Raw genomic sequence first — 123302 nt, forward strand, 5'->3', positions numbered from 1 at the left:
AAGCGACTTTGAAAAACTTACAACTCTCTTCGAAGAAACAGACCTTAATAATTTCATACTAGTTGGCTTTTTGAATGTAAGAACAGGCACAGGAAGTGTAGATTTTCAGCTTTCGAATGGAAATCTGGTTTCAGCAAAACAGCGAAATATCAATATATCACAAGTCAACTAGGATCAGTTAAGACAACAACACTGCTACAGTATTGAGTATGGAACGGCACTCATATCAGTGACTACTTCCCTATTACTCAAGGTGTGAAACAAGGTTGTGTTCTTAGCGCTCTGCTATTTATCTTGTTCTTAAACGACCTTGATTCTGATTTGCCGTGTGGAGTTACTATGGATGGAGTGTCGGTAAAAGCTCTACCTTACGCAGACGACATAGTGCTACTCTCAGATAATCCTGCTTCCTTACAGATAATGATAAACAGCTTTGCAAATTATTGTTCCAAATGGCAACTGCATGTGAACCTAACAAAATCAGAAATATTTATTTTTCGAAATGGTGGACGTCGAGCAGCTGAAGACAAATGGAAGTACAACGACACCGAGATCAAAATATCTAACAATTTCATTTTCAAGTACCGAGGAGTAAATCTCACATACAATATGTCGTGGACGGATCATCTTACGAAAAGGCTAGTAATGTCTAAGAATTCAATTAATGCTACTTGGTAAAACTTTATCATAAATAAGAACATACAACACTCAGATAAATTCAAAATATACGAAGCTACTTCAAAGTCTATAATGAATTACTGTGCTCAAGTTTGGGGATATTCGGCGAATGACGAAGTTGAAAAGTTGCAAAGGTTTTTCATTAAAATATGCTTCTCCCTTCCTAATAACACGCCAAACTATGTTCTCAATATTGAAACTGGTCTAAGAAAAGCTTATATTACTACATTAAAACTCCACTTTAAATACATCCAAAAGGTAAGCACGCTCCCTGAAAACAGGCTGCCAAGAAGACTTATGGATATCATCGTGAGAAAAAAGATCTACTAGGCTGACAATTGGTCAGAACTCTTTAACGATCTGAACATTCAGTTTGACTGGAACACTAAGTCTGAATGGAAGGCACTGCACGCAGAAACTTGCGAAAAACTTGTAGAAAGGCATTGGTCGGAACACACTAATAGAGCTCTACAATCACGATTCCATGATGAATATTGCAACTTGAACCATGCTGAGGTACCAAACTATTTCAATGATAGTAACTCGCGTGAAATGATAAGTATGGTATTAAAGTCCAGGTGTGGATTGCTCAACCTCAATGAACGAGCATTTAAAAATAATACGGATGGAATTTGTACGATCTGCAACCTTGACGCTACTGAAAATACGTATCATTTTGTAGGAGTGTGTCCTTGTTTCTGAACTTACAGAAAAAGATTCCTTGGAAGCGAAATACTTAACCGTGATCAGTTCCTAGAAATCCTGAATTTAAAAAACTATTTAGAACTTTACAATTATTTAAAAAACGCTCTAAGGTATTGAAAGCTAATAATTAATGAATATTTTTAAAAAATACACCAATCCAACACCAATCAGCACGAGGATCATAAGGGTTTTATATAGCGATACTTTGGTCGTTCGAAAGAAGGCTTTACTTCTCAATTGCTTTCTTAACCCAAAGAAACAGCGGTAAGCAAGAGTCATTTTTCATTTGATCTTAGCGCTGCGGTATTGTTTTATGTGTTCATAGCGGAGTCTTGGTAGACAAAGTCCTTACTACATGTCGATGGTGACGTTTTAACTGAGACTTCGTCGGTGTTGTAGGCAATTTCTTTATGACACCATGTACATTGTTTTGCCCTCATAAACCACTAAACCCAATTTTCGCAGCTTATGCCTCAATAACCGCAAAAGCCTCATTGACATCACGCTACGATCTTTCAACTATGTCAATGTCCTCAGCATAGCCAGTAATTGGGCCAACTTTTGAAAGATAGTGCCTCTAGAAAAATGATGTTAAGGAAATCACATAATAGCGCATCACCTTGTCTAAAGACTTTCACAATTCTGATTATGGGTGATTATAATGTCCTAGGTCCTTAGATTTGACGTCAGTTGGTTTTCTTCATCGACTTTCCAAATGTCCAATGCGCTAGTTCACTGAAAAATTCGTCCTTAAATTCATTAATTTATATCAAATCTTCAAAATTCCATTGATTGAATATTATTACAGTACGATTTGTTTACAGCAAAAGTTAAAAGTTATTTATTGTACGTAACTGATTTTGTGATAAAACACATTAAATAAAATATATTTCTCAGGGCAAGAGAGGCCGATCTCACTTTTCACATAAGTATACATATAAGCAAACAAATCTTCCCTCGAAAATCATTATCCTTTAACTTTTGGCCACCTTCATTCTTAATCTTTTGATTGCAATCTGAACTTCGAATACAATTATATTTCCAGTGTGTTGTTTGCTTCTGATCAAGCGTTCATGAGAAAATCAAATATTGGAATGTTTTCGTATTATTAAGGAAGAAGCACTCTGCCTCTGCTTATAAAGATCGAAGTGATATGAATTTTCAATCTCCGCCCACTAATAAGATACAAATCTGTGTTAACCACAGCCAGCCCAGCGGCTATACAAAAACAACAAGACCCGCATTAAATTCGATGTGAGATGGCGTCTTCTTGGATTGTTTATTATGCTACAGAAAGATGGTGTTAAAGGTAACACTCTTCTCAAGAAATCCTCTTCATAATCCACACCATGTATGAAATGTATATATAGATTTACGTAGAACTTCATTCTTTGGCTAAGGGATTTAATACATTTATTTGTTTGTCGATTTTTAACCTTCTGTCTTATCCCACAAAACCAGATTCGATCTTATGAACAAAAGTAGGTATATTGGCCAATAAATGGAATGCTGTATAAATCCAATGGAAATATCAATCGATTAACAATATTCTATGATTTCTTTTTGCCAAGTTGCTTTTTCAATATAATTCGTAATTCCTGAAAAGCCGATTTTAGTTTCTGCTTTTATTAGAAAATAATCTTCTTAAAGGTTCCAAGGGATGAAATATGTAATTGATTCCATACATTATACACCACATGGCCACATAATCGTCCACACATACATCACTCCTTTTACTTACGTCAAGTTGATTGTTTCCAATCAATTTACTCGAATGCTCCTAGTCTACGTACTATTTTGTTACTTCCAGCAGAAGAATTAATGGACATCTAGAAGTGTGGTCATCTGGTAAAGTTGGCAATGATTTGTGCCAGCCAGCGGGAAGCTTTTGCAACTTGAAGAGGGTTGATGTTATATTGTATATACTATGTATGAAGGTTGTTGAGTGACAAGGGTTAATGGGTGAAGAATTGATTGCTAAAATTAGCTTAATGTTCATGTTAAATTGTTGGCTAACTTAAGTGGGATTGATACTGATTTGTTATTATTTTCGGTTTTTCGTTAGCAAAATGTGGAAAGTTATCTGTCAACACTTTTGAGACATTAAATCAATAATTTTAGGAATATTTTTGTAGCTTCTTAACTTTCTCAAATTTTATGGAATTTTTAGAAGAAGTTAGAGTCGCGATAGCAAAACCACCGTCTTACGTTAACACTTTTTTTTTACATTGACTACTCTGTAGCGTGAACTGTGTGTGAAAGCCTTATAACGTGAACAACTTTTAAATGCGTTTGTCAGGAAAAACATAGCTTCTTACTTACTTACTTAAGGTGGCGCTACAGTCCTGTGTGAACTAGGGCCTCACCCAACAAACTTCTCCATCTAGCTCGGTCCCTAGCTAGATGTCTCCAGTTTCGCGCTCCAAGTTAAGTGAGGTCACCTTCCACTTGTGCGCGCCACTTATCCGTGGTCTTCCTCTACTGCGCTGTCCTGTGGGTGCGGATTCGAAGATTTTCCGGGCCGGAGCATTGGTTTCCATGCGCTCTACGTGACCCAGCCATCTTAGTCGTTGGACTTTTACTCTTCTTGCTAAGTCTACGTCGCTGTACAGCCCGTACAGTTCGTCGTTGCATCTTCTCCTCCACTCTCCTTCGATGCATACGGGACCGTAGATCACACGAAGAACTTTTCTCTCGAAGCGACCCAAGGTGCTTTCATCCGCTTTTGTCATGGTCCATGCTTCTGCACCGTATAGCAGGACGGGGATGATAAGGGTCTTATATAGCAACACTTTGGTCCCTCGAGAGAGGACATTACTACTCAATTGCTTTCTTAGTCCAAAGAAACAGCGGTTAGCAAGAGTTATTGTGCGTTTGATCTCAGCGCTGGTGTTGTTTTCTGCGTTTACAGCGGAGCCTAGGTAGACGAAGTCTTTGACTACCTCAAAGGTACGTCTGTCGATTGTGACGTTTTGACCAAAACGTCGGTGTTGTATGTCCTTTCTAGACGACAGCATGTACTTTGTTTTGCCCTCATTAACCGTTAAACCCATTTTTGCCGCCTCTGCCTCAATACTCACAAAAGCCCCATTGACATCACGCTGAGTTCTTCCGATTATGTCAATGTCATCAGCATATGCCAGTAATTGGACAGACTTTTGAAAGATAGTGCCTCTAGTGTTGACGTGTGAGCTCTGCACTATTCTTTCAAGCACGATGTTAAAAAAATCGCATGACAGCGCATCACCTTGTCTAAAACCTTTTTTGACATCAAAAGGTTCTGTTAAGTTGTTTCCAACCTTTATGGAGCAGCGTAAATTCTCCATGGTCATCCTGCACAAACGGACGAGTTTGGCAGGGATGCCAAAACTAGACATGGCTCTATACAGCTCGTCCCTGTAGATGCTGTTATATGCGGCCTTGAAATCGATGAAAAGATGGTGGGTGTCGATTTGGTGCTCTTGAGTTTTTTCCAGGATCTGCCGTAATGTGAATATTTGATCAACTGTGGACTTTCCTGGTCTAAAACCACACTGATAAGGACCTATCAGGTTGTTGACGATGGGCTTTAGACGTTTACATATTATGGCAGAGAAGATTTTATAGGTGATGTTAAGTAGACTTATTCCTCTATAGTTAGTGCAGTTTAGAGGGTCTCCTTTTTTCAGGATCGGGCAAACAATACTGAGGTTCCATTCATCGGGCATGTTTTCTTCCGACCATATCTTACAGATAAGTTGGTGCATGCTCCTAACCAGCTTATCTCCAACTGCTTTAAAGAGCTCGGCATTCAAGCCATCTGCTCCAGCGGCTTTATTAGACTTCAACTTAGATATGGCAATCTTTACTTCGTCTAAGTCGGGAGGACGGGATTGTTGGCTTTCGTCGTCTATATCGAATGGGTCATCCTGCCTGACAGCGGGATTCAGTTCTTCGTCGCCGTTATATAGTCTGCAGAAGTGGTCCTTCCATATCCTCAGCATTGACTGCGGTTCCACTATGATGTTTCCACTTTCGTTTTCCTCATTCCTGCTTTTATACCTCTCAACATCTTCGACCGCACGCTTCTCATGCCCTCTCTTTTTCCTTCTGAAAAGTCGGCGTTCCTCTCGCCTCTTCTGCTCATAGAGCTCATGAGCAGCTCTCGTCCTTTTATGCAGCGCCGCTTTGCGTGCCTGTTGTTTGGCTGCATTTGCCTGCCGACATTTCTCATCAAACCAGGGGTTCCTTGTTGGTGGCTGTTTGAAACCCAGCACATCAGAGGCGGCTTCACTGATTGCATCTTGGCAATGTTGCCACTGGTTTTCGATACATTGTGTTGGCGGCAGAGAACTTCGAGAGAGGTTACTTGTCACTCGGTCGGAAAAGGATTTGGCGATCTCTGGCGATTGTAGCCGTTCGACGTTGTATCTTCTCCCAGCACCTCCCTGTTTTGCCTTGGGTCTGGAAATCCGAAGTGCTACCCTGGCTACAACGAGGTAGTGGTCCGAGTCGATGTTAGCTCCTCGGAAAGTTCGTACATCCATAATGCTGGAAGCGTGTCTGGCGTCAATCGCAATATGGTCAATCTGGTTGACGGTAGATTGATCTGGAGAAGTCCAAGTTCCTTTGTGGATGTTGAGGTGTGGAAAACGCGTACTGGCTACCATGACGTTTCGCCCCTCAGCAAAATCTATGAGCCTGGATCCATTGTCGGAAGTGTTGTCGTACAGGCTGTTCTTCCCGATTATTCCACCAAAGATGTCTTCCCTTCCTAGCTTGGCATTAAAATCGCTCAGGACTATTTTAATGAGGCGTTCATTGATGCACCTATAGCTCAAGACTTCTTGCCTAAGTCTGGCTCCAATGACGAAGCCGCATCCAAATAAGCGCTGTTGGTTTTCGTGGTAGCAGTCACCATAGTAAATATCGCAGTTTTTCATCCTCTTTTTGCCCGGCCCATCCCATCGTATTTCCTGGATGGCGGTGATATTCTTCGGCCGCACGTGGTCTGTTAAGGGACCTAACATTCCACGTGCATATCCGAAGTTCGTTGTCCTTTATTCGTTTGCGTTGGTTGTCAACAGTAAATCCGTCCGTATCCGAGGCTTGTTGGTGCTTCGCAACTTTGAAAGCTTTTACGTGGCCAGGAAGTCACCCCGACGGCACAACCCCCAACCTGGAGGGCCAGATCCTAAGTATAACTCCAAGGATGGGGAGCCGGATAAAACCGCTCCTTACAGACCTGGGCTCTGAATAAGTCGAAGAAGCCCTATAAGGTGTTCACTAAGTAGTTCAACCTTACTGGAACTGTAGACGCCACCGTTGATTCCATCTCGGGAATTCCTCCGCTGCCGTCTGGATAAGGAGAGGTGCCTTAGTGGAAACACCTCTCCCCACCTCTCTCGTTTGCTGCCCCCAACAACTTTCCACGGGGGTTGGAACCCAATCTACAGTCGAGGTACTAGGCACCCGATGTTCACCACGTGGAGGTGAGAGTAGGAGTTGATAGACAGAGGTTGGTTTTAAGAAAAAACCTGTGGACGCTTGTGTCCTCTTGAATGCACATGTCTACCATTTGAACATCATCAAAACATAGCTTCCTTTGATCATTTTTCTGCTTTTCCAATCGTTTTACTTAATGGGGAATCCCGTTAAGGATTTATTTATTTATTTAGCTTAATACAAGCTATCATTACTTAACTTAACTTAACACTAGCTTAACATTTTTTTTTTTTTCAACATTAATTCATGTGGGCCCTAAGGCCCTCATAAAAGCTCTTTAATGTACAAGAACTAACAATTTTGATTTTATTTAACTTAAAATTACAGGGGACGGGGAATTCGGACTCAAAAAGGGAAAAAGTAAAGGGTATCTTTCAGATGGGATTTGGAAATGTTGAAATCGAAAACTACCATAGCAGCGTTGCAGTGACGAAGAATTCTGGACATTGGTTCAAAGTGCCCGTAATTAGTGCGGTAATGAGGGATATAGAACAGAGAAACAGATCGCAGATTTCGAGGGTTAGTGTTAAGATGAATATCACTCAGGAGTGCCGGGGAATCTATATTGTCCATTAACAATTGGTGAGCAAATAATTTATCAGCGTTTTTGCGCCTAATATAATATAACGGCTGCAAACCTATCAGTTTTAGTCGATCGGCATAAGGAGGCAAGTTGGATGTATCATCCCAGGGGAGGCCATGTAAGCTAAATCGAACGAAACGTCTTTGAACATTTTCAATTCTTAGTGAATGGTTTTCATAAAAGGGAGACCATACTTGGCATGCATATTCAAGATGAGGACGGACTAGGGAAATGTAAAGCGCTTTAGTTACATAGGGGTTGGAAAATTCTTTTGACCATCTCTTAATAAAACCGAGAGATCTATTAGCTTTATTAATAATTTGGTCAAAATGGGAATGGAAATTCAGGTGTTTGTCACACATAATACCAAGATCTCTAATAGAATCGACTACGTTGACGGCGTCATTAAGGAACTAGTATACTCTATGAGATGGGATTTGTTTGCGCGAAAAGGTCATTTGTTTACATTTACCTACATTTAACTCTAGGAAATTATGCATGCACCAAACAAAAAAGATATTAAGATCATTTTGTAAAAGTAAGGAATCAGATGAAGTATAGATAATCTTAAAAATTTTCTTATCATCCGCAAACATTAGGGTATCTGAGTTTTTTAATTTAAGACAGACATCGTTAACAGATAAGACGAAGAGGGCCAAGGTGACTACCTTGTGGGACTCCAGAAGTTGCATGTATAGGATTGGAGACTGAGTTACGGAAAAGGACTCTATAAGTTCTATTCGCAAGATAGGAGCTTATCCAGTTTATAAATATAGATGGAAAGCCTAGAGCTCTTAGTTTGAGATAAATTATGTTATGGGATATTTTATCAAAGGCTTTGCTGTAATCAGTGTATACGACATCAACTTCTTTGCCATTCTCAAGGGCTGACAAAACTTTGGATATAAATTCATTTATCGTAGTGGATCTACCTTTAAGAAAACCATGTTGATCAGGGGCGAATAAAGGCTTGCAATAGAAATAAACGGAATCATAAACTAAGCTTTCAAAAGGTTTTGGAATGCATGAAAGTTTAGCAATAGGTCTATAATTGTTAATTTCAGTTTTATTGCCTTGTTAATGAATGGGAAATATAAATGAATCTTTCCATATAGCAGGAAACACACCTTGGGAAAGAGAGAGTTCAAAGAGTGCAGTTAGAGGCTTTGACAGAGAATGCATACATTTTTTTAGAACAACTGATGGGACGCCATCAGGACCAGGACTAAAGTTTTCTTTGAGGATTACGATTTTGGCAAGTACCATTTCTTCAGTTATTGTAAACGATGAAAGGGAGGTTTGGGTGCAACCATCTAAATAACTAAAGTAGTGTGGATCAGGATCATGCAGATGTTCAGTATACGATTTGCTAAAGTAATTAGCAAATAGATTTCATATGGTTGTTGGATCAGAGGAGATTATGTTAGAGAAACTCATTGAAGGTGGAAACCCATCAGATTTTCGTTTGACATTTATAAACTTGAAAAATTTCCTTGCATCAGAAAGAAGGTTATTTTCCATTTGGTAAAGGTATTGGTTATAAAGGGATTCCCTTAATTCAGAGAAAGAATTATAGGCGAAAAGATAGTTGTTGTGATCAGTATCAGATTTGGACTGTAAAAAGATCTTCCAAAGCTTGTTACGGGTATTTCTTATGCTACGGAGCTCTCTGTTGTACCAAGGGGGAGCAGAGGTCAAATCTTTTCTATGAGAGAATGGGGAAGGAGAGATTAAGGGGTGGATGATAGCGATCCAAGGTTGAGAGAAGATGAGGGCTCGGGGAGACAACACAGTTATCGCAATCAGATGAGAATATGAGATCGAGGTGTCTCCCCATAAAGTTTCCTACTCCATTTAGTTGAAAAAGACCACAATCAGACAGACGATCCATGAACAGCGATTCAGATTCAGAAGAGATGTTAGTTGGAAAGAAGGATGTCTGATCATCTGAGGTGGACCAATTGAGATGGGGAAGATTAAAGTCACCTAGAACGATGATTAAATCAATGGCATTAACAGCGGCTTGGTATGCTTTAATTTGTTGGGCTGGTCGAATACAACAACAAAGGACAAAAAGACAAAACTTAGGGAGTGTAACCTTAGCTGATACACCTTCAAATTCGATTGAAGTGGGAATACGGAGTAATGAACTTTCAAAATTACTAGCGATAGCTAAAAGCACACCACGACCGTGTGTATTACTCGCACATTCCACGACATCCATTCGATAGATGGAATAGTCGTTAGTGAAGAGTTCAGTACTAAGGATATCAGGTGTGAGGTTGGTTTCGGTAAGGGCAAAGATGTCATAAGGAAGGTTTTGGGAGTTATTGAAAACGGCAGAAGTTTTAGACCTTAACCCTCTTACATTTTGATAGTAAAGGCTAAGACATTCAGGTTTAGTGGCCTTTAGGTTAGGAGCGATAGTATTTCTTCATATCTGCACGGGATTTTTGGATATGAGATAATCGTTTTGAAGAGATAAAAGACGCAAAAGAGGTTAGGTCTTCTCTCACTTTTTGAGGAGAAGTTTCAAGGCCATCATGAAATTTCAAGAAAATTTCCATAAGTGCATCACGTTTGGTAGGGAGGCCTTCTTGGGAGATTAAAACCTTAATGTTTGTATTTGTTTAACCTTCAAAGCAAACAGAATCTGGTTTGTCGTGCAGGAAAGCTAGGTAAAGACGAACATTATTATAGATTTTGTGGTCTCTAAGACGGGACATAACATACCGATCATTAGTATTGGCCTCAGATAAATGTTTAGTTAATTTAACATTTGGAAGGATCATTGGGTTAAGGAATCCTTGAGGTTCTTGGGAAAGTGATGAAGAAGAAGTAGGGTTAATGGTGTGAGAATGGATGAAATTTGTATAAGCGGGTATTTTAGCAGGAGCATCAACCAACGGAGAGAAAAAACCAAGAACCGGATGAGAAGTTTTAAAAGAAACTCGTTTGGATGGAGGCTTTACAGATGTAGGAGAAGTTTTCCGTTTAAGGGACGAAAGTTGGTTGGAGAGAGAAAAGTTTGGAAAGATTTGTGTTTTAAGGGTCCAGTTAGTTTCAATATTTTTTTTTGGATAAGGTTTGGTATTAGGTTGGGGATTAGGTTTAGGACTAGGTTTGGGATTAGGTTTGGGATTAGGTTTGGTATTAGGTTTGGGAATAGGTTTGGAATTAGGTTTGGATTTGTTAGACTTAATTAGATTATTATTGCTACTCATACTGGATAGCAGCATTTGACCAATTCGTAAGTATCCTTTTTGGTGAAGAAACATCCAGTTATATTTGGAGGGAATCAGGAACTTGAATCTTCTTCCAGACAATTGAAGACATTCGCAGATATTGACACAGAATTCTCGTTTAAAAAAGGAGCGAATCCATGTAGCATCAGCATATCCGGGACAATTATTAAGCACGAACCATGTATTATTAGCAGATTCAAGCCTGCTTAGTGTCAAATTCCAGTCCGATAACTTCCAGGAATGGCCACATTTGTTGATTATTTCGTCCTCCGCAATAGTATTCACTGAGGTGGTTTCTTGCAGAGAGTCAGCAGCCAGGTTTGCCGCATGAATTTCATCACCAATGGATACGTTCGCGATATCATACGACGGTATGCCAGGTTTTTTAATGATGTCGTAGAGAAGCGATTCAATTTTTTGAGATTTAACATTAACGTTTCAAGCTCGCGGTACACACTCGTATATTTCTGTTCTTGATTGCTTATATCGTAAGAAAAAGATATGAGGTCCGTTGAAACCCGAGAAAGCATACAATTAATGTTTTCAAATTCGTTAACGAGTCTAACGTTTGTAACTTCACTCATTTGATTGGAGGAGGGGGAGAGCCGTGATGACGAACTTTGCAAAGAGCAATCAATATCAGATTTCAGTAGGTTTAACTGGTCAGACAAGTTTTTTTTCAGATCGTTTGCCGACCAAGTTAGCACCTTTAACTTATTGTCAATGTCTACACGAAGAGAATTCAACCCACCTATGACGTCACAATATTGTTTTTCCAGAGTATCGTGGAAAGGCACTGCGTAGACGATTGTTGACATTGGATGTTTGAGTCCTCAACACTATTACAAACATGATCAAATTTCTTGGAGAGATTAAAAATTTGATCTTGGCAAACCGAATGTTCATTAGAAAGGGATTCTTTTAAACATTGAATTGCAATCATAATATCCGACACAGATATTTTATTGCATTCATCGCAATAAAACGCAAAATTGCGTAGATAGTCTTTTAGGTATACACTCGGCTTTCTGGCCAAGCCAGCACAAGAGGGGTGTAAGTATTTCTCACAAAGGCCACTGCACTTTAATAGTTCCGCGTTTGAGTCAACGATGACACACATTTTATTGGCGCACGACATAATTAATCAAGAAAGAAATAATATGGTTTTTTGTTAAAGTTGTTGTTTAGTTGTTTTTAAATTTTTCTATACTTGTTAGTACACAAGAAGAAAAAAAATGCTGGTGTAATGGGAAACTGCGATGGGCAGTAAAGTAGGTCGGGTAAGAATTATCACACGCGCTGCGAGTATATTGATAGTTTTTTTTTTGATTTGTAATTGATTATTTTTGTTGTCGGTGGCAAAGGGCAGCAGCAAGAAGCCTTCCTGACAGACATACGTATCATCTCAAGAAAAAAAAATGCTCCTGGCGGAAAAACGGAAAAACAGCTCGTCACTTTTTCTGCTTGTACAAACGCAACAGGAGAACATAAAATTAAGCTTTAGTGATTGGAAAGGCAAACAAAAAATAGGAATTTTAAATCTCTTGTTGACTACAGTTGCTCCAAATCGTCATGGATGACAGCTGCTATTTATAAAAATTGGTTTCATCATTCTTTCGTACCACTGACAGGTAGGAAACATATTGCAATTTTGCATTCATTTCTAATGTTTTCATTTGCAGGTCAGAACATTTTTTAAACACCAAGGGTTGCCCACCATCTCCATCTCATTCATCCGAAAACGAATTAACATTTAACATCTTAAGACGGGTAAATAACTGCGATGTTTATACCGCCGAATGTCACGCCGCTCATACAGCCGATGAACCAAAATGCTTTAAGACTAACAAAACTTTTCTACAGAAATAGTCTTCTGGCATCAATTGTGGCCGAAAAAAATGATGTTATTGAAGCATTAACAAAAATTGACGTTAAGAGACGCTATTTTCTATTTAAATTTTGGTTCGCAACGTCTTGAAAAGAAACAATTGCAAAATGATGGACGAATATTTTAAGCTCAATAAGAAATAAAGGTTTTGATCAGTGACGAATGTAAAAGCGATTACAGTATTCTGGAAACAGCACATACCAGAATAGAGCGTAAATAAGCAATCGACTTTTTCAATAAGGCTTTGGAATGGGCTGACCTTCGTCAACATGAACAACTTCGATAACGTAAACACGGTCGGTTTATAATAGTTCACGTTACCGCGAGTCTACTGTATAATGTTATGTGAAAAATCGCAGCGTGCGAGTCTTTTAAGGGAATTTGTAAACATTTTTTCTTATATCTGGGGCCGTATCTGCGTATTTGAACACGTTTGAGGATTATACTCCTAAGCCCAATTCTTCCGTAGTCCCACAGAAAAATATCGCCGAATTTACTGTAACGATAAATTGTTCAATATTTTTGACTTAGCGTGCATTACGACGATGCATTTCTTCACAATCTCACTATTTAAAATATCGCTCATCTGATTAGGTCCAAAAGGAAAATTGGACTTAAACATTCAAAAACCGATACGTGTATTTATTACAAGACAAACAGCACAAATAAAACTTTCGTCACTATTTACGTAGACGACATACTGATTTTTACAAATAACAAAGATGAAAAAAGAATTATCAAAGAAAATTTGGCTAAGTCATTCGAGATGAAAGATTTTGGAGAAGCTAAATTCGTGCTTGGTATGCAAATAACTCGCGATCGAGAAAAGGGAAAGTTATGGATAGACCAACGGACATACTTAAAGAATAATCTCAAGCGATTCAACATGGAGGATTGTAATCCGGTATCCACACCCTTAGATATTAACCAAAAGCTTATAAAAAACACATCAACAAAGCAAACACGAAACTGATTACATGAAAACTGTTCCATATCAAGAAGCTATTGGAAGCATTTTATATGCAGCACAAGTAAGTGCCCAGATATATCCTTTGCAGTAGGGGCTTTATCAAGATTTAATAATAATCCTTTAAAAACTCATTGGATAGTGGTTAAACGACTTTTACGTTATATAAAAGGAACAATAAATTACAAGCTAGAATACACAGGAGACATTGAAGGATGTTTAGAAGGATTTTCGGCTGCTGACTGGGCTAGTGACTCAGATGACAGAAAATCAACTACAGGTTATTTCTTTAAATACCAAGGAGGACCTATTTTGTGGAATGCAAAGAAACAACCTACTGTCGCTCTCTCCACCACAGAGGCTGAGTATATGGCCTTAGCCTCAATATCTCAAGAAGCACTTTGGCTTCAATATTTATTGCGAGAAGTAATTAATTGGAATCAAGAACTTATATTGCAATGCAATAACAAGAGTGCAATAAACATATCTATAAATAACGTTTATCACGCACGTTCAAAGCGCATCGATATAAGGCATCATTTCATTCGAGATCTTATAGAAGATAATAAATTAAAAGTTGAATATTTGAATACTGAAGAGATGCCTGCTGATGTTCTAACCAAAGGACTCTCTACTACAAAACATAAGAACTGTTGTACTCTCATTGGTATAAAAGTATAAAAGGTTGAAAGTTGAGATTTGAAACTTTGTTTTTAAATACTTAGTTTATTTTATCCTTATCAAATTGTACTAATTTTTATATGCTTGATGTATTGAAAATAAATATTATTACTGTTCAGAATCTTAAAACATAAGAAAGTATCATAAGAATATAATGTTCTTTATTTAAAAATAAATTTATCAACTCATTACTTAAAAAAGTGATTTGGCTGCAATTATTCTGTGTTTATAAGCATTTATGTTCAAAAAATTAAAAATATATAACAAAATAAATTGGATTAATGTCTCTAATTTTGTAGTCAGATCTGTCTCTTGAGGAGACAACACTTATGTTGCGAGAAATTATCTCCCAAAACTTAGACGTTTCTGCTCATCTATCTCATGAGACATTTGGTCCTGAACAATTTGGTCTTAAAGGTCTTTCCTGAGAACATTGTCGCTCATCTGTCTCATGAGAAATTGGGTCCTGTGACTGAGAATATTGTCTTTTAGATCTATCATGAGAAAGTCGGTCCAGAGGCTGAGAATATTGTCTTTCAACTTCATCATGAGGAATTTGGTCTCGAGACTGGCAGTATTGTCTTTCATATCTCTCATGAGATAATCCGTCCGGAGGAGGAGAGTCCTGTCCCACGTTTCTACCATTTATTCTTTTATACTGCGAGTACCGGTGGTAGTGTCCATCATCTCTTTCATAAGGCTTTCTGCGATGCGAAAATTGCCTCTCATCTCTTTCATTTCTATCATAATAACGTTTTTGCGTTGACCTTCTTTCATTTACATCAATTCTATTTTCTGGCAAGAATCTATCTAATGGCATTGTACTATTGGAATGCGATTGCGAAACACGCCAATTATCTAAGCGTCCTTGATCCTCATTTCTATCAAATGAACTTCTATGCTCAAAATGATGTATCTCATTATTTCTTTCATTAGAACATCTACGTTGTGAAAATGGATTATTGTGATATTTGCTTGCTACGAATGATATTTCGGATTGTGCTGGATTATTTGAATTGGATTGAGGAGCTCGCCAATTTTCCAAAGTCCGGTTATTTGAGGGCATTTCTGATTTATTATTGTCATAACGACGTGAATTCGAATTTTGTGATGAATCATTATAGAAACGGTGGGATTCGTTATAAGTTGATCCTGTAGTTTGTCCCGTTGCAGTTGTATTAACATCCAAGAGATGATTTCGATAATTAAGACGTTCTATAGCGTGACCACGAGCTTCTTCGACAGCTAAAATTAAAAAGAAAATCATTATATAATAAAATTTGTTAAAGCATTTTTCTAAATCCATCAATAGTGTTTTTTGAAAATTTCAAGTTTGAACATCAGCTCTTTTGTTTCATCACAAAAGGAATGATTTTTCGCATGCAATTTTTCTGCGCCGAAAATCTTATTACACTTGATGCCTATAAATTTGCGTTAATAAAAGTGAATTCCATGAGAATCACCAAAGATTAAGTTAAAAGATAAAAATCTAAACACCAAATAAACTAAATTTACTATCAATCTCATGACGGAATTAGTTTGTTTATTATTAATTTAATGCTTTTACTTGATCCTCAATAATGCAATAAATACAAGGACAATTGAATATAATAATAACATCGAAACAACAACTACTACACACACAAATAAAAATAGTATAACTTACACTTTATTGCTTCTATTGGACTTATTTTCAGCTCAGATATCATAAAGTTTGAAATCAGATAGCCAGTTCTATTTACACCGTGTGTACAATGGACACCAATCAGTTTAACTGTAAAGAAAATACAAAATACAATGAATCCACGAAACTAAATGATTTTCAGTCAAAAATGTGAAGCTTTTTTATTTTAAATTTGTTTAAATAAAAACGAATGAAAAGATTTTATTTGTGATACAATTTATCAGCTACGATCAATCTATATGAAAATTAAAAAAAAAAAAACAGAAACTTTCTTTTGATCGGGTGCACATTTCTCTTCCCAAAAAGATAGCCATCTTTAAAAATACCGCCATCTCAGTGCTAAACACGACTTTATCTCTGCCATGACGAGGACGCGACAACATCATCACGATTTGTTAAGAGCAATGCAAAGAAGGTACACAGTAGTTAGAAAAATTATAACAACACTCATCTTCCCACATACCGCTACCATACGCTATAGTAGCGGGTGCGGGGCTTCCAACACCCCCACCCCCACCCCACATCACCTCTCTCTTATACAACTTATGTTATAAAGGACATGCAAAAAGATTCAGTGCTTCATCTATTCAGTGTTTGTTTTTCATAGAAATTTGTATCTTGGACAAGAATCTTAGCGCCTGGTGCCGGTGCTGATGCTGTTGCTGGTGTTGGTGCTATTGCTGCTGCTGGTACTGCTGCTTGTGGTTCTGCTCGACTTGGTTATGGCTCTTATGAGTTGGCGTTGAATTCGTGTGGCGCATAATTTGTTAACCTGCGACTAGATTTTTATCTAAGTTATGTTGCCCCTTTTCCGACTTGATTCTATTCACATTCACAAGCTACTCGTAGATGAGGAGCTTTGAATCTGAGTGAGTAAGACGAAGACGAAATAAAATATTTTAGCGTACTAATTGAACTGATGTTCCTTGTACTTTAGTGGCAATGCCACTGAAGATGGAGATACAGATGGAAACTGAACGATCTTTGTGCACGCAAAAGTGGAATCGTTTCAGAATGGTTGGCGTTTGCGTGATGGAACAAAAGGATTATCGTTGTTAACTCGGTCGTTGTACATCTGATTGTGAGTGAATGGAAATTGAGTGTAGACAACAGTGGGAGACTTGCAAAACAAAATAAACTATTTTCTTTGGAAAAGAAGAAGATGAAAGGTAACCGATGCAGAAAAGGATACCAACGATACACAGATGATGCATTGATCTGATGGATAATAAAATAGTGTGGGAAGGTCCTAACTTTTGTTCGTTTAGAAAATATAGTTCATATAAACTATGGATGGAAATGTATAGAACTTATTCCACAGATTACTTTAGAATTATTTAGGTAAATAAAGTTAACATTAAACAATAATGAAATTACATTTTTATAAATAAGTACAATAAATAATTTTTGAACTTTATTCTTAAAAATGAAAGATCAAGGTGTCCATTTATTTCATTGAACTCTCTAACTGACCTTGAAATTGGTTCATCCATTCCATAGTTTGTTCTATGTACATATGTCTAGGTTGAAAAAAGGAGGTGTCTTTCCCTCAACGGTACCCGACCTCGACGAAATGAAGATAGCTATATCTAAACTTAAGTCAAACAAAGCTGCTGGAGCTGACGGCATCGCTGCCGAACTATTCAAAGTAGCAGGTGATGACTTGGTAGGGAGCATGCACCAACTCATTTGCAAAATATGGTCGGAAGAAAGCATGCCCGATGACTGGAATCTCAGCATACTTTGCCCGATACATAAGAAAGGAGATCCTCTAAATTGCACCAACTACAGAGGCATCAGTCTCCTTTACATCCTCTCTGCCGTATTATGTGAACGTCTGAAGCCGTTCGTCAACAACCTGATAGGTATATATCAGTGTGGCTTCAGACCAGGAAACTCCACTATCGACCAAATTTTCACACTACGGCAGATCTTGGAAAAAACCCAGCAGCTTCAAATCGATACCCACCATCTCTTTATCGATTTTAAAGCCGCGTATGACAGCATTCATAGGGAAGAGCTCTACATAGCAATGTCTAGTTTTGGCATCCCTGTCCAACTTATCCGTCATCTATCTATCAAGGTCGAAAAAGATCTCATTTGATGTCAAAAAAAGTTTTAAACAAGGCGATGCACTGTCATGCGACTTCTTCAACATCGTTCTGGAAATAATTGTGCAAAACTTAACCGTCAAAACTATAGGCACAACCCTCCAAAGGTCCATCCAATTACTCGGATACGCAGATGATATTGACATAATTGGAAGATCAAAGCGTAATGTCAGTGGAGCGTTTTTGAGCATTGCGACGGAAGCGAAGAAGATGTTTGGTGGTCAATGAGAGCATCACCAAGTTTGTGTTGTCATCAAAAAAGGACATTGAACAACGACGTCTTGGACTAAACGTCACCATGGACAGCTATAACTTCGAAGTAGTTAAGGACTTTGTCTACCTAGGCACCGCTATAAACACAGACAACGAGACCAGCGCTGAAATCAAACGAAGAATAACTCTTGCAAATCGCTGCTTTTTTGGACTTAGAACGCAATTGAGAAGTAAAGTCCCCTCACGAGCATATAAAATCACCATCTATAAGACACTCATCATCCCGGTTCTCATTTATGGCGCTGAGGCCTAGACCCTGTCAAAGAAAAATGAGAGCGTCTTAGAATGCTTCGAGAGAGAAATTCTTTGGGTGGTTTTTGGTCCCGTATGCATCGATGGAGAATGAAACATCAACCAACTTGGCGTGCGAAACTGGAGACAGCTAGCTAGGGACCAAGCTGGCTGGAGACGCTTGTTGGTTGAGGCCCAGGTCCGCCCGGACTGTAGTGCCACCTTAAGTAAGTAAGTAATTAAGTAAAGTAAAGTAATATACAGCGCAACAAGGGTGTAGGAGTCGGAAAAATCAGTTGAATTTCCGATCCGAGCTGTAAGGACAGAAGAGGTAAATTTCCGTTGCTATAAAGCCAACCGTAATGAGGAAATCCGGAAAAAGTTCAAACAATCCAGGAAGGCCTGCAACGCCCATATTCGACGGACCACATTTTTACATGACCAAAAATTAAGGCAAAAAATACTGCAAAGTCCCAAAAGCAGTAAAAATGTTTGGTCATTTGTAAAAAAAAACATGAGGAATTCTTCCTCTTCAGCGGTTCTTACGCTCGTTGTCAATGACACTTCTTTTGTTAGCTCTTAAAAGAATGTTAATCACTTTGCTAGGTAGTTCGCCGCCAATTTTACGCTGCCAGTGAGTGTATGACTCCGCCTGTACTTGAGCGAGTTAGTGATTCTATGGGACCAATCTTTTTTCGTACTCGTACTGTGGCAAGAGTCCTTAGAGATCTAAACACACATAAATCCGCTGGTCCGGATGGTATCCCCGCTATTGTTCCGAAGAGGTGTTCTTCAACGCTGGCAAAACCACTGCGTAAGCTTTTTCATCTGTCCTACTCCTTAGGTCTCGTTCCGAGCGGATAGAAAACGGCATTTATCCAGCCTATTCCCATAAAAGGCGAATCTTCCTCACCCTCTAACTACCGACCGACTGCACTTACGTCCCTTCTTTCTAAGGTCATGGAAACGCTGATTAATTATCAGCTCAAGAAATATCTTGAAGATCGAAAGCTTCTTAATGACCGGCAATACGGCTTTGTAGCAATAGGTCCACTTGTGATCTCATGGTTCATCTAACCGAACAGCGGAGCAAATCTTTACATCGTTTTGGAGAAAGTAAGATTATTGCATTTGATATTTCATAATCATTTGATAGAGTTTGGCATCAGGCTCTCTTATCGAAAATCCATGCTTTCGGTTTTTATGAATCCCTGCTTCATTGGATTAGTAATTACCTTTCGAATCGTTCAATACAAGTAGTATTGGATGGACTCAAGTCTGAAAACCATAAAATAAATGCTGGTGTGCCCCAGGGCTCTGTTCTATCTCCAGCACTCTTTCTCAATTTTATTAATGATCTCATGTCTACAATATCTAATCCAATACATTGTTTCGCTGACTATAGTACTCTTAGCTTTTCATAATCGTTTTCAGACTCACATCCCTCACTTTCGAATGTGAAACTGCAACGACAAAATATGATAAGCTCTTTAAATTCCAACCTAAACAGCATTGTTCAATGGGGATTAAAAAACCGCGTGGAATTTAATACTTCGAAAACGCAATGCTGTCTTGTATCGTTAAAGCGAGATATACCCCCATTGCCATTATCCATGGATTGCACTTGCATGAGACTGAAAACCTCGATATTCTCGGTATGTGTGTCACCAACCACCTCTTGTGGATTGATCACATACGGGATGCAGCCAAAAATGACGCGAAGTGTGAAGTGATTTTCTTAGGCGATGCACGAAATATTTCACCCCTTCTGATCTGGCTATTATCTACAAGACTTACATACGTCCAAAGCTTGAGTATAACTCCCATCTCTGGGGTGGTGCTCCTGCAACTTACTTAAGCCTCTTGGATAGTATTGAACGTAGAGCATTTAAATTGATAGATGATAATATCATCATAACTTCATTTACTTCGCTTGAACATCGTCGTAAGGTCTCTTGTCTGACCTTTTTTTACCGTTATTTTAATGACTTATGCTCTAGTGAAATAGCCAGTTGCACTCCTCCCCTTAAACAGTTCAACCGTAATACTCGCGCGTCTAGGAATGCTCATCAGTATACCCTCGAGTCCAACTTCGGCCGTACTGTCAAATACAGAGATTCGTTCTTTAGCCGTACTACCCGAATGTGGAAAGCCTTACCACACTCTGTCTTTCCTTGTCATTGCAATATTCAGGAATTCAAAACCATGGCTTTCTTGTTTTTAAGCGAACTCTAATGAACGAACACTTCATGACCTCAATTGAAGTGCTCAAGGATCAAGCCTTATTGGATCCTCTTTTTATCCAAGGTACAATATGTTGAAATTGAACCCATAAGATTTCTGCACAAGCAGATTTAACGTCCAGAATCTTAAAACCTTGAATGTGTACATTCTATCATGTTTAACAATAATCAAAGTCAGTTGATTTGGCATCATAAACAACACAACAATTAATTGCAACAACAAAAACGGCACTGTCAGCATTAAAATAAAATCAACCGCCTCGCGTCTCCTCTTCACGCACCACACACCACGCACCACCATCCTGATGGCCATCTGCATTTCAAAAATAGTCGTGGGATCTTTTTCTTTTTTGTTGGCCTTTCCGTTCCTTAAAACTTCTCTTCAATGTTGGTGAGCTCCTTGCGATGATGTACAAATTACAATTACAGATCAATAAATTTCCATTGGTATTACGATTACGACTAGTTCGAGAACATAATGCGGGCTTTCGTGTAGCTTATAAATAGAAAAATATAAATGTAAGTAACTTCTTCGCCTCGCCTTAAGTTAAGTTCTTTAGCATGGCAAGCCTGTTGTATGTAGGTAGGTATAGCTTTATGCATGTAGAAACTTCTGCCGCCAAAGTGGAAGGTTTCTCTAGACCTGATTTTAATATTCCACTTCAATAGGGTATTATTGGTTTGTTCGGTAAGGAATTCGCAATTTATTATGTCTCTGCTGACTTTTCCTTCCTTGTTAAACAAAAAGTTTTGAAGAGACTTTGCTAAGTTGTTTGTCACATATCTGAAAAGGTAACAGGCAGTTTTCGGGGCTTGCGTGTTTTCTATTTGTGCAATCGTACAAGCTTAACAAATAATTTGCTTGCTTACAGATTAAGCCGCTCATTCATTTTTCTAGGCGTTAAAAATACACAAGGGCTACAAAATAATTGTAGTGAAAAAGGGTATTTAAAAATGTGTTGTCCTTGGATGAGTGGATGCCTTTTGTTTTGTGTTCTTGCTATTCCGCTGGCAAGGCTTTGAAGTTCACTTTATTTGTTATTTTTGTTTTTACTTCTCGTTCTGTAAGGCTGTTAATTTCTTTTTGCGGCCCAAAAACTATTGAGCCAATAAATTTTGATTGCACGCGCGCGCGCGCTCACCACTTTCGGAACAGGCAACACAGCCTTACACCAAAAACGACAACAACAACAGCAACAAAAACAAGATGAGTGGTAAATCTGGTGATGTGGTGGCGACGAATGATGGCAGCATCAGCAGCAGCAGCAGAAACATCGGTGGCTGTGTCGGCTGGCGGCGTCGCGACTGCATTTAGCTAGCGGCACAACAGCAGCCCAGACATCGCCTCCTTCACTGCACTATCCTGAACTAGTGGTTTTGGGCCTATGTTTAGACATCCATACCTCTGCCGATTCTGTGTGGTGCCATATGAGATGCCAAGTTAAAGATACTCGATTCTGTGCGGTCTAAAAACTAGAAGGATTGTCCGCAACATGACGGATTTCTCGGTTTGCCCTGGCAGTTGTTTAATTTATTGCTTGTATTTTTGCATCGACTTGACTTGTTATTGTACTGGTTATTGGTGGGTTAAGGTAACGTTTGTTGTTATATGTTTTCAAGAGTAGTCGTCTTTTATATGTTAATATACTAGGTATGTGGTTTATGAACAGCAGCGCTCCATCTTCCAATACCGCAATAACCTGAACACACTTAAAAGAGGTTAAGCTGGTGGATTAAGTGTGTGTTTTTAATACTGTAGGTAGGAGGTGGGACATAAAAAGAATCCCCAACTCTTCTCATCTCATCTATTTTGAACAGAAAAGCCAGAAACTGATATAAAATATTTCAATATAGACCACAAACAAAGAGATGAATATTCATAGTTAAGTACTTACCATTATTGGCATTTTGTTGTAGGAAGTTGTTTACCAGCGTATTGAACCTAAAATTTTACATGGAAAAACGTTCGTTTAGTTTGTATTTTTTTTTTAAAAAAAAGGTAATGTAAGGTTTAATTTAATGGGAAAATTAGCTATGAAAAGAAATTTTACATTTGGGTTTCTTGGCCATTGCAACAGGTATTGGGATTGGAATTTAAATTCTGGTCGATAATGGTCACGTTATTTTAAAATATTATAGTTATTGTTGTTATACTTAAGATGTTTGGGTTTCAGAAAATAAAACATTTTTAAACTAAACGGGAGGTTAGGTTAGGTTCGGTTATAGTAGCTGTCCAAGATTGAAACGGACACACTTAGGCCAGTTTAATGGCCCATTGTGATACCACATGAATCTTGAGGCTTCCTCCTAAGCTCAATGGAACCAGCTTGAGTCCCTTACGAAACGTGAGAGGCTGATTATACCGATGTGATTTAGATCGTTTAGATCGTTAAAGAAGAATTATCCCAGGTAATTCTTGCGTTTTCGAGCTAGAGCAGGGCATGTGCAGAAAAGATGAAGAACCGTTTCTTCCTCTTCCTCGTCCATATAGCTTCTGCAAAAGTCATTTGAGAATACGCCTAGTCTCGTGGCGTGCTTTCCTATTAGACAGTGTCCGGTTGTGACACCTATTATCGAGCTTATATGCGATCTGCTTAGAAAGAGCAAGCACCTTGAATGTTTTAAATCCAGTGTTGGCCAAATGTTTTTTGTGACTTGACACGTGGTGATGTTGTTCCACCTGGTGCCTGCCCTCCTCACAGCGTCTTGCATTAGCAGCAGTTTACAAGTAGCGATTGGTATGCCAGTACTTGCCAAACGTGGTAGCATGGGCTGTACTCTACCGTTCCTGCCGAGTTCATCTGCCTTACAGTTACCTGGAATGTCTCTATGGCCCGGCACCCAGCATAGGTGAATATTAAACTGCTGCGCCATCTCCATTAGAGATGATCGACAGTTATGGGCTGTTATAGAGTTTGTAGAGACAGAGTTCAGAGATTTAATAGCGGCCTGGCTATCAGAGAAAATACGGATATCAGATGTTGATATTACGTTTTCTTTGAGCCAAGACAAGACTTCTTTTATCGCCTGCAATGATTGGGAAGGCGGAATGAGAGACTTAATTTCAGTCCTATCCTCCAAAAAGATCTGGTAGGTATAGAAATCTGGAAATTTCTGTCGAATTGCAGTTGGGGGATGGTGTAGTCTGGGTGCTTTGGAATTGATTCTAAATACCTAAGAATTACGGAGTGGCAAATGTTGTTGTTAGTCCACTGCGACGAAGCTTTGAGGCGAATAGCAGAGCTTACAGCTATTTGTTTGCTAAATATGTCAAGAGGTGTAGGGTAGAGCAAGGTGTCCAGTGCCGCAGACGGGGTCGTGCGAAGCGATCCGCTTATACACAGGCAGGCTGAACGTTGGACTTTATTTAGCTTATTCCTGTTTATACCTTTCTCTAAAGCAGTCCACCATACTGCCACCCCGTACGTTAAAATCAGTCTGATTACAGATGTGTATAGCCAATGCGTGATTCTGGGCTGTAAGCCCCATTTATTACCAATAGCTCTTTTGCAAGAAAAGAGAGCTACAGTAGCTTTTTTGACTCTTTCCTGTACGTTGCGTTTCCAATTTAGTTTTTTGTCTAAGACAAGACTCAGATATTTAGCCTCGTCTGAGAATTTTAATTGGATTCCTTTAATGGCAGACAGATTATGATAAACTACGGGATTCCTTAAACTATTTTGGATCATCGATTTATTGCTTGTTGGCGATTTCAACGGAAGGATAGGAATGTCTCAAAATAGCTTTGGTTTAGGAATGGTAACACCAATGTTGCACTATGAAGACCGCTGTGGTTCATCCTCTCCCGAAAAAGGGAAAGGACAACTCCAACCCGTCAAATCTTCGGTCGATAAGTCTTCTTCCGAGCATCAGCAAAGTTTTCGAAAAGATCATTAATAGGGCTCTGACTAAGTGGGCTGCGGACAACAAAATAATTCCGGATAAACAGTTCGGGTTCAAGGCGGGTCATGACACAATTCATGATGCGTCTAAACTCGTTTCTGATATTCAATGGAATAAATCAAAACAACAATGCACAGGTGCTGTTCTGGTTGATTTGAAAAAGGCCTTTGACACCGTATGGTTAGAGGGTCTTTACCTAAAACTGAGCAGGCTTGGCATAAGCAAGCCATTGTAGTATATACTTTATGATATGCTTAACGGTAGAAAGTTTGTTGTCAAAAGTGGCAATGTAACTTCTACCACAACATTCTCAATTAAAAAGGGTCTTCAACAGGGAGCGGTGAATTCGCCGATTCTCTTCAGCATTTACACCAGCGATCTGATAGGTAGTCTTACAAAGGCAATTGCGTACGCCGACGATCTAATTGCGTACAGAACGGCCCGAAAAGTTGAAGTTATGAGAATTCTCTTGCAGCGTGATTTCGACAAGATTCAGCGATATTTCGACGACTGGAAACTGAAAATAAATGTCCAGAAGTCGGAGACAATTCTATTCCGGACTCCGTTGGCGGGGGTCACGAGGGATAGGTGCAAGAATTGACTCAAGATGGTCATCGTTGATCTTCACGGGCAGCCATTAGCGAGCAAAAGTGTAGTGAAGTACCTCGGTATCTGGTTAGATAAGTGTTTATATTTCTACAGACATATAAATGCTACTAAACTCATCATTGCATGGTTACTAAAGACTTCGATACCAATATCTGTAGGACTGGCATTTTGATAGGTCAAGGATAGATTGTGATTTTCAAATGGTAGACATGTGAATTCAAGAGGACATAATCGTGCACAGGTTTTTCTCAAAAGCCACCTCTATCTATCAACTCCTAATCTCACCTCCCTGCGGTGAACATCATGTGCCTAGTACCTTAACTGGAGATTGAGTTCCATCTCCAGTGGAAACTTGTTCGGGGCATTAAACGAGAAAGGGGGTGAGGTGTTTCCACTAAGGCACCTCTCCTTATCCAGACGGCATGCAGCGGACGAAATATCGAAATGTTCCAGTCAGGTTGAACTACTTAGTGAACACCTTATAGGGCTCCTACGACTTATTCGGAGCCCAGGCCTATAAGGATTGGATTATCTGGCTTTCCTTAATTGGAGTTATACTAAGGATCTGGCCCTCCAGGTTGGGGGTTGTGCCGTCGGGGTGACTTTCTGGCCACGTAAGAAATACCTTTAGTTGCGAAGCACCAACAAGCCTTGGATACTGACGGATTCACTGTTGACAACCCAAGCAAACGAAATAAGGACAACGAACTTCAGATCTGTACGTGGAATGTAAGGTCCCTTAACAGACCACGTGAAGCCGAACAATTAGCGGAAGCCCTAAAAAGCTTCAAGGCAGATATTACCGCCATCCCAGAAGTGAGATGGGATGGACCGGGCAAATGCAAACTAAAAGGCTGCGATATGTACTACGGCGACTGCTACCGAGAACAAAGACAGCGTCTATTTGGGGGTGGATTTGTTGTTGGAACTATGCTCAGGTAAAAAGTCTTGAGTTTCAACAGTGTGAGCGAGCGCATCACGACAATCAGCATCAAGGCTAAATTCGCCAACATAAGCCTCATATGCCCGCATGCCCCAACAGGGGAGAAAGATGAGGACACCAAAGACATATTCTTCGAGCTCTTGGACAAGATTTATGAGCAGTGCCCTGGCTATGGCATTAAAATTGTCTTAGGAAATTTTAATGCCAAGCTAGGAAGAGAAGACGTCTTTGGTAGCACAATCGGGAGATACACCTCCCAAGGGTACTAGCCACGAACCGAAGCCTGTAAAAGACGATCAAGGGAACATCGTAGTAGAACCGTAGTGATGCTGAGAATATGGAAAGATCACTTCTCCAAATTATATAAGGGCGATGACGAACCGAATTCCGCTGTAAGGGAGATAGAGCCAATCAACCAAGCGACTCAGATCAACAATACCGCCTACCCGACCTCGACCAAGTGAAGATAGCTATATCTTAACTGAAGGCAAACAAAGCTGCTGGAGCTGATGGCATCGCTATGGAACTATTTAAAGCAAAGCCAACTTCAGAGGCATCAGTCTCCTTAACATTGCATATAAGATCCTCTCAGCCGTATTATGTGAACTTCTGAAGCCAACAACCTGATAGGTCCTTATCAGTGTGGCTTCAGACTATTAAAGACCTATATCGACCAAATATTCACACTACGGCAGGTTTTGGAAAAAACCCAGAAGTTGTGCAGAATGACGATGGAGAATTCAATCTGCTCTATCAATGTCGGAAAGGATCTTACCGATGCATTTGATGTCAAAAAAGGTTTTAGACAAGGCGATGCACTGTCATGCGACTTCTTCAACATCGTTCTGGAAAGAATTGTGCAAAACTCAACCGTCAACACTAGAGGCACAATCTTCCAAAGGTCCATCCAATTACTCGGATACGCAGATGATATTGACATAATTGGTAGATCGAAGCTTGAGTGGAGCGTTTTTGAGCATTGCGACGGAAACGAAGAAGATGGGTTTGGTGGTCAATGAGAGCAAGACCAAGTTTGTGCTGTCATCAAAAAAGGACATTGAACAACGACGTCTTGGACTAAACGTCACCATGGACAGCTATAACTTCGAAGTAGTTAAGGACTTTGTCTACCTAGGCACCGCTATTAACACAGACAACGATACTAGCGCTGGAATCAAAAGAAGAATAGCTCGTGAAAATCGCTGCTTCTTTGGACTAAGAAGGCAATTGAAAAGTAAAGTTCTCTCTCGAGCATCTAAAATCACCATCTATAAGGCACTCATCATCCCGGTTTTCATTTATGACGCTGAGGCCTGGACCCTGTCAAAGAAAGATGAGAGCGTCTTAGGATGCTTCGAGAGAAAAATTCTTCGGGTGATTTTTGGTCCCATACGCATAGATGGAGAATGGAGGAGAAGATATAACGACGAACTGTACGGGCTGTACAGCGACACTGACCTAGTTAGCAGAATTAAAGTCCAACGTCTTAGATGGCTAGGTCATGTAGAGCGAATGGACATCAACGCTCTAGCCCGGAAGGTCTTCGAATCCAATCCCGAGGGACGGTGCCAACCAACTGGAGACGGCTAGCTAGGTGCTAGGGACCGAGCTGGCTGGAGACGCATTTTGGTTGAGGCCCAGGTCACCCCGGACTGTAGCGCCACCTTAAGTAAGTAAGTAAGGATAGAGTGTGAACTTTAACCAAAATACAAACACTTCCACCTGCACTGACAGCCGATTCGATTCGGCCACAACATCCTCATTACTGTTCAATCAACCTCCGTGGCACTCTTTTTTGGGTTCCAGGTCATAGGGGTATTGATGGAAATGAACTGGCTGATTAGTTGGCCCGGCAAGGATCGATCCTCCATAGCCCACTTGTGGAAAGGGTAAATATTCCTCTTGGTACTATGAAGGTAAAAATTGTCTGATATTTTTTTACAGAATCCAACCGCAAGTGGAACACTCATACGGCCTGTACCTTATTAAGGAAGATATGGCCTACTTATAGCAAAAACCGTTCTATCGAACTTTTATGCAGACCAGGACATGACATATGTAGGGTCAATGCAATTTGTAAAGTTTCTAAAACTTTGATTCACTTTCTCTGAAAATGTCCAGTCTTGCCAATGTTCAACTTGTAAAGGGCATTTCTTAAAGATCTTGATGAAGTATCCGAGACGATACTCAAAGACTTATTTCCTTTCTGAATGCGACGAAATGGCTCTCATAAGTATTTTTATTAATATAAATACTTAATTATATTATCTTTTTATTTTTCAATAAATAGGTCCAACGAGTTTATGGTACAGACGGCGTTTTACAGCGATCTCTACATACCTACTTAACTTATAACTATAACTTAAGAAAGTTCATCGCGCGGTTCTTCCATTTTATGCTTAGTTTAATCGACCCACTGAAGTGGCTTTTCGGGCTTTTGTGACCAAATTTCACACCAAATTTACATTGTTACACATTAAACCACCAACACGCTTGCGTAGAGTGCGAATTGAAGAAAATATCGTAGCTTAAGCGGTTAGTGGTAATGATGAACATCACCGTTCGCAGCAGGTGGCCCTCTGTTACTCAACAAGTTGGGAATTTGGGGAAGCATTTAGGTGTGCCTTTCAAAATACAGAAAATGAAGCCGAACGACCTACTACAACGTAAAATTTTTGGTGAATGGGCTCTTCGAAAGTTGGCCGAAGATCCACTTTTTTACAGAAAAATTGTGTTTGGCGACGAAGCTCATTTTTGGCTGAATGGGTACGTTAATTAGCAGAATTGTCGATTTTGGAGTTAATATCCGCCAGAAGCATTGCAAGAGTTACCAATGCATCCAAAAAAAGTTTCAGTTTGGTGCGATTTTTGGGATGAACCGTACTTCTTCAAAGATGATGCGAATCGTAACGTAACTGTGAATGGTGAGCGCTACAATGAGATGATATCCAACTTTTTTTTGCCCAAAAGCTTGACTTGCATGACATGTGGTTTCAACTAGACGGTGCCATACGCCACACAGCACGCGCAATAATGAACTTATTGAGAAGTGAATTTAATGAACATTTTATTTCACGTTCGGGACCGGTCAATTGCCTGTCTAGATCGTGCGATTTAACGCTTTTGGACTATTTTTTGTGGGGCTATGTTAAAGGTCATATCTATACAGACAAGTCCGCTTCAATTGACGCATTGCAAGACAACATTAAAGCATTTATTCGTGAAATACCGGATGATATGTTGGAAAAAGAGTATGCCAAAATTTGACTAAACGGATGGACCATTTGAGGCGCTTCCAAGGTCAATAATTGCATAATATAATCTTCAAACATTAAATTATATGGACCGTACTATCGATTCAAATAAAAATTTCATGCATTTTTCTGAATTTTATGTGTTCTTTTTTTTGAAAAACTTTCCTATAGCTTTAAAAAAAATCACCCTTAACATCAAGTCAAAATGGAAAGCCAAAAAACTTTCGACTAAATCAAAAAATAAGGCTTTCCTTTGGAAACACAAAAAATACTAGTTAGAGACTCAAACTTTGTACTTCTGAGCACAAAATAATATTCTACTTTACTGTACTTACTTTTCTACAAACTGTCGTTGAGGTAATTGATGACCTGGAATCATAAGTTTTTCATAGCCAATGCCCTTTTGTCGGAAAGTCTAAATGGAAATACATACAAAAAATTTAAAGTAAGGCTCTTGCTGTATAATTAAAAGAATAAACTTACATTTGGATCATAATAACGATTAGTATTTGTCAAATCAATTATCAATCCTAAATCAGGAATTTTATCCAGAAGTGAATAACAGTCTAAACGTATGTCGGATGGTACGAATTTAACGATATGCTAGAAAGAAAGTAAACATAAATTTAATCAATCAACAAAAGTGAGAAATGGAATTTGAATCTTTGTGTTTGTTTTCTTAAATAAAATGGAATCTTGTTTATCTCATTGAAAAGCGAATCGTGAAAATGGAAATGATCAGCCTTTCGCAAAGTAGTCAACTGGAGGGTTTACTTTCAAGACATTTCGTTAAACACATTATGAAGCTATTAATGTTCACAAATAGTCTAAATCAGCAGGCAATTTAAAAATACATCATCTAATATCCTCAAACAATAAAAATTGTGATAATTAAAAAAAAAAAAAATTATAAGTCTATCATCATTCCTTCTTAAGACCTTAGAAAGATTGATTGATATCCATTCAAGGACAAGTATTCATACAAGACTTCTGTTTATGTCCCAACATTCCTACTGTATTGACGAATCGGTGGAAACGGCGGCGTGTCACACCTTAGTACACACCATCGAATACTCCCTCCATATCGTAGAGAGTTAACTATAGTTGATTTCCTTGACATTGAAGGTGTTTCTAACAACGTGCGTTTAACATCTGCACTAACAATTCTGAACGTAGAGGGTTCGCTTGATGAGTTAATTAATTTAGCAGAATAATCAACTCAAAACTGGGCGACTTTGCTGCTTGAAGATTCGTTAGCAGAAGGACACCGTAAGGTAGTGTGTTTTTATTTCTCTCTGGAACCTGATGGTAAATTAAATCCTTACTGGTCTAGATGTGGAGGGTTTCAGAGTGATTGCCTATTCGAATGACGTTGCTTTAGCAGGAAATTATATTAACACCCTAAAACGCCTTAGACAATCTAAATGAAGTCCAAAGTTGAGCTTGACTATGTATAAGCGGATCGCTTTGAACGACCACATCTACGGCACTGGATACTAGCAAACAAATAGCTTCGAGTTCTGCTATTCGCCTCAAAGCTTCTTCGCAGTGGGTTAACAACAACAATGGCCACTCCGTAATTCTTATGTATTAAGAATCCATTCCAAAGCAAACAGTCTGCACCATCTCTAAACTGCAATTCGAAAGAAACTTCCAGAATTTCTATACCTTCGAGGTTTCTCTGGGAAGTAAGGCCTTCTTGGAAGACGAGTCAATAAACTTTTACACAGATAGATCAAAAACAAATGAAGGGGTAAGTGGAGATGGGTACTCTGAACGACTAAAATTAAGTCTCTCATTGCGCCTTCCTAATAATTTTAGCGTGTTTCAGGAGTAACTTTTGGCGATAAAAGAAGTCTTGTCGTGGCTTAAAGAAAACGAGATATCAACATCTGATTTCTATTTCTTTTTTCAGACAGTCAGGCCGCTATCAAATCTCTGGACTCTGTTTCTCTGGATTGCAGACGAGTTAAATATAACTTTTGCTGGGTGCCAGGCCATAGAAACATTCCAGAAAATTGAAAGGCAGATGGACTAGCCAGAAACGGTACAGTACAATCCATTCTACCACGTTTGGTTAATGCTACATGGAAACGCTAACGCAAGACGCTATTAAGAAGGTAATTATCTGGCCTACACTTGATTTAAGCAAATCGCATATAAGCTCGATATTCGGTATCATAACCGGGCACAGTCTAATAGTAAAGTACGACAGTTCCAATGACTTGAAAAAGAGTAGAAAACAATTCTTCACCTCCTCGAAAACGCAGGAATTAACATAATCAGTGTTGGACGTTTCGTAAGGACTCAAACTGGATTCATTGAGCTTAGAAGAAAACCTTAAAACCTTAAGATTCATGTAATATCACAATGAGCCAATAAACTGTTATAAGTGGTCCCTACTCCATCACGGACAACCTTGCCTAAACTAACTAGCGTTTTGTTCAAAACTAAGAGTGATTTGCAAATATAGACCTGGTAACGATATTTCATCTAAAATGAGTGGAATCAAGGATAATAACCAAATTGGGTTTGTATTTTTCTAAAAACTCTTATGATAAGATCGAAAATTCACAAACATTATTCATAAGATTTGCATTGAGGACCTTATGTAGGCTCCTAGCTAGATGTCTTCAGTTTTGCGCTCCAAGTTGGGTGAGATCACTTTCAACTGGATTCGAACACTTTCCGGGCCGGAGCATTGGTTTCCATGCGCACTACATACCCAGGCATCTTAGCCGTTAGACTTTAACCCTTCTGGCTAAGTCTACGTCGCTGTACAGCCCGTACAGCTCGTCGTTCCATCTTCTTCTCCACTCCCCTTCGATGCATACGGGACCGTAGATCACACGAAGAACTTTCCTCTCGAAACGACCCAAGGTGATTTTGTCATAGTCCATGCTTCTGCACCGCATAGCGGGACGGGGATGATAAAGGTCTTATATAGCGACACTTTGGTCCCTCGAGAGATGGCTTTGCCACTCAATTGCTTTCTTAGTCCAAAGAAACAGCGGTTAGCAAGAGTTATTGTGCGTTTGATCTCAGCGCTGGTGTTGTTTTCTGCGTTTACAGCGGAGCCTAAGTAGACGAAGTCCTTGACTACCTCAAAGTTACGTCTGTCGATGCTGACGTTTTCACCAAGACGTCGGTGTTTCCTTTCTTGACGATAGCATGTACTTTGTTTTGCCCTCATTAACCGTTAAACCCATTTTTGCCGCCTCTGCCTCAATACTCACAAAAGTCCCATTGACATCACGCTGAGTTCTTCCGATTATGTCAATGTCATCAGCATATGCCAGTAATTGGATGTACCTTTGGAAGATTGTGCCTCTAGTGTTGACGTGTGAGCTTTGCACTATTCTTTCAAGCAGGATGTTAAAAAATCGCATTACAGGGCATCACCTTGTCTAAAACCTTTTTTGACATCGAAAGGTTCTGTTAAGTTGTTTCCAACCTTTATGAAGCAGCGTGAGTTCTCTCGGACGAGTTTGGCGGGGATGCCAAAACTAGACATGGCTCTATACAGCTCGACCCTGTAGATGCTATCATATGCGTACTTGAAATCGATGAAAAGATGGTGGTGTTCTTGGGTTTTTTCCAGGATCTGCCGTAATGTGAATATTTGATCGACTGTGGACTTTCCTGGTCTAAAACCACACTGATAAGGACATATCAGGTTGTTGACGATGGGCTTTAGACGTTCACACATTACGGCAGAGAAAATTTTATTAGACTCCAGCTTAGATATAGCAATCTTTACTTCGTCTAAATCGGGAGGACGGGATTGTTGGGTTTCGTCGTTAAATAATAACCTGTGAATTTCGTTTCACTTGTTCATAAAAATTTCGAACTTTTCGAACCTTCGACCGCACGCTTCTCATGCCCTCTCTTTTTCCTTCTAAGAATTTGGCGTTCCTCTCGCCTCTTATGCTCATAGAGCTCATGAGCAACTCTCGTCTTTTTATGCAGCGCCGCTTTGCGTGCCTGTTGTTTGGCTGCATTTGCCTGTCGACATTCCTCATCAAACCAGGGGTTCCTTGTTGGTGGCTGTTTGAAACCCAGCACATCAGAGGCGGCTTCTCTGATTGCACCTTGGCAAAGTTGCCACTGGTTTTCGATACATTGTGTTGGCGGCAGAGAACGTCGAGAGAGGTTACTTGTAACTCGGTCGGAAAAGGATTTGGCGATCTCTGGCCATTGTAGCCGTTCGACGTTGTACCTTTTTCCAGCACCTCCCTGTTTTGCTTTGGGTCTGGAAACCCGAAGTGCTACCTCGGCTACAACGAGGTAGTGGTCAGAGTCGATGTTAGCTCCCCGGAAAGTTCGCACATCCATGATGCTGGAATCGTGTCTGGCGTCGATCGCAATATGGTCAATCTGGTTGATGGTGGATTGATCTTGAGAACTCCAAGTTCCTTTGTAAAGGGTGACTTTTTTGAGGTTAGGATTTTCATGCATTAGTATTTGACAGATCACGCGGGATTTCAGACATGGTGTCAAAGAGAAAGATACTCAGTATGCTTTGACATTTCATCATGAATTGACTTACTAACGAGCAACGCTTGCAAATCATTGAATTTTATTACCAAAATCAGTGTTCGGTTCGAAATGTGTTTATCGACAAATTTTGTTCAGCGATGAGGCTCATTTCTCGTTGAATGGCTACGTAAATAAGCAAAATTGCCGCATTTGGAGTGAAGAGCAACCAGAAGCCTTTCAAGAACTGCCCATGCACGCTGGTGGAATCATTGGACCGTATTTTTTCAAAGATGCTGTTGGACGCAACGTTACGGTGAATGGCGATCGCTATCGTTCAATGCTAACAAACTTATTGTTGCCAAAAATGGAAGAACTGAACTTGGTTGGCATGTGGTTTCAACAAGATGGCGCTACATGCCACACAGCTCGCGATTCTATGGCCATTTTGAGGGAAAACTTCGGAGAACAATTCATCTCAAGGAATGGACCGGTAAGTTGGCCACCAAGATCATGCGATTTGACGCCTTTAGACTATTTTTTGTGGGGCTACGTCAAGTCTAAAGTCTACACAAATAAGCCAGCAACTATTCCAGCTTTGGAAGACAACATTTCCGAAGAAATTCGGGCTATTCCGGCCGAAATGCTCGAAAAAGTTACCCAAAATTGGACTTTCCGAATGGACCACCTAAGACGCAGCCGCGGTCAACATTTAAATGAAATTATCTTCAAAAAGTAAATGTCATGAACCAATCTAACGTTTCAAATAAAGAATCGATGAGATTTTGCAAATTTTATGCGTTTTTTTTTTTTTTTTAAAGTTCTCAAGCTCTTAAAAAATCATCGTTTAGATGTTGAGGTAGGGAAAACGCTTAAAAGTTTCCATGATGTTTCGCCGCGCAGCAACATCTATGAGCCTGAATCCGTTGTCGGAAGTATTGTCGTACAGGCTGTTCTTCCCGATTATTCCACCAAAGATGTCTTCCCTTCCTAGCTTGGCATTAAAATCGCTCAGGACTATTTTAATGAGGCGTTCATTGATGCACCTATAGCTCAAGACTTCTTGCCTAAGTCTGGCTCCAATGACGAAGCCGCATCGAAATAATCGCTATTGGTTTTCGTGGTAGGAGTCACCATAGTAAATATCGCAGTTTTTCATCCTTTTTTTGCCCGGCCCATCACATCATATTTCCTGGATGGCGGTGATATCTGCTTTATAGCAGTCTAGGGCCTCCGCTAATTCTTCGGTCGCACGTGTTCTGTTAAGGGACCGAACATTTCACGTGCATATCCGAAGTTCGTTGTCCTTAATTTGTTTGCGTAGGTTGTCAACAGTAAATACGTCCGTATCCGAGGCTTGTTGGTGCTTCGCAACTATGATATTTGTACGTGGCCATCGGGAAGTCAACCCGACGGCACAACTCCCAACCTGGAGGGCCAGATCCTTAGTATAACTCCAAGGATGGGGAGCCGCTAATTTATAGGCCTGGGCTGTACTGGAACTGTAGACGCACCGTTCATTCCATCTCGGGAATTCCTCCGCTGCCGTCTGCATAACGAGGGGTGCCTTAGTGGAAACACCTCTCTCCCCCTCTACTTCTTTAACGCTATTCAATTCTATAATTTGTGACCTTTAACACAAGTGTTTTGAAAATTGTTGATATCAATTAACAATTATAAATATATAAAATAAAAGTTATCAACAGATAAATTAGTTCATGGTTAAATTAATAAATAAGCCTTTAACCTCTTCTGTCCAGAGACGATATTTTGAGACATTCGAAATTCAAAGAAATAAGTTCGAACATAAACAACAAAAACGCATAAAAAAAACTAATAAAAATTATACCTACATAACTACTTGTAAATACATAAATGCAAATAATAAATTTTTAAGTTAATATTGAATGAACAATAAAAGAAAATAATCACTTTTCAAAGCAACCACATTTTTAAGTAATACCAATTTACCAGCATGATACAAAGTGAATCTGTTGCGTGGGCCTGAACTGAACGGTTAAGGAGGAAGCTGCCTCTGCAGCTATAATACTTTACTTGACAACTGTGGAGACAAACCAATGATTGCCATTGCTGTGCCTTAAGGTGTTAATACTCCACTCAATGGTTGTCGCAGACTTTTGTTAAATTTTATAGTTATTGCTGAAGGCGGTAACCAATTTCATAAGATATATGAAATGTTTTGGACTCCTGCTTCGCGTACGTCCACACTTCACCTGCTTTTACTGCAGAAATTTGTTATTATTATTGATATTTGTCCCCTGGTAGGAAAGGTGGCAGTAACAAATAGTGGGTAATATTGTTTGTTTTTATTAATATGGCCAAAACTAGGAGTGTGCAGGAGGGCTATTAAAAGGAGTTTTTTGTGTTGTAATCTCTGTAGAAATATAAGTTTGTTTTTAATATCGAAAATAGGAACATTAAGGATAACCAACATAACAAACTGTTAGGTATTCTTCCCTGGCATTATTATTTACTTTTACATTACATTTCACACTACTCAGCACATTAATGTGCAGAGTAGAGAACACAGCACCTTGAGCAACTAGGCTATGTAAGGTGATAACAACACAAGACATTAATACAAGACAGAAGGACAGAAGAGAAAGAACAACAGAAAGAAAGAACACATGGCAACAGCACGCGGTAGGTTTCGAGACGGTCCCCCATCTTTCTAAAAGGTGATTTTTTAAGAGCTTGAGAACTTTAAAAAAAAAAAGCGTATAAAATTTGCAAAATCTCATCGATTCTTTATTTGAAACGTTAGATTGGTCCATGGCATTTACTTTTTGAAGATAATTTTATTTAAATGTTGACCGCGGCTGCGTCTTAGGTGGTCCATTCGGAAAGTCCAATTTTGAGTAACTTTTTCGAGCATTTCGGCCGGAATAGCCCGAATTTCTTCGGAAATGTTGTCTTCCAAAGCTGGAATAGTTGCTGGCTTATTTGTGTAGACTTTAGACTTGACGTAGCCCCACAAAAAATAGTCTAAAGGCGTCAAATCGCATGATCTTGGTGGCCAACTTACCGGTCCATTCCTTGAGATGAATTGTTCTCCGAAGTTTTCCCTCAAAATGGCCATGGAATCGCGAGCTGTGTGGCATGTAGCGCCATCTTGTTGAAACCACATGTCAACCAAGTTCAGTTCTTCCATTTTTGGCAACAAAAAGTTAGTTAGCATTGAACGACAGCGATCGCCATTCACCGTAACGTTGCGTCCAACAGCATCTTTGAAAAAATACGGTCTAATGATTCCACCAGCGCACAAACCATAGCAAACAGTGCATTTTTCGGGATGCATGGGCAGTTCTTGAACGGCTTCTGGTTGCTCTTTACTCCAAATGCGGCAATTTTGCTTATTTACGTAGCCATTCAACCAGAAATGAGCCTCATCGCTGAACAAAATTTGTCGATAAAAAAGCGGATTTTCTGCCAACTTTTCTAGGGCCCATTCACTGAAAATTCGACGTTGTGGCAGATCGTTCGGCTTCAGTTCTTGCACGAGCTGTATTTTATACGGTTTTACACCAAGATCTTTGCGTAAAATCTTCCATGTGGTCGAATAACACAAACCCAATTGCTGCGAACGGCGACGAATCGACATTTCACGGTCTTCAGCAACACTCTCAGAAACAGACGCAATATTCTCTTCTGTACGCACTGTACGCATTTGTGTGGTTGGTTTAATGTCCAATAAAGTAAACTGAGTGCGAAACTTGGTCAGAATCGCATTAATTGTTTGCTCACTTGGTCGATTATGTAGACCATAAATCGGACGTAAAGCGCGAAACACATTTTGAACCGAACACTGATTTTGGTAATAAAATTCAATGATTTGCAAGCGTTGCTCGTTAGTAAGTCTATTCATGATGAAATGTCAAAGCATACTGAGCATCTTTCTCTTTGACACCATGTCTGAAATCCCGCGTGATCTGTCAAATACTAATGCATGAAAATCCTAACCTCAAAAAAATCACCCTTTACTAACCACGCTCACTGATGCTTGATTTCGGTGATCGATTTTTTAGCCAGAATTTAAATATTCAGTAAGCTTTTTTTAAATAAGAAAGTAACCTCATAATCATGAAAAAAAAGCCTCTTTCGTCCATAGAAACATGAAAAGTACTTTTGACATTCACATTCAACCAGACTATTTAACATGTATTTAAACCCAGTGGCTAAAAATGAGTTGAAAATAGAGCCTTACGGACCTTTCCAAAACGGTCATAGTAAGTTCAATCCAAGTAGTGCCTTTCAAGAAAGAGGTTATCCATTTTGCGGTTTCAAAAGTATAGGCTGGAATTAGACATCTGTAAAACTAACTTGTGAAACCAATTTGGTCCGGAGGTGTGATTGCACCTTACTTCCTCGAAAATAACTATGGAACGACTGCCACCGTGTGCAATTTTGCCAATCTAGCGGCAATGAAAAAAAAAAATGAAAAATAAAAGTCTTGCGAATGCAACAAAATTGGTATCATATGAAAGGTAAAATCTCCAACTTTAACTTGGCAAAAAAAATATAGAAACAACTGTATTAACCGTTTTACGGCATCACAATCATCAGGTTGGTCCAAGCGAATAAAAATTAAAGCTCATTGTTTTTCTTGTGTCAAGTTGATAACAGCGTGGTGAAGCAAATCATTAGTTGTGCTTTTTTAAATTATTTAATTTATTTTTGTAGACGTTATTACACATTTTCTGGGTAAGAAATTTTTTTTGTACACTAAAAAATAAAAAAAATAAAAAATCGCGTAAGAAATAGCCTTTAAAGTGATTTTTTTTTGTGTTCCTTAACTTTGGGAAGCGTTTTAAAATTGTATCCTTCGAGTTATTGTGCTTAAAATGTCCGTTTGTATATTCTGTGCTAGAAATCGTTTACTTTTCTTGCTTTTGTTTGCTGACTCCATACAATTTTTTTTTTTTTCATTGACCTACATATGTAGCAAAATGAAGAACTCGGCAATATTTGATATATGGAGAGCCTCTAGAAAAGAGGATCGCAATCGAAAAATTTGTGTGTACATTATGCAAGAATTCGGTCTGGCGGACACAGACAATGTTCCTAGAGTGCTACAAACGTATGTAAGCTCATTAAGTAGTAAAATACTGCAAAGGTGGGATCGTAGTGGGCGTAATATTGAAAAATTTACAAATGCAAATGAGGTATGGTTGAATAAGGAAGCAAAACTACCAGAAAGATTCGTTGAAACTGTTCCTTCAACCAGCTCAATTGGAAAAAAAGGAAGACCTGAAAAATCATTCGAAGAATGCACTTTAAAAGTAGAAAAGCGTAAGGTCCAATAGAATTGGTTAGCTCAAAAACTCCAAGTGAAAGAGAAAAACTTCTTGCATCGCCTTAGAAAACCCAAACATCTTGCGGCATTTTTGGCGACATCGCGTATGTGATCGTTCCACAAAAGGTGGTTGGTGATACACATACCAAGAATACCCAGATGTTCAGTTTCCTTGATGCAAGTGCCATTTATGGATTATGGCAGGGGGGGTATATTTCGCTTTAACGATACAAGACAGCATTGCGTTTTCGAAGCATTAAATTCCACGCGGTTTCTTATTCCCCATTGTACAATGCTGTTTAGGTCGGAATTTAATGAGCTTATCATATTTTGTCGTTGCAGTTCCACATCCGAAGAAGAGGGGTGTGAATCTGAAAACGAATATGAAAAGCTAAGAATACTATCGTCAGCGAAACAATGTATTGGATTAGATGTTGCAGACAGGAGATCATTAATAAAAATGAGAAAGAGTGTTGGAGATAGAACAGAGCCCTGGGGCACACCAGCATTTATTTTGTGGTTTTCAGACTTGAATCCATCCAATACAACTTGTATTGAACGATTCGAAAGGTAATTACTAATCCAATGAAGGAGGGATTCATGCAAACCGAAAGCACGAATTTTCGATAAGAGAGCCTGATGCCAAACCCTATCAAATGCTTTTGAAATATCTAGTGCAATAATCTTACTTTCTCCAAAGCTATGTAAAGATTTGTTCCACTGTTCGGTGAGATGAACCATGAGATCACCAGTTTACCTATTGCTACGAATGCCATACTGTCGGTCATTAAGAAGCTTCCGTTCTTCAAGATATTCTTGAGCTGATAATTAATCAGCGTTTCCATGACCTTGGAAAGGAGGGACGTAAGTGCAATCGGTCGGTAGTTAGAGAGTGAGGAAGATTCGCCTTTTTTGGGAATAGGCTGGACAAATGCCGTTTTCCATCCGCTCGGAACGAGACCTGAGGAGTAGGACAGATGAAAAAGCTTACGCAGTGGTTTTGCCAGCGATGAAGAACACCTCTTCAGAACAATAGCGGGGATACCATCCGGACCAGCAGGCACTTGCGGCCGAAATCAGTATAAGGTCAGCTGGTAAAAGGGATGCGGCTAACTTATTAAAAGAACTTTTAAATGAAATCGCACTTGCGGCCGAAATCAGTAAAAGGTCAGCTGGTAAAAGGGATGCGGCTAACTAATTAAAAGAACTTTTAAATGGTTCTCCTCAAAGAGCGACGAACATCAAAAAGCTAGATTAATTCAAGAATATAAAAACAAAATAATTACAGCTGAACATTGTGAACACAAAAATGAGCGCATTTCAATATAAAACCATGCGACAGCAACTAAAAGAGCTAAATTCTAATGTTTGTCCACCTTATTACTTAGCTCAAGAAGCAAAAAGAGAGTGTTACCCTGAAGAAGAAGTATTCACTGTCACTGATGTTTTTGCTCAAAGTCAATTAAAAACATTACTGCATTTAACAGTGAAGCGGATCATAAAAGCTAAAAATGATCTTTCTGAGCATTTAAAATCCTTTAATGCGTATATTTTATCTTTGCGACTTATATCAAAGTGGGGCTGTGATGGGAGTTCTGCTGAAAGCAGATATGAAATGAATATGAACGATGCAGAATATAGTGACGAAAATCTCTTTTCGGTAACTTTTGTTCCACTTCGGTTGGTTGAGGATTTCTCTAAAAAAAAATTGTGGCAAAACCCAACGCCAAATTCAACAAGGTATTGCCGATTAATAAAATTTGTTTTTAAAAAAGAAAACACTAATTTAATGAACACTGAGGAGCAGGAAATGAAAGAAATCATTACTAACCTTCAGCCAACAAGCCTACAGAAAAATGGTGTCGTAGTCCATTGTAAACATGACCTTCTTGACAATGGTATATGGCAAAGTTTGCAGTGCTTTGTCCCAGTATAGTTCTTCTCAAAAATGCTATATTTGTGGACCCACACCAAAAGAAATGAACAACAGTGCATTAAGACAATCAGATCACCAAATGTTCAACTTTAGAATTTCACCATTACATACGTGGATTCGGGCTTTTGAGTGTGTTTTGCATATATCTTATAAGTAAGAAATAAGAAAGTGGATTGCAAGAACAGAAATGGAAAAACAATCGGTGGCAAATATAGGAAAAAAATCCTACAAACCCAATTTCGGGAACAAATGGTGGTTTTAATTGATATGCCAAAGCAAATTGCTGGTAACACCAATGATGGCAACACTGCCAGAAAGTTTTTTAAAAATCCTGAACTAACAGCAGAAATAACAGGTCAGAATCTTGATTTAATCAATCACTTCCGTGTTTTGCTTGAAGTGATATCGTGCGAATGTGAAATTGATGCTGAGAAGTTTAGATTATACGCTAACGAAACAAAGGATATCTATCTTCAAAACTGTTCCTGGTAATACATGCCACCTTCTATACATAAAATCCTTATGCACAGCAAGGATATTATTGAGGCTTGCATTTTAACTCTTGGGCAGTTGTCTGAAGAAACCCAGTAATAAAGAATATAGGCGTTTTTGAGAGCATTTTAGGCGAAAATCTTCACGGCAAAACTCAAATCGAGATATAATAAACAGATTTTTACTTTCCTCTGATCCTTACCTATCAAGCCGAAGTATAAAGCTTAGTAAAAAAAGATGTCCACTAGCTCCAGAGTGTATTGCATTGCTAAAAACTGAAGATTCGGAAACATCAAGCTCAGATGGAGAAGATGAATAGTCTTAAGGCATGTTTTTTTATTTTCCAGTATTCAAGAATACATAATGTATTTTGGTGATATATCAAAAGTAAAAAAAATGAAGATAAAACAAATTAATATATAAACACTAAATTTCTTGAAAACTATTGCCTAAGTCCAGGGAAATGTGTAATAAATTCATCATTTCTGGAGAGTATCGTTCTTTCACATCATTTTGGCTTCTCATATGCTCTAGACTTAGACTTTGTTTCCGTTTATTCGTTTAATACTCTTGCGTCTATCATAGTTACAAAAGAACTCGTGATTCACAGTTATAGTTGTTTCTCCATTAAGTTTATATATTGCGGGTTGAATATCTGCTATTTGACTTTTAATATTATTGACTGTGGTATTTATGATGTCACTAGTCTCTTTAACATATTGGAACATAAAGGGCCGACAGAAATGATCTGATGATGGGCGAGGGTTCCTCCAATGTTCACCATACACTACAATTGAAACGAAGTTAGACAACTGAAGCCATGAACATGTGTGCGTCTGTTTTACCATCGATTGTAATTATTTTTTGCTTGTAGGCACTTTGTCCAGATGATCTATCGCAGTCCAATTTACTCTGTAACGTTAGACTTCTTGGAAATGCAATTATTTGATCCTTCGTTTTGCTTTCTATGAGTCGCATTGCTGTATGATCCATTATGTTTTCAAGTTTCACTCTTTTTTCGCAACTGTAATCATATTGTAGGATAGAGACATCTATGTGATGCCTTAAGGAAGTTCTCAGGATTTTATATTTTTCTTTTGAGAGCCCCAAATCCAAAAACAAAGCTAATGCGTTCTCATTGGTGTATTTTATGGGATTTTGTTGGGGAGTGTTAATGCTTTCCTTGACTCTTTTGACACGAAGTGGACTTGATGAAGATATTGCCTGAATTATATCACTTTTTTTTCCAAATTCATTTTTATTTATTCAATCTTTAACCTACCTTAAAGCTAGACAAAAATTCATAAAACTAGCCTAATTATCCATAACTTACAACTAACTTAATGGTCCCATACGGACACTCTAAGTTAAACTATAACACTTAATACTAATGCCTTTCGGCCCTAAGATCTATTTTACTTCAATTTAAATTTTATTTATTTTGTATTTATAAGAAAATTATGAGAAAAAACTAATATCAAGGTCCTTTTTTATTTTTACCTAAAAAACTAATTAAAATAAGGTCCTTAATATAAAACTTAAAACTAACTTAAACTACCTATTCTACCTATAAACTACTTAAAACTAGAACAACCACAGCAGCAAATCTAACTATCTAACATTTTTGTTTTTGATATTTTGTTGTCTTTTTTTTATTTTTTTTTTTTATTCCATGTTTTTTTTTATTTTAATGTTCTTTTTTTTAATTTTTTTTTTCTATTTCTTTTTGTGCCACCATGCCTATTCTACTTAAAACTAAACTCTAAAACTATAAAACAAGTATGTAAGGCGGCCAAGGCTTAAAACCCCATCCCGACTACCCAATATCAAGTGCCGATTGAAGCCACCAAAACTGGTTCTCCTGCTTCACCCTATCAGTTCGGTCCCGTTCGGACACAGCTCTACTGAACCGAAGGAGCTCCGCTCCGCCTTGTGCCATGACGTCCCGACTGTACGGGAGTCGCCTATCCACGGTTCTTCGTCTGACGTGGTAGATTAACGGAACTGCCAATCTATCCTGTATCAGACCGCATTTGTCTAAAAAGAGGAATGCCTCTGGTGGAATGAACCCGCTCAAGCGTGCACTTTCAAAATACTCGTCGTTCGGATAGAACGCCCCGAAAATTAAATTGTTGGTCGAAGACATAGCTCTTGCAATGTTGATTCGAGCCCCGTTGTATAGGACCCCGTTGGAATAGTAATGCACATAAGAAGATTCGGCTGTTCGGTACAGCGTCGTAAACACTGCCGCTCAAACACCCGAAACTTCTCCATCTGGGAAGGGGCAACGTTGAATCACACGGGACAACCATACACGATCATTGGCCGTATGAGGGCCATGTAGCAAATTACCTTCACTCTGGGGTCAAGCCGACTGCTAAAAAACAGCCGTTTCGTCAGAGGGAAGGCTCTTCTGGCCCTGGGAATTATATCACTCTTCCCCTTTTCATGGTCCTTATTGAATCTTATACTCAAAGCTTCAGAGAGATGTTCTGTACATATCTCCTTTGTAGCTTTGATAAGTTTTTATTTCTTAGTAAATTTTGCACACTCATTGAATGGCTTCTTTGGTTTTCCTCTTGATGTATATGGGATGTCACCCGCTTCTTCTGTTTGTCCGGTTTTGATATGCAGAGATAAGCAAAGCCATTCTGCATTCTTTTTGAAGTTATTTCTCTATCTTTTGGCTGCTACCCATTTTCTATCTTGTAATAAAAATGTTTTAATATCTGTTTTATTGCCAAGATATTTCTATCTGGTAGTTGGTATTCACTTTCCACTGCAGATATAAACTCATTGCAAGTGGTCGCATTGACAAAAAGTTCAAAAAAAATCCTCATTCGGATTATCCATTTTAAATTGTTTTGAAAAATAAAAGCAACTGCTAGAATGCTCGTTTAAATTCTAAATGATTACTTTAGTCTAATGTTTCATCTTTTATCTAAGAGTAAATACCTGTACTCAAGACTCTTTAATCCGTATAGTAATTATACTTAAAGACACCCCAATAAAACTACCTGTCTGTCTACCTTTATACTAACATATTCCAAAATTGTTTTATCCTTAAATCTTATCAATAAATTCCTAATCCTTATCAATAAAAGTACCTGATCATAATTTTTTTTAAATACAATCATCTTCTTAAATCCGACACACACAAAGCAAAGAAATCCATAAAAAAAAGAGGATGGGATGGTATGGTAAGATTTGTGCTCGACCGTTCCCTCAAGCTAGCCAGACGCGCTCGAAAAATTTATTAGAATTAATACACACGGACGTATGTGGACCAATAAACAAAGTGTCGATTGGAGGTTCCCGATATTTTGTAACGTTTATCGACGATATGTCCAGACACATGTTCGTATATTTTATGAAGTCTAAAGGTGAGGTTTTTGAAAAATTCAAGTTGTTTAAGGCTATGGTGGAGTGCCAAACCGACATGAAAATTAAAACCTTACGAAGCGACAACGGTACCGAATATATAAATAATAATTTTAATAATTTTTTAGATGAGCATGGAATCCGAAGGCAGCTTGCAGTGGTGCACACCCCACAACAAAATGGCGTCGCCGAGCGCGCAAACCGTACGCTGGTGGAAATGGCCAGGAGCATTCTACTTCATGCAAACCTCGATGAATCGCTATGGGCCGAAGCAGTAGCAACGGCAGCCTACTTGAGAAATAAATCTCCAACAAAAATTTTAGAAAAGACGCCACACGAAATATGGACAGGAAGAAAACCGAATGTACACCATTTTAAAATATTTGGGTGTCCAGCAGTTGCTTTAGACAAGATGCATTATGGTAAATTTCGTCCCAAAGGTAAGGAGTACATCATGGTTGGGTATTCGTTAACCTCTAAAGCGTATCGTTTGTTCGATCCGGTTTCTCGTAAGGTCGTTGAAAGGAGAGATGTTATTTTTGAAAATACCCTTGCCAAACTAAAAAGTAGCGAATTAAAGATTTAATTTGTTTAGATACTGATGTTCTGTCACCTGAAAAAACAATTGAAGCCACAATCGAACCTAAGGCAACCACCACCACCAACGCCGACGTCACCACCAACATCGATTTGAAAGTTACCACCACCAATGCTGAGACACAAACCATTGCCACTGCCGCCGCCGACAACATCAACGAGGATTCAAAAGCCGGCTCAACCAACTCGTCAAATAAGCTGTTTGATAAACCTAAAGCCGAAGTCGATAGCGGAGTTAAAATTGGACCAGGAAGGCTAAAATTAATTCGAAATGGGAAACCTGGGCGTCCACAAAAACAGTATAACACTTTAAATTTAATGAAGGATTTTATTAATATTCCAGAAAGTGTCCAAGAAGCCTTATCATGCACACATTCTAACGAATGGAGGGAAGCGATGGAGAAGGAATATTCAGCTCTGATGTCAAATAAAACATGGACTCAAGTTGATTTGCCAATTGGAAAGAAAGCCATCGGATGTCGATGGGTGTCGAACGCTTTAAGTCGAGGCTCGTGGCGAAAGGCTGTAGCCAGCAGCTCGGAGTAAACTTCGATGAAACCTTTTCGCCGGTCGTTCGGTACGCGACTATTCGAATGGTAATTGCATTGGCAGCTGAGCATCGAATGATCCTGCACCAAATGGATGTGTCCACAGCTTACCTCAATAGTGAACTGGACGAAGAAGTGTTTATGAATCAACCCGAATGCTTTGTAGACTCGAAATTCCCTGAACGTGTGCTCAAGCTCAACAAAGCCATTTACGGGCTGAAGCTGTCTGGTCGGGCTTGGAATACTAAGCTTGACAATGTATTGCGTCAAATTGGATTTACACCATGTGAAAGTGAGCCATGTTTGTACAGGAGAAATAGCGAAGGTAATTTTAATCTGATTGCGGTTTACGTTGACGATTTGATTTTAGCCAGTACAAATTAAGAGGAACTGCATGATATCAAAGTTCGTCTAGCTGCTAACTTCGATTTAGTGGATAAAGGTTCACTTCAACATTTCCTTGGAATGGAGTTTGAACGCGAGGGCGAAACTGGTGCGATTTCTGTTGGTCAGAAGCAATATGTGAACAATCTTTTGAGACAGTACAACATGGAAAACTGTCGCCCCGTTGCAACTCCACTTGACGCTGGCTTTCAAGTCAAATGTGATGACGACAGCTGCAGGAAGGTTGACCCCACCGCATATCAATCACTCATAGGGGCATTAATGTACCTAGCGCTAACAACACGGCCCGATATAATGCATTCAGTATGCAAATTAGCTCAGAGAAATACAAACCCACATGCTGAACATGAAGCTGCGGCCAAACACATTTTGCGGTACTTATCAAAAACAATTAATTTAAGATTACATTATCGTTCACAGGGAAGTCGTATTCATGGTTTTGTCGATGCCGACTGGGGCGGTAATTCTCTGGACCGCAAGTCTTATTCTGGATACACTTTCTTTTTGGCTGGCAGTGTCTTTTCTTGGGAGTCCAAGAAACAGTCTTGCGTGGCGCTCAGCAGCACTGAGGCTGAATATGTCGCCCTTTCGGCTGCAGCTAAGGAAGCTATATATTTGCGAAGGGTGCTTAATGAAACCAGACTCTACAGAGATAACTTACCTGTCGTATTGAACGGTGATAACATCAGCGCACAACATCTAGCCAAGAACCCAGTATACCATGCACGCAGCAAACTTATTGATATAAAATATCATTATGTGCGGGAGGCCATTAAAAACAATGAGATCGAGCTAGGGTATATTTCAACGAACAAAATGGTAGCTGACATCCAAACAAAAAATGTATCAAAAGTTAAACATGTGAAATTTACTGAAGCCATGGGCTTATGTTTTTAATTAATATTTTTGTTGAGAGGAACTATTGTAAAGTAAAACTGTAACGTAAAGCTCTTATACATTCAACATAAATATTCTGTTATATAATCTTTTCTTATCTTTGTATAATATTTTTCTATTCACTTGCTAATAAACTCTTGTTCTGTAAAGACTTCTGCGTTCTGCCTTCTTAATTTAGTTCGTCGATTGGGATCTACTTTTAACTTCACAACAGAAAACAATATTTCTTATAAGAAAAAATTAGTTTGAAGCCAATATTTAAAATTTTTGAAAAGATATTTGAGTCAAAAATCAATTTTTACCATCTTTTGTTAATTTTTTTTTAATGTTTTTATTTTTTTGTACAAAAACTGTCAATTCGATTTTTTTTCAAAATTTTACATTGAAAACAATATATTTTGAAAAATAAAAGTAAATTAAAGCCAATATTTTAAAGTATTGAAAAAATGTTTGAGTCGAAAATCAATTTTTACCAACTTTTATTATTTTTTTTTTAGGTTTTTATTTTTTGTACAAAAACTGTCAATTCGATTTTTCTCAAATTTTTACTGAATGTTAAAAAAAATATTTCTTATAAGATAAAATAAGATTGAAGCCCAATTTTTACCAATTTTGAGTGATGTTTTTTTTTTTATAAAAAAAAAACTGTCAATTCGATTTTTCTCAAAATTTTATCAGATGTCAAAAACATTATTCTTCGTTGCACAAAATTGTTTTGGAGATGAAATCATATTTTAGTCGTAAAATTTTGGAGGTAAACATTTTTTTTTTAGTTTTTTCGATTTATAAAAAAACCGTTAAATGAAATTTTTCCAAAAAATATACTTGTTTGGTACCACATTACAGTTTATTATATTAAATTTAATTCAAGTCTCTAGCATTTTTGATTCCTAGGATATTTAGGGTTAACCAAAATTTTCACCTTTTTTCAAACTGCTATGGTAAAAAAAAACCGCCCACGCAATTTTCTTGAGAGCCCTTTCTGCATCTTTCTGCCTCATTATCTGTATAACAAAATTTATTTGAAGTCAATATCTCTTCTGGTTCTTGAGCTATGGAGGACGAAAAAAACGTCGCGAACGTACGGACGTACGTACACACGCACGCACAGACATCTTTCTAAAAATCTTTTATTTCGACTCTAGGAACCTTGAAACGTCGAGAAATGTCAAATTTTTCAATTTGACAAATCGGACCCATTACAATAACTTCCTATGGGAAGTTAGTTAATAAAACAGACAGATGAAATCATTATAAAGTTTGAACTATACGTAGTCATTCAAAGACCTTTTGGGAAAATTTTAGCATGCCATTTTTTGAGGTAATTTTTAACCACTTCTTCGTACATTTCGGAAACTTTTTAAATATCGTCCAAGTCATCATCTTAAGTCACCGCACACGAAAAAGTTGTACGAGACGCTTAATTGCTTTAAGCATCAGAAAATCAATAAATATGAATCATCAGCCACAATTACACATTTCATGCAGCAGCGATATGGCCTACGACATCAGTGAAATTCTCTTCACAATTGTACGCATTGTTCCGTAAAGCATCTTGCACATGAGCTACGAAGTATACGAACCAGCGTTACCACTTTACTTCAATTGAAGTATATCTACTTCTTTTTTTTCAAATAAATTTAAAATCTACTTCCTACTTCGCACCATCATCAAAATATTGAAATCTGCTTCAATTTTAAGGTCTATGTTTCTGCCTACTTTAACTTTAATAAAAATGGACTGAATCTAGTCCTTTTTTTTCCTTATCACTCTTGTATCTAGTCTCAAAACTTTCTTGTGAATTAAAAATCGCTTGAGTGTTGGAATTTGCGGTGAAGTTCCATTTTATCTAATGTAGTCTAGATTAAGCTTTGAAAAAATCGTGTCCCCCAATTTCGTCGGTTCGTCTGTATGTCTTTTCAGTGTTTTTTTTTAACTAAATATATCAGCAGTCCTAATACAAATTCGTATGGTCAAAAACCGATAATTCAAATTTTCTCAAAAACAAACCGATAGATTTTTTGTAGTTTTTGCTAAAACGTTTGTTCTTAGTTTGGCTCCTTTCAATATAAAAAATATTGAACTGTTATTTTGTTTTTAAGTTTTCTCAAGAACTTAACTATTTTTTTGCAAAAGCTCTTTTACTGTCTCAATAATATTTGATGACCAAAAATGCCATTGTTTTTGTTTATAATTTAAAAAGAAAATATTAATTTTTTTTCGAAATTTGATATCTTGAAAATGGGGCATAATGTTTTACAAAAGTGAAATGCAGGACGTCTAATAATAAGTTCAAAACTTCATATTCGTTATTGTTATTTGTGTTCAGTTGTGCTCTAGCGTTTTTTTGGTTCGATATTTTATTTTGAATATGAAAAGATATTTTCAAGTTTTAAAAAAAAAAGGTAAAAGGTTTGTGATATACTGAAATTGTATTATGTTACAATAACTATTTCTTGTAGAACTCGTACTTTGCAATCAAAACATCCTTAAGGCAGTTCATTTTACCAAAACAGGCCCAATCTTTTCGGTTTCGATGCAAACAACCAAGAATTAATTTAAGAATTGTTACAATAACATATGAAAGCTTAAATAATTCTAGCTTTTTCTTATTTTTTGTTTTTACTGAAATAATTTAATCTAAAAATATGTAGAATAATATGAAAAAGTTCATTTTTGAAATCTACTTCCATTTTTGTCAATCTACTTCGCTTTTTTCCTAAAATCTACTTCCACTTTTTTCTGAGAAGTGGGAACGCTGATACGAACTACGAACTACGAACTGCGAACTGTGGATGTTATCATATTTTGACTTTTCTTTCACATGAGCTTTATTTCTATTCGCAGACAGCGGCAAATTGAATTAACATTTTCTCCATATTTTCCTCAACCATGATCTTTCACACAAAAACAAAACATGGGTGGTATAGTTTTGAGGTTATGTTGCGCGCGAACATTTTATTCTTTGCAGTGTGGATGGTATGTGGAACGCGAATAGAGTTTGACAGTTCGTGTTTTTAGAAAATTGTCTTGTTTTAGATAACAAAATGCAAATTTTATTATCCTTACATTAGTGCCAATTGGTTTCTTATAATTTAAAGTGTTTTTGTTTGAAATCGACTCTTTGAAATGTGTAAAATCACGTTTGTTCGTCCATTCGTTATTCGCTCTCATGTGCAAGACCCTTAAGTCGGTAATCTTATGTATAGGTATTTTTAACTTCCCGTAGGTATTGTAATCGCTCCATTTTAAGGCCCCTAGAAAACAAATAAAGGATTTTTAAATAGATTTCTGTGCGTGTGTGTGTGTACGTACGTTCGTAAGTGCATAAGTTTGCGAAGCTTTTTTCGTCGTTCATAATCCATATCTTAAGAACCAGTAAAGATATTGACTTCAAATACATTTTGTTATTCAGATAATAATGCAGAAATGTAGGACATATGGCAATATTTTCAAACAAAAATCGAATTGACTGTCTTTTTTATTAAACAAATAAACCTTGAAAAACATAACTAAAAGTCGGTAAAAATAGATTTCCGACTTAAATATATTTTCAAAAATGAAAAATATTGGGTTCAATCTAATTTTATCCCATAGAAATATAATAAATATAGTTTTCGACATTTAGTAAAATTTTTATAAAATTTCAACAGTCAATTTTTTGATTAAAATTAAAATCTACAAAAAATAGTACACAATCTTTGTAAAAATTCATATTCGATTTTCGTGAATTAATGAAGGTATTGACTTCCTTAGAAATATCCAATCACTATATTTTTATATAAAAAATAAAAGCTTAAAAAAACGCTCCAAAAATTGGTTAAAATTTTAAAAACTCCTTAACAAGTATTAGGAAAACAAAGAAAGAAATTGACTTCAAAAAATATTTATTTCACACAAAATAAGGTTATAAAGTTTTAAGCAAGAAAAGTAGACAGACAAGATGGGAAGTTATCAGTATCAGCCTCTTTTTTTAAATTTTAAGGCGTTGTTCAATTGTTAAGCGATTTACTGTTGTTAATGGCAAAAATGCATCCAATATTATCACAGCTGAGTTTGACAGCTATCAAATATGAATACAATACAAAAAGACATATATCGAAAACCTACCTCGTATGTCACGCATCGTTTTTTTTTATTATAATTTACAGGCACTAAAGGGGTTATTAGTATCCTTTATATGTTTATATTTAAACACAGTGCGAGCATTAGGAAAATAGGGAAGGATTTAAAAGGAGATACCTGTGCACATTGGTCTTAAAGTTCTGAACATCAAAATGGGAGGAAAAAACAGAGTTGGCTAAAGCATTACACATTCTCGATGTGCGATTTAAGAAAGAATCTCTATACTTGACAGTTCGCCGAAATTCAGCTCAAGGGTAAACTGATGAGCATTCCTAGAAGTGCGAGTATTACGGCTGAATTGTTTAAGGGGTGGAATGCAACTGGCTAATTCGATAGAACATTGTTTGTAAAAATATCTATAAAATAACGAAAGACATGAAACATTGCGACGGTGTTCTAGCGATGTAAATGTATCGACTATAGTTCTGTCGCCTATCGTTTTTAAAGCCCTTTTTTGAATTCTATCCAAGAGATTTAAACTTGTTTTGGGGGCACCTGCCCAGATATGCGAATTATATTCAAGCTTTGGACGGATAAAAGCTTTGTAGATTATAGCCAGATCAGAAGGGGTGACAAATTTCTTGCATCTTCGGAGAAATCCTAAGCACCTGGCAGCATTTTTGGCGATATCGAATATGTGATCATTCCATAAGAGGTGATCTGTGATATTCATACCGAGCACTGAAAGTTGATTAGTTTTTTGGATGCAAGTGCCACTCATAGATAGTGACATCGGGGGTGTGTTACGCTTTAACGACAGAAGACAGCATTGAGTTTTCGAAGCATTAAATTCTACCCGGTTTTGATTCCCTATTGGACAATGCTGTCAAGATCAGAATTTAATGAGCTTATCATACGCTGCCGTTTAAATTCCACATCCGAAGGACAAGGATGTGAATCTAGAAACGAATATGAAAAGCTGAGGGTACTGTCGTCGGCGAAACAGTTTAATGGATTAGAAGTGACATACAAAAGATCGTTTATGAATATAAGGAAGAGAGTCGGAGACAAAACGGAGCCCTGGGGTACACCAGCATTTATTTTATGAATTTCAGACTTGTAACCATCCAATAAAACTTGTATTGAACGGTTAGAAAGGTAATTTCTAATCCAACGAAGAAGAGATTCTTCAATACCAAAAGCACTCATTTTCGATAAGAGAGTTTGGTGCCAAACTCTATCAAATGCCTTTGAAATATCAAGTGCAATAATATTACTTTCTCCAAAACGATGTAAAGATTTGTTCCACTGTTCGGTGAGATGAACCACGAGAGCACCAGTGGACCTATTGCTACGAAAACCATACTGTCGGTCATTAAGAAGCTTCCGTTCTTCGAGATATTTCTTGAGCTGATAATTAATCAGCGTTTCCATGACCTTGGAAAGAAGGGACGTGAGTGCTATTGAACGATAGTTAGAGGGAGTGAAGGATTCGCCTTTTTTAGGGACAGGCTGGACAAATGCTATTTTCCATCCGCTCGGAAAGAGACCTGTAGAGTAGGAAAGATAGAAAAGTTTGCGCAGTGGTTTTTCCAGCTCTCAAGAACAGGAGGACTCATGACACTCTCCGGTAGCGTCGAATTAACAGCAAACTGTGCTGCAAGAACATTGGCTTTATCAATCGAGCTCACATAGGGAGCGTCATTGTGGACAAGCGATGGGACCGAGGATGACGTGGTGTTTCGTACGTTTTTTACAAATGACCAGAAATTTTTACTACCTTTGGGACATTGTAGTATTTTTTGTCTAAATTTCTGGTCATACAAAAATTTGGTTCGTGGAATGTGGCCTTTGCAAGTCTTTCTAGCTTGTTTGAACTTATTTCGGTTTTCCTCAGTGGGGTTGGCTTTATAACAACGGAAACTTACATCTCTGATCCTAATTATCTCTTTACAGCTCGAATCAAACCATGAGTTCTCTTTAGGTTTGAATAATTTTACCCTATTCGGGATATAATCTCTCATTCCACAAAGAATTAAGAGGAAGCATAGTGACCAGTTAAAGTTCCTGAAGAATTCATTGAGACCGTCCGAGTTGGCTTTCTCATATTGCCAAACGGTTCTCATAGAAGTTTTTTCTTTAACTGGCTGATACGATACAATGGTCTGATGTGCCTAGAGGCGGTAATACAACAATTGTGTATTTATTAGGATCAGAAGTAAGAAACAAGTCTAGGGTGTTGGCGGATTGACCTGCAACGTCATGGATTCGCGTTGGCTCATCGACAAGCTGGGTTAATTGATTTAACTCAGCAAAGACCTTAACATACCTTCCTTCCGGTATTGAAACTTTACCTAAGACTCAAAGAGTTCCTAAGTTAAGATTTTCACTATTACTCGGTCGTTGTATCGAATTTTTTACACGAATTTTCTCGTAATACGTTTTAGCAGGTTTTTTTTAGGACGTGTGGTTTTCGATCTGACAATTTGTTGCGCAGGTTGTATTTATGAATTGATTCATGTTCACTTGTTTTGCCATTTCAAAATTAATAGAACTCTATAAAAAAATGTTGCAAATCGAGCAAATTTACTACCAAAGTACTCGTAATGGTTAGGTTCACACCACGCAACGAAAAATCAATTTATTGACTAGCGTTGGTTGCAAGTCTATGGCGTGACCTAAAAGATAGTGCGATTTTAAACTGCTCAAATTTTTGAGTGTAGGGTGTAGGCAAACATGTTTGTCTACGCACATAAGCCCAAGACAATTGACAACTTGAAAGAAAACATTTGCCGCGTTATTGTTGACATACGCCCCCATTGCTGTAAGAAGTGTTAAAGAAATTTGGCCTCTAGGCCGAAATTTATTCCAGCCAGCAGCGGCGGCCATTTTTAATAAAGCTGGCCATAACATTAAATTATATGCGGTTTAATTTTTTTTTGAAAACCATACATCTAAAAAAAACACTCTGAGTGATAAAAAAAAAAAATCCAACAAAATTCAGACTTATTTTTTTCCACATAGTTTAAACTTTCGCGCTTAATAAACGTTTATGGCATTTAAAAAAAAACTAATAGTTATAAACTAATAATAGGTTAATTTTCAAATGTATTTAATTCTTTTTTCTTTAGTTTCCATAAATCAAGACGGTCTTGCTCCAATAATGCCTTCCAACAAGAGCTATCGAATTCAGGTCTAAGCTTTTCTTGTAATTTAATGAAATACACACATTTCTGTTTATAAAAGTTCATTGGCATTTTAGTGGTACCTATTTGCGCATTTCAAAATAACTCACTGTTGAATTCCCCAACTAAACCCAGTACCGATAAAAATGTTGCAAAATCGCATGCCTATCACATTCCAATAAATACTCCTTGTTGGCACTTCTGACGTGACCGCGACTCTTCGTTGATAGCAGTTAAGCCTGTGTTACGGCTTGTCAAATTGGCTACCAGAAGAACATTATACTTATTAATTTATGGTACATTTTTCTGCACATCAAACTTTTACGCAAGATGACATTAAGGAAAAAATGCGTTTTATTCTTCTCTTCTTCTTCCTTCGGCTTGTCCAATTTCATGTATACAAGTTAATTTTAGTTCGTCATGAAATAAGAAAAGAAAAAGAAAACATACGACACCACAAAATCCAGAACCTATGAAAGAAAGACTATAGATAGATACTTTGAACATTGAAGATAGTTCCAATGGTACCGACTCGGCTACAGGCTAGGCTAAACTACCGAAGTGCAGAAGCTAAGCCTCTTCGTCTAATTAAGTTCCTCCAATGCACAATTTGATTGCATGTGCGAAATTTTCAATTCCCACCAATTAATACAAAGTGCTGGGTTTTATTAGCGGGCGCTCGTGTCTGTCCAGTTATTTGCCGAACAGGCATCAGTGCCATGCAGTGCAGCTCATCTAATGTTTCGATCTAGGGAGCGCTTAATAATGTCACATCGTATTACGCGGTGTACCGTTGTTGTAGCGCGTTGTGCTTGTGCGCCCGACCCGACAGACAGCATTTCTTCCTAGTAGGATGATTTGATTATTGGCAGAATACCAATAAAATTTATATAGCTACAATTTTCGCTTTTAATTTGATTTGAATTGATTCGAAATGGTGACAGTTCTGTTGGTTACTGTGCTTCAAGCAATGTCATCTGTTGCGTTTTTGATGAGGTGCCAGGAAGGGATTCTGGTTATTTGGAATTGTTAAAAAAGATGCTGTTGATAGTATTGCTATCATAAAACTAGTTTTTGATTACAAACAGAGTTAATGAAATAACCCAGTTTAAAGAATAAGAAAAACAGTTTTCTCTGTCGGAAATCTTAGTGACCTCGTTAGCAAATAGTTCATTTGCACAAATTATACGAGTATCACACATAAGGGCAATGAATTTGCACATTTAACAACTGTACGACTTATAGAACAATTTTTAGAATATTTAAGTTCTAGGGGTGAAAACAATGGTATTAGTTAATGAGGTAAAAAAATGCATTTCATTTCATTTCTTTTTTTATATTTAAAAAAATTGTATTTTTAAGAGAAATCAATGGCTGCGTTCAATGTCAGACAGATAGGCGGTCCGGATATCTTTTTGTTAGTGTTTTACGTGTAAAATAACAGCTGATCAAAAACAGCTGAAATGTCAAAAAAGGAATGCAAATGTATCCAAGAATTTCTGGGGTATGTAGTTATCTGACAGAACAGCTGATTCAACACGTGGTCGAATTTCAAGAAACTTGAAAATTGATTTCAGCTTTTTGTATTTGTTAGTAAACAAAACGATACAAAATGTAAGTTGAAGTTGTACTTAAGGATGTTTTGCACATAATAGACGATGAAGAAGCAATTTGCCTCCGAATTTAAGAAGGTAATTATGATCTGTTTTTTACTTGCGACATATAGGACCAATATGGCAAGTTTTGCATTCGTGCAAATTTCGAACTTGAGATTTTAATCAAGCAAGATATTACGATGGTAGAGAAGTCGAAAAAAGTGAGTCCCGCGATTCCATCCGGTCTGTTTTGTCTGTCGTCCACGCTTCTACAGCCCAAACCATTGCAAGTGTATATATAAATAACTATTTTTATATATCTATATACTTTACTATGAAAAACACTTGTGATAATAATATGTTTAGTTTTAATATCGAACAATATTGAAGTTCGATATTTTTCAGTTTATTATTATTCGATCTTATTTTCTTGAACAATAAACATCTTGTTTAATTTTGTTGAATTAAATTTTATTCTTAATTATAAAATTGGACTTCCTGGAATACCCCAACAATTATAATTAAAGGAATTCATTCAGGAAATTATAATATAGATACAAAAAAAATCAAGATGGAAGAAGGAAGATCGATTTTCAAGAAGCGGAACAACAACAACTATCAAACATGGAAATTCAGGATGGAGCTGTTGTTAATCAAAGAAGATCTTTGGGAAGTTAATCCTGGTTCTTGCTAGTTGGACCTTGAAAGGTGGAAAAGCTCGTGTCACAATCGGACTCGCAGTGAAAGATTCTCAACTGATGCATATTCGGAAATTGAATACTGTTAAAGAATGCTGGGATGCTCTGAAGAAAGCACATTAAAGAAATTGTGTCGTATGCAGCTTCAGAAGGGACAAACAATAGAAGATCACATTTGTGATATGCTGGACATTGTGGATCGTCTAATTGGCTTAGGCGAGCAATTAGCAGATCATCTTGTGGTCGCATTTCTCCGAGGAAGTTTGCCAGACGACTACAATTCTTTGGTGACTGCTCTTGAAGTCAAAAAAGACGAAGAGTTAACACTCGAAATAGTTAAAGTAAAGCTGATTCAAGAATATAAGAATAAAAGTGACAAACCATCGAAAGGACCATTAGAAGATGCTGCATTGAAGACTCAAAACTTCAAGTTCAAATGTTCTTTATGTTCCTGAGCTAGATGTAAAGTTGCTTTCAGTTCGAAAACTTGTTGAAAGTGGTGGGCAGGTTCTATTTAAAGATGAGATTTGTGAACTATCACATCATGGTAAAATATATGCAACGGCCAGTCTATACGAAAACATTTATAGGCTAAATGAAGATGTTTATGCAAAGAGGGTAACACACATTGAAAATGAATGTCTTAGTACTTTTCATCGCCGATTTCGTCATCGAAATTTAAGGTCGATAAAAGAAGCGATACAAAAGTATTTCATTACTGGTGTTGAACTCATTAGATGTTCTTGTCTTAATCATTGTGATTCCTGTTAGAGAGGTAAAATGATAAGACCAGAGTTTTCAAAGCAATCCACAAACAGATCTGTTAAGGTCTTGGATCTTGTTCACGCAGATCTATGTGGACCAAGCTGTTGAGAAAATAGTGGAGTTTATACAACAAACTAAAACTATTTTGAAAGACCAATGACAATACTGAGAACTGACAGAGGTGGAGAATTCACTAGCACAAAGTAGAAAGATTATCTTAAAAGTAAAGGTATTAAGCAGCAGTTAACAGCACCTTACAGTCCACAGCAGAATGGTGTAGCTGAGCGAAAGAACCGGAGTCTAAAGGAAAACGGTGCATGCTCATACAATCTGGACTGAACAGAAATTTTGGGCAGAAGCTTTAAATACTGCTAAATATTTACAAAATAGATAACCATCGAAAGCTACTCTGAAAACTAGTTATGAAATGTATTTTCAAAGACAACCAGCTATGACTCATATAAGAACATTTGGATGGGTTGCAAACATTATGTCATTAAGAAACTTCGACATAAGTTGGAAGATGTATCTTATATATATGTACTTGTAGGATTCTGTGTTGAATCAAAGGCATATAGACTGCTGGATACAGAAACAGCCAAGATAATCAAGTTTAATGAAGGAATGAATACCGGCTTAAACAAATTACCTGATGTGACAAAATATGAAGATGACTATATTTTTGAAATTAATCTTTTTACCAGCAAGAACCAAGGAAACTACAACTTAACAAATAATACGATTGAAAATGAAGAAATTGTTAAAGATGTAAACAATGTTGGTTTTGAAGAACATTTATCAGAAGATGGAAGCAGTTATTATTCTGAAGAAGATGGCATTGATTCTAAAGACAATGTTTGAAAATTAACAAGAACCAACAAAGATACGGCTATAAAAAAGAGTTTACTCGGATAAACCCACAACTAATAAGGAAGCATTATAAAGTTCTGACAGTGCGCAATGGGTATGTGCCATGGAAGAAGAACTGCAGGCTATGCAAGAAAACAATGGTTGGCAGTTGGTGGAGTTACCGAAAGGTAAAAAGGCTATACGCTGCAAATGGATATTTAAGATCAAAACGTTAGCTAATGAATCAAAAGGGTACAAGGCAAGACTTGTGGCGAAAGGTTTTTTACAGAAATATGGTCAGGACTACGACCAGGTGTTTGCGCCAGTGGTAAAGCAGACGACTCTTCAAACACTTTTAGCGATTGCATCAATGAATGACATGACAGTACAACACATAGATGTTAAAACTGCATTCTTGAATGGTAACCTAGAAAATTAAATTTATTTGAAACAACCCCACGATTTTTACAAAGCCAAAAAGAAAATTTGGTATGTAAATCGAATAGAAGTATATATGGTCTCAAACAATCAGCAAGATGTTGGAATCAAAAGATAAATTTGATCCTAATTAACTTTGGAATCAGATGGAGTAAAGCTGATAGTTGTTTGTATGTTAAAGGCAAAGGTGAGAAAATTATATATATACTGGTTTATGTTTATGAGATCCTGGTTATTTCAAAAGAACAGAATTTAATTTTAGAGACAATAACAGAAATTAGAAAACATTTTGAAATTACTGACATGGGAAATTTGAAGTTGTATCTGGGAATTCAAATTGAAAAGAGAAATGAACAGAATTATATGCACCACTAAAAATGCTTGTTACTTTTAATATGTCAGATGCAAAGACATCCAAAATACCTTTAGATACTGGATATTTCAAAAACTCAACAACGGATGATGTGCTTTTAGACGACAACGAAATATACCGCAAAGCTATTGGCTCATTTTTTTACTTATCAGGAAATAAAGGGTGTCCCAAAATTAACGCAAGATTTGAATTTGCCGCCATTTGTGCAGTGAAGTGTTGGCAACCCTGAAAAAAAAAGCAATTTGACAGCTAACAGTATAGGGTTATTAAAATAACGATAGAACGATAGAACAACGTGTCTTCATTATTAAAGAATATTTCAAAAATAGTGAAAGCTTGGCGGCTGCAGTTTGAAAATTTCATACAAAATATGGTCGGAATAGTGTTTTAACTTCGTCAACTGTGAAGAGATTAATTGAAAAATTCATGGAGACTGAATCCGTTGGAGACGCCAAACACACTGGTCGTCCAAAAACAAGCCGTTCAAATGCGAATGTCGAAGCAGTGCGTGAGAGTGTTGCTGACAATCCAGGAACCTCAATTCGACGTCGTGTACAAGAATTGCAAATTTCAAGAACCTCTCTACAGCGTATACTCACCAAAGATCTGTGTATTCATGCTTACAAAGTTCAATTATCACAACAATTGAAGCCTAATGACCATGGACAGAGAAGAGAGTTCGTTGAATGGATTATTGAACATCAACAAATGGACCCTGATTTTTCGAGCAAAATCATCCTAAGCGATGAAGCACATTTTCATCTTGAAAATTTGGGGTTCGGAGAACCCACATGTCATTGTGGAAAAACAAATGCATCCACAACGCGTGACTGTATGGTGTGGATTTTGGGCTGGAGGCATAATTGGGCCATATTTTTTTGAAAATGATGCTGGTCAAGCAGTGACTGTTACTGGTGCTCGATATCGCGACATGATTACACAGTTCTTTCTGCCAAAATTGGATGATATTGATGTGTCCAATATGTGGTTTCAACAAGACGGTGCCACATGTCATACAGCCCGTGAAACAATTCAATTACTGCATGAGACATTTCCAGGTCGTGTACTCTCTCGTTTCGGTGATCAAACTTGGCCTCCTAGATCGTGTGATTTAACACCATTAGACTTCTTTTTATGGGGTTATTTGAAATCACAAGTCTATGTCAACAAGCCCACAACCACCCGTGCATTAAAGGAGGAGATTCAACGCTGCATCAACGAAATTCAGCCACATTTATGCAGAATGGTCATGGAAAATTTCAACAAAAGAGTACGCATGTGCATGCAAAGCCGTGGAGGCCATTTGTCCGATGTGTTATTCGATACATAACCCTATCCTATGTACTTTACGAGTCAATAAAAATATAACTTTCAAAAGACTAAAAACGGCGTTTTCTATTTAATTCAAATCTTGCGTTAATTTTGGGACACCCTATACAAGGCCAGACACAACAGCAGCTGTTTCAATTTTTAGCAGAAGAGTGTCATGTCCCACTCAGCGTGATTGAAACGAAGTTAAACGCAGCAGCTTTGTGTTGGATGTAATAAAAATACAAAACTTGTTTGATATGCCGATGCAGATTGGGCTGCAGACGTTAGAGGACGAAAAACCACAAGGGGATATTTATTTAAATTTGGAGAAGCTACAATCAGCTATGCAAGTAAAACACAAGGAATGATTGCAATATCATCAACTGAAGCAGAGCTTGTCGCTTTAGCAGAAGCAACGCAAGAACTCATTTGGTTGAAAACATTATTTCAAGGCGTACAAGTTGATTTAGAAGATATTACAATATTCGAAGACAATCAAAGTTGTTTAAAACTACTGGATTCAGAAAAGACAAATCCTCGAACTAAACATATAGATGTGAAGTACTACTTTCTTCGTGACATTAAATGACCTAAAGAAGTGAAATTCATTTACTGTCCAACTGAAGAAATGGTTGCAAACATTCTTACGAAACCATTGCAGAATATTAAACAATCAAGATTCAGACTCCTAGCTGGTCTAACTAAGAACGATGAAGACTTTTGTTTCGTTAGTACGAAACTTTATAAAACGAATTTTAAATCTTAAATATTGAATTTAACTTAAAAGTAAAATACATTTATATCAGTTAAAAAAAAAAAATGAACTATTGTGAACTGAATTGTATGAATTGTAAATTGTATTGCTATAAATTTCAAACTTCCCGCCCATCCGGCCATATTTTATTTAAAATTTAAAATTAAGAAGAAAAAGGAAAAGAAAAAGAAAATGAAATAAAACCATTCCACGACCACACGATAGTTCCGCACAGTCAACACGCGTTTTATTTAATCCGCATTTTTTCGCTTAAGTTTTAAATTCTTTAATTTGCGAAGTTATTTAACAGCTCAAGTAAGAGCTAATTAACAAAAAAGCTTGTTAAATTTTCAACTTTACTTAAGAAGTGTTTATTAGGAAGGGGTTTAGTATATACATATATAATTCAATATTTGTATATGTATACTTTGCTATAAAAACACTTGTGATGTTAATATTTTTAGTTTTAATATCGAACAATATTGAAGTTCGATATTTTTCAGTTTATTATTATTCGATCTCATTTTCTTGAACAATAAACATCTTGTTTAATTTTGTTGAATTAAATTTTATTCTTAATTATAAAATTGGACTTCCTGGAATAGCCGTTCTAATAATGGCACGTTGTATTATTTTCAATAAACAAACAAATTTTTCCTTCTTAATTCAGATTGGAACTTCTTTTTACACCTCATAGGGTCATAAGTCATCCATCCAAAAGCTATTCATGTTTAATTGAAATTTCATTCGCATCGTAGTTCCTTAAATCCTCAGGAGTCTTAATTATTTATGCATACTTATTTTTGTTGTTTAAGTTAACAAGTTGATTGAAGGATATTTATATCTTTTTTCTTTGGCCCACCCAACAATATTTCAATTAAATTATATAATTTAATTTCGTCTTTTTCGAGGGTGGTCCTTTCAAAATGATGAAAGGATCGGAGCGACTTCTCAAAATTCACCTGCGAATTTCCTTTTGTAGGACATCAATCAAAAATGTTTTGTTGATGCTTGAAATTCAGGTGATGCCGAACATCAACCAAAGTCTTGATACTGATGGTTGACGGTTGTAGGTTGTTGGTTGTCGGTTAAATTTAATTTTTAGTCTGTGTGTGTGTTTATATTTTTAACGGAGCAATTAAGTAAATTTATGCAAAATGTTTTATGAATTTTATTTTGGTTTTGCTTTGTTTTAAATAAATTGCAAAGTAATTACGATCACGGTGGCCTCGCGTCGCATCGACCACCAAAGGTGACCAAATACTTGTAGGTTCTTCAAAAAATAATATATGCAATTAATTATAAGAAAATTACTCTATCAAAATGTTGTTTCTTTTTTTTTACTTATATTATGTATTTACATTAATAAAGTGTTGAGTTAAATGACGACTGAATAAGACTGAATATTAATGTTTTGCTTTGAAAAACTTATCTGATTGTCTCTCTCTATAAAATCATAATTTCTTCCTCTGTGGAAATGCTATTTAATTTAACACCTTTGCTTTCAAACCCTATTAAACTCAAAAGTACAAAATAAGTCTCGATCATGTAGGATTGAAATAAATACGGATGGCGCCAACGAACGCCAGCGCCAGCTCTAGTCCAACGATAGCAGGAGCAAGACAGACAATTAAATCACCTGGTCATGTGTGTCATGTTGAAGCTCTTAGTTGAGTCTTGGGTGTAACATTCAATGGTCTGTGGCATGTTTCAGTCTTATTTCTCTAAGATCACCACCATTCCTATATCGGGACAACTTTGCAATTATGTCTTTATATATACAAACACGTAAGGTACGTACCTATGTCCATTAAGATCCACAGGCTGCCAAATTCAATTCTTGTCTTGGGGTGATAATTATTGCGTTGTTTGTTTTTGTTTCGAGCTAAAAAAAGGGGGGATTCCGTTTGGTTTCTTGGAAATCATACGAAACTGCAAACACAGCACCAACTTCTTGGGATCTTAATGACATTTAATGTTGCAGATCCATTAATCGATTCGCGTGCAAAGAACATTCACGAGTGTTTTATATGGGAATTGTTTGAATTTTCGTTTTTGTTCTGGGCATTGGACTTATGGTATTTTATTTTTGAATGGAATGTCGCATCAGTCGTGCAGTGCGCCACCTACACTATTCATGTGTGGTCGATGACAATGGTTTTTGTTCCAAATTGATTGGTTTTTTGGGAGAGACGTAGATGTGGTCTGATGGCCATGTACATATATTAAAGCTGGATTTAGTGATTGTTGAGATGTTAATTATATTTGCGTGATTTTTACACAAATCTATGGAAGTTATACAATCTTGAGTAGCTTTAGCAAATTAAAAAGACAATAGTTTTAGGTGGCGCAACAGCAACAGAACGGCTAAAAGTACTTTGAAGGACTAGGATTGCTCTTGGGGGATTTGTTAACCCCCAACAGGCAGTAGCTCCCAGTGGAAAGGTGTCGGAGGTAGAAAACAAGATAGGGGGTGAGGTGTTTTCACTAGGGCACCTCTTCTTATCCAGACGGCAACGGAGGAATTCCCGAGATGTAATCAACGGTGGTGTCTACAGTTCCAGTTTTGTTGAACTGCTTAGTGCAGACCTTATAGGGCTTTTACAACATATTCATATCTTGCTTTCCGTCCTTGGAGTTATAATAAGGACCTGACCCTCTAGGTTGCGATTTTTTTCCTCTAGGCGTCTTCCTGATCACGTATACAGACGAGTTTACTGATGACGAACCAAGCAAACGAAGTAAGGATATCGAACTCTGGGTCTCTACGTGCAATGTTAGGTCCCTTAATAGACCACGTGCAGCCCCGAATAGTAAGCGAAAGCCGTAAACTACTGCAATGCAGATATAACCGCCATCCAAGAAGTGCATTGGGATGGACCGGGCAAACGCAAATTAAGACTCTGATGTATACTACTGCGGTTGCTATCGAGAACAAAGGCAGCGACTTTTTGAAAGTAGATTTGTTAGAACTAGACTCAGGCAAAAAGTCTTAAGTTTTAACAGTTTAAGAAAGCGCATCACAACAATCCGCATTAAGGATAAATTTGCCAAGATAGCGTATGCGCGTATTCTTCTACAGAGGAGAAATATGAAGACATATTCTTCAATCTCTTGGACAAGAAATATAAGCAAGTAAGCCCTGGCTATGATATTAAAATTGTCTTATTAAATTTTAGCACCAAGCTAGGAAGAGAAGACATCTTTAGTGGCACAATCGGATTCACGCTGATGAGGCAGCATGAGAACGCGCGATCGAAGAGATCCAGGGATGTCACAACACTAATGTGGTTCATAAACTTTACCAAGTATGACAGTTACAAACCGAAACCTGTGAATACGATTAAAGGAACATCGTAGAAAAACCACAGTCTATGCTGAGAATATGAAAAGACCACTTCCAAATTATATAACGGCAATGACGAATCATATTTCGCTGTTAGGGACATAGCATCACTCAAGCTAGGCAACGCAGAACAACAATTCCGCCTACCCGAACTCGACGAAGTGAAAATAGCTTAATCGAAACTGAAGCCCATCAAAGCTGCTGGAGCTGACGACATCAGTCCCGATCTATTCAAAGTAGTAGGCGATTATTGGATAGGGAGCATGCAACTCATCTGTGGAATCTCAGTATAGTTTGCCCAATACACAAGAAAAGAGATCCTCTGAATTGCGACAACTACAGAAGCCAAAATCTAAAATCGTTCGTCAACAACCTGATAGGTCGTTATCAGTGTGGCTTCAGACCACGAAAGTCCACCATTGAGTAAATATTTACATTATGGCAGATCTTAGTGAAAAAAAACATCAGGAACTTTAAATTGATACCCAGCATTTCTTTATCGATTTTAAAGCCGCGTATAATGGCACCTATAGGGAAGAGCTTAACAAAGCAATGTCTAGATTTGGCATCCCTGTCAAACGTATCCGTTTGTGCAGTATGACGATGTCAAAAAATGTTTGAAATAAGGCGATGCACTGTCATGTAACTTCTTCACCATCGTTCTGAAGAGAATTTTGCAAAGTTTAACCGCCAACATTAGAGGCACAATTTTTCAAAGGTCAATCCAATTACACGGATTCGCTGGTGATATTGCGACGGAAGCGGACAAGATTGAACGAAGACGTCTTGGAATCAATGTTACCATGGACAGCTTTAACTCTGAGCTAGTCTACCTAGGCAATGGTATTATTTTGTTGGCTAATGGCGTCTTATCGACTTGTAAGCTTTTCTCTCGTATGCATTTTAATATTTAAATTTTAAAGATAATTAGGTAACATATTATTTTTCGTTTTGAAGATAAAAATTAGTACATTCATTAATGTTCTTTGGTTACTGTTTAGCCATTTTAGAGTATCTAACATAAGTTGTATCGGTGTTAACCTATTACACATGAGAATACAACACATTCCCCTCCTGTTTTGCAATTTTTGCAACCTTTCTGATATTTGTCTAGAATCCAGAAACAGTATTGTTGAACAATATTCAAAATGTGGTTTGATCATTACATTATAAATTTTAATTGCACAACTCATAGATACTTTACCTCTTATTCTTTGGAAAAATCCGATTTTCTTATCCATTTTATTACATACATTGTTAATGTGATTTTCGTAACTTAATTTTTGTATCAATAATTACTCCTAAATACATAATTTCTTCAACCTTTTCAATTGTGACTTCATTAATAATAATATTTTGTATAGATTTTTCGTTAATTATAATAGCTTTTGTTTTTGAAAAGCTTTAATTTATTCATTTTGAAATAAGATTCAATGGTTTTTAATTCAGCATTCAATTGATCGATACACTTTTTCGTCATTCAGCCGGATTAACTGTCCCCTTAACTTTTTCTATTGGCACTACGATTGATTCTTTCCAGAAATTAGCGAAAAAAACCACTAAAGACATTCGTTTATCAGACTCAAAAAACATGGTTCAATTTTCACAAAATCATTTTAGTTGACAAACCATTGAAATGGTATTTTGTCATTTAATTCCAATACTTACTTACTTAAGGTGGCGCTACAGTCCTGTGTGAACTAGGGCCTCACCCAACAAACTTCTCCATTTAGCTCGGTCCCTAGCTAGATGGGTCATCCTGCCTGACAGCGGAATTCAGTTCTTCGTCGCCGTCGCCGTTATACAGTCTGCAGAAGTGGTCCTTCCATATCCTCAGCATTGACTGCGGTTCCACTATGATATTTCCACTTTCGTCTTTGCAGCCTTCGGTTCTAGGTTTATGTACCTGTGAATTTCGTTTCACCTGTTCATAAAACTTTCGAACCTTATTCCTGCTTTTATACCTCTCAACATCTTCGACCGCACGCTTCTCATGCCCTCTCTTTTTCCTTCTGAGAAGTCGGCGCACAGTGCGTTCGATTGTATGGAGATGATGGAAAAAAATCAATTTTCAAAAACTAAGCTGAGTTTGCATACAAAGTTTATTGCAAATGTAATAACAACAAGTTTTACAAAGTTTAGCAAAATTTTCACGCCCCCTGCCACGCCCACTTCTTAATATGATTATTTATATCTAGAAAACGACATGCACGATTTGAATAAAACTGTAGAATTTTGATGATCGAGCTCAAAAATATAAAATGGTGTCGACCATATCCGCCCCCTGCCACGCCTACTTTTGTATAAATGATTTAATTCAGGAACTTGTAATTATAAAACTCGAAAAAAAAAAAATAAAAAAACGATATTTTTTGTGTTTGATAATTTTTTTTAATATTTAAATTTTATTCTTGTGAAGTTAATATGAGCTGTTAATACCTATATTAAAGTGCACAATTAAAAATGGTTTTTCAATTTTCTGTATCCGATGAAGATGATTGATTATCGTCATCGTCATCACAATTAATTATATATTTTTTGATAGTGTCATCGTAAATTTTGGGCTTTCTTTTAATTTTTCTTTGCGATGAAATAAATGGGTCTGACAATAATAATAAGTGATTTAAAACGTCTTTGCAGTTATTTGTTCTTGAAGATTTCCTTGAATGATTAAGCCTGGTTCGGCGAAAAGTCTTATGCGTCCTATCACGTTTTCTGTGGCAACTTTGCCAACGTTTATTTATTTCCGAGCAAATTGTTGATGCGTGTTTTTCTACGATTTCTTGATCTTCAGGCTCTAAATTTGATTGTATATTTAGTTTTAACTCCATAAACTCCAAAACATCACGCACACGGGCTGTTGAGTTGGAAAACCAAACATCAAAAAGCTCCCTATTTGAACACATTCTGTAAAAAATACTTGTAAACAAACACTTGTTGCAAGAGAAAGCGCAGGCTGCTGCAAAAAAATCTTACTTTTTTTAAAAGGTATAATTGTGTACTTTCTTTAAATAAAAACACTTTTTTCCCATCGGACCCCTCCAAAAATATATAGCTTATCGAAGTTAGTACTTAACACGCACAAAGAAGCTTAGATTTGGACTCTCAAAAAAAATATAAATTTACATGCAAAAAAAAAATAATGCAGTTAGAATAATAATATTTTCTCTCCTGAATATGAATCTAGCAAAAAAAATATCATATGTTCTTTTTTTCTTCAACAAATGCTCTTTTGAGCATTAACGAAAAATCTTACTCTCATTTTTTGTTTTTTTTTATTGATCTTCTGAGCATCTCTGACGACAGAAGATTGAACTTTATCATAAATTAACTGTTGATTCATTCACTCAGACTAATTACCTTGAATTTGGCATACTTGCTCCACATTTTTGGCAAATTTTTTTTTTTGATTTTTTTCCACTAGTCGCCGCACTGTGAGGCGTTACTATAATGGGTGATTTTAACATCGATTGGTTTGTAAATGGGACCTCCAGAAAAAGAATTTTCGAAAGTATATCGGACATCTCATTTAAACAACAAGAATAACGCAAAACTTGGCTAATTTAATAGATTATGTAATAACAAATATTGAAACACAAAGGCAAAAGTGAAAAAAGAATTTAAAATCAGTGACCACGAATTTTTAGAAATCCTTATCGAAACAAGTTTTATGAATAAAATATCTTCTCAAAAGTTTATTCGGACATTTATATTTAAAGAAAACGTTTTCCGTAGTGAGCTTATTGATAATGAGATAACAAATATAAGTTGGAATAATTTAAATGATACAGCTAAATCTTTCAGTAAGAAATAAAAACATAATTTGGAAAAAATGATAATTTCAAGATCAAGATGAATGGAAATTTGTATTGGTTTAATCAACATTTGTCTAACGTGAAGCAAATGAAAATCCAACTGCATCAAAGCTGTCTGGATCGATAACACTGGTGACTGGAGTATGTATAAACTCTTTAGAAACAGGTAAGCGACTGAACTTCAAATGGCAAACAAATAATTTCATTGGTAGAAAGGTTCACCAATCGACGGATCAAAAAACCATGTCTAGAACAATAAAAAATCTAGTCCTTAATCAAGAGAATAGTGAAATAGAACAAATAATCTGTGATAGTAAAGTGATTAAAAATAAGTCTGATATAGTTAATAAGCTGAATACATTTTTTGTTAAAAGTGTATTGGAAACGCGTCATGGTAGCCAGTACGCGTTTTCCACACCTCAACATCCACAAAGGAACTTGGACTTCTCCAGATCAATCTACCGTCAGCCAGATTGACCATATTGCGATCGACGCCAGACACGCTTCCAGCATTATGGATGTACGAACTTTCCGAGGAGCTAACATCGACTCGGACCACTACCTCGTTGTAGCCAAGGTAGCATTTCGAATTTCCAGACCAAATGCAAAACAGGGAGGTGCTGGGAGAAGATACAACGTCGAACGGCTACAATCGCCAGAGATCGCCAAATCCTTTTCCGGCCGAGTTACAAGTATCCTCTCTCGAAGTTCTCTGCCGCCAACACAATGTATCGAAAAGCAGTGGCAACTTTACCAAGGTGCAATCAGAGAAGCCGCCTCTGATGTGCTGGGTTTCACACAGCCACCAACAAGGAACCCCTGGTTTGAGGAGGAATGTCGGCAGGCAAATGCAGCCAAATAACAGGCACGCAAAGCCGCGCTGCATAAAAGGACGAGAACTGCTCGTGAGCTCTATGAGCAGAAGAGGCGAGAGGAACGCCGCACAGTGCGGCGACTAGTGGAAAAAAATCAAAAAAAAAAATTTGCCAAAAATGTGGAGCAAGTATGCCAAATTCAAGGTAATTAGTCTGAGTGAATGAATCAACAGTTAATTTATGATAAAGTTCAATCTTCTGTCGTCAGAGATGCTCAGAAGATCAATAAAAAAAAACAAAAAATGAGAGTAAGATTTTTCGTTAATGCTCAAAAGAGCATTTGTTGAAGAAAAAAAGAACATATGATATTTTTTTTGCTAGATTCATATTCAGGAGAGAAAATATTATTATTCTAACTGCATTATTTTTTTTTTGCATGTAAATTTATATTTTTTTTGAGAGTCCAAATCTAAGCTTCTTTGTGCGTGTTAAGTACTAACTTCGATAAGCTATATATTTTTGGAGGGGTCCGATGGGAAAAAAGTGTTTTTATTTAAAGAAAGTACACAATTATACCTTTTAAAAAAAGTAAGATTTTTTTGCAGCAGCCTGCGCTTTCTCTTGCAACAAGTGTTTGTTTACAAGTATTTTTTACAGAATGTGTTCAAATAGGGAGCTTTTTGATGTTTGGTTTTCCAACTCAACAGCCCGTGTGCGTGATGTTTTGGAGTTTATGGAGTTAAAACTAAATATACAATCAAATTTAGAGCCTGAAGATCAAGAAATCGTAGAAAAACACGCATCAACAATTTGCTCGGAAATAAATAAACGTTGGCAAAGTTGCCACAGAAAACGTGATAGGACGCATAAGACTTTTCGCCGAACCAGGCTTAATCATTCAAGGAAATCTTCAAGAACAAATAACTGCAAAGACGTTTTAAATCACTTATTATTATTGTCAGACCCATTTATTTCATCGCAAAGAAAAATTAAAAGAAAGCCCAAAATTTACGATGACACTATCAAAAAATATATAATTAATTGTGATGACGATGACGATAATCAATCATCTTCATCGGATACAGAAAATTGAAAAACCATTTTTAATTGTGCACTTTAATATAGGTATTAACAGCTCATATTAACTTCACAAGAATAAAATTTAAATATTAAAAAAAATTATCAAACACAAAAAATATCGTTTTTTTATTTTTTTTTTTTCGAGTTTTATAATTACAAGTTCCTGAATTAAATCATTTATACAAAAGTAGGCGTGGCAGGGGGCGGATATGGTCGACACCATTTTATATTTTTGAGCTCGATCATCAAAATTCTACAGTTTTATTCAAATCGTGCATGTCGTTTTCTAGATATAAATAATCATATTAAGAAGTGGGCGTGGCAGGGGGCGTGAAAATTTTGCTAAACTTTGTAAAACTTGTTGTTATTACATTTGCAATAAACTTTGTATGCAAACTCAGCTTAGTTTTTGAAAATTGATTTTTTTCCATCATCTCCATACAATCGAACGCACTGTGCGCCTGCAAGTGAAGAACAGAGATCTTCTATTTTATCTGCAAAGAAATCACAAAAACTTCGTTCGGGAGAGTTTTGTTTATTACTAGCCACCAAATCATTTTACCAATTGCGTCTGGTTTAACAAAAAATAGAACACCAGTATGACTAGATACACGAACCTAAAAAATGTATAATTAAGTAGTCTTATTTTAGAGTCTTTGATATCCGTTGTTAAATGAGTTTCAGTGGCGCATATAATATCGAAATCGTTTTTAACCGTTATCACTTCCAGTTGATTTGAATTTGTTCTCATTCCCCCGATAATTAAACAAAAACACTTAACAGATTATGTTAATTGCTAATAAGTTATTTTTTCATTTTCAATTTTTAATTAACGTTGAAGCGTACGACAGCAGTTGTCTCATTTAAATTAAGTTTATCTTTTGCTTTTTGGCAATTAACACACTTTCTATTTTCATTTACACAATCTTTAAACGCATGACCTTCCTCTCCACATTTTGCACATACTTGGCAACTCTCTTTACAGTGAGAAGATGTATGATTGACAATACAGATAAGCATTTGGAAAGACCACTTCTCCAAATTATATAAAGGCGATGAAGAACCGAATTCCTCTGTAAGGGAGATAGAACTACTCAACCTCGGCGATGCAGATCAATAATTCCGCCTACCCGACCTTGACGAAGTGAAGATAGCTATATCTTAACTTAAGTCAAAGAAATTGCGCCAACAACAGAGGCATCAGTATCCCTAACATTGCATATAAGATCCTTTCCTCCGTATTATGTGAACGTCTAAAGCCGTTCGCAGGTTGTTATCAGTGTGGCTTCAGACCAGGAAAGTCCACTATCGACCAAATATTCACACTACGGATCTTGGAAAGAACCCAGGAGCTTCAAATCGATACCCACCATCTCTTTATCGATTTTACAAGGCGATGCACTGTCATGCGACTTCTTCAATATCGTTCTGGAAAGAATTGTGCAAAACTCAACCGTCAAAATTAGAGGCACAATCTTCCAAAGGTCCATCCAATAACTCGGATACGCAGATGATATTGACATAATTGGAAGATCAAAGCTTGATGGCGCGTTTTTTAGCATTGCGACGGAAGCGAAGAGGATGGGTTTAGTGGTCAATGAGAGCAAGACCAAGTATATGCTGTCATCAAAAAAGGACACTGAACAACGACGTCTTGGACAAAACATCACCATGGACAGCTATAACTTCGACGTAGTTAGGCACTTTGTCTACATAAGCACCGCTATTAATCAAGCGAAGAATAACTCTTGTAAATTCTTACAAAAAAAATTGACATGTTACTTGCATCTAACGGTCTTTTGTTTTCATATTAGTGACTTTAAGCTTGAAGTTATACTTTACTTTTCCCGGTGAACACCCATTATTTCAAACTCTCTGGACATAGAGTGTTCATAGCAGTGCTTTTGATTTTATAATTAAAAAGTGTTAAAAATTCAATTTTTTTATTTTTCAGTAAGTAAATATTATATTATATAAAGTATTAAAGTATTTGTATATATAAAATTAATAAATATTAGCTCAAAAATAAACAATCAAGACACTGCACCGAAGTAATTCGAAAACTGCGTTTGGACGGAAAAACCTACAAAAATATTTAAGACATCCTAGGCTGCTCAGCAAAAATGGTCAGTAACGCCTTTTAATGGCAAAATAAACCGAAAACGCGAGGCCGAAAAAAGGATGACTACTGAAAGAACTGACAGAAAAATTGTTCAGTTAGCAAAACAGAACCCTTTCATAGGCTCTAGGAAAATAAGAAATGGACTTCAACTGTCTGTTAGCTCTGTCACAATACGAAGACGTCATTTAAGAGCGAAGTCTACGAAAGGTAACATTCTTGACAAAAAGGCATGTGACAAAAACAATGGAGTTTGTTAAAGCGCATAAAGATTGAGCAAAAGAGATATGGAGGAATTTTCTGTGAAGCGATAAAAGCAAAGTCGTCCTTTTTGGGTCCAAGGGTCGTCGAGAATATGTGAGAAGACCCTAAAATGCAGCATACTATCCACGCTACACTATAAAAACAGTGAAGCATGGTGAAGGAAAAATTATGATATGAGCTTGCTTTTCATATTACGGGGTCGGGCCTATTTATCTCATGGGGGGGTATAAAGGATGCAATAGAGTATATGAACATTCTCGAGGAGGTCATGTTACCCTATGTTGAGGAGGAAATGTCGTTGGTTTGGGTATACCAACAAGACTATGACCCAAAGCATACGTTAAAAAAAGGCAAAACCATGGTTTGCGCAGAAGAAGTTATCCGTTATGGAGTGACCCGCTCAATCCCCCGGGGATTTAAGAACGCCGTTCATAAAGCAATTTGTATCTCAAACTATTTTGATCCACAAATGCATTGTTCTTCAAAAGTATTTACCTTCACGTAAATAAGGAGTACAAGACTTTATGCGCAGCAAAAAGAAGAGATTACAATACTTGTCTGGCGAAGAAACTTGTAAATTGTAAAAACTCAAAAGTTTTCTGGGATAATATTCGCGAGCTAGGAGGACGTTGTCGACATTCGGTGAATACTCTCGCAGCTGAGACACTAGCGACTCATTTTAAAACGCTTTTGTCGGCTGACGTGAATCTCCATACATTCTCTTATGCTCTCCCCAACTTTATAGTCGATGAACTGGATGTTACGTGAATTGGAATCAACTTTACAAAAAATGAAAAATAATAAAGCACCTGGTATCGATGGAATTCCAGTAGAATTTTACAAAAATGGTACTGAGCAATTGAAAAATTATCTTCTTTTATACTTCAACCGATTATATGATGAGTCTCATGTTCCAAACAATCTAAACAAAGCAGTTTAATAGAGTGGAGATGTGAACGAGCCAGAGAACTATAGAGGCATATCTATTCTTAGCTTATTAAGGAAGATCTTCCCTTCAATACTCTACGAACGGCTGACCAATTGGATTGAGGACAAAAACCTTCTCAGTATGTTCCAAGCCTTTTTTCGAGCGGGTTATTCAACGCTGGACCATATATTTGCGTTAACAAGTATTGCCAAGAAATGTATTGATAAAAATATACGCTTGTTTCGTTGACTTCAAAGCTGCATTTGACAGGGTGAATAGACAAGCATTGTTGTACAAGCTTTCAATGCTTGGAATCTCTCGGAAATTCTTGCAGCTATACTTCAACTTCCTTATCTCGTCGACTGCTTCGGTATACGATGGGTCGCATCTATTAGATTGGTTTGAAACGACAACAGGTGTCCCACAAGGCTGCATTTTAAGCCCAATCCTCTTCGCTTTATTTATTGATGACATTTCCGATTTTCTTCCAGGAGGAATATCTTTTGCCGATATACAAGTAAAAGTTTTACTCTATGCTGATGACCTAGTATTGCTGGCGGAAAACCCTTTCACTCTACAGCTGCAAATAAACAGGTTAAATACATTCTGCGAGAAATGAGGGTTAGCTATCAATACTAGCAAAACTAAGGTGATGATTTTTGAGACTCGTCAAAGAAGAAGGCTTCCCGAAGAGAATTGGCAACTAAATAATATTGCTATTGAAGTGGTGCAGGAATTTAAGTATCTGGGAGTTTTAATCACACACAACCTTAACTTCGCAAAGCATGTTAAGAATAAAAGTAATGAGGCTAAATTAGCTTTGAGTATAATGTGGCCCAAGTTCTTTGCGAACCAAGAAATTGATCTGTTTTCAAAATACCGTGTGTTTCGCGCGACTGTGAATACATTCGAAGCAGTACAAAGATATTTCTTCAAGCGCTTATTTAGATTGCCAAATTCATCGCCAAATTATGCCATCTACGTTGAATCTGGATTATCGCCTCTTTACATTGAAAATCTAAAATCAAACTCCGACTATTTAATAAGAGTTATGAGAAGAACCGGAAGAACTTTGCATAAATCAATCATGGTAAGATTTTTGCAAACGAGGGCTTCACCATTCAAGGATTGGAACGAGTTAGCCCTAGCCCACGGAACTAATCTTCCCCTAAGTGAAACAAACGTTGATGAATGGCCGGGTTTTTTTGCTAATGTCATCGCTAAAATAGATGCAAAAATTTACACCCAGCATCTATTTAGAGCAAATGAAACTACATCTAGAAATATGTATAAGAACCTCAATCACCAGTAACCCTCGGAAGCGAATTATTTCTGTACTGAATTTTCGGCCGAAGCTATAAGCTACATATTCAGAGCTCGTGTCGAATTGTTAAACTTAAACTTTATGCCCCACCGAGCTGACTTGTCACAAATTTGCGAGCTTTGCAACAGACGAGAGAATGAAGATACAATCCATTTTATTGCGATCTGTCCAATGCTGCAGGAAATCCGACGATTGTATTTCGAATCAAGTCATCTCACCCTAAACCGACTCTATGAAATACTCAATGGAGCGATAGGATGGTCTACCCTCTATAGTACGTTGATATTGAAGGCCTTTTTGTTTTATTTTGCGAGCACTGCTATTTTTATGAACACAACTGTATTTCCTTAAATTAAAGAACCAAATATTTTTCTCTCTACAATTTTAAAGTTTTGTTTCAACGCGATTTGAAACATTTCTGCGTGAAATGCACCACAACCTCTGTAAACTATTAAAATTTAGCTCTTAAATGTGGCATATTTAGAAAACTGTTGGAATCCTCGAATGCTTAATTAAAATTCCAAACTAAATAGTTAGACCATATCTTGGTGGAAAATAGTGTTCTTAAATAATCTAATAATTAAAGCTGTCACTTAGACCTTTAAGTAAGGTTAAGACACACATTATGTTATTTAAATTTTGTCAGCTTTCTTTACTGAACATTAAAGAACATTTGAAAGTGGTTTTCAAAAATTCGTCCTTATGTGACTGTTCTTGTTCGTTTTCTGGCTAAATTATATAACCACATTTGTATATTTTAATATTATAATTACATTAAAAAAGTTTACTTAAACTATTACCTCTCTCAGTGGTACTTTGAAGGCTATAAATCTTGTCCCTTTAACAATTTCTCCAACGGGTTTATAGTCAAGCCATCTGAAAAACAAGAACAAATAAATATAATTGAGTTCCAATAAGATACAAAATAAATTGGGTGGCGCAACAGTGGGTTGAGAAGTAGGGTCTAGTGACTTACAACTCCCAACCATTCCTGTGTGCGAGTACTGTTGTGAGGGATGGAGGTGAACTACAGTTTTAAGCCGAATCCGAACGGATAATTTAAGAAAGCAGTTTGAATGACAAGAATTACTCTTGAAGAATTTGTCAATTTCTCCTGTGAAAAAAACTTTAGATGGCATAAGCAGGAATCGAACCCAATACCTCTGGCATGACAGTCCAGCACACGAACCATCATCATGCCACGGATACTACGGTTCTTATCTAATTTTGGATTGAGTTCCAATATTAGCTTAAAAATGAAGGATTTATTGAAAAAGTATCCTTCAGAGCACTATTCAACTATGATCTGACTCTATTGAGTCAATTTGGGCTATTTGTAGATTGACGAAAGCTCAATTGGTTCAAACGACTTCAATAGTAATTTCATTTGGCTATTTAGATACCTAGAAAATTACAAACCCTACGAGCTATATTGTAATAGAGTGGCGCGTACCGAGCCAAATGGTTAGATCGTGTGTGGCCAAATTAAGGTATTGCATCTTTAGTCATATTTGGCAATGATACAATTTGTTACCACTATATTAAGGGTTATTAAAATGGAAAGAATAAAGCTGTGAATCTTGAAATGGTAACGTTTTTACAGATTATTTAGAATATCATATTTCAATTACCAGGAATACAGATTTAAAAATATTTCACATTTCAAGTTAATTGTTTGCGCGCCAATTGGTTTTCTTGAATACTTTTTATTTTCTGTTAATAACTCACCTGTCTGGTATATTGGGAGCCATTTTTTGAATTTACTTATTTTAATATTAAACAATAAAAATATTTACAAAATAAATATTTATATTTTCTTCGAATAAATGAAAACAAATTAAAAACACGTCGTCTCTGTCAGCTTGCCAGATGTAGCTATCATCTGTCACTGTCAGATTTGGTATTAGGCTAGTTCAGATAAGTGTTTTATTTTGAAAAATCGAATTACGATTTGAATTTTCTTTGAACCGTTTTTAATTGGTATATAAGAGGTTCTTATTTCTTTTTGGCAACAATGGTTTTGACAGCTGACGGCAAGTTTGGTGTTTTGAGTTGCTGTCAAACACATTCGGTTTGGTCTTAAATGTAGCCATGAATCGTTTTACAAACTAACAACTCTTGGAAACTATTAAGTTTTATTATCAAAATGCGTTATTTGTTATGAAAATTCATCGCTCTCATCTTCTTTTTTCTGTTATAGTCAGTTTAATCGACCTACTAAGACTATTCGGGGCAGACAAATTTTGTAGCTGTATCAGCTAGTCTAAATGATGACAGAAATTATAAAGCCTGCACCTTTCACATCTGTAGCAAGAATTGAAGCCGAATGACCTGCCATAACGTCGAGTTTTTAATGACTATGCTCTTCATGAGCCAAACCAGTAGCAATCTTTTTTAGTTTTTCAAATATTTCCTCGGAGCACTTAGATGTTCTTCTCGGAGCACACTTTGGGAAACCCGGAGCTAGACCATAGAGGACCTATATAGTACGTACGGCGTACGAACAAAAATGTGTGTTAACCTTATAGACTTTGGAGTAGGTGCGAGGTTGGATGTTATGTTTGTTTGCAGTTGAAAACTAGGAGACATTAGACTTTTTATTTTCTTTGGGAGGTTACATTTTAAGGGCTGATGTTGATTTTGAGTAGAATAAAAACTATTTAGGAAATTATTGTCATTTCTTTTTATTATCATAATCTTGGTACGTTTTAATTATGTATGAAAGAAAATATTGGTCAAATCACCACCGTGACCATAATTGAGGTTCTATAGGGATGTAGCGAAATTCCCATCCGTATCCGGATCATTCGCAATAATTCCAACATCCGCATACGCATAAACTGATGGGGAGTTTGTTGCGGATACGGATGTTTAAAAACGCTTTTTTCAAATTTGTAGCCACAATCGAAAAATAGCAACAGCACCGCATACTATATCATAATCAATAACAACGACCTTTTAACCCTTAGTACAAATTTTAAATTAAAAAATCTCGGTCCTAAGTAGGCCACCACAAAAACAGCAACAAGTCATATGGAATGGTCACAGATTTTAGGACATTAAAGCTTTTGATAAGTGGCCAGAGTCGTGTCTATTTTTATATATTTAGTGAATTTATCATTTTTATTTAACAAAAATGATCCTGACAAGTCCGAATGTAAAATATGTCGTAAAACATACTCACGAAAAGTACGCACGACTTCTTCATTAAAAAACCACTTACAGTCAAAGCACCCAGAAGAGTTTGGTTTATTTGAGGGCGCGAACAATGAAAGCTTTAAAAAACTCTGAAATAGCTTGTAAGTTCCTTTATTTTTTGTTCGTACAGAATTGTTTGCTATGTTTTTAAAACCATCTTTTTGCTTTTTAGACAAAACACCTAACATAACACCTTTACAAGAAGCAAAGAAACAACTTTCGTTAGAGGAATCGTTTCAAAAGGGCCGTTTTATACAAGAACTAGCCTCAAAATATAATTTTAGAGAACAAAACTTTTTTAACGATTTTATTTGCAATGAACTGTACCTAAAAGTTGCTGCTAAAGTCAAAGAATTGATTGAAAAATATTACTTCTGATATTTGGATAGATCCTAGCTCAAGTGTTTCCTCTCTAAGCTTAACTTGCCACGGAGAATCAGAAAAATTTGAACGAATATGAATCGTATTAAAATGCGAGACGTTTGAGGTTCGCCATACAGGTCATTGTAGACAAATTTAACACAATGCTTACCGAATGGAATATTTTGAAGGCAAAAGTGCACTGTATTATTCGAGACGAGGACTCCAATATGAAAAGAGGTATGCGGTTGGCATCATTGACTGATTCAGATTGCACTGTTCACAAGATGCAAATTTTAATTCGACATGGTGTACAATAGCAATAAAATATAAAAGACATTAAACAAAAATTTAGGAAAATTTCAACCCATTTCAACCATTCAACTATTGCTCAAAAACAGGACAGACTTAATCAACCACATCTTAAAGTACTCTAGGATTGTGTGACACGCTTGAATAGCACATTCTATATGTTTGAGCGTTTTTTTCAAGATAAAAGATGCATTAAGTTTTTATGCTAATGGCAGCAATATCGAACCAAATTTGCCAGAAGAGTGGAAAATAATTGAAAGCTGCCTTGAACTACTCAAACCTTTTGGAGAAGCTTCTCGTGAAATGAGCAGCTTTTAGGCACTTATATCATCTGTGATTCCTATAATTCAAATGCTTAACAAAAACCTGATGCATACTTATGAAAACCATCGAACACTGATAATGCCATTCGGCTTACTTAAGGTGGCGCTACAGTCCGGGGCGGACCTGGGCCTCAACCAACAAGCGTCTCCAGCCAGCTTGGTCTCCAGTTTCGCACGCCAAGTTGGTTGGGGTCCTCTCCCACCTGCGTGCGCCACCTGAGTCGCGGTCTTCCTCTACTGCGCCGTCCCTCGGGATTGGATTCGAAGACCTTCCGGGCTGGAGCGTTGATGTCCATCAGCTCTACATGACCTAGCCATCTAAGCCGTTGGACTTTATTTCTGTTAACTAGGTTATTGTCGCTGTACAGTCGTTATATCTTCTCCTCCATTCTCCATCTATGCGTACGGGACCAAAAATCACCCGAAGAATTTTTCTCTCGAAGCAGCCTAAGACGCTCTCATCTTTCTTTGACAGGATCCAGGCCTCAGCGCCATAAATGAGAACCGGGATGATGAGTGTCTTATAGATGGTGATTTTAGATGCTTGAGAGAGGACTTTACTTCTCAATTGCCTTCTAAGTCCAAAGAAGCAGCGATTTGCAAGAGTTATTCTTCGTTTGATTTCAGCGTTGGTGTCGTTGTCTGCGTTTATAGCGGTGCCCAGGTAGACAAAGTCCTTAAGTACCTCAAAGTTATAGCTGTCCATGGTGACGTTTTGTCCAAGACGCCGTTGTTCAGTGTCCTTTTTTGATGACAGCAAATAATTGGTCTTGCCTTCATTCACCACTAAACCCATCTTATTCGCTTCCGTCGCAATACTCAAAAACGCTCCACTGACATCACGCTTTGATCTTCCAATTATGTCAATATCATCTGCGTATCCGAGTAATTGGATGGGCCTTTGGAAGATTGTGCCTCTAGTGTTGACGGTTGAGTTTTGCACAATTATTTCAAGAACGGTGTTGAAGAAGTCGCATGACAGTGCATCGCCTTGTCTAAAACTTTTTTTGACATCAAATGAATCGGTAAGATCTTTTTTGACCTTGATAGAGCAGCGTGCATTCTCCATTGTCACTGTGCACAAACGGATAAGTTTGACAGGGATGCCAAAACTAGATATTGCTCTGTAGAGTTCTTCCCCATGGATGCTGTCATACGCAGCTTTAAAATCGATAAAGTGATGGTGGATATATATTTGAAGCTCCTGGGTTTTTCCAAGATCTGTCCTAGTGTGAAAATTTGGTCGATAGTAGACTTTCCTGGTCTGTAGCCACACTGATAAGGACCAATCAGGTTGTTGACGAACGGCTTCAGACATTCACATAATACGGCAGAGAGGATCTTATACGCAATGTTAAGGAGACTGATGCCTCTGTAGTTGGCGTAATTTAGAGGATATCCTTTCTTATGTATCGGTCAAAGTATGCTGAGATTCCAGTCATCGGGCATGTTTTCTTCCGACCATATTTTGCAAATGAGTTGGTGCATGCTCCCTACCAAGTCATCGCCTGCTGCTTTGAATAGTTCGGCAGCGATGCTGTCAGCTCCAGCAGTATTAGTTTAGATATAGCTATCTTCACTTCGTCAAGGGCGGGTAGGTGGATGATTGATCTGCGTCCCCGAGGTTGAGTGATTCTATCTCCCTTACAGCGGAATTCGGTTCGTCATCGCCATTATATAATTTGGAGAAGTGATCTTTCCATACTCTCAGCATCGACTGCGGTTCTACTACGATGTTCCCCTGATCGTCTTTACAGGGTTCGGTTCGTGGCTGGTAACCTTGTGAGGTTTTTCTTACCTTCTGGTAAAATTTACGAACCTCATTCCTGTTGTGACATCCCACTATCTCCTCGATCGCGCGCTTCTCATGCTCTCTTTTTTTCATCTAAGAAGCCGGTGTTCCTCTCTCCTATTTTGCTCGTAGAGCTCGCGAGCAGTTCTGGTCCTTCTGTGCAGTATGCCTCTGTATGCCACTGTTTTGTCTGCGTGCGCTTGCCGGCATTCGTCGTCAAACCAGGGGTTTTGCTGTTGTGGCCGTGTGAAACCTAGCACTTCAGGGATGGCATCTCTGATAGCTGCAAAGCAATGGTGCCACTGGTTTTCAATGCTTAATACAGACAGCATAGGCCTCCTTAAGAGGTTACCAGAGACTCGATCGGAAAAAGACATGACGGTCTCTTGCGATTGTAGCCGTCTAACGTCGAATCTTCTCACAGTACTTCCTTGTTTTGGCTTGGACCGGGATATCTGTAGACGTACCTTGGCTACAACGAAGTAGTGGTCCGAGTCAATGTTGGCCTCTCGCAATCTTCGGATATCCTGTATACTGGAAAAGTGTCGTGCGACGATTGCAATGTGGTCACTCTGGTTGACGGTTGATTGATCAGGAGATTTCCATGTCCCCTTGTGGATATTGAGATGTGTGAACTGCGTACTAGGTACCAGAACGTCTCGCCCAATAGCGAAATCGATCAGCCTGAATCCGTTGTCGGAGGTGGTGTCGTGCAGGCTGCATCTCCCGATTATGCCACCAAAGATGTCTTCTCTTCTGGCATTAAAATCTCCTAAGACAATTTTAATGTCATAGCCAGGGCACTGCTCATATGTCTTCACCAAGAGCTCGAGGAAGAGGAATATGTCTTTGTCTTTACTTATTTAATGTAAAAAATATGTAAATATCACCGCACTCGACGAGAACTTAAACAAAATTAAATTTTAATTTCAAAAAGACTGCGGAAAATGGACGCTCACCACTACATACAACACAAACGTCAAATTTGATCCGCTCAGTTTTTGGAAAATACCTATTATTCGAACTTTCAGTTTTAAATTCGAAGTGCAATTTTATTCGGTCGAAACTCCTGATAGCTTTTTAAAAACCTTGGAAACAATTATATTTCGGGTGAAAAGCGTTTTGGTTGAAACTCCTCATAGGGCTGAATTCTTCCCATTTTTGCTTGTGTTTTATGTGAAAAGTATAAATTTATCTTAAATAGAAATAAATGTATCCTCTCCTTCAATATCTGTTAAATAACAAAATAAAATCAAATTAGAAAATATTTTTGTACAATCCATATAAATTGTTTTAAAAGAAAAAAAGTGTCATGTAAGCCAACCATTATCCGTACACGAATGTCACACAGGAAATTTCATATTCTCAAACATACCAAACATAAACAAAGTTTGAGAAGCACAGTAACAGTCGATTCGTGAGCTAAAAAGTAAACATGTCATTTTGCCTGTGCTGTCAGGTCAGTGGCAGTTTTCATGTCATTTCCTTTTTTCAGGCCAAAATGTTGGATTTTTAAACCATATTTAAACGTTAACGCCTGCATTTTTTATATTTTGTATTCAAAATCCCTATACTATACCGAGATTATGGACACCAACTTCGCAAATAACAGTTTTCTGGACAAACAATGTGCGTGCCGCTGCTGTCTTGCTAAAAATACTGAACTTAAACCGATTTTCAATTCAGTTGGTTGGATTTCAGAAGCAATTTTCTTATTTACATCCGTAAAAGTAAGTTTTGAGAACTGGCAACTGATCCGTAAGTTCCCTAGATCGTAATTTTAGTAAAACCCTTTGTTCCCGAAGGTGTCAATTACATTTTGCATAAATGGATTTAGTTTTATCATGAAACCTCAAGTAACATTTCAAAAAAGTGCATAATTTTGTCCTTTACAACGAAGACACTAGGAAACAAAGGGTTAGTTGACTTGATATGTTTAAATGTAAAGCAATTTCTTTTTGGTAAGATCGATAACGATGACAATCTCCCAGCAACAATTTGTACGACTTGTTTAGATGATCTGAACAAGTGCATCAACTTCAAGAGAAAAGTGGAATCAACTGATTTCTTACTAAGAGAATGGCTCGCAAGATCTTCTCTTCAAAAAGTGGAAGGTATGAAGTAAAGCTTGTTTAGTATGCGACTTTATAAACTATAGATTTATGTCAATGCCAGTGGATCATGATTATGCAAAACCGATTCAAAATTCAGTTTCCAAGAACTTTGACTGCTCCCATGAACTAAGACCAAACGAAGAACACAACTTTAAAGATTCCTCTCGAAGATCTACTGGTAAGTTGTTTCCTGAAACTTGTTCTTTATTATTCAAGAATCCACTTGACTTCCTTGCAGCTGATGATTTACGTTGCATTCAATGCGGGAAAAAATTTACCGACAAAACTACTCTGGAAAATCATGAAATTTGTCATATGCAAAATAGTATTCCAGATGAATCCAAGTTCACCTGTTCAACTTGCAGAGATGTGTTTGCAGTAGCCGAAGATCTTTTTGTGCATAGTTCTCTTCACGATGACTCCAATGGATTTATGTGCAAATCTTGCAATAAAACATTTCTAAGTACGCTTCATTTGTTCGTTCACACATAAACCTATTCATTTCCATTTTCAGCTTTTTTCAAACTAAAGCGCCATGTACCAACACATTTTCACGAGAAGCCGTATAAATGCCAATTATGTGAAATGAGATTCGTTGAAATGGCATCTCTAACGAGGCATTTCCGAGTGCATACAGAAGCGAAGTCAAAATCAAAGACGCATTTATGTTTGATTTGCAAGAAGACCTTTCCCAATCGATACACTCTTAAGGTTCATAACCGTTCTCACACTGGCGAACGCCCTTGGAAATGTGATAGCTGTGACAAACAATTCTCTGATTTCCGGCTCTTGAACTCCCACAAAAGAATTCACGATCAAAGCAAACCCTATGAATGCAAAAAGTGTAGAAAAAGGTAAGTTGAAGTTGGAGAGTTTTGATGAGAAAAAAAACATGTGTATTTTTGCCCACTTAAGTTTCAGACATCGGTCAACGTTGATGACACACTCGCGAACCCACATGAGCAAAAACCGCCCTCATCGCTGTGACAAGTGTAAAAAAGCCTTCAAACAATTGTGCCGACTTCAGTTACACAAACGACGCGCACACAAGACCAGCACTAACATTAGTACTCTACGATTTCTATGCGAACAATGTTGTCAAATTTTCACTTCTAATGCTTCCCTGGAAGACCATTTACGATGGCATAGCAAAAACGTTGAGATTCACAATGAAAATGCGCCGAAAGAAGCACCATCAGAGTATTTTCAATGTAACGACTGCTCGGCACAGTTTTCATCACGTTTGGACCTGATAACACATCAAAAACTAACCCATTCTCTACGACACGAATGCGATACATGCTTTGGAAAATGGAAAACTTTAGAAGAGTTAGTGCGGCATAAATGTAATGAAGCTATGAAAGCTTTGGATGAACCATCACCTGATGAGATGATATTGTTGCCAAATGGTCAAATACAAGATTGCAATACAATTGTTGATACCCTTTTGGCATCGGTGTCACAATTGCCAGCAACAACGCCATCAAATGAGAAAGAAACCACCAAAACAAAGGAATTGTGAACAGGGTGTGAACAGGATTAGAGTGACATGGTTTTGGAAGGCCAATTTATCTGGATGAAAACATCACCAAAATCAAACCCAGAGTGGTGGTGGAGGTGGTGCACTTTAGATTTTAGGTCATCGAGTTTATCCGGCATGATTTATGTTTTTGTAAAGAGGTGAGGTCCGATTACGGTGGCAAGACCCCTCCCCCTCCAACACCCGACGAACTACTTCCAGCAACGCAAGGATGCTGCAGCTCCCGGAACGGACGGATTGTATTTTTAATTATAAAATTTGACTTCCTGGAATATGTTCATACTTTTCATCGCCGATTTCGTCAACGAGATTTAAGGTCGATAAAAGAAGCGAAACTAAAGAATTTCATTACTGGAGTTGAACTCGTTAAATGTTCTTGTCTTGATCATTGTGATTCCTGTTTGAGAAGTATGTGGACCTATGAGAGAAATAACTCCAAGTGGGAATAAATGTTCCCTAACTTATTAGGAACGGTTTTATCCGGCTCCCCATCCCTGGAGTTATACTTAGGATCTGGCCCTCCAGGTTGGGGGTTGTGCCGTCGGGGTGACTTCCTGGCCACGTAAAAGCTTTCATAGTTGCGAAGCACCAACAAGCCTCGGATACGGACAGATTTACTGTTGACAACCAACGCAAACAAATTAAGGACAACGAACTTGGGATATGCACGTGGAATGAATTAACAGACCACGTGCGGCCGAAGAATTAGCGGAGGCCCTAGACCGCTATAAAGCAGATATCACCGCCATCCAGGAAATACGATGGGATGGGCCAGGCAAACAGAGGATGAAAAACTGCGATATTTACTATGGTGACTGCTACCACGAAAACCAGCAGCGCTTATTTGGATACGGCTTCGTCATTGGAGCCAGACTTAGGCAAGAAGTCTTGAGCTATATGTGCATCAATGAGCGCCTCATAACCATACCCATCAAGGCGAAATTCGGCAACATTAGCTTGATATGCGCGAATGCCCCACAGAAGAGAAAGATGACAACACCAAAAATATGTTCTTCGAGCTCCTAGACAAAACATATGAGCAGTGTCCTAGCTACGATATTAAAATAGTCCTGGGCGATTTTAATGCCAACCTAGGAAGGGAAGACATATTTGGTGGAATAATCGGGAAGAACAGCCTGCACGACAACACTTCCGACAACGGATTCAGACTCATAGATTTTGTAGCCAGTACGCGTTTTCCACACCTCAATATCCACAAAGGAACTTGGACTTCTCCAGATCAATCTACCGTCAACCAGATTGACCATATTGCGATCGACGCCAGACACGCTTCCAGCATTATGGATGTCCGAACTTTCCGAGGAGCTAACATCGACTCATACCACTACCTCGTTGTAGCCAAGATAGCACTTCGGATTTCCAGACCCAAGGCAAAACAGGAAGGTGCTGGGAGAAGATACAACGTCGAACGGCTACAATCGCCAGAGATCGCCAAATCCTTTTCCGATCAAGTTACAAGTAACCTCTCTCGAAGTTCTCTGCCTCCAACACAATGTATCGAAAAGCAGTGGTAACTTTACCAAGGTGCAATCAGAGAAGCCGCCTCTGATGTGCTGGGTTTCAAACAGCCACCAACAAGGAACCGCTGGTTTGATGAGGAATGTCGGCAGGCAAATGCAGCCAAACAACAAGCATGCAAAGCGGCGCTGCATTAAAGGACCAGAGCTGCTCATGAGCTCTATGAGCAGAAGAGGCGAGAGGAACGCCGACTTCTCAGAAGGAAAAAGAGGGTATGAGAAGCGTGCGGTCGAAGATGTTGAGAGGTTTAAAAGCAGGAATGAAGTTCAAAAGTTTTATGAACAGGTGAAACGAAATTCACAGGTACATAAACCTAGAACTGAAGGCTGCACAGACGAAAGTGGAAACATCATAGTGGAACTGCAGTCAATGCTGAGGATATGGAAGTACCACTTCTGCAGACTGTACAACGGCGACGACGAACTAAATTCCGCTGTCAGGCAGGATGATGATCCATTCAACATAGACGACGAAAGCCAACAATTCCGTCCTCCCGACTTAGACGAAGTAAAGATTGCCATATCTAAGTTGAAGTCTAATAAAGCCGCTGGAGCAGATGGCTTCAATGCCGAGCTCTTTAAAGCAGCTGGAGATAAGTTGGTTAGGAGCATGCACCAACTTATCTGTAAGATATGGTCGGAAGAAAGCATGCCCGATGAATGGAACCTCAGTATTGTTTGCCCAATCCTGAAAAAAGGAGACCCTCTAAACTGCACCAACTATAGAGGAATCAGTCTTCTCTGCCGTAATATGTGAACATCTAAAGCCCATCGTCAACAACCTGATATGTCCTTATCAGTATGGTTTTAGACCAGGAAAGTCCACAGTCGATCAAATATTCACATTATCGACACCCACCATCCTTTCATCGATTTCAAGGCCGCATATGACAGCATCTACAGGGATGAGCTGTATAGAGCCATGACTAGTTTCGGCATCCCTGCCAAACTCGTCCGTTTGTGCAGGATGACCATGGAGAATTCACGCTGCTTCATAAAGTTTGGAAACAACTTAACAGAACCTTTCAATGTCAAAAAAGGTTTTAGACAAGGTGATGCGCTGTCATGCGATTTTTTTAACATTGTGCTTGAAAGAATAGTGCAGAGCTCACACGTCATCACTAGAGGCAGTATCTTTCAAAAGTCTGTCCAATTACTAGCATATGCTGATGACATTGGCATAATTGGGGGAACTCAGCAAGATGTCAATGGAGCTTTTGTGAGTATTAAGGCAGTGGCGGCAAATATGGTTTTAATGAGGGCAAAACAAAGTACATGCTGTTGTCAAGAAAGAACATACAACACCGACGTCTTGGTCTAAACGTCACCATCGACAGACGTAGTCAAGGTAGTCAAGGACTTCGTCTACCTAGGCTCCGCTGTAAACACAGAAAACAACACCAGCGCTGAGATCAAACGCAGAATAACTCTTGCTAACCGCTGTTTCTTTGGACTAAGAAAGCAATTGAGTGGTAAAGTCCTCTCTCGAGGGACCAAAGTGTTGCTATATAAGAACCTTATCATCCCCGTCCTGCTATACGGTGCAGAAGCATGGACTATGACAAAAGCGGATGAAGGCACCTTGAGCCGGTTCGAGAGAAAAGTTCTTCGTGTGATCGTCTCGTATGCATCGAAGGGAAGTGGAGGAAAAGATGGAATGACGAGCTGTACGGGCTGTACATCGACGTGGATTTAGCCAAAAGGGTAAAAGTCCAACGACTAAGATGGCTGGGTCACGTAGATCGCATGGAAACCAATGCTCCGGCTCGGAAAGTCTTCGAATCCATACCCACAGGACAGCGCAGTAGACTAAGACCGCGGATCAGGTGGTACGCACAAGTGGAAGGTGACCTCACCCAACTTGGAGCGCGAAACTGGAGACATCTAGCTAGGGACCGAGCTAAATAGAGAAGTTTGTTGGTTGAGGCCCTAGTTCACACAGGACTGTAGCCTCACCTTAAGTAAATAAGTAAGTATTGGTCTGTCAACAAATAAAAAGAAAATTAAAATTATGACAAATGGCGTTTCTGACCAACTAAGGTCAGGTTAAAGTGGCTGTACGTGATGGAGTACACTAAGGCCGGTTTAATAGCCCGTTTCACTTGGAACACGCTACAATCATGGGAAGGCGGAATGGGAGTATTGGGTTGTCAACAAATAAAAAGAAAATTAAAATTATGACAAATGGCGTTTCTGACCAACTAAGGTCAGGTTAAAGTGGCTGTACGTGATGGAGTACACTAAGGCCGGTTTAATAGCCCGTTTCACTTGGAACACGCTACAATCATGGGAAGGCGGAATGGGAGACTTAATTTCAGTCGTTCAGAGTACAAACCTTTACCAACCCCATCATTTGTTTTCGATCCATCTGTGTTATAGTGGATTGACACGTCTTCCAGGAATGCCCTATCCTACCATAAGATCAAAAGGGCATAGCAATCTAAAAGATTCTGTCGAATTTTAGTTGAAGGATGATGTGGTCTGTGTGCTTTGGAATTAATTCCAAATACTTAAGCATAACGGAGTGGTCAATGTTGTTGTTGTTAAACCACTGCATTGAAGCTTTGAAGCGAATAGCAGAGCTTGCAGCTATTTGTTTGCTAAGAATATCAAGAGATCCACTAAGAGTTAATAACAAAATATTAGAATACTTTGAAGACTCCACGAACACATACCTTGGCCAAATTATATCATTCAAAAGCAAAGACAAAAAGGATATATAACAGCGAATGACAAACGCTTGGAAGCAGTTGTGGAATGTTAAGCATCTTATTACTTTAAAAATTCGAATAAAACAAGTAAAAATATGAGTCTGTTTCAACAGTTCTTCCAGTTCTCACCCATGTATGTTAAATTTGGCAAATCACGCACAAAATTCTTGAACGAAACTTCGATTATGTCAGGGAGCTATTTTGAACGTTTTTATTGGTCAACGAATTATCCATCAAAATATAAGAAGTCAAACTTATTTTGAAGACATTGAAATACAGACTTAAGAAACTTAAATGGGAATGGTCTGGACATGTAATACGTACAGTTGATATAATCGACGGCCAAATTAAGTAACCCAATGGAATGGAATAGCCATTATTCAGTTTAAAATGTTACTGACAAAAAAAATTTAAATGCATCAACTAGTCATGAATTAATTCGGTTTAGATTGGGCCCAAAGGTTTTGCCTGCAGTAAATGTAAATAAAAGTGAAATGGCTTTGGCTACAAACCAAATGCGAACAAAAATAATAAATTTCTTAGGAATTTGTTCAAAATTTAAAAGTCAATCTTATTGCCAAATAATAAAGCTTTTTTCTTAATTGTTTTAAATAAATTGATCTATATATTTTAATGATTTTAACTACACTTCTATCTCATTTGAATTTTGTTCTTTGGTTTCTTGTTTTAATTCTGCCAATTTGATCAGAACTTGCAACTCAAATTTATCAATGAATCAATGAATTTATGTCGAGCTTGAAAATTGCAACACACCAAATTCTCCAGTTACCATCCAATCGGGTTTGATTTTATCTAAATTCTCAGCAGTTCCTTCTTTTAGGCCACATATTAAATCAGCTTTGACGGTGCGAAGTGTGCAAACGTTGGTTGGTTGAAAACCTATAAAGAAATTTTAATTTATAAATAAAACAAAAAACAACACTACAAAACTTACCTCTAAGACATGTTTTGAAATCCTCTGTAAAGTCCCACATAAAATCACCAATTAGCTTTCTATAGTTGAGGTCTCCTTTGAATATCACAATATGTGATTCAGCAAGTTTATTATAGAGATTCTCGTTTATTTCTTTCATTCTAAGGCAGAAACATACAAAAATATATGTTATTATTTATGGATTATTCTTTAATAATTTTGTGCCTACCTATAATATTCATACGGACTCGTCCAAAACCATTCAATAGGAGCAATTTCAAATTTGCCATCTTGCAAGAAATTATACCATTTCTCACCAACCGCCTTTAATACCGTCGACGAGGGATGTTGCCTCAAATAGTCCAACGTCCACAGGAAATCTCTTGGTCTCACATCTGATATAAACCATGGAATGGCTTTTACATGAAAACGAATTTTTGTTGCCAGATTTTTATCAATTAAATATTCAGCTACTAGAAGATCTGTGAATAATTCAAAGCCCGAATTATCTTGAACGAAATCAATAATTCGTGATTTTCCATCTAATGGTTTCGATATGCAATTCCATATATGTTTTGTGTCATCGACTAAAATATTTGAATTCAATGAATCTACCGAATCGAAGAGGTTTCCAGTTTGTTTGATTTCCTTTCCCTCGGATATGGATAGATCGCAACGGTTGCCCCATAGATTGAGCTGAGAAATTAATTTAAACAAAAATTAAGGTGTAGTTAGTTGTAGCCTTAATAGGAACGACCGTAAAACTGCAATTTAAATTTGTTCATAATCGGGACCTAAAGGTTTTTGGGTTAATAGTGTTGTTGTGTTGGGGTTGTGTATTTTTGGTCACTGACTAAAGTATGTTTAAACATCATAAAACCCATCTTCTACATAGCAGCTAAAAGAAACATAGGCAGCCTCTACAAAAAGTCCAACGAAAAACATCTTAGCCTTGTATTTTCCAAGAGCTCTGTGATGGAAAAGGACATAAGAAAAACAACAAAAATAATTCCATCTGCCATCATCTCACAACTGGAAGGAGAAAGAGATTCGGGCACCAGTCTGTTTGAAAGAAGAATCCGCAAGATGAAATCAAGGGTGGCTTCTACACTTCCAGTTAGGTTGAATTACTTAGTGAACATCTTATAAGGATACTACGACATATTCGAAGTTCAGGCCTGGCCGTACGTCAGGGTGACTTTCTCAAGGCCGTGCTTCAGGATGAATTCCTATAAGTCATGCGTCAGGGTGACTTCCAGACCACGTAAAGAAAAACTAGTTGCGAAGCCTCGAATACGGACGGATTTACTGTTGACAACAAAGGACCACGAACTTCGGATATGCACGTGGAATGATAGGTCCCTTGAGTACATTGCGATCAACGGTAGACAAGTTTTCAGCATCATGCATGTCCGAACTTTCCGGGGAGCTAACATAGTTGCAAGAGTATTGAAAGACTTGGCCTGGATAGTAACCCTCCTATTGCTCTGCAGAGGTGTTCTTAAAAGCTGGCAAAACAACTGAGTAAACTTTTCCATTATTCCTACTCTACAGGTCTCTTTCCGAGCGGATGGAAAACAGTATTTGTTCAGCCTGTTCCTAAAAAGGCGAATCCTCCTCCTCCTTCAACTATAGTCTAATAGCACTTACGTCCCTTCTTTCCAAGGCAACGGAAACGTTAATTAATTAAAAACATCTCGAAGAACGAAAGGTTTTAAATGATCGGCAGTATGGTTTTCGTAGCAATAGATCTACCGGTGATTTCATGCTTTATCTTGCCGAACAGTGAACAAATCTTTTAATCATTTTGCAAAAAGTAAGTTATTACACTTAAAGGCATATTTTAGAATTTGGCATCAAACTGTCTTATTAAAAATGCGTGCTTTTGGTATTGATGAATCTCTTCTTCGTTGGATTAGAAACTACCTTTCCAACCGTTCGATACAAGTTGTATTGGATGGTTTCAAGTCCGAAATTCATAAAATAAATAATGGTGGTGTCCCCTAGGGCTCCGCTTTGTCTTCTACTCTCTTCCTGATATTCATTTACGATCGGCAGCGTATGTTAAGCCCATTAAATTCTAATCCCCACAGTATTGGCCAATGCTTCAAAACCCAATGCTTTTCCCTGTCGTTAAAGCGTAACCCACCCCCGAAATCCATGACTGGTAGTTGCATCCAATAATCTAGTCAACTTTCAGTACTTGGTATGTGTATCACAGATCACCTCTTATGAAATGATCACATATTCGACATTGCCAAAAATGTAGATGTTTAGGATTTCTCAAGCGGACGGTGCAAGAAATTGTTCCATTTCAGCCTTCTGATCTAACTGTAATTTACAAACCATTCATTCTTCTGAAGATGGAACATAATTCGCATATCTGGGCTGATGACTCAAAATTCAGCCGTAATACTCGCACTTCCAGGAATGCTCATCTGTTTACACTTGAGCTCAATTTTGGGCGTATTGTGAAGTAAAGAGATTCTTTCTTAAACCGCACATCGAGAATGTGGAATGCTTTTGCCAACTCTATTACGAGCAATGTAAAACGATATCTCCTCTTAAATACTTTTCTATTTTTCTAACGTTTGCACTGTGTTTGATTATAAACATAATGAGTTATCCATTTTGCGGTTTCAAAAGTAAATTTCTGGAATTCGACATCTGTCAAACTAAGTTGTTAAACCAATTTTTTGTTCAGTTGAAAGTCTGACATTTATGAAAATGGATCGCTTAACTATCGCACAACGCATACAAATTGTTTAACTTACTATAAAAATGGTGATTCTGCCACAGCCACATATCGTGTTTTAAGAGGAGATGGTTTACATAATCGTCGAATGGGTGATTAAACAACAAGCGATGCACGGCGATTTTTCGAACAAAATGTTCTTAAGCGACGAAGTATATTTCTCACTCGGTGGCTATGTTAATAAACAAAATTGTCTAATTCGGGGTTTTGAGAATCCTCAAGTAATAGAAGAAAAACCATTACATCTACAAAAAGTCAATTTTTGGTGCGCTCTTTGGTCCGAGTCCGGAGGTGTGATTGGACCTTACTTACTTACTTAGGGTGGCGCTACAGTCCTGTGTGAACTAGGGCCTCACCCAACAAACTTCTCCATCTAGCTAGGAACCGAGCTCTTTGGTCCGAGTCCGGAGTTGTGATTGGACCTTACTTACTTCCTTAGGGTGGCGCTACAGTCCTGTGTGAACTAGGGCCTCACCCAACAAACTTCTCCATCTAGCTCGGTCCCTAGCTAGATGTCTCCAGTTTCGGGCTCCAAGTTGGGTGAGGTCACTTTCCACTTGTGAGCGCCACCAGATCCGTGGTCTTCCTCTACTGCGCTGTCCTGTGGGTGTGGATTCGAATATTTTCCGGGCCGGAGCATTGGTTTCCAATCGCTCTACGTGACTCAGCCATCTTATTCGTTGGAATTTTACCCTTTTGGCTACAGTACAGCTGGCGTACAGCTAGTCGTTCCATCTTTTCCTCCACTCCCCTTCGATGCATACAGGTCCTTAGATCACACGAAGAACTTTTCCTTTGAAACGACCCAAGGTGCTTTCAACCGCTTTTGTCATAGTCCATGCTTCTGCACCGTATAGCAGGACGGGGATGATAAGGGTCTTATATAGCAACACTTTGGTCCCTCGTGTCCAAAGTCCAAAGAAACAACGGTTAGCAAGAGTTATTCTGCGTTTGATCTCAGCGCTGGTGTTGTTTTCTGCGTTTACAGTGGAGCAGAGGTAGACGAGGTCCTTGACTACCTCAAAGTTACATCCGTCGACGGAGAAGTTTTGACCAAGACGTCGGTATTGTATGTCCTTTCTTGACGACAGCATGTACTTTGCTTTGCCCTCATTAACCGTTAAACCCATTTTTGCCGCCTCTGCCTCAAACCTCACAAAAGCCCCATTGACATCACGCTGAGTTCTTCCGATTATGTCAATGCCATCAGCATATGCTAGTAATTGGACAGACTTTTGAAAGATAGTGCCTCTAGTGATGACGTGTGAGCTCTGCACTATTTTTTCAAGCACGATGTTAAAAAAATCACCTTGTCTAAAACCTTTTTTGACATCGAAAGGTTCTGTTAAGTTGTTTCCAACCTTTATGGAGCAGCGTGAATTCTCTCGGAAGAGTTTGGTGGGGATGCCAAAACTAGACATGGCTCTATACAGCTCGACCCTGTAGATGATGTCTTATGCGGCCTTGAAATCGATGAAAAGATGGTGGGTGTCAATTTGGTGTTTTTGGGTTTTTCCAGGATCTGCCGTAATGTGAATATTTGATCGACTTTGGACTTTCCTGGTTTAAAACCACACTGATAAAGATCTATCAGGTTGTTGACGATGGCCTTTAGACGTTCAAAAATTACGGTAGAGAAGATTTTATAGGCGCTGTTAAGTAGACTGATTTCTCTATATTTGGAGCAGTTTAAAGGGTCTCCTTTTTTAAAGATCAGGCAAACAATACTGAGGTTCTATTCGTCGGGCATGCTTTTTTCCGACCATATATTACAGATAAGTTGGTCCATGCTCCTTAGCAACTTATCTCCAGCTGCTTTAAAGAGCTCGGTATTCAAGCCATCCGCTCCAGCGGCTTTATTAGACTTCAGCTTAGATATGGCAATCTTTACTTCGTCTAAGTGGGGAGGACGGGATTGTTGGCTTTCGTCGTCTATGTTGAATGGATCATCATCCTCCCTGACAGCGGCAGTTCGTCGTCGCCGTTGTACAGTCTGCAGAAGTGGTCCTTCCATATCCTCAGCATTGACTGCGGTTCCACTATGATGTTTCCACTTTCGTCTTTGCAGCCTTCGATTCTAGGTTTATGTACCTGTGAATTTCGTTTCACTTGTTCTTAAAACTTTCGAACTTCATTCCTGCTTTTAAACCTCTTTACATCTGCGACCGCACGCTTCTCATGCCCTCTCTTTTTCCTTCTGAGAAGTCGGGGTTCCTCTCGCCTCTTCTGCTCATAGAGCTCATGAGCAGCTCTCGTCCTCCCTGATTGCATCTTGGCAAAGTTGCCATTGGTTTTCGATACATTGTGTTGGCGGCAGAGAACTTCGAGAGAGGTTACTTGTAACTCGGTCGGAAAAGGATTTGGCGAACTCTGGCGATTGTAGGCGTTCGACGTTGTACCTTCTCCCAGCACCTCCCTGCTTTGCCTTTGGTCTGGAAATTCGAAGTGCTACCTTGGCTACAACGAGGTAGTGGTCTGAGTCGATGTTAGCTCCTCGGAAAGTACATCCATGATGCTGGAAGCGTGTCTGGCGTCGATCGCAATGTGGTCAATCTGGTTGACGGTAGATTGATCTGGAAAAGTCCAAGTTCCTTTGTGGATATTCAGCTGTGGAAAACGCGTACTGGCTACCATGACGTTTCGCCCCGCAGCAAAATCTCTGAGCCTGAATGCGTTGTCGGAAGTGTTGTCGTGCAGACTGTTCTTCCCGATTATTCCACCAAAAATGTCTTCCCTTCCCAGCTTGGCATTAAAATCGCCCAGGACAGTTTTAATATCGTAGATATGACGCTGTAGTACCCGTGGCATGATGGTTAGTGCGTTGGACTGTCATGCAAGGGGTCTTGGTCTTGGGTTCAATCCCTGCCTGTGCCACCTTAATTAAAAAAATAATTTTCGCGGGTAATGCCTCTTGCGAGGAATTGACAAATCCTTCAAGAGTAATTCTTGTCATGAAAAAGAGCTTTCTCAAATTAGCCGTTCGGATTCGGCCTTAAATTGTAGGTCCCTTCCATTCCTGACAACAGTACTCGCACACAGGAATGGTTGAGAGTTGTAAGTCACTAGGCCCTGGTTCACAACGGACTGTTGCGCCACACCATTTGATTTTTTTGACGCTGTTTATATATTTTGTCTAAGAGCTCAAGAACATATCTTTGGTGTTGTCATCTTTTTCTTCTGTTGCTGAATTAAGCCTTGATGCGTCTGGTCATTAGCGCTTGTTGATGCACATATAGCTCAAGACTTCTTGCCTAAGTCTGGCTCCAATGACGAAGCCGCATACAAATAAGCGCTGTTGGTTTTCGCGGTAGCAGTCACCATAGTAAATATCGCAGTTTTTCATCCTCTTTTTGTCCAGCCCATCCCATCGTATTTCCCGGATGGCGGTGATGTCTGCTACATAGCATTCTAATTCTTCGGCCGCACGTGGTCTGTTAAAGGACCTTACATTCCACGTGCATATCCGAAAGTTCGTTGTCCTTAATTCGTTTGCGTAGGTTGTCCACAGTAAATTCGTCCGTATCCGAGGCTTGTTGGTGCTTCGCAACGATGATTGGACTTTACTTCATCGAAAACGACGATGGAACGACTGTCACCGTCAATTTGGAGCGTTATTGTCATATTATAACCGACATTTTTTGCTGCTTTTGAAGAATACGACTTGAAGAATATTTGGTTTCAACACCGCACCGCTCATACCACACAACTTGAGCAAATATGGCTCGTAATTTCTCTCCTGGAGATATCAACTGGCCACTAAGATCATGTAATTTGACACCGCTGGTCTACGTCAAAGACCGTGTTCATGCAGATAAACCTTGAACTCTTGAGCTTAAAACTTAAAAAACAACATTCGTCAAGTTATGTCTGAGATACCGTCCAATATGTGTCAAAAATTAATTGAAAATTACCTCAAAAGAAACGATGCTTGCAACAATTCGCGTGGTCGTCATTTAAATGATATAGTGATGCACACATAATGTCAACGTTCAAACTTTGAAATAAAAAAGCAATATCATGAAAAAAAAAAATATTGTATGCTTTATTTACGTTTACTTTTGAAAACGCAAAATGGATAACCCTTTAAAAAAGGTATAATGATCCCTTAAGTGTAAAAAACAACCAACAAACCATCTACCGCAGTTTTTAATAAACGTACAATCTTATGTTAGTTTAAAATGGCTGTTGGTGATGGCCAGTTAGGCCATTGTGATACACCAAGTTCGTAGCCTAATCTCTGAGCAAAATAAAACCAACTGCAGTTACTTATGAAACGTGAAAGACTAATTATGTTAGTGTGTTTGAATTCGTTTAGATCGTTATAGAAGAATTCTCCTAGGTAGACCTTACGTTTTGGAGCTAGAGCAGGGCATATACAGAGGAGGTGAAGAATTGTTTCTTCCTCGTCCATCAGCTTTTGCAATAATCATTTAAATATATACGCCTTTCTTATAAGACAGTTTCTGGTTTTAATTCTAATTAGCGAGCTTATATGCAATCTGCTTAGAGATATTAAGCACCTTGAGGGCTCTAAATCTAGAATATGACGGATATTTTTCGTGGCCTAACAGATGGCGATGTTGTTTCAAATGGTGTTGCCTTGCACACTCTGGTAAGAATTATCAAATAGTCCTTAGAGCAAAAGGAATATACTATGGTGGCCTTCCTGGATATTGAGGGAGCCTTTAACAATGTTGACACATCCGCTATCATTTCTGCTATGACGACCCTAAACGTCGAATACTCACTCTGTGAGTTGATTAATCTAATGCTACAAAGCGGGATCATCAACTCTAAGATGGGGGTTTTTTGTACGAAAAGATCTGTCGGCACTCTGCAAGGTGGTGTTCTGTCCCCTCTCCTGTGGAACATAGTGGTTAACGAACTGCTAATATCCCTTGAGAGGGAAGGCTACATAGTGGTTGCGTATGCCGATGATGTTGCTATCGCCGTCACAGGAGAACAATCAATATACTGAGAGACTTCCTCCAAAACGCATTCAAAATGCATACTAGAAGGGCTGATAGGTGCGGTCTTAGTATTAATCCTCAAAAAACAGACTTCGTCCTTTTTACACGGAAATACAAGATCCCAGAAATTGTACCTCCTTCAATAAAAGGAGTACCACTAATTTTTACCAATGAAGCCAAATATCTTGGTCTGATATTGCACAAAAATATTAAGTTGGAAATCTAACATCAAGGAAAGAGTTAAAAAAGCTACAGCAGCTCTTTTCCTTTGCAAGAAAGCCATAGGAAGTAAATGGGGTTTTCAACCTCACATAACCTATTGGCACATCGGTCATCCGCCCAATACTTATGTACGGGGTTGCAGTATAGTGGACTGCACTGGAAAAAGTCACATACTACAACAAACTCAGCAGAGTCCAACGCACTGCATGTCTCTGCATAAGCGGTTCATTGAGAACCACACCCTCAGCAGCGTTAGACAATCTCCACCATCTGACACCCCTCGACATCTTCAGCAAACAAGTGGCAGTGAGTTCTGCTATAAGACTCAACGCCTAATCTCAATGGGCAAACAACAATGTGGGGCACTCCATCGTTTTGAAACTCTTTGGTTCTATACCAAAGTACATATACTACACTATTCCAAAACCCCCCCCCCCCAAAAAACTCCTGGAAAAAAAGTATTAATTTTTATACAAATGGATCCGAGACAAATGAGAGAGTTGGTAGTGGTGTGTACTCAGAAAAGCTTAATCTAAGCATCTCATTCCGCCTCCCTAATCATTGTAGATTCTTCCAAGCGGAAATTTTAGCGATCAAAGGGGTCCTCTTCTGGCTTAGAGAAAACGTGATATCAACTTCTGATATCCGCATCTTCTCTGACAGTCAAGCTGCTATCAAATCCCTTGAAGGTGTCTCAACCAAATCTTTAACGGCCCTCGATTTTCGATCGTCTCTTATAGAGATGGCGCAGCAATTTAACATTCACCTCTGTTGGGTGCCGGGCCACAGAGGCATCACAGGAAATTGTAGAGCCGCTGAACTCGCTAAAAATATAACCATCATTCCTATTTCACCTGGAAGGGAGGAGATAAGTATACCGATAGCTACATGTAAACTTCTGCTAAAAGAAACACCTTTTGCGATAACAAACTCTAGGTGGCACGATTTACCAACATGCGCAGGCACAAAACTCATATGGCCTTCACTGGTCCTAAAGCGCTCTAAGGACTTGTTATCTCAAAGCAGGCTTCATATTAGCTCCGTAATAGGTGCCCTTACGGCACACTGTCTTATAGACAGACCTGCAATACGACTTGGTGTAGCTTCAAATGACTTCTGCAGGAGCTGTATGGACGAGGAAGTAGAGGAAACAATCTCTCACCTTCTCTGCACTTGCCCTGCTCTTTCACTCAGACGCAAAATTCATCTGGAAGGCTACTCTTTTGATAATCCCAGTGAAGTACCTAAAAAGGATATCAAATATCTTCTTTGCTTTATAAAAAGCTCAAAATGGTTCGACTAGTAAGAAGTAATTCTCTAGATTCATGTGGTATCACAATGGTCCTTTTCTTTTGGCCTAAGTGCTTGGATTCTGAATCTTTAACCTAACCTAACCGCCACTTTAACCTAACCTAACATCCACATGATGTTGGATTGCACTGTAGCGTCTTGTTATAGCAAAAGCTTACACATAGCGAATGGTATTCCATCATTAGCCAAACGTAATATAATGGCTAGGATTGTACCATTTTTGGCGCACAATAAATTTTGCAATACATTTGATAACGTACCTTATAAAACCTTTGTGCAAAGAATACATTTACATACCTTCAATATACGAATGAAGAACTCCTCACTTAACACACTATCCCGTGTGCTATTGACAACATTCTCCAGGGCATCTGTGCAACATGTCAAAGCGTTTTCTTTTTGCTTCTGAAAGTAATCGTAATCCCTCATCTTGTCCGTGCATTCGAAATAAGAACTAAGACGACGGTACATATAGCATTCGCCATGCAGCCAACAAATACGAAAGAATGTATCATTATCGGCAGTAAGTCCAGCAATAAATGCATTCCACATTTCCTTATCAGGTTCTATTAAAAAGATATGTAAACAAAACTTCGTCATAAAATCTGAAAAAAATAAAAATCTATATAAACAAACCATTGCCAGCGAATGGTTCGAGTGCCTTATCAGTTTGCAATTGATACTTAAGCTTTGAGATGTTCCCAACGATTTCTTTGATCTCCTCACGAACTTCCTAATAATGACAATGAAAGTTTAAAGCATTAAAAGATGAGTTAAGACATTTTATCTTGTTTTATGATTATAAATGAATACCTACGAACTTACATTTCCATATTTTTCGGCTATTTCATCTTTATCGCGTGAAAGATTATCAAGAACTTGAGTTAAAATCACAGGTAAACGTTCACGTAATGTGTAATAAGCGAAACTTCTATAAATGGCATATGAAAGCGAATATACATTAGATATACGTATGTATACCGAAATATGTACAACTCTAAAATATGTTCTTATTTAAATCTTATAACTAAATTCGAACCTCTTGAAGCGCCCACGCAGCACAGTGTGCCGCGGCGGTTTCTCATCCACGATATCATATTTTTTATCAAATTCGGCAGCCGTCGTCATTGCGAAAGTTTTCTTCTTCCAATTCTGACTAAAGACTAAACTAAAGAATTTACAAAATTTAATAATCTTGATTTATTCGAGTTCAATGATAAAATCACAAATCAAGGGCAACAAGGAAGCAGAAAAGAAACAGAAACACGACGAGTGTGACAACGGAAAAGCAAGGCAAGCAAGTTCTATTCTAATATCTAATGTGAGGTGGTGGTCTTGCTTTGCTAGCTAGTTAGTAGCTAGCGTGATGTAAAAACTAAATAAAGTAAAAGTTCTTTTTTCTTCTCCTCGTTCAAAAGTTGTCTTGTGTCTTGCAAAATAAGAAAAATTGAATTGCCAAAATATTGGAAAATGACATTTGATCAGCTGTTCCTTGCAGCGAAGTGATGCCAATTTGTTTTTAATATCGGGTAAACTTAATGTGAATTGGCCTATTTTCCTGGGGACCAATGTACAATAATGCGTTTGGAATCATATTGCTCCATAGTCTAAAACTGTGTACAGGTACATACTTTTATTTTATTCCAAATGCCATGAGAAAGAAGCTGCTCCTAACAAAATATAATATTAATGTCTAATGTATTATGGACAGATACAAATAACGACATATTTACAAGGAACAGAGCTTTTCAAAGCAGCTGGAAATAATTTGGTTAGGAGTATGCTCCAACTTATCTGTAAAATATGGTCGGAAAAAAGAATGCCCGATGAATGGAACCTCAGTATTGTTTGCCCGATACTGTAAAAGCAGACCCTCTAAACTGCATGATTCTCTGTTTTTGGCTAATGTGAATATGTCTAAAGCCCACCGTCAACAACCTGATAGGTCCATATCAGTGCGGTTTTAGACTAGAAAAGTCCACAGTAGATCAAATATTCACACAACGGCAGATCCTGGAAAAAAACCCAAGAACATCAAATTGACACCCAACATCTTTTCATCGATTTCAAGACCGCATATCGTCGGCTAAAGATGCAAACCTCGTATGTCCGTTTTTGTAAATTGTTCAGGAGAGCATTTTGAAATGTTTAATTTGCTACCAATTTTATACGTTTAACAAATCTTATATTGTTTCTTATACAATTTTATTATTTTTTTCTGTTCTTTAGACTGATTGTAGAAAGGTTTTGAGAATTTAACTATTTAACATTCTTTAGGTACTTACAAGGATTTCGTCCACAAAAACGAAAGATATGAAGTATTTAAGACGTATTCTTTTAAGTAAATGTTACACAATATTTTTTATTGTTAATTTAGATTTTAAGATACTCGTAAGTAAAAGAATAAGTAAAATAAGTTAATTTAAAGGAATTTTTCGACATAAGTTCAAAAGTTATAAACAAAGTACACATTGTAAAGGGTGATATTTTGAGGTTAGGATTTTCATGCATTAGTATTTGACAGATCACGCGGGATTTCAGACATGGTGTCAAAGAGAAAGATGCTCAGTATGCTTTGACATTTCATCATGAATAGACTTACTAACGAGCAACGCTTGCAAATCATTGAATTTTATTACCAAAATCAGTGTTCGGTTCGAAATGTGTTTCGCGCTTTACGTCCGATTTATGGTCTACATAATCGACCAAGTCAGCAAACAATTAATGCGATTGTGACCAAGTTTCGCACTCAGTTTACTTTATTGGACATTAAACCAACCACACGAATGCGTACAGTGCGTACAGAAGCGAATATTGCGTCTGTTTCTGAGAGTGTTGCTGAAGACCGTGAAATGTCGATTCGTTGCCGTTCGCAGCAATTGGGTTTGTGTTATTCGCCCACATGGAAGATTTACGCAAAGATCTTGGTGTAAAACCGTATAAAATATAGCTCGTGCAAGAACTGAAGCCGAACGATCTGCCACAACGTCGAATTTTCAGTGAATGGGCCCTAGAAAAGTTGGCAGAAAATCCGCTTTTTTATCGACAAATTTTGTTTAGCGATGAGGCTCATTTCTGGTTGAATGGCTACGTAAATAAGCAAAATTGCCGCATTTGGAGTGAAGAGCAACCAGAAGCCGTTCAAGAACTGCCCATGCATCCCGACAAATGCACTGTTTGGTGTGGTTTGTACGCTGGTGGAATCATTGGACCGTATTTTTTCAAAGATGCTGTTGGACGCAACGTTACGGTGAATGGCGATCGCTATCGTTCAATGCTAACAAACTTTTTGTTGCCAAAAATGGAAGAACTGAACTTGGTTGACATGTGGTTTCAACAAGATGGCGCTACATGCCACACAGCTCGCGATTCTATGGCCATTTTGAGGGAAAACTTCGGAGAACAATTCATCTCAAGTAATGGACCGGTAAGTTGGCCACCAAGATCATGCGATTTGTGGGGCTACGTCAAGTCTAAAGTCTACACAAATAAGCCAGCAACTATTCCAGCTTTGGAAGACAACATTTCCAAAGAAATGCTCGAAAAAGTTACCCAAAATTAGACTTTCCGAATGGACCGCCTAAGACGCAGCCGCGGTCAACATTTAAATGAAATTATCTTCAAAAAGTAAATGTCATGGACCAATCTAACGTTTCAAATAAAGAATCGATGAGATTTTGCAAATTGTATGCGTTTTTTTTTTTAAAGTTCTCAAGCTCTTAAAAAATCACCGTTTAGTAGGAATTTAGGTATAAAAATATTAGTCGAAAAACAAAATTATAATTGTTTTGATTCTTGCTAGAAGATAGAAGGAAATTATTATTTTTATTATAGGTACCAACAAAATATAAGCTTTTAAACCTTTAATGTGGCAGAGAGTTGTAAAAAGAATTATAATCTTGCTTTTTTTTTTTTTTTTTTTTTTTATAATAAACACACACTCAAGGGGATATTACTACCCTTATTATGCAGATGCACAGTGTGAGCACTAGGAAGAGGAGAGAGGGTTTAAAAGGAGATGTCGGTGCACATTGGTTTTGAATTCCTGAATATTGCAATGACTAGGAAAGACAGAGTGTGGTAAGGCATTCCACATTCGCGTAGTACGGCTAAAGAACGAATCTCTGTATTTGACAGTACGACCGAAGTTGGGCTCGAGGGTATACTGATGAGCATTCCTAGAAGCGCGAGTATTACGGTTGAACTGTTTAAGGGGAGGAATGCAACTGGCTATTTCACTAGAGCATAAGCCGTTAAAATAACGGTAAAAAAGGGTCAGACAAGAGACCTTGCGACGATGTTCAAGCGAAGTAAATGAACTTATGATGATATTATCACCTATCAATTTAAATGCTCTACGTTCAATACTATCCAAGAGGCTTAAGTAAGTTGCAGGAGCACCAGCCCAGAGATGGGAGTTATACTCAAGCTTTGGACGTATGTAAGTCTTATAGATAACAGCCAGATCAGAAGGTGTGAAATATTTCTTGCATCGCCTAAGAAAACCCAAACACCTTGCGGCATTTTTGGCGACATCGCGTATGTGATCATTCCATAAGAGGTGGTTGGTGACACACATACCGAGAATATCGAGGTGTTCAGTCTCATTGATGCAAGTGCCATTCATGGATAATGGCAATGGGGGTATATCTCGCTTTAACGATACAAGACAGCATTGGGTTTTCGAAGCATTAAATTCCACGCGGTTTTTTAATCCCCATTGAACAATGCTGTTTAGATCAGAATTTAATGAGCTTATCATATTTTGTCGTTGCAGTTCCACATCCGAAGAAGAGGGATGTGAGTCTGAAAACGAATATGAAAAGCTAAGAGTACTATCGTCAGCGAAACAATGTATTGGATTAGATGTTACAGACAGAAGATCATTAATAAAAATGAGAAAGAGTGTTGGGGATAAAACAGAGCCCTGGGGCACACCAGCATTTATTTTATGGTTTTCAGACTTGAATCCATCCAATACTACTTGTATTGAACGATCCGAAAGGTAATTACTAATCCAGTGAAGCAGGGATTCATGAAAACCGAATGCACGCATTTTCGATAAGAGAGCCTGATGCCAAACCCTATCAAATGCTTTTGAAATATCAAGTGCAATAATCTTACTTTCTCCAAAACGATGTAAAGATTTGCTCCACTGTTCGGTGAGATGAACCATGAGATCACCAGTGGACCTATTGCTACGAAAGCCGTATTGCCGGTCATTAAGAAGCTTTCGATCTTCAAGATATTTCTTGAGCTGATAATTAATCAGCGTTTCCATGACCTTGGAAAGAAGGGACGTAAGTGCAATCGGTCGGTAGTTAGAGGGTGAGGAAGATTCGCCTTTTTTGGGAATAGGCTGGACAAATGCCGTTTTCCATCCGCTCGGAACGAGACCTGAGGAGTAGGACAGATGAAAAAGCTTACGCAGTGGTTTTGCCAGCGTTGAAGAACACCTCTTCAGAACAATAGCGGGGATACCATCCGGACCAGCAGATTTATGTGTGTTTAGATCTCTTAGGACTCTTGCCACAGTACGAGTGCGAAAAAAGATTGGTCCCATAGAATCACTAACTCGCTCAAGTACAGGCGGAGTCATAACACTCACTGGCAGCGTAGAATTGGCGGCGAACTGCCTAGCAAAGAGATTAGCTTTCTCTAAAGAGCTAACAAAAGGAGTGTCATTATCAACGAGCGTAGGAACCGAAGAAGAGGAAGAATTCCTCATGTTTTTTACAAATGACCAAAAATTTTTACTGCCTTTGGGACATTGCAGTATTTTTTGCCGTAAATTTTGGTCATGTAAAAATTTGGTCCGTCGAATATGGGCGTTGCAGGCCTTCCTGGCTTGTTTGAACTTTTTCCGGCTTTCCTCAGTACGGTTGGCTTTATAGCAACGGAAACTAACCTCTTTGACCCTAATAACCTCTTTACAGCTCGCATCAAACCAAGCGTTTCCCTTGGGTCTGATGCTTTTAACCCTATTCGGGATAAAAGTTCTCATTCCCAGGAGAATCAAACTTGTGATCATATCAGCGCTGGCGTCAACGTCACTATCGAGGAAGCATAGTGACCAGTTAAAGATCCTGAAGTAATTATTGAGACCGTCCCAGTTGGCTTTCTCGTATTGCCAAACGGTTCTCTTAGGAGCTCTTTCTTTAATTGGATTTTTGCACGAGAAATTTGCTGATATAACACAATGGTCAGATGTGCCTAGAGGAGATAGAACACTAACAGTGTACTTATCAGGGTCAGAGGTAAGAAACAAGTCAAGAGTGTTTTCTGCTCGACCTTCAACGTCCGATATTCGGGTTGGCTCGTTGACAAGCTGAGTTAGGTGGTTCAACTCAGCGAAGATTTCTGCACACACTCCATCGGGTGCTTGAGAGATTTCTTCAGCTCTTCAAGATGTTTGTATTTATCTTCGGATAGGTAGAGTCTCATATAACTTTGAAATTTTGTCAATTTAAATTGGATTGAAAGGTTTTATTCGTTGCGGCAATTATTTCCAATCGTCAGAAAAATTCAATTCATATTCAATGGAGCCTTGATCGTTGTACTTTAAAGCGTGGATCTGGTTCACTGTTTTATCTTCACCTTTTTTCCCTGGTCTTATTGAAGATATAAATTTAAGTGAAGAATACTTTTTGAAATATTCAAAGTTCAAATAATTTACATTAAATTGAGAAGTGCATTTGATAAGGTGACATTTTGAGTAGCGCACCCGTTTAATAATGTCCTCAAAATCGTTGGTTCTCAACGAGAAAATTGCACAAAATGGATGAAAACTCATAAGCGCTAAGTCAAACATTGTAAAGTTGTGGCCTATTAGTTTTTGTCGGTAGTACAAAGACGATACATTTGATTAAGGGGAAAGTAAGACTGATTGTAAATCAAGAGTGAACACTCTTTTATTAGGGTCAGATTTATATCTATTTTTTACTCGGTAGCTTTATCTTTTAGCCCTATATGTACAAAATAGAGTGGTTCCTGAGCCTTTCCCGTCCTATATCCCACACAACCCTCACACTCTTTTTTTTTTGACGAAAAAAGCTTAAATTCATATCATGAAAGACTTCATTAGAAGCTGTAATGGGGAGAGATTTCTTGTCATGTGCTGCACACCAAATTTTGGAATATCCATCATACAGCTGTGTTTTTGCCTACCACATAGATTTGAAGTACAATTTAGATGAACTTGATCTACAATAGTGAGATTCCATTTTTGCTAGGGCTAGAAAATCTTTTAGTCAGTCCTTTTGAAGATTAAATTTTGTTTGGTGGTTTTGAATAGGGATTGGGCAGGTTCAGGCGACACAAGGGACTTGAAGGTAAGGCAAGTTTGTAGCATCTGATTGGCCAGCTGCCAAAAAATTGCCTTCCAATTAAGGCTAGGCGCGCACATACAACTTTTAGTTTCAAAATTGTTATGGACTTATACGCGAGTCCGCGCAGATGCAGAAACCATTCGGTCGCCCATTTGAGCAACTTTTTAGTTTGTGTTTTGACACAAAGATTCCAAAGGAGGATTCCCCCATTCTTCGGGCTCTAGTAAGGCGATAATTATATATTTTTTTTTGTCCGTGGACAAATTTCTTCGTCCAAATGGACGCTGTCGCTGTATGTGGTCTGATAAGGCAATAGCTTCATCGGATACAAACACAAATAGCATGCATTTTCCCCCTTTGTCATTTGGGAGCAATTGATCTGGTGGTAAATTCAGTTGACCATTGTTTAGCTTCTTCCCAAAGTTCGATCGCTGCAAAATATGTGAGTCACTTGCACTCCCCTGGGATCCAATGTCAACGCATAGTAATCCGCGTCTGTAACTGCCATAAGAACCAATGAAAAATAATTCTTGTAATTCATATACTTCGATCCAGATTTAGATGGCAATACAATTGGGGAAATTTGTAATTGTTAAAAAATTGTCAGCAACTTGTTTCCAAGTATCTTCTGTTTGTTCCGTCATATAATTTTCTTTAAGGCATATCCATATTTTGTCGCATGTATCCTTAATAATTTCTCGTTGGGTTATTTCACCGGTGAGAAATTCGTAATGAAAAGACCGAAAACTGTTTCCTGTTGCAAGGTACCTATAGAAAATAATATTTTTGATTAAGAAAATACAAATTAAGAAAGTATCTGGTCTTAAAAAAAAAAAACAAATCGTTATTTTAGAGAAGAAATTAATATCAAATTATTCAAAAATTCACTGTTTTCTTTTATATTTTTAGTCAAAGAACTTCAAAATAAATAGTGAAATTTGAAGACGTGTTTTCGCCGTGAGCTCAGTAAACAAAAAAATGTAAGATCAGGTCAAGCAGCTACTAAGCGGCGCAAATATGTTTACTTCGAGCAATTATCTTTCCTTTTGTCCTCGATGGAAGACCGCCCAACCGTCAGCAATTGTGAAATTGAAGAATTTTATAAAAATTTGAAGCAGAGAACACCCGAAATAACCACACCGATCCAAGCGACTGGAACAAGAAAACGACATATGAATATTAGCAAAATTTGTTGGAGATTTCAAGGGAGAGAAAAGATGAAAATCTGGACGAAGACAAAACATTTTTACTCTCCTTGTTACCATCATTTAAAACACTTAACGAAAGCGAAAAATTTGATGTCGAAATTGAATTATTGCGTGTTTTGAAACGAAAAGGCCAAAACAAAGAGAGCTTTAAAAAGAAAGAATCACACAAATGACATCATTCGTATTCATGGAACGATTCGGACTTCGGAATCAAATTAGTTAGTTTGAACGTGTAACCTTTAATTTTTTTTGTCTAAATTCTGAATTACATTTTATGTTTATTTAATGCATTGATACATTATTTTTTTAAATTAAAACATTATCTTTATTTGTTTAGCTAAGTGTAACCGCCAGTCTTTCTTCTGGAGATATTGCTTTCCTCCACCTGGTATTTTTAAAAGTTATTAAAGGCCGTATCAAAAACAGAAGTTCATTAAAACTTTGTCGATCATTCGGAAGTAATTGAAGAACTTGCTTTAGTGGGATCGGAGGTCTAGACACATTTTTTGAAATTGCCCTTTCACAAGTGAGTTTTGTGAGTTTAACAGGTCAACCCAATTTATTATTTATAGTTTAACGCCAATTTAATCGTCAACGTTGTTGTTGAAGTGTAAAAACATAAGAACTGTTAAAATATAGTTCGTTAGAGAAAATAAAAAGAACCTGTAAATCCTTGTTGGATATCAATTGCATAAGAAAGAAAACCTTATATATCCACTTAATCATACAAAACATCTTCATTTACTCTAAGAATAATCTTTATAATCAGAAATTGTAATGATTTTAAATAATTTACATACCTTTTTCAATTAAAACATCCAAATTCAAATAGAAACTTTTTTATATAAATAAAATACAATTTAATTATCACACTTCTTTCTCACGACACTTGTTCTGCTTAAACTGTGGATTTACGTGGTTTTCCCATTGTAAAATGGCAACGTGGATATAATTTGTTTTCTTTTTTATATGTTTTCTGCATTTACAACAATAATGACCTTTTTTTAATCCAGACATAGATTTCAATGCCTACTTGATATATTTTCAAAAATCGCAATTTGCGAGGTTTGCATCTTTAGCCGACGATATGACAGCATCTACAGGGACGAGCTGGCAGAGTCGGCAAAAATAAATTTAGAGTAAAACAGAGTTCCATCAAAAAACAGCACCGAACGGCTCGATCAAAACGTCATTATAGTCAGACGTTACTTTCAGGTAGGCTTTATTTACCAAGGCTCCGCTATCAACACAGAAAACAACACCAGTGCCGAGATCAAAAGAAGACTTACTCTTGCTGAACGCTGTTTCTTTGGGCATAGAAAGCAATCCAGTAGTAAAGCCCTCTCTCGAGCAACCAAAGTGAAGCTATATAAGACTCTCACCATCCTCGTCCTGCTATACTTTGCAGAAGCACGGACTATTACAAAAGCGGTTAAAGTCGCCTTAGGTCGTTTCGAGAAAAAAATTCTTCTCGTGATCAACGGTCCCGTATACATAGAAGATGAGTGAAGTGGAGAGAAGATGAAACGACGAGCTGTATGATCTGTACAGTGACGTATATTTAGCTAGAAGGATTAAAGTCGAACTACTGAGATAGCTGGGTCACCATGGACCGCATGAAAACCAATGCTCCAGCCCGGCCAGTCTTCAAATTCACGTCCACAACACAAGGCCTTATAGGAAGACCGTAGATCTGATGGTACATTACCAGAATTACATTATCACGAGTGCTTAAAGATCTCAAGTTACAAAAATCTACTTCTATGTGTAGATGGAATACCATCTTCGGTCCTCGTTTTCTCTCCTCCTGATCTGGCTATGGCTTACAAAACCTACATACATACGTCCAAGGTTCCAGTAACTTACAAAGCCTCTTAATAATTGTTGACAATAACATCATGAGTTTCTTGTGTCAACCTTTTTTACCGTTAATTTAACGGACAATGCTCTAGTTAAATAGCTGTATGGGTTTGGATTCCTCCCCTTACTATAAACTACAGTTAAACTATAATACTCGCACTTCTAGAAATGCTCATCGGTTAACTATAAAGCCCAGTTTCAATCTTACTGTAAGGTACAGTGATTCGTTCCTTAGCCGTACTACGCGAATGTGGAATTACCCTTAACACTTTATATTCACATGTTTCAAGATTTAAAAACCAATGCACATTGACTAAACCCTCTTTGCGACTTATTTGCAACTGATTTTCTAGCAAGTTTTGGACCCCACCCGTTTTTAAAACTAAAAAGACACTAAAAGCGTCTTTTTCAATAAAGATTGTCGTCAATTTTTAAATAAAAAAGACAAGTTAATTAAGTTCGTTTCGTGAAACTAAGAGGTGGTCTAAGTTTTGATGCAGGAATCAGTTGTAAATATTTGAATGCAACTTTCGTTTCAAATGTACTTGAGTTGACATCCAAGTCTTAAACGGATACCACATTGTTTCTCAGGATTTCTAATAGTTTTTGAAATCACTTTAAGCTAAGACAAAAACATCAGTCTTCCATGTAGGAAGCATACATTTTAATTTCACTGAAAATAAAATCAAAAATATTAGACTTTCACTTTGAATAATTTCAAAACAACCAGATTAACCCTTTTGTATATTTAATTCTACTTTATTTCTTTTACTTAAAATAAAATAACATGGCAATCATAGTTTTCTAAAAACAATACAATGGTTACCCTGATCGTAAAAGCTTTTTTCAATGGTAATGTCTGATACTTTTTTACAAAGATTTTCCAATTCGTTTTCCTCAAAAACATGATAAAATCTTAGGAAAGTCGAAGTGTCCGTTCTTGATTCTTGTGACGACTTAAGTTTCCATGGGACGAGAACATCCTGTTGCTGGAATTCAGTTCGATTTGTATGAACGGGCAGTTGAATATCAATTTCTAGATTCATCTCTTTACTATCGTTTTCGGTCTTTTGCCTTTGTTCGTCTTCGGATATTTTACCCTTGTTAACGGCTTTATTTTGTCGTAAATATGAAGATTTCTTCAAATTGGCCTTCTGATTTTTAGCCCAAACGTAAATGAGACCTTGTCCACCTTTACGAAGCACTCTTGCCATCTCGGTAATTGATTGTAGACGACGCGCCTGGATGGGATAGTTTGTTATTGTTACAAAACAATACTTTTGTATTAATTAAAGCAACTTTTTTGATTGTCTTACTTCACTCGCCAAATGATGGATGACTGCAATGCTTATGACGCCATCAGCTGTTGAGGAGCGAATCGGAACCGATAGACAATCACACTTAAAAACATGCTGTTTATTAGATGAGCAAACGCTTAGCAAGCCAGAGCTTCGATCGCAGCCAATCTGCAAACAAAATAATTGACCTTTAAAAATATTTGTTTCTTTTCCATATTTTATTCTACAAAATATGTAACATATTGTTTGGTTCTTACTTGAAGAGTTTCTTTGTTGATTGATAGATATTTACCGTTTCCGCAGCCAATATCAACTATAATCGAACCAGGAGGAAACGCGTCCAAGAACTGAGCAACATTAGGCCATGGCGAGTGTCTGGTCTCGCTAAAGTGATTAGCAATTTTTTCATAGATATTATGCACATTCATTTCTTCAACCTTTTTGGCAAGCTTTTCAAGAGGTTCTTTGGATTCCAATGAGTTTGTTTTTCGACTATTGCACAAAGTGGGGTATTTGCAATCGCATGGAGTATATCGAAGCTTTCTAAATGTGAAGGATGTGCGTTTACTACGTTGTTGGGTTGTTAGACCATTGTTTGGAGTGTTGATTACATCCATTACTCGTGGGGTTATGCCGTGTGTCCAGTCGTATCGACATTCATCAGACATTATCAACAACGATCGACGTGGAAGTAGAACCGAGACACGTTGGCCGTTTTTACGAAAGTCCATGACAACATCACTTTCTAAGGACAACGATAGAATTGGATCTATAAACGCACTGTGAGTGTCTACATGAGGTGGAATTCCATGACCAGGCATATATTCATTGACTGTTAGTTGGTCAGGTTTGAACCAGCTAAGAGATGGCTGTTTCTTGCCTAATTTATGCCACAACACATCGCATTCCTTGGGTATTGTTGTTTTAAGGGGTTTGTCGGGATCAACGAGGTTTGATCCGTATAGAAATTCGTAGCCAAAATGCTTGACTAATCTGTTTTTTAACGATCCTGTTGTTGGAGGTTGACTGATCGCCGCCAAAAGAGCAGATTCTTCCGCCAGTGTGACAAAGTCTGGAATTATAATCGTTCCAGGAGGCAGTTCTTTGTCCATAGGATTTTCAACCTCTGGTGTTCCTTTGAAATAGGACATATATATGACTGTTGAGTTTTGTCCAAGCTCTGACCGACCATGCATGCCATCAAAAACATTAATGGCTTCTTGAACGATGTCGAAACCAAGGAAGCAATACGATTTGTTCGGTATCATTGTCAGATTCGATACTTTGCCATATTTTTGAGTTTCCTGAATAACCGAGTCCTCGGTCAGACCAGTGCTAAGACCAGCATTACAAATTGCAACAAACTATAATTATTAATAAATTGTATGGTTAAAAATATGATTGTTTCTTTTTGTAAATACCAAAGATGGTTCATCGGATGGGGGAATGTTTGTTTCGCTAGAAACGATGGCACGGCATCGTATTTGCTTTCTTCTTATTTTTTTATCTGAATTAATTGTTGTCATTGTTGAATTTTGTTATTTTCAATGAAAAATATTGAAAAGTTAAGCAATTCCAGCTATGAAAAGCACACCTCTGCTCCGGATCTGAATCTGAAAGGTAAATAAAATAAATATTGAATTAACGCAACGTAATCGTTGTCAAAGCATATTGCTAACATCTACGTAACGTGAAAATTATCAACAATCGGGTACGTTCACGGAATATTACAAAATGTCCATTTTCAGATTCAAACAAAGGAACGCACAAACAAAATTAAAGCAAAATTTTAAGCAACCTATTTTTAAGGGTTTAACAATTTGCTAGTTAGCGAATAGCTAAAAAGTGACAGTTCGTGAAAATAAACATAGCAAATACACAATGTACCTATTTATTGGAATTTCTATCTTTAGACTAGACCATTCCATCGACTGTTCTCATAATGGGAAAAAATAAATCAATATACAGTAATACCCCCTTAGTTGCACCTCGCTTAATTAAACATCCCGCTTAATTGATAGAAAAAATTGGCTTCGAAAATTTCCGGTATTAGTCGTAAAGCTTTTACGACGGTTAAATGAACCCCTCTTAGTTGAATTACTCGCTTAATTGATCTTAAAAATATGCTACAGAAAAACTAAATACATGGACGTTTTTCGGATAATTGGACGAACAAAAAATGATTGTGATTGAAAAACCAAAACGTCAATTTGTTTTAAAAATAGGGTTGTACCTTTGCAATATTTCTCCAACAAAAAGGCATGGATGACCCAATACTTATTTGCCCAAATTTTATATAAATTTGACGAAGAAATGATAGAGAAGAAGACGTCGTCTTCTCTCCTAACAGAGGGTGACGGTGCACCCATGCCCTATCCAACCACGACTCCGCTCTCTACATAAGTCGTAGACAGTCCATCCTTAATGGAAACTGAGGACGACCTTAATTGTAGCCAAAATGCTGCAGTTAGTACAGATTAATTTCGAACACTCCACAAAGACCTCGGCCACACCTCTTCACCGTCTGGCAAGAAACGGGGAAGACATTGTCCTGATTCAAGAGCCATGGATTGTGGGATCCGTTGTTCGGGGGCTCAGGACTCCTGGGTACTCTACACACTGCGTGAGACATATAAAGATGAACTTAGATCTTGCATACTAGTGAAACGTAGCAGTAATACTATATTCTTACTCCATCACTTCAGTGACAAAGATACCACTGTAGCTAGGCTTCAAACAACCAAAGGAAGTTTCTGACCATGGCCATGACCACCTTGGCCCTTTCCCTGGAAAAATCCTTGAGAGAATCGTCGCTGAAGCGGAAAGGCAAAGGATCCGCCTAATTATTGGAAGTGATGTTAACGCTCATCACACGGTATGGGGAAGTACGAATATCAACGACAGAGTTGAGTTTCTTTTTGATTATATTCTTGGTCTTAACCTCTTAGTCATCATCACTAAAACTCTAAAGGAGGCCTAGACATTCAGATAGTATGCACCATATGATCTTGGACTGGAAGTATCCAAAGAACACTCGTTCTCTGATCATAGATATATCCAGGTCAATATCAATGTGGATGAAAACCCGAGTCCATTTAATTTTCGAAATTATCGGAAAACTGACTGGGCTTCATACATGAACTCATTACAAAGTTTACTAAAACCTGGCCTATCTAGTCCATCCTCTAATGCTAATAAACTTGACAACAAAGTCATTGACCTCACCTAACCTATGAACAGATCGCTAGAAATTGCTTGTCCACTTATACACATTAGAGAAAAGAGGAAACCACATTGGTGGGCCTAAGAGCTTGACTCGCTCCGGAAAGAATGCAGAAAACTTTTCAACCGGACCAAAGCCACAAGACTAGCCTCTCACTGGGAGTCTTTTACAAAGAATCCCTAAGAATCTACAAGAAGGCACTAAGGAAATCTAAGCGATCTTCTTGGCGAACCTTCTGTGGCACGATAGAAAAAACTTCTGAAGCCTCTAGGTTACGGAAAATTCTTTCAACTAGTCCAGTGATGCCAAGCTGCTTGAAAAATGCAGAGGCTCCTGGACAAATTCAAGTAATGAATCCCTGCACTTACTATTGGATACTCATTCTCCTGGTAGTTCTCTTACCAAAACTTGCAACAGTTATATACATTCAAGTCCCAATACAACATATCCAATAGGTCTGATCTCAAGGGACAAGCTACAATGGGCTCTCAACAGCTTCAAACCTTTTAAATCTGCACGACCAGATGGAATAATACCAGCCGAGATATACAAAAGACTTCTGACATAATTGCACCAATCTTTGAGGCAATTTTTACCAGCTGTCTTTACCTGGTCCATGTTCCCTCCGCATGGAGAGAAGTTAAAGTTGTTTTTTTTACCCAAAGCATTCAATCCCAAAGATCTATTCCTTCTTAAGACATTGGAAGGATTGATTGATATCCATTTAGGGCAAGTATTGATACAAGACTTTTGCCTACTGTAAAGGTAAATCGGTAGAAACAGCGTTACACACCTTAGTACGCACCGTTGAATATTCCCTCCATCATAAGGAGTTCACTATAGTTGCTTTCCTTGACATCGAAGGTGCCTTAATATCTTAAAAGAACTCTTACAAAATGCCTTAGACAGACTAATACTTTGGTTGATGACGTTGTGGACTGGGTGTTAACACAAAACCGATTTAGTCTTATTTTCGAGAAGATACAAAATTTGATTTGTCAACCAGTTACGATCTAAATCATATCAATATAATCAGACTCTCACCTTTGGTAGGGGACTCAAAATGGTTCCATTGAGCATAGGATGCAGCCTCAAGATTCATGTGGTATCACAATGGGCCATTAAACTGGCCTAAGTGTGTCCGTTTCCATCTTGGACAGCCACTTTAACCTAACCTAATCATAGATCACGTTCTTGAGGACAATACAGATTTCAATGCTTATTTGGCATTTAATGACATAACATATCATTTAAATTAAGTTGACACTAAAATGTTTGTAGCGTAAATTTCTTGGATGAATATTTTATTATTTAGTTAACCTACTCGTTCAATTATACGGTTTTCGCTTAATTGAACAGATATGTCAATTAATTGGAGTTTCGCTAATTGAACCACCCGGATTATCGAAAAATCTGACAAAATGGTCAGTGCAATTAAGCGGACAATACTGTATTCTTGATCTAGATCTTTCAAAATACCAATTTCCCCTCTTTTTACATTCCATGGGGCAAAATAAATAGATTTATTTTTGATATATGATCAAATCATTGCACAAATGTTAACAAAAATTAAAAAAAATGTTTAGCTGGGAATTTGATGGCTCTGCCGCGCTTCATAGCACGCACAAGTAATTACACAAATATATATAATGACAAAAAAAACAGATCCAATTGTGTTCCGTGTGCAATGAAAAAAAATCAATTTCTTAAGGGAAATCGGAATTTACCCATGGAAAACCCTATGAAATTAATTGCACAGATGACATATTGATTTAGAAAAATGTTAAAAGGTAAAGAACCCATTTCGTGGTTTTCCCTTCAGCAAATTGTGGAGAGATAGTGAGAAGAAAAAAATCGTTTAAAATTAGATAAAATAAGTTCTAAACATGGCTTAAAAATTTTACTAAATTGTTTTAAATTTAACGGCAGTAAGTTAACCGTTGATCAGAATTAAATTTTAAGATCTGTGCAATGTTGAAGGCAGATTAGATACGGCGTTAAGGTGGCCTTGCTTCGAGGTTGCTTTGAATGACATTTCTATTATTTCATCCCTCCAAAGAGCAAATATTTTGTTTGTTTACATTTTTCTTACAGCTGTTGAGCTGTCAGACAAAGCAAATGTTTAGATAATTGAATTAGTACTTCCGTTTATAGTCACATTACGTTACATTACGTTCTTTTCGTTACAGTTGTCAAACGAAACGTGAGTTCGAAGATACATTGTAATAGCATGCATTGAATTCCGATGGCTGACCTCGTAAACGTCAGGCGAAGCCGAAGCTGAAGCGTGTTTGTGTTTCAGCCATAAAGCTTGAAAAAAACGTTGAAGTAGAAGCTGTCATACTCGCATTTTGAAGCAAATAATGTCGACAATACTGAAGAGCGACATTAAAGTTTGAAGCTGTCAAAAACACAATTCATGCGTTAATTTTGTGCTGGAGTTTTGTTGACGTTCTGTATTTGTTTAATAAATTCTTTATTTTAATTTTTTGACAACAATTTTAAAGATTCCATTTTGTCCTTCTGTCAATACAATATCTACTCTGATGATGTTTGGTTATGTATTAGCATTCCTGAGAACATGATTTAGGATGCTGTAGCTAAAATAAACATTGATCTACAGTCTATATATGATTGGTCGACCGCCTTCTCTGCGCCAACTAAAGAGGCATTAGCCTTTTAAACATGGCGTACAAGATCTTGTCCAGCGTATTATGTGAACGCCTGAATCCATTTGCTGACGAACTAATCTGCCCTTACCAGTGTGGCTTCAGGCCTGGAAAATCTACCATCGACCAAATTTTCATTTTACGCCAAATCCTGGAAAAGATCCAAGAACATAACATCGAAACACACCATCTTTTCATCGATCTTAAAGCAGCTTATGACAGTCTAGACAGGAACGAATTATACCGTGCCATGTTGAGTTTTGGTATCCCTACCAAACTGATACGAGTTATCAGGATGACCCTGGAAAATGCTCGTTGCTGCGTCAAAATTGGAAGAGACTCTACCGAAACCACCAGAGGTTTCGATAAGGCGATGCGCTGTCATGTAGCTGCTTCAATAGTATTCTTGAAAGAGTGGTGCGCAACACCAACGCCAATACAAGTGGCACCATCTTTCAAAAATTCACACAATATCTTGGATATGTATGTAGATGACATCGATATTATGGGAAGAACCATACAAGCAGTGACGGGTGCTTTCTCTAATGTCGAGCTTGAGGCGAAGATAATGGGTCTTGACATTATAAGAATGACAAAACGAAGTATTTACTGTCGTCAAATAGAGTCGATTTACACCGTAGACTTTGTTAAAATGTGACAATTGACAGGTAAAACTTCGAGGTGGTATTTGTTTATCTGGGCACTGCAAATAACATCAGCGCGGAGATCAAACCCAGAATTACCCTTGCTAATTGCTGTTTATTTGGCCTAAGTTAGTTTATGAATAAACCCCTATCGCGAAGTACCAAAGAGACACTGTACAAAACTTTAATCATCCCAGTCTTGCTGAATGGTGCAGAAGCATGGACCCTCTCCCTTGCGGATGAAGGATCTCTTGGTATCTTCGAGAGGAAGGTTGTGCGTACGATGTATGGTCCGGTTTGTGTCGACAGGTAAAGTAACATAAGATTTAGTCTGGAGTTATACTAGCTGCACAGCGACTTGCCACTGGTCAAAACTGGCTTAAGATGCCAAGGGCATGTCGAGCGAACCAACATCGAAGCTCCAGCCCGTAAGGCTTACTAACTAACCTAACTCGCTGCATCTTAGCCTCCACCAGAGATTTTCTTTCATACTTATTCTCCTCCAAAAATGAACTTATCGCCTTTCTCATATCTCCTAAGCCCTTGTGATCGAACGGAGTTACCGGAAAGTTTTTCTCTAGGTAGTAAGCGAAAGCGTCGAACATATTTGTGGCGAGTTGCAAGACGTTGGAAACGTAATCACGAAGTATGAGCAAGTCTACTTCGTCCTTGGGGTGGTCACGCCAGTAGCCATAGTGAATTCCTTTTTCTCGCTCAACAAAAAGCCTTTAAAACTCTGGAGGATCATAAAAGAACCGCCAGTGCCGCAATAATTCTTATTTTTTAAAGGAAATTGCATATATAATATTACTTACTACGACCAAATTTATTTCAAAATGAAATATTTGTTTTGACAGCAGCCATCAGCTGTTTTGTTTACATAATTTGAGCGTGAATGTTTCGAAAAAATTGTTTGTTTAGTTTAACTTTGAATTGCAACTAGTTTTCGAGAGGTTTTATATAAAACTTGTAGTTACCAAAAATGTATGGGAAAACTTGAGTCTTCGATGTAGGTTTTCGGCGAAAACCGATATTTTCTCGAAAACCAGGTTTTAGGTTTGGTGTGCAAAGCCTATAAGATTGTGGAATAATCTTCAAAGTCATACGGGGTCTAGAATCGAAAACAAAAAGTTCCAAGGCATTTCGTCACCTGGATAAACTATTGTCGTATGTGCAAAATTGAGGTTTTGAGATTTGAATGCAGTTTGTTATTTCAAATTTTCTCTACAAACCTGTGAAATTGATTTTTCGATATCTGTCCTAGTTTCCGAGATAATCAACTTGCGTTTTGTCGTATGTGTATAGGTTCTAATCGTTTCAGTAGTTAATTGTCGTATGTGCACCAAAATACTGCACATACGACAAAATAAAAACATACGACAATTTTCTCATACAAAATCATTTTTTCGTTCGGTAAAAAATTGTCGTAAGTGATGTTTTTACTGCACATACAACAATTTTTTATTGAAATTCTGGTAAACATTTGTCGTATGTCCCATAAGGAACGCTTATTATACCTGGCTTTGATAAAATTACATACTGTGTTTTATGGAATGAGACTGTAAGCGGGCGATATTTAAATGATATCGCCAGTGCACTCATACAAATTTTGGACAGAGTTCTTAATGATCACCGAAATATAAAAAAAAATATTTTATGGAGTGTGTATTGAACTGAAAGAGAATAGAGATTTCAGGTTCGATGAGAGACGCTTTTGCTTTTTTGCGAGAAAGAGAAAAGCTTTTTTATTCTTTAGTCATACGAAAGAACTCGACCGAGTCGGTCAATCGAGAGGTATCGAGAGGAAACGTTTAGTTTTAGTTTTAATTTAATTGAATAAAGGAAAGATTGTGGTTTTTTGGGCATTACCTTTTTCCACGTTAAATATTGTGTTTTACTTTACTCTTGTTCGGGTTTTTCTTTATACAAACCACTGATCTAATGCCGTCGAAAACAGAGTGATTCATGTGTTCCACAAAATAGGAACAGAATCACTTCAACTGCCATCCTTCAATTTATTCATGACCATCAGGATTCGGTTGAAAAAGTCACACACAAATTTTTTAAGCCGAGGCATTCTAGTTTGCAAGAAGTTGACTGTGTGCATAGTGTCATCGAAAAATGTTTAAGAAATATTGAAATACCAAGCTAAGTGACTCTAATTCGACTTTAAAAAAAAAATGAATTTTCTTAACGTGACATTAATAATATTACAAATGAATCAAAAGGATTTTAAAAACTATGCTTTGAAATAGGTAAACCTAGTTTTTAAACAATTAAAGTATTTTCAAAGCAAATCTCTTATCTACAACAAAGATGATTTATGTATATAAGATAGGGATTAAAACTTCATTCAAAGACTTAACTTACATCTCCTACGATTTATCCCAACAAAAAAAAGGACGCTTTTCAAAGAAATGCAGATGGAACAACGAGCTTCGCGTAGTACAAGCTAAGGAAATCGTTAGTAATAAGAAAAACGATTTAAGGAGCATGATTTCTTATCTGGAAAATAATGAGGATAGAAGCTTTTATCGGGCTATTTTAAAATTAAATTAAATTTTGAAATTTTACCTGATACCCGTACTGATATCTGAATTATAAATTAAAAATATTTATTATAATAACATATTATTTATTTTGTTAAAGACTAAAAATTGAATTTTGCTGTGAACTAAATGTGATTTTTTAATTTTTTCGTTAAAACCATAAAATATATATTTAATGTATTGATTTAAATGTTTATTTACTTTTTTTTTATTGAAAGTACCTATCAAAATAAATTTTTAACTTTTTTTAAGAAAAAGGTTTTACTCTGTTTTTTTTTTCATATTTAATTTATTTTCGTTGTTCAAATGGTAGACATGTGCATTCAAGAGGACACAAGCGTCCACAGGTTTTTCTCAAAACCCACCTCTGTCTATCAACTACTACTCTCACCTCCCAGCGGTGAACATCGGGTGCCTAGTACCTCAACTGGAGATTGGGTTCCAACCCCAATGGAAAGTTGTTGGGGGCAGCAAACGAGAGAGGGGGGGAGAGGTGTTTCCATTAAGGCACCTCTCCTTATCCAGGGGGCAGCGGACGAATTCTCGAGATGGAATCAACGGTGGCGTCTACAGTTCCAGTAAGTTTGAACTACTAAGTGAACACCTTATAGGGCTTCTTCGACATATTCGGAGCCCAATCAATCCGCATCAAGTTTAAATTCGCCAACATAAGCCTCATATGCCCGCATGCCCCAACAGAGGAGAAAGATGAAGACACCAAAGACATATTCTTCGAGCTCTTGGACAAGACATATGAGCAGAGCCTGGTTATGACATTAAAATTGTCTTAGGAGATTTTAATGCCAAGCTGGGAAGAGAAGGCATCTTTGGTGGCATAATCGGGAGACACGACACTACCTCCGACAATGGATTCAGGCTGGTTGATTTCGCTGCGGGGTGAGACGGTCTGGTAGCTAGTTCGCAGTCCACGCATCTTAATATCCATAAGGGGACATGGAAATCTCCTGATTAATCAACTATCAACCAGATTGACCACATTACGATCGACGCACGACACTTCTCCAGTATACAGGATATCTGAACATTCCGAGAGGCAAACATTGACTCGGACCACTACCTCGTTGTAGCCAAGGTACGGCTACGGATATCCCGATCCAAGACAAAACAAGGAAGTACTGTGAGAAGTTTCTACGTTAGACGGCCGCCTTTGAAGTGCTAGGTTTCACACGGCCGACGAATGCCGGCAAGCGTACGCAGCGAAACAAGAGGCAAACAAAACGGCGCTGCACAAAAGGACTAGAGCTGCTTGCGAGCTCTACGAGCAGAAGAGGAGAGAGGAACAACGGCTTCTAAGACGGAAAAAAGAGAGCATGAGAAGCGCGCGATGGAGGAAATAGAGGGATGTCACACCAGGAATGAGGTTCGTAAATTTTACCAAAAGGTAAAAAAACCTCCCAAGGGAACCAGCTACGAACCGAAGCCTGTAAAGACGATCAGGGGAACATCGTAGTAGAACTGCAGTCGATGCTGAGAATATGGAAAGATCACTTCTCCAAATTATATAACGGCGATGACGAACCCAATTCTGCTGTAAGGGAGATAGAACCACTCAACCTCGGCGACGCAGATCAACAATTCCGCCTACCCAACCTCGACGAAGTGAAGATAGCTATATCTAAACTTAAGTCAAACAAAGCTGCTGGAGCTGACGGCGATGATCAGTGTGGCTTCAGACCAGGAAAGTCTACTATCGACCAAATATTCACACTACGGCAGATCTTGGAAAAAACCTAGGAGCTTCAAATCGATACCCACCATCTCTTTATCGATTTTAAGGCCGCGTATGACAGCATCTTTAGGGAAGAGCTCTACAAAGCAATGTTTAGTTTTGGCATCCCTGTCAAACTTATCCGTTTGTGCAGAGTGACGATGGAGAATACACGCTGCTCTATCAAGGTCGGAAAAGATCTTAACGTTTCATTTGATGTCAAAAAAGGTTTTAGACAAGGCGATGCACTGTCATGCGACTTCTTTAACATCGTTCTTGAAATAATTGTGCAAAACTCAACCGTCAACACTAGGGGCACAATCTTCCAAAGGTCCATCCAATTACTCGGATACGCAGATGATATTGACATAATTGGAAGATCAAAGCGTGATGTCAGTGGAGCGTTATTGAGCATTGCCACGGAAGCGAAGAAGATGGGTTTAGTGGTCAATGTGGACACTGAACTACGACGTCTTGGACAAAACGTCACCATAGACAGGTATAACTTCTAGGTAGTTAGGGACTACCTAGGCACCGCTATAAACACTGACAACGACACCAGCACTGAAATCAAACGAAGAATAACTCTTGCAAATCGCTGATTCTTTGGACTTAGAAGGCAATTGAGAAGTAAAGTCCTCTCTCGAGCATGTAAGACACTCATCATCCCGGTTCTCATTTATGGCGCTGAGGCCTGGACCCTGTAAAAGAAAGATGAGAGCGTCTTAGGATGCTTTGAGAGAAAAATTCTTCGGGTGATGGAGAATGGAGGAGAAGATATAACGACGAACTGTACGGGCTGTACAGCGACACTGACCTAGTTAGCAGAATTAAAGTCCAACGGCTTAGATGGCTAGGTCATGTAGAGCGGATGGACATGAACGCTCCAGCCCGGAAGGTCTTCGAATTCTATCCCGAGGGACGGCGCAGTAGAGGAAGACCGCGACTCAGGTGGCGCACCCAGGTGGGAGAGAACCTCAGCCAACTTGGCGTGCGAAACTGGAGACAGCTAGCTAGGGACCGAGCTGGCTGGAGACGCATGTTGGTTGAGGCTCAGGTCCGCCACGGACAGTAGCACAACCTTAAGTGAGTAGCTAAAATAAACATTGATCTAAGACATTTGTTTTAAATATTTCTCGAACTTAAACTGAAATATACTTTTATTTATTTAGTTTTTAACTATTTTTTTAATTTTTTAAATCTATGTATTTATTTATATAAATTGAATATTCTTGTTTATAATTAATAAATTCAAGTTAATAAATCCTATACTATTTGTAAGTTTAACTTAATATGTACATACAAATAACTACACATAAATAACTAAAAATCAAATATCCAAAATATTTTTACTTTCTTAAAATTCGTCAACTTTGGAGTAAAGTTGTTAGAAATAGACAGATTTTGAATAATAAAATATGCATATATAATACGGCATTAATAGTTTTTGCAACTCTTACAT

At 37.9% G+C, this 123302-nt stretch overlaps 4 protein-coding genes across 4 annotated transcripts; 1 reads left to right on the forward strand and 3 right to left on the reverse strand.

The window, feature by feature from the left end:
- Positions 1 to 14370: 14370 nt before the first annotated feature.
- On the reverse strand, positions 14371 to 77122 carry LOC129940809 (RNA/RNP complex-1-interacting phosphatase). The gene is made up of 7 exons (XM_056049306.1): positions 76981 to 77122; positions 76053 to 76128; positions 29966 to 30085; positions 29818 to 29897; positions 22669 to 22715; positions 15898 to 16005; positions 14371 to 15476 (listed from the first exon to the last, which is right to left on the reverse strand). The coding sequence occupies exons 1-7, from the start codon at positions 77001 to 77003 to the stop codon at positions 14611 to 14613; spliced, it is 1320 nt and encodes a 439-aa protein (XP_055905281.1). The 5' UTR covers positions 77004 to 77122; the 3' UTR covers positions 14371 to 14610.
- A 5587-nt stretch (positions 77123 to 82709) lies between these two features.
- On the forward strand, positions 82710 to 89876 carry LOC129938820 (zinc finger protein 569-like). The gene is made up of 6 exons (XM_056046608.1): positions 82710 to 82967; positions 83204 to 83351; positions 83413 to 83529; positions 83590 to 83814; positions 83866 to 84205; positions 84267 to 89876. Exons 1-6 carry the CDS (start codon positions 82713 to 82715, stop codon positions 84871 to 84873), a joined length of 1692 nt encoding a protein of 563 aa, XP_055902583.1. The 5' UTR covers positions 82710 to 82712; the 3' UTR covers positions 84874 to 89876.
- Positions 89875 to 100776, reverse strand: LOC129938821 (damage-control phosphatase ARMT1-like). The gene is made up of 7 exons (XM_056046609.1): positions 100372 to 100776; positions 100158 to 100263; positions 99969 to 100065; positions 99630 to 99898; positions 90304 to 90770; positions 90096 to 90235; positions 89875 to 90040 (listed from the first exon to the last, which is right to left on the reverse strand). Exons 1-7 carry the CDS (start codon positions 100458 to 100460, stop codon positions 89886 to 89888), a joined length of 1323 nt encoding a protein of 440 aa, XP_055902584.1. The 5' UTR covers positions 100461 to 100776; the 3' UTR covers positions 89875 to 89885.
- Positions 100777 to 110459: 9683 nt separating this feature from the next.
- On the reverse strand, positions 110460 to 112649 carry LOC129942368 (alkylated DNA repair protein alkB homolog 8). Its single transcript, XM_056051264.1, has 4 exons — positions 112448 to 112649; positions 111284 to 112390; positions 111045 to 111194; positions 110460 to 110969 (listed from the first exon to the last, which is right to left on the reverse strand). The coding sequence occupies exons 1-4, from the start codon at positions 112550 to 112552 to the stop codon at positions 110523 to 110525; spliced, it is 1809 nt and encodes a 602-aa protein (XP_055907239.1). The 5' UTR covers positions 112553 to 112649; the 3' UTR covers positions 110460 to 110522.
- Between the last annotated feature and the right edge of the window lie 10653 nt (positions 112650 to 123302).

Source organism: Eupeodes corollae, chromosome 1, assembly GCF_945859685.1.
Source record: "Eupeodes corollae chromosome 1, idEupCoro1.1, whole genome shotgun sequence".
Classification (NCBI taxonomy): domain Eukaryota; kingdom Metazoa; phylum Arthropoda; class Insecta; order Diptera; family Syrphidae; genus Eupeodes; species Eupeodes corollae.

Coding starts and splice junctions, on each gene's coding strand:
- LOC129938821 (XM_056046609.1), bottom strand. CDS start 100,460: ATGACGACGGCTGCCGAATTTGATAAAAAATATGATATCGTGGATGAG. Junction 99,899..99,968: donor CGAACCATTCGCTGGCAATG/GTTTGTTTATAT, acceptor TCTTTTTAATAG/AACCTGATAAGGAAATGTGG. Junction 90,771..99,629: donor TCTTCATTCGTATATTGAAG/GTATGTAAATGT, acceptor TTAATTTCTCAG/CTCAATCTATGGGGCAACCG.
- LOC129940809 (XM_056049306.1), bottom strand. CDS start 77,003: ATGGCTCCCAATATACCAGACAG. Junction 22,716..29,817: donor CAACGACAGTTTGTAGAAAA/GTAAGTACAGTA, acceptor GTAAAATTTTAG/GTTCAATACGCTGGTAAACA. Junction 15,477..15,897: donor TCCAATAGAAGCAATAAAGT/GTAAGTTATACT, acceptor TTTTAATTTTAG/CTGTCGAAGAAGCTCGTGGT.
- LOC129938820 (XM_056046608.1), top strand. CDS start 82,713: ATGTCATTTCCTTTTTTCAGGCCAAAATGTTGGATTTTTAAACCATAT. Junction 83,352..83,412: donor TTCTCTTCAAAAAGTGGAAG/GTATGAAGTAAA, acceptor TGTCAATGCCAG/TGGATCATGATTATGCAAAA. Junction 83,530..83,589: donor TTCCTCTCGAAGATCTACTG/GTAAGTTGTTTC, acceptor ACTTCCTTGCAG/CTGATGATTTACGTTGCATT.
- LOC129942368 (XM_056051264.1), bottom strand. CDS start 112,552: ATGACAACAATTAATTCAGATAAAAAAATAAGAAGAAAGCAAATACGA. Junction 112,391..112,447: donor CATCCGATGAACCATCTTTG/GTATTTACAAAA, acceptor TAATAATTATAG/TTTGTTGCAATTTGTAATGC. Junction 110,970..111,044: donor TCCATCATTTGGCGAGTGAA/GTAAGACAATCA, acceptor TATCCCATCCAG/GCGCGTCGTCTACAATCAAT.